The following is a 143,228-nucleotide window of genomic DNA, read 5'->3' as shown; positions in this document are numbered from 1 at the left end:
GTGTGTTTTGTTTATCTGTTGCTACATAACAAACCTCCCTAATTTAATGGCTTCAAACAACAACTTTCTCATCTCTCACATCTCCCTAGGTTGACCAGGCTAGCTGGGAAGTTCTTGTGTTCTCACTTGGGTTCTCTCGTGTGCTTGCAGTCGGGTGGCAACTTGGCATGGGGTAATCTGGAGGCTCCTCTCCCTCTTGGGGTAGTCTCAAGCCTCTCCCTCTCCATGTGGACTCTCCGTGTGGTCTTTGAAGCAGGGCAGCCAGTGGCTCAGGGATTCCAAAAGTACAAAATCAGAAGCTACCAAGGCTCCTTAAGACTTGGGTCCAGAGCTAGCGCAGCGTTCCTTCTGCCATAGTCCAGTGGTTAAAGCGGGTCATTGGTTAAAGCCCAGAGTCAGCAGTGAAGGAACCACAGAAGGATACGAACAGGAGGTGTGGCTCAGTGGGGCAGTTTTTGCAGACTAGTCACCCCAGCTTGCCCTCGCTCTGGGTCTGCAACTTCCAAGGAGGCAGGAAGCAGGCTTAGAGCCACATAGCTACAATCATGGGCCATCCTTATGAAAAAGGAAGAATGACTCAGAACCAGAGCCCCAAGGATGAAACCAGGAGCTGAGGAGAACCATTCCTAAAAAGCAAAACTGTGCCTTAATCAAGGAACATTCCCTGCCTCAAGTCAGAGAAATTGGGACAGGTGCCAGGCTGGATTTTTCAGGATTGCTGTAAATCAGGGACTGCTTGTGTCTCCTCCCTTTCTTTTTCTTTTTGGACAGGGGAATCAATTGTAGTTTTTCTATATCTTTCATTATTATATTATGGGTGGGGGTTGGGGGACAGATAACCTATCTTTTGCTATTCTCTGTACCAGAAGAAGTGATAGGAACTCCCTGGGGGCAGTCCCATCCATACTGGCACCTGATTTAGTGGGCAACATCTTGGGCCTTAAACTGATGCCATGTTGAACTGGGATTTTTAGGGGCAAGTGTATTTTTCATCTACAAAGGACCTGAATCATTACAAGCCAGAGTATGGTAGCTAGTCTCTAGAGATGATTTCCCAACGATCCCCACCTCCCTGCATCACACCGTTGTGTAGACCCCTCCTTCACTGAAGGTGGGCTTCCCTGAGACTCGATTTAACAGAATATGACAGAGCTGACACTGTACCAGGTAGGGCCTTAGTTTCACAGGTCTAGCAGCTTCCACTATTTCATTTTTTGAAACCTTGAACTTCCACATAAGAAGTCTGGTTCTCCTGTAAAGACCACATGGGGAGATGACATGAAGAGGTCAAGTGGAAAGGGAGAGGTAAGACCACTTAAGGAGGGAAGAGGCCCAGCTGTGCCAGCATCCCAGCCAAGTCTCCACCTAAGTACAGCTGCAAGAGAGAGCCCAAGAGAGACCAGCAAAAGAGCAACCTATAGAAATTTGAAAGGTAATAAAACGATTGTTTTAAGCCGCTATGCTTTACAGTAGTTTATTAGCGTAGCTATAGACAACTAAAACAACATCAGTGGATGAATATGGGCAAAGTATACTCTCTGAGGAAGTTATATTTTCATGTGCTATCCATAAGTTTCTTTTCTCTATGTAAGAAATATTTGTTGAGCCCTGACATCTGTCAACACATCCTTCTTGTGCATGGAGCAAAATGGTGTCTCCTTTGTCTCGCTTACCTGCTCTCTCACCCCAAATCAAGCTTCGATTAAGATTTAGGAAAAAATATTTAGTTGGAAAGTGAAACGTTTAATTAAAAAAATTTTGGTGTGGGGCGCCTGGGTGGCTCAGTCGGTTAAGCGGCCGGCTTCGGCTCAGGTCATGATTTCACGGTCTGTGAGTTCAAGCCCCGTGTCGGGCTCTGTGCTGACAGCTCAGAGCCTGGAGCCTGTTTCGGATTCTGTGTCTCCCTCTCTCTGACCCTCCCCCGTTCATGCTCTGTCTCTCTCTGTCTCAAAATAAACGTTAAAAAATTTTTTTTAGTGTGTTTGACACTGGCTTGAGCATCCTCAGGTCTGAGGGGAGATGGTTTTGATGCATTCGCAACAGGAAACCATCGCGGATTCTAGGGGGACCAGTGACATGATGAAGTAATGTTTGGGAAGTTTCATTTGGCAGTGGAGTGCAGACAGGTTTCAGGGTGTGTGGGTGGAGCCATGAGGCATGGGCTCAGATTCAAGCTGACCTGTGTCCAAACCAGGGTAGATGGGAAAGGAGAGAATTTGATTACAGAACTTAGTGAACTATGGAAAATAAAAGAGAGCATGCCAAAGATTACTGAGATTGGGAGAATAATGATGCCATTAATAATAATAAAAATAATAATTAATGATAGAAAAGAAAAAAGAAAAAAAGAAGGAAGAATGTAGGACAATTGGAATAAGCATCGTTCATGTATGGGAAGAACAGATCCATCCCGATTTGGACTCATTTGAACAAGAGAACAACTGAACACAGCTGTTTTAGAGGCAGTTGATTGTTAAAAGGAAAAAAAAAAGATGATGGGTGAAAAAGAGGAGGATTCAGGAGGTTCTGTGTTTGGCCCACTTGGAATTAGCATGGCTTTGCCCCCACCAGCCAGTGAACAGTGTGGCCCAGGCCACAATTAATGTCTGGATCTGAGATCTGGAATTCTCAGGTCTTTTCCAGTTACTGCTTCCTAAGAAGATCCTAACACATCAAGGTGGACACAGGAACCCCATTGGAGAGTAGAGTGCTAGCAAGGAAGGCCTACCAAAGACCAATGCTCTGTGGAGGGGCCATTGACTAAGCTAGTGAATTTGAACCCAAGGCAAATAATTTTCCAACTTCCCCCCAAATTATTTAAAAAAATTTTTTTAACATTTATTTATTTTTGAGAAACAGAGAGAGGCAGAGCATGAGCATGCAAGGGGGAGAGAAAGAGACGGAGACACAGAATCTGAAGCAGGCTCCAGGCTCTGAGCTGTCAGCACAGAGCCCGACGTGAAGCTCAGACTCACGAACCATGAGATCATGACCCAAGCTGAAGTCGGACCTTTAACCGACTTCACCCAGGTGCCCCAAAATTATTTTCAAAGTAGTACAACTTCATTACTTATTGTTAGGGACTGAATGCTATGTCACACCTCAAAATCATTTGTGGAAGCCCTAACCCCTATGTGATGGCATTAGGTTGTGGGGCTTTTGGGAGATGATTAGGTGAGGGCATGAAGGCAGAGCCCCCGTGATGGGTGCAGTAATCTTATATGAAAAGGAAGATACATCAGAGGTTCAATTCTCTGCCATGTGATAAGGTAGCAAGAAGGTAGCCATCAGCAAGCCAGGAAAAGAGCCCTTACCAAGAGCCAAATGGTCATCACCTTCACCTTGGGTTTGTAGCCTCCAGAACCGTGAGAAATAAATGTCTATTGTTCAAGCCTCCCACTCTCCGATACTTTAATATAGCAGCCCAAGCTGGCTAAGACATTTGCCCTTTAAATAGATACAGTAGCCTGCATGGAAATGAACTTGGTGAACTCCTAGTAAGCTCGTAGTTGTTCAGCATGGTTCAAGCTCCCTTGGGAAGCAGCTTGTACCTCCAATGTCTGTGGCACTAGATATTCCTACATTAAAGCCATAAAGTAAAAATAAACAATGTTTATGAAGATGACGAAACAGAACTGGAGTTACTTCTGTTCTGTCACCCCATGTGATCACTTGTAGCTTTTTACGTGTGTTTAAAAGTTTTAGACAGTGAAACACAGTGGCTGGAGAGATCATTTGAAAATGTGCTTAAATGGATCTGAAATCCAGATGCCTCTATAATGTATGCTCAAAACCACAATGTGTGGTTGGGACCTTGTGCATTAGGACTCCATTGTAGCTGTAGAGATCATTAAGTCTTAATGGTAATGCCATGATTGTTTAGCACTCAGATAACAATTGTTGTTTAGGAAGGAGAATGTTATTATTATTGCTGGCATATGATGATAATAAAAAGCAGGCCCACTTCCATCCTTTTTTGTAATTAAAAAAATTCTCCACAGGGGCGCCTGAGTGGCTCAGTCGGTTACACATCTGACGTCAGCTCCGGTCATGATCTCGCGGTTTGTGGATTCAAGCCCATGTTGGGCTCTGTGCTGACAGCTCAGGGCCTGGAGCCTGATTCAGATTCTGTGTCTCCTTCTCTCTATGCCCCTCCCCCGCTTGTGCTCTGTCTCTCTCTCTTGAAAATAAATAAGCACTAAAAAAAAATTTTTTTTTAAGTTCTCGACGGAAAATGCATCAACTTATTACCTACACCAAGGGTGGACCATTCTCACTGCTCTGTCATTGGCATGCCAAACAGAGCCTGATTCTGAAAAACAATAACCTAGGGAGGTAGCACTAAACCTCCTCAAGTCCCCAGTATGAATGGCCATAGACAGAATGAAGAGACACATATTGGAGCACAGACCTTCTCCACAGGTTGCACAGCCCACATGGGACTCTCTGACTATCAGAGAAGTCAAACAACTTGCCCAAATACCTAGTTACTGAGTTGCTACATGAGACAGACTTGGGGAACTCACCAATACCTGTCTTTTCTCTTTCTTTTTTTTTTTTTTTTTTAATTTTTTTTTCAACGTTTATTTATTTTTGGGACAGAGAGAGACAGAGCATGAACGGGGGAGGGGCAGAGAGAGAGGGAGACACAGAATCGGAAACAGGCTCCAGGCTCTGAGCCATCAGCCCAGAGCCCGACGCGGGGCTCGAACTCACGGACCGCGAGATCGTGACCTGGCTGAAGTCGGACGCTTAACCGACTGCGCCACCCAGGCGCCCCTCTCTTTCTTTGGCATACTGCTGCATCGCGATCCCAGCCCCCTTGCAGCTAGGTGGGGCCATGTGACTAGTTCCAGCCAAGGGAATGAGGGGGGAAATAGTTTGTGCCGTTTCCAGCCCTGGCCCTTAAAACAAGTCCTACTACCTACCCCATGCTCTTTCTCTTTGCTTGTCTCCTGGCTTGATACCAAGGATCCAGTGGAGGGCTCAGAGGAGGTGCTAGATGGAAGGAGCCCAGGTCCTATTCTACGTGGATATACGCCAGCGTGATCAAGCACAAGCTAGCCTGCCAGGGGACGAGATGCCACAGGGAGGAGAGACAAGCCATCCCAGCTGAGCGTCTTTGACTGGCCAGCCCCAATCAGCTCTGCAGATTCTCACAGATGTATGAGACACCTGATATACAAATATATAAATGAGCGGCAGCATGGGGGAGAAATGCACCTTTATGATGTGAAGCAACCGAGATTGTGATGTTATTATGGCTGTTACTCCACACAGACACAGTGCTGTAATTTGAACCAAGGCCAGTTTGACTCCAAGCCTGTGGTCCCAAAGGGCACAGAAGCATGACTGATAACAGATCCTACCTCCTACTCCAGATTGCCCAAATTACACCTGGCTGGATAGGAAGCTGTCCCTAAAACCCCATCACACACGATGTCATCAGTAGTACTAGACTCCAGGAAAAATAGCTGTGGAGCTTTTGCTACAAAACAAACCACTTCAAAACCAAGTGGCTTACAACAACAATGAAAAGAAAAAGGCAAAGAAAAACATTATTTTAGCTCACGGTTTGGAGAGTCTGCAGTTTGGGCCTCCCACAACTGAGTGGTTCTTCCAGCCCGGACCAGACTCTGCTAATATCAGCTGGGCATTCATACAGCTGTGCTCAGCTGTAGAGCCGCCTGGGAGCCGGCTAATCCATGATGGCTTGGCTGCAATGGCTTACCTCTGTTCCGCACGATGTCTCTTCCTCCAGCAGGCTAACCTGAGCTTGATGGTTTGGTGGCAGCAGCAGAGGTTAAAAGAGCAGCAAGAGGAGAAACCTCAGTGCGCAGGCACTTTTCAAAGTGCTCCCTTTAGCCAAATTAAGACACGTGGCTATGCCAACAGTGGGGTGGGAGGGCACTACCAAATGCTTGGATACAGGAAGTAGGAGCAAGTGTGGTCATCACCACAATCAATCTACCCCAATATCCAAAGATCACTGTTTGGAGACCTGAGCACACAAAAAAAGGTGTGCTGTTGACTTTCCAGCTCTGACCTCCAAACCCCCAGCAATCCAATAGCAATACAATCTGTGGGGCAACAGCATCGGTTGGCTTTTTTTGGAGTTTATTGGAAACCAAGCTTGGGAGGAAATGACCGATTCATTGTTCCTGTGGCTGGTTTGGCAGAACTCTGGAGGCAGAGAGTCGTCTCCATCTGACAGAAGGATGGTTCCGCTGGGTGTGAGAAATCTTCTTCCTGTAAAAAGTGAGTCATGATAAGAATAGAGTGCCAGACCTCCCTCGTACTCGTCAGTGGCAAGGAGAATGTGACCAAATCCCTGATGAGTGCACTCCCTTTCCTGAGAAGGAAGGGCTGAAAGAGTCTAGAAGGAGAAAGAAGAGTGCTCCTGGAGCAGCCGCCCAGTCTGCTCTCTGCAAACGTTTCCTTTTGTCTTGATTTCTATGTTCAAAATCTTCTCCTTGTGGCTTGCTGTTGTTTCTATAAAAATGTCTTTTACTTGGCAACATCCTAGCCAAGAGAGGCAAAATATCTAACAAGAAAAAACACAGCTTGTCTGTCATCTCAGTGACTTAAGGCCGGAACAATAACTTGTTATTGAGTTATGGGTTGCATTGTGTCCCCTCAAAATTCATATGTTAAAATTCTAACTCTCCAGGACCACAGAATGTGACCTATTTGCAAATCACGTCATTGCAGATGTAATTAGTTGAGATGGGGGTCTGCACAGAGAAAGAACGGACTTGTGATGACAAAGCAGAGGTCGTGGTGAATCAGCGGAAGCTAAGGAACCCTAAAGATTGCCATCCAGCCACTGGAAACTAAGAGCAAGGCATGGAACAGCCTTCAGAGGGAACCAACTCCACCAACACCTTGATCTCAGACTTCTGGTCTCCAGAACTAAGATGATACATCTGTGTTGTTTAAGACCCTCAGGCTGTAGTACTTTGTGTTACTGTAGCCCTAGCAAAACAATACTGGAGTGAGCAATGTTAGAAATAAGCCCACCGACCCAATCAAAGGAGGGAACAGTGAAGTGAGGCTTTAATCAATCTTCTTGCAAGAGCTGGTGTCTGATAAACAGGCACACTAGGGGCAGTTACAGCAGACAGTTTATCTCCTAGCGTGCAAGTCCCTCCCCTGGTTCCTCATTGGCTGAGTACTACAAAGGCAAGTCCCTCCCCTGGTTCCTCATTGGCTGAGCACTACAGAGGTTGCAGCCTGACGTGGAAGTCCCCTATGCCCACATAAGGCAAAAAGTAGTCTGATTGGAATAAATGTACATTTTCTGAGGTGACCCAGAGACTTTCAGTCCCTCCTCCCTTTGTTCTTTGGCGCATGCTCATTGCAAAGCCTGGGGGAACAAGCCCAGAAAACGGAGGGGGGGAGGGGGTAGGGGGTTGGGGGTTGGGGGGGGGTGGAGAAGAACCAGGAAGTGAAGTGTCTAAGGGTTTGGGATACCTCTGTGGGGGTGAAGGGTTGTACATATTTCCAATAGGTTGTAAACTTACTGTTAACCAGACAGCACAGCTTTTATTTGGTATTTCTGAAAATGAGTCATCTCCCTTACTTCTCACAGCAACTCCCTATATCATGGGCCATTTCCACTCATTTTCTCTTCCACTCCTTGACCCCAAGAGTGTTGGCCCCGGTTGCAAATGAGAACACTGAGGCTGAGTTAGCATGGTCAGAAGCCAGGCTCAAGCCCAGGTGGCCTGAACCCATCTGTGCATTTTCCTTTACACAATGTCGCTGCCTCTTGGTTGCTGACAAAGGCTGACGGCAAGGCAAAGGTTGGGGCAGCAATTCTAAAGGCAGCTACACCCACCCCCATTGCGCAACAGAATGGTTTAGGAAAGAATTTGTTCTTAATTGATTCTTTATAAACTCAATGATGTTTTAAGTGTTTCCAGGAGTTCCCTATTAAAAGGAGCCCTGTGGGAGACCCTTTTGTGTAACAAAGGGTCTTTCTGGGTTGTGAATGATAACCTTACCTCCCTCTAAATTCATTTGCTTTGCAAGTGTAATTTGTTCTCATAGGAGAGGTTTTTGAGAAAGCGGGCTTGCCTTCAGCCCTACACCTCTGCCTTGGCTGGCGGGGGCTCGGTAAATGCTCGCACTTGCCATTGTGGTTGATGGCACTGAAGGACGCCCACAAGTTGCACTGCCTTTTAAATACACGTGGTGTCTGGAATGATTTCCTCCCATTTCAAGCCATTTTCAGCATCCTCAACTTAAAATCACTGCTTGGGTAGAAAAAGGGGAAAACATCATTTTGCTAAATGCCAACATTTAGCTATTAATTACTGCCTACCTATTAGTGAGCTTTGTGTTAATTACTATTCCGAATACCTAGGTACTTGTAAATTAGCAGGTGCTTCACTTACTTTCCTCGGTCTGTCTTTAGGCTGCCTGTACGAAGGATTCCCCTTGGGAGATGCATATAGCCCGCTGGAGAGGCAATGGCGGTGGCCGGAGTCGCTAGAATCTTACGACTCGAATAACAACCTCTATTTGAGAATACGGGTTGCCAATGTTTTAGATAATTTTCAATGTTCTTTCCTGCAATAGCTTTATTTTAGTTAGTTAGTTAGTTCACAAGCTCAACTGAGTAGCTACTAAGTGCCAGGCACTGTCCTTGGCCCTGAAGATGCAGAGATGAACAGAGGACTCCAGCCCTACCCGTCACTCCTCACCATTTAGTGGGAGGATACACATGTAAGTCAATAACCACAGCAATGTGGTAAGTGCTGTATCAGAAGGCTGGAGAAGGCAATTGGGGAGCGCAAAAAAAGAAGCGCTACACTTTGCTGGAAATGGCAAAAACCATTTCCCAAAGTTGGTGGCATTCTCACTAAATCTTGAAGGATGAGTAGGAGTATGACAAATGCATAATGTGACAAAGGACATTTCAAGAAGAGAGAGTAGTGCATGGAAGATGCAGTTATGAGCACCTGGTGTTTGGAGACTGGTGGGTGGCTAGACATAGGAGGTGATGAGAGAGTAGCAGAAAGTGAGTTTAAAACCAGTTTTCTGGGGGCAAGATCACAAGAGAGCTTGGGCATTAGTCGACCAGTCATAGGGAGCCATTGAGGGGTTTTACCCTAGAGAGGAGGATTGACTTGATTCAATGTGGTCTGAAAGGTGAAGGGGCTGGAGGCAGGGAACTGAACGGGGAGACAATAATAGTGGATGAAGATCCAAGCTGGGAAAGCAGCGGTGGAGACGGAGAGAGGCACAGTGATTTGAGCAATAACAGCAAGGTCAGATTCTAAAAGTTTGTCACTGGGAGATGAGACAGAGGAAGGGTCTGGGACAACCACACATCTCCAGCTTGTACATCCAGCTATACTAACCCAAAGTGGGTGATGCGGGCAGAAGGGCTTCGTTCCCAGTATTGTTTGTTTTTTTTAAAAAAAAAGAGGGGCGCCTGGGTGGCTCAGTCGGCTGAGCATCCGACTTCAGCTCAGGTCATGATCTCACAGTTCATGGGTTCCAGCCCCGCGTTGGACTCTGTGGTGATGCCTTGGTGGCTGGAGCCTGCTTTGGATTCTGTGTCTCCCTCTTTCTGCCCCTCCCCTGCTTGCACTCTGTGTCTCTCTCTCTCAATATTTTAATGTTTAAATAACATTAAAAAATATTCAAAATAAATTAATTAATTAAATAATTTTTAAAAAGAGAAAGAAAGACAGAAAGAAAGAAACCAGCCCAGAATGGCGTCATTTGCCCCAACAGAAGCAAACCAAGACTTAATTACAGTTTTGACCTCCCCAGGGATGTGACCTTTTAAAAGTTAATCAGAAAATTTCTGATTAGCCCTAGTGAGGTAACCTGCATGAAAAAATAAAATAAAAAATCTTGCTGCTGTGTGTCAACCAAACTTCAATTAAAAAAATATTTTTAATTGTATTTTTATCCATAGCCAAAAAAAAAAAAAAAGAAAAGAAAAGAAGAAGAAGAAAGAAAAAAGAAATTCTGATGTTTCCTTACCTCCAAAAAGAAGATGTCAGGGCCTGAAACAATCCTTCTCCTCTCTCTCTCTCTCTCTCTCTCTCTCTTTAGCTGATAACTTCCTGCCCCACCCTCCTGCCTGTAAAGACCTTCTATTTTGTACACCTGCTCAGAGCATCTTTCTACTTGCTGGATGGGATGCTGCCCAATTCATGAATTGCTTAATAAAGCCAATTAGATCTTCTAATTTACTCAGCTGAATTTCGTTTTTAACAGTATCTTTGGGGTGCAGACATTGCAAGGAAGCTTCCAAAGGTGAGATTTGTGCTCACTCCTTCAAGGGTAGTTTAGGACCTGCTCGCTCACTCTGCCCCAGCTACTGTTAGGACCTTAGTCCCTGAGTGACAGAACAGGTGAGTCCTGTTTGCATTCTCATGAGCAGGAAATGCTGGCTCTAGGTTTTTCAGCCAGGGTTCCAGGGACACACAACAGAAACCCCCCTTCGGCTGCCGTAAGTAGGAAAAGAACTTATTAAAAGATACTGAGCAGCTCAGAAAAATCTCCAGGAGGGCTGGAAGGGCAGGTCTGGTGGCCCCACGACTGAAGTCAACACGAGGACCACACTGTGGATGGCTTTCTGAGGAGATCTCACGGGGCGGGGGGGCCGCGACAGCACACAGTTCACACCCTTGACCTTGGGCGCTGGAAGCCCCGAGCTCTGCTGCCCCCAGGAGCCAAGTGCCCCATAGCCTCCCTCATCAGAAAGCAGTTCCCAGCGCCTGTTTCCTCAGTCCCCTGTTTTCCTAACTGAAGTCTCCGGGCAGGGTATCTGATCATCAGAACTTGCATCTATGAACGAAGCCCAGCCGCAAGGCAGTCTGGGAAAGCCAGGGCCAGGCTCTTCCCTTGGGGAGGGGCGGCTTGTGTTGCAGAAAATACCCCAAACGTAAGAGGGATTTTAAAACATGTGAGTAGGAAGCAGACAAACATTAGCTCCAGAGGGCTACCATTGGAAGAAGAAGCTGGAATTAAGTGATCTCTTCCTCCTGGGGCTTGTGAATCACTGCTTTGGTAGACTTCTACTTTGTACTATAGTTTTTCTTCTCCCCCACCCCCCCCCCCCGGCTGGAAAACTCCCTGTGGCACGTGAGGTGTCATTTTCCGTTTTGTGTGCCGCGTTGTTGGTGCCGCGAACCCAGGACGGGCTCACAAATGTGTCTGTGTCCAAGCCCATAACAACAATAGAACTCTCTGTGCTTCCTCATTTGGTGAGTACGTCTAGGCACCTAGTGTGTGTCCTGAACGTGTTGTACACCCCAGCTGCTTTAGCAGACGTACTGGACACACGTATGCTCACGCCCTGTAGTCACAGGACCTTCTATGCAAAGTGCACAGAGATGACATCTGACGTTTGTCATCACTGTGGTAACCTGTCATCCTTATGGGAACAATCGCAGTTTGTCCTGGGAAAGAGGCCTTCATTCGTCATTCCGGGAGGTAAGAGCCTTCTTGGGCAGGGCCACCCTGGCTGTACCTACTTGACATTGGTTTCTATGGACACGGCCTCAAAAAAAAAAAAAAATGAAACCAGAAGGAAAAAGTACTGAGTTCCAAGGAGACGTAAGAAAAGGACCTTCTAGGCCATTTAGTCTTTGAAATGAGGATTCTAAGCCTGCAGGAGAGGCTTAACCTACTGATAACTCTGTTTCAATCTGTCTTTTCCAAGAGGAACGCTCAGGGACACTCACCCATCCAAGCTGCCAGTTCCCCTGCAGCCCAGGGGGCTGCCCGACTCATTCCTTACCCCAGCAGGGCCGCTCCACCCAGGAGAGCTGAATTACGGGAAGGAGAGAAAGTCATTTATCACAACTCTGCCACAGAGTTAGTCATGATCCCAAGGGGCAGAAGTGAGGCCCTGGGCGGATGGCTTCACTTCTCAGTCTTGAGTTTCAGTGTTGTGGTGTTAGGAGGCCCCATGGGGTTATGGCCTGTTTCCCTGGAAACACAGGCAGGAATGGTCTTCAAGAAAGCCAGGCAAATCCACTGTGACCAGGGGCCCAGGCCCGACACTGCCTGCTGCCTTCAGCAACTTCCAGCTGATTAGGGCAAGTGAGTTCACTAGAATTAAGGGTAAGGTCAATGCGCCAGCCCCCAGCGATAATGGGGGCTTCTGTATCTTGCTCCAGTAGAGCTTTAAGGAGAGGGGCGCCTGTGTGGCTCAGTCAGCTAAGCGTCCAACTTCGGCTCAGGTCATGATCTCACGGTCCGTGAGTTTGAGCCCTGCGTCGGGCTCTGGGCTGATGGCTCAGAGCCTGGAGCTTGCTATCGATTCTGTGTCTCCCTCTCTCTCTGCCCCTCCCCTGTTCATGCTCTGTCTCTGTCTCAAAAATAAATAAATGTCAAAAAAAAAATTTAAAAAAAAAGGGTAGAGAGTGGACTTCTGATCTGAGGCAGAGTGGAACCAATTATGCAGACTTTCAGCATATTGAGATTGGTCTCTTGCTCCTTATCACACTGCAGGTGTCCACGCGCCAGGTTTTCATGACCATGTGCCAATCTTTGGGATCTGAGTCTTCTTCAAAGCCAAGTCTTTAAGCAATCTCATTTTAAGTTATTTTATATCTACTTTCACTTCCAAATAAGATGAAATAAACAGCTAAAAAAAACCTGGATTAAGTGTATGGAATGACAGGTTTCGGACATTGGACAACAGGCAGTAAAGGACAGGGTTCCCTGGGAGAGAAGGAACAAACAAAAGAAGCCCTATGGTGTCCCAGATTCATGTCTGAGTTTCCAGAACACAGAACAGAGAGAGGAGACCCAGGCAAAGAGTCTTCCTGAGTTGGGAGGTGGAGTTGGGAGTCTGGGGAACCCAAGGCACCTAGAGTTCACGTGCACCCTAGCAAAGCATTAGTGAAAACAGACCTGCACAGACAGAAAACTGCAGAGATCTGCAGAAGGTTCCTTTGGAATATTCGGGTGAATACTGATTAGTGCTTACATGTGAGGAAACTAGCTGAGGCAGAAAAAAGACCCACCAGAAAAGACCAGGAGAAACGATTCCCAAAGCTCACACAGAGCTGGGAGTGATTTGCAACAATTAGAGTGGAGAAACCTGAAATATTTGAGGTATCAGAAATCGTATTCAAAAGAGAATTGCCAGGTTACCTCCAAACAAAAGATTGGCTGGTATCGCTCAGCAAAGTTCAAAGCAAGCCTCAAAAGGACCACATTGTTTTGTTTGGTTTTTCTTAACTGCATCCCAAACAACGCACAAAAGCCTGTAAGGGAGTACCAAAAATTCAGCACCCAAAAGCATAAAATGAAAAGTGCTTAGCATCCAATGAAAAGTTATTAGACATGCAAATAAGAAAATACGTATGATCTTCCATGAGGAAAAAAAAATCAACCAATAGAAACAGGTCCACAAATGGTACAGATGAAAGAATCATTAAGGAAAGACATTGTAAATATACTGTATATACTCAAGAAGATAGTGGAAAATGGGGCGCCTGGGTGGCTCAGTTGGTTAAGCAGCTGACTTCGGCTCAGGTAACGATCTCACGGTTTGTGGGTTCGAGCCCCGCATCAGGCTCTGTGCGGACAGCTCGGAGCCTGGAGCCTGCTTCGGATTCTGTGTCTCCCTCTCTCTGCCCCTCCCCCACTTGTGCTCTGTCTCTCTCTCTCTCTCGAAAATAAAATGTAAGAAAAAAAAGAAGATAGTGGAAATCATAAGCATCATAAAGAGAGATGTGAAAGATATTTTTAAAAGATCCAAATTGAACTTTTACGGATGGGAAAAACATCTAAGATGGAAAAATACAATGGAAGGTATTAGCATTAAGAGCAGATTAGACACAGTAGAAGATAAGATTAGTGAGTAGCAATAGCAATACTCCTAGAAATATTCAAAATAAACTGTATGGTGAAAAAACATTAGAAAAAGTGCACAAAATATGAATAACTTCAAGCAGCCTAACATATATGTAATTGGTGGCCCTAAAAGAGAGGAAAAGGAAAGAGGAAAAGGATGTAGAGAAAAATATTTGAGGAAGTAGCAAAGAGATCTTTTTTCCATATTTGGTGAAAACTATAGACACAGACCCAAGAAATTCAAAAGAGCAAACATTATCAAAAAAGTATACCAAGGTATATCATAATCAGATTGCTTAAAACCCGTGATAAAACAAAAATCTTAAAAACAGACAGATTTTTGGGGCGCCTGGGTGGCTCGGTTCCTCTCAGAGGAACAAAGATAATAACAAGAAATATGTCTTTGGAAACAACACAAACCAGAAGAAAGTAGAGCAACATCTTTAAAGTACTGAAAGAAAAACCCATCAACCTAGAACTCCCTATTTGTAGATTAAACAACACACCTATAAGTAAACCATGGGTCAAAGAAGAAATTGCGAGGGACAATATAAAGTATTTTGAATGGAAATAAGACAAATCCCAACATATCAAAGTTTATGAGATACAGTGAAAACAGTACTAAGAGAAAAATGGATAGCATTAAACACATGTTAGAAAAGAAGAAAGGCCTCAAATCAATAACCTTAAGAAATTAGAAACAATTAAATTAAACCTCATGTAAGAAGAAAGGAAATCATTATAACAGTCTAAATCAATAAAATTTTAAAAAGAATAACAGTAGACAAAATCAAGGAAACCAAAAGCCAATTCTTTGAGAATGTCAATAAAATTTATAAACCTCTACACACACTGATCATGAATTAAAAAAAAGAGAAGGCCCAAATGACCAATATCAGAATGAAAGAGTAGATATCACAACAGATCCTATAGAATTAAAAAAAAAATAGAGGCAAACCAGGAAACAGACTATGAACTACGGAGACCAAAGTGGGGGTTGCTGGAGGGGAGGGGGGCAGGTGATGGGTTAAGGAGGGCACTTGTGATGAGCACTGGGTGTTGTGTGGAAGTGATGAATTACTAAATCGTACACCTGAAACTAATATTACAGTGTATGTTCACTAACTGGAATTTAAATAAAAGCTTGAGAAAAAAAGATAACAAGGAGTATTATAAACGACTTTGTGCCAACAAATTCAGCAACTTAGATGACATGTTGCAAATTTCTTAAAACGCATAATCTACCAAAGCTCTACCAAAGAGAAGTAGATAACCTGAACTGTCTTAAAGCTACGAAAGATGGATTTTGTAACCAAAAATCTTTCCACGAAGAAACTCCAGGCCCCGAAAACTTCTCTGGGAAATTCTACCAAACATTTAAGGAAGAAATAATACCAATTCTACACAAACTCTTCCAAAAAATTAAAGAAGGGTATGGTAAGCAGAATAATGGTTTCCACAGATGCCCATGTCCCAATCCCTGAAACCAATAGATGTGTCACCTCACATGGCAAAAGGAACTTTGTAGATGTGACAAAACTGCGAATCTTGAGATGGAGAGATTACCCTGCATTATCCTAGTGGGCCCAATGTAATCACAAGAGTCTTTGCAAGTGAAAGAGAGAGGCAGGAGAGTTGAAATAAGGGATTGAAAGATGTTATACTGATGGCTTTGAAGAAGGAAGGCGGGGCTGTGAGCCAAAGAATGCAGCATAAAAGGCAAGGAAACTGACTCTCCCTAGAGCCCCCAGAAGGAAGTCAGCCCTGCCAACATGTTGATTTTAGCCCAGTAAGATTCACTGTAGACTTCTGACCTCCAGAATTGAAAGATTCACAAATTTTCCTTGTTTTTTTTTTTTTAATTTGTTTTTTCAACGTTTATTTATTTTTGAGACAGAGAGAGACAGAGCATGAACGGGCGAGGGGCAGAGAGAGAGAGGGAGACACAGAATCGGAAACAGGCTCCAGGCTCTGAGCCATCAGCCCAGAGCCCGACGCGGGGCTCGAACCCACGGACCGCGAGATCGTGACCTGGCTGAAGTCGGACGCTCAACCGACTGCGCCACCCAGGCGCCCCATCCTTGTTTTAAGCCAATAAAACTGTGCTTATTAGTTCAGCAGCAATAGAAAAGTCGTACAGAGAATGCTTCCAATGCATCCTATGAAGCCCGTGTTATCTTGATATCAAAACTAGACAATGCCATTACAGTAAACCACAGAGTATCAGCACTAGACATCCTTAGCAAAGTTAAGCAAATCTACTCTAACAACATATAAAGAAGATAAGTCCTCATGACCAGATACGGCTTAACCCAGGAAAGCTATTACGGTTCGACGTTCCATTGCTTTTCCAACCTGCTCCCAATCCCTTTGATAGACTTGGTCTCCAGCATCCCATCCTATGTCATCTTCCACCCCATTTCACTCTTCACTCAGAATTTGTCTGCATCGGACTTCTCTCCATTTCCTAAATATATAAAGTACCTCCATGTGCTCATGCCTTTGCTCATGCCATTCCTCTGTGAACACTGTCTTCTCTAGCCTTCTTCCTGGGGACACTTATTCACCCTTCACATCCTAGAGCAGATCTCTGCTTGTGCTCTGAGACACCTTTCCCTCCAGCCTCAGGCTCTTCTTCCCCATCTCCCTATCTCTCTCTGCAGTACTCCAATGGGACCTGTCTTACAGGATTTCACCTTCTCTTATAATTCTTACTTTCCTCCCAGACTATGAGTTCCATCAGGGCAAGAAATGGTGTCCAATTCTTCTTTGAATCTTCAATGCCTAGCACAGCGCCTGCCATGTGGGAGACCCTTCATAAATTACTGATCAATTGGCACTTTAATAGAGAGTAGTTGATAGTCACTTGAGATACAGTCTAGTGTTCTGCGGGACAGAGGGAACTAATCTACAAGGAAGAAATGAGCCTCAGAGATTGGAAGCGGTCCAAAAAGAAACACATCATCTTTCCACTCAAAATTACATCATCTAATTGGCATGCTGAAGCATTTACACTTACGATATTCTTTTTGAGGGCAATAAGGAAGATGGGATTAATCCTACTTTTCCATGAGGAAACTGACGCTGAGGAGAAATAAATAGTTACCCAACATTATAGTGTGAGACAGTGGCAGAGCAGTGAGATCCACTCCCAGGTGGCTCACGATACCCCATATGCCGCAGTTGCCCACCCCTGCCTGAAGGAAGTGAAAATCAATTGGGTCTTTGTGCTGGACTGCAGGCATCCCATCTGGAGTTCTGAACCGCCTGCCCTCCGGATAACTTCCACTGCAGGCTAAGGTTTCCCCAGCCTAGTAGCAACCCTGGCTGCCCCTTGACCTCTAGACCTTCTAGGCATTGCCCTCACCTCTACCAAAGCACTCAGTCAGAACACTAACAAAAATGGGAAAGAGAATATGTTTGAGTTGAAAATAGGGATGCCTACGTAGCTCAGTCGGTTAAGTGTCCACTCTTGATTTTGACTCAGGTCATGATCTCACAGTTCATGGGATCGAGCCCTGCATTGGGCTTGGTCTGCTTAGGACTCTAGCTCTCTCCCTCTCTCTCTGCTCTGCCCCCCGGTAACCCCGTCCCCTCTCTCCCTCTTTCTCTCTCTCAAAATAAATGAATAAACTAAAAAAAAAAAAAAAAAAAAAAAAAAAAAGAAAAAGAATTGAACGTAAGTAGGTACAGCCAATAGCCCAGTGAGCTTCCCCATTTTACATCTTAGGAATCACCTAATAACCAGACACAGTCCACTGGCTCCATGGCCGTGGCATCTTCCATCTTGGAAGTGTTGGCGGGGGGGGTCTCTGGCCAGTCTAATGTGCCCGAGAGTGACCCCTCTATTTACGTGGGACACATATCTCCTCACGCTGATCCCCCCAGTCTGTTTTTTGGTTTCTACCACGTCTGCTCATATACCTTCAACCTTACGTATTCTGCTCGGTTGTGTACATGTCCCCGTGCAACTTGGGTAATGTACATAAAATCTCTTGTGCTTTTACCTCTACTCCTTACCTTGAGAATTTCCTTCATATCCCCCCTTTTCAGGTCCCATTACTCTCTGTCTAAAAGAGGAGCTGAATTCCTTCCGACCGATCATTTTTTCATCTGTTTCATGTGGTATTTTAATTTCTTCCTCTTTGAGGAAACAACTGTGTAATCTCCTTATACCTCTGCAGAATTATTCAGTTTTACATTCGTCTTTGTTACTACCATAGCATGCTTACAAAGGTGCTCTCCTGAGGGATGGCTCTCGATCTTCAACGACCAAGAAGAACAAACAATAATCTTTGTGTCGTGCTTTGCAGATTGGAAATTGAGTCACAAAGTCTAGGGACACACGCAGAGAGGGCTGAAAGCCTCTAAAATAGTATTAGTGATAATGATATCAGGCACTGGCAAAGCTTTTCATACTCTCTGACTGATGACACTCTTCAACCCTTAACAACCACCTAAGATTAGTAGGGCAGGGCGGTTTCCAGCAAGAATAGGAGCACTGGCTTATTCCAATGGTAAGTGCTCTCAAAGATTTCTGCCCTTGTGTCACATTTATTGGCACCATTTTGCATTTGACCTGGCATACTCAGGTTTCCCTTCTCCTTGAGAAGGAAGGACTGCATTGGCTCAAATGCATAACCCATGCCCTCAGAGAATCCATTCACTTTTCCAAGATTTCTGCCGTTCTAGGAGGCTTGTGCCCTCGAAGCCTCCTCTGTCGCTGCCTTCACGACACTTCTCAACTCTTGCTCTCCACAATAACTCATACGGTTGTCTGCCCTGTAATCGCCCCAGACGTGGAACTCAGCCTTACTCTTTAATTTACGTGCACGCACACACAGACACACACACACAGAGTCTTCGTAAATAAAGAAGACTTTGTTAAAGATTTGGGGACACAGAAGAGAGGGTCTTTTACATGAAAAATTAATACAAACCTTTTGAAAACTGGATATTAGATTTCCCTGTTCTCCCTTCCCCGCTTGGTAGGCCATCCACCCTCTTCTCCCTGTCTTCTCTTCCCATCCCCCCAATTCACTTTCATTTCTGTGGGAGAACCACCTAACATCTTTTTACCAGGTCTCAAGCTCCTTGTCGTGGAATTCTCATCTTCCGCCCCAAGCAGTTTATCAAGGTATTTCCCAGAACAAAACCAGGACAAAATCTGGAGAGAGCCATGAAGATTGTCTCTTTGAATTACAAATACAAACAAGGAAACTGAGGCTCAAAGGCTTTCTGTGACCTGCCCAAGGTTAGCGAGTTGATATCACTTCCAATCTTCCATTACCTGAAAGACACAAAGCCTCAGAGACATAACTTTCCAATAAAGCTCCCCGTGCCAGGCCATGGGCCTATTTTAAGACACAATCAATTGTACTTCGAACATTTTAGGGAAACAGTGTGGTCCTCTCCACCCAGCTCCGTGGCGGGGGCTGGGGGTGGGGGTGGGGGGTTGTGAAATGAAATTGTGATGTGTGGCCTCCTGGATGCCTGTGTCTGTTGCTACAGGATTGTGGGTGTTGCCAACTGCCTCAGGAAGTGTAAACACTAATGTTATTTTGCTTCCACTGTGTGTGGTACTTACTGGGTGATACAGATAGAATTAGTTTCTATTCCTGTAAACATAATACCCAATTTAAAGGGATTCTCAGGCTTTCTCTTTCCTTTTGGTATTGTTTTCTTCCTAAACTGCTCATTCCCTTTATTATAATGTGATTTGGACTTGCTTTCCATTCATAAATCAATAGTTTCCAGCAGTAATAAATATAAGTACTCATTCCGATGGTAAATGCTCACAAAGATTTGTGCCCTCGTGTTGCGTTTATTTAGCCTGGACTGAGGCCCAGGTTGAATTTTCTGTGTAAATACAGCACACACTAGAGCTCCTTTTGCAATCAGTCCCCGGGGATCCACACATAAGCTCCTCACAACCTCCTGCTGTATCTCCAGACACATGTCCACACCACAAACTGGTCGGTGCAATCCAGGAGGGGTGGGACTTGGAGCTTAACATGAAAATCCCAAAGCAGGTGCTCAGAGAAATGTGTCTGGTCCCACAGGTACAGCTCAGTGTCAGGAAGGCCTGGCCTCCGCACCAGAGTGACGGATGCATCCCAGCAGGGGGCGGAGCCGGGCCAGTTCCAGGAGCAGTGACAAGGCAGGCCGCCTGATGGAAGTCTGCGAGCAAGGGACAGGATTCGGAAACCAAGGCAGAGTTCGGGGATCTCTCTCCCACCCCAAACAGCAAAAAGTTCCCACACTAATGGAGCTTATAATCTAGCAAGGAACAGCGATCATAATTAAATGATCACAGAAATGATTAATTAATGGCTATCGTGATAAGGGCTGTGAGGAAGAGGTCCAGGGGCCTTACGGATGCACGATATCGAGCCTTCCCTGGGCCTGGGAGGCCAAAAGCACTGCTGAAGGGGTTGAGCATTTAGGTTGAGCGCTGAGGGATGAGTTGGCTGTGTGAGCGGCACCTGCACAAGAGAAAAGGCAAGTGCATTTGATAAATATTTATTAGGTGCCTACCGTAGTCCAGGTACCATGCTAAGCATTTGGGATCCATCAGTGAACAAAAAGGCAAAGAGCCCTGCCTCATGGAGCTGGCCTGTTTGTGGGACGTGACAGTGAAAAGAACATGGGATGGAAACCGTGTGGGCCTCAATGTGGCTCTGTGTGAGGGGGGAGCCGGGAGGTTATGCGGTGGGGTGGGAAGGGGCCAGACTTCAAAGTCTTCTTCGTCTCGCGGAGAAGCATAACGTCATGGCACCTTTATAGCTCCCGCATACGATGCCTGTCAGATGGCATTTGCTCAGCACATGAGTGAATGCATAAACGAATGAATGAAACAATAAATGAATGAATGAATGAATGGCTTCAGACAGGCCAGTAAACAGTGACCAGAGTGTTTCAGAAAGATAATTCTCAGTGTAATGTAAAAGAAGGGATTGAGACCAGGAAGCCAGCTAGAAGAAGTTGCAATGGTCTCGATCAATCGTTGCCAAGTAGGCTTGCTCGTTTACTTGTTTATAAATGACTTACATGAGCACCAAATACTGATACATTCTTTAATACAACATACACAAAAATAGAGGTTTTAACAGGAAAAGCAGAAAACAGGAATGCTATTCTTTTCTTTCTCTGCTCCAGTGGAGATGAGTTTGGAGACCAGTGCTCTAGACGATGCAGATCGGGTGGTGGTGGTGGAGACAGACGAAGGGCAGCAGCGAACTTGCGGACAAGCGGCGGCCCTGTCCTCCACACCGCGCGAGAGCCAGAGAGCAGCCAGCCCTGGTGCGAAAGAGCACCTGTGCATACACGCTGGCGTTGAAACGTCGCCCCTGCACCCTAAATCGCAGCCCCACTCTCTCACCCACGCAGAGGAATCGCAATGAAACACACCTCATCCAAGATGAGCGGGTGCCTTGGCAGGATAACCCGGTGGTGAGGTAAGAAGGGAGAAGAAGGAAAGGCGTCTAGAAGCAAGGTGACTGAGGCCAAAGCAAATCCAGCGGTGACTGCCGTTTGCTGAGAGTGTTCACTGACCTGGGTCTACCTGCAAGTGGCAATCCCGCCTGAGGCCTCAAGCTGTGTAACCAGTTTACAGCCCATCGCCTCCAGTTGTAAAACCAAAACAGAACATGGAGAGGCTATAGCCAGGAGACCCATCCACACTGATGATCGTCTTGCCTGGAAGTTCCTACAGGCAGGGACTGTGTTTTATCCATCTGCCCCGGTTGACTCTGGCATCCTCTATAACGGTGGTGATGCTCACTGCCATTTGCTGAACACCTACCATGCCCTGGGCATGGCATTAAGGAGATTTACATTTTTTAATTTTTAAAAATGTTTATTTATTTATATTCAGAGGGGGGGGGGCAGACAGAGAGGGATACCAAGAATCCCAAGCAGGGTCCGGACCGTCTGTGCAGATCCCGATACAGGGTTCGAACTCACAAACTGTGAGATCGTGAGCTGAGCCGAAACCAAGAGTCAGATGCTTCACCAACTGAGCCACCCAAGCACCCCAGGAGATTTACATTTAATTAATGTTCGCAGCAGCCCTATGAAGTAGACATTGTCTTCTGCTTATTCTCATTTGATAGACACAGAAAATGAAGCTAAGGGACATTGAAAGTATACACCTAGTTCTCGTCCAGACTGAGGTTAGAACCCAGGTATGTCTGACTCGACTGCATTAGCTTTTCACTGTACCTCTCCTGGCCTCATGTAGACCCTGGGAGCTGCACACCCTCGTCCCAGATTCCCTTTCTGACTTCCTCAACGCCCATAACCACATCCCCATGTGCTATGTCCTGCCACGCTAAACTTTGCTCTGCCCCCTACACACCATCCTCTCTATCATGCTCATGCTTCGTGAACTTGGATGCCAGTGCAGCTAGTCCTCAGACCACAGTTCAAGTAACGAGAACTTAGAAACTCACCACGGGTGTGGTGTCTCAGGCCCACCCAGATCTACTGAATCAGAATCTGCATTTCATCAAGATCCTCAGGTGGTCTGTATGCATAATTTGAGAGGCACTGGTCTCAACCTGAAATGCCCTTTCTCTTCCTCCTCACCAGGCTACCTATTACTCAGCATCACTTGAGCATTTACAATGTACCAAGCACTGTGCTTACAACTGAGGACACCAAGTCGAATTAAATGTGAGACACAAACTCAAGATGATGAAAATGTATTCATGGAATAAGATGGAGTATCTCATACGCCTCACTGTCTCCAAGCAGCATCGTAATACCAAGAAAAGGCTCGATGATATTTCTGGAAGAAAGTAAAGGCAGAAAGGGAAGGGAGAAAAAGGGAAGGAGGGTGAAATGAGAGAAAGAAGGAATTTCACTAAAGCTATACTTTCTAAAATGGCAACTCAAACAAGATGGTTCCATCAGTGACTTCCCTACTTGAATACATGGATATCCTGTCGAGAGCCCCCAACCCACCAAAGTCTCTTCCTCTTTTCATGTGATTCACTTAGAAAATGGTATTATCATTCTAAGTGATTAGCCTAAAAATCTTACATTTATCCTTGACTCTTCCTTCTCCTTTGCTCTTTCTATGAAACCATTATAAAATCTTGTTATTCTACTCATTCATGTGTCACTTACTCAGTGTCCAGTGTATGTTGTGAGTAGGAGTTAAGGAGTGAAAAGGATCATTTCTGACTGAAGTGCTCACAGTTGTTATGAGTCAGAGGGGTCACAGTGCATGGGCAGACGGAGATCTGAGTGTTGGCCCAGCCACTTACCAATGTGACCTTGAGCTAGTCCCTCATTCTCTTTGTACCACCATTGGCAAAGGAGGTAAGAGTATCACCTCACAGACTCATGTAAGGAACCATTACACATACATGGTTGCCATCATTATCATTGTCATGGGGGGGGGGGGCGGATTTGGACTGAGCTTAAACAAAAACAGAGAAGTGGAGAGGGTGGAGGCCTGTGGAGGGAATGGTGAGTTGTCCGCTTAGGCCACGGCCCAGGGTCTGTTGGAAGCAGAGGGAAAGACAGCTAGAAAGGCTGCCTGAGGTGCCCTCCTGGAGCACTTCAACACCAACCGGTGAGATTTGTGGTGAATCTGATGGTAACAAGAAGACGCTGAAAGTTTCTATGATAGGGAGAGTCATGAGGGTTGTTTTTCAAGTTTATTTTTATTTTTAAGATTATTTATTTATTTTGAGAGAGCGAGAAAGCACCAGTGAGGGAGGGCCGGAGAGAGAGGAGGGGGCGAGAAGCCCAGTGTGGAGTCCAATGCGGGTTCAAACCCATGAACCACCAGATCATGACCTGAGCCAAAGCGGGGCACTCAACTGACTGAGCCACCCAGGCTCCCCAGAATTTGTTCCCCCTTGGTGTGTGAATAAGGAGTGGCAAAGACAGAGGAAACTTCAGGCAGAGATGGGGTAGTCAGGAGGAGACACTGGCTTGCAGGGAGAAAGTTGTCAATTCGCTGAGATGAAGAAGATGGCAGTACTTCTGAATGGAAACATCTAGTGGTCAGATGGATGTGCTGGCCTTGAATTGAGGAAATGCTGAGGCTGGAGGCACCAACTTGGGAGACATCCATGGAAAATAATACAATCAATAGCATGGGTAAATGCCCTGAGGGAGTTCAGCTAGGGTGAGGAGAGACACTTGGGGTGGCGGGGTGGTGGGGAAGCGAGAGGAGTCAGAGAAGCTGGGAGGGCAATCATGATTGCAGAATTGTGGGATTAAAAGAAGGGGAGAGAGTTAAACCCTACAGGCAAGAATTGGGAAAAGGACTCTGCACGTGACAGAGACAGGCATGAGTGCCCTTCAACAGGACAGCTGGGGAACTAGAGCATCCTTCTTCACAGTCTTTGTAGCCCAAGGTAATGTGAGGCTGGTAGGAAAGGCTTGACAGCTACCGGCCACGTGAAGCAGTTGCCATATCTTGGGGCCGAATGCCTTCTGCAAAGAGTCTATGGCCACGGTCCACTTCATGCTGAGCCTAGCGTGGCCTGGAAGAGAAATCAATTACTCTGACTTGAACTGGTGGTAGGAGGTTGCTCACAGCCAAAGAGCAGAGTCGTCTCTTTAACCCTGAACTCTTAGGGCTTGAGGATTCATTTACCCTCTTGCCTGTCTTCAGGGCATCGAAGCTAGGTAGAAATCCACGTCCATTTTTACCAGCTCCAGAGGCAACTCCTTGACAATATGTGGTAGTCTGTTCTACAGTTTCTGAAAACCCTTGCCAAGGTCAAATAGAAAATAGGCCCTGTAACCCAGAGTTTCTAAAAAGCACACTTGACCACCAATAGGAAAAAAGAAAGTCAGAGATCGCCCTGCCTCTGGAAAGCCTGAGCGTGGGGTCAGCAGAGGCTGAGGGAATGGACTGCAAAGGAGGTGCAGAGGCCAGCATACTGGGGAGTGTGCTCTGGGGCTTGAACTTGGCGAACTGAGGGTCTCTGTCATGCACGAGACCATCAAAAGCAGGACGTACAAAGGAGCATTTGTGCTGTGCCCCGAGAATAAACTCGAATGAGGTTATTCACAAGGAATGGTTGTCATCAAGGTCTCGTCATTGAAGTTTTTCCCTTTCCTGGTGCCTAGAATGGAATGGATACCCCTGGAGATGGTGTACTGCTCAGAGACAAAGGGCATCACTGAACACCAAGGAGGCACATTGGGAGGAATGAGTGGGATGGCAAAGAAGGACCGTACAGAAAGAATTAGGGTCAAAATTTATGCTTGCTGGAGGTAGGGAGACAAAACTCATAGTTAGGTTATGGGAAACAATGTTTTAACATCCTAAAAAGATAATTTTAAACATTCTAACATTTACTGAGCAGCTCCTGGGCGGCAGGCACAAGGCTGGGCCACCGGGCATGATGGTACATTCTCTAGAGGGGTGAAGACCTTATTGAAGGAGATCGGTGCGAGTGATCCACCTTCCGGAACAGCGCGGAAGGTGCTAAGAGAGGCAGGGAGCTGATGCTAAAGGGGCGGGGACACTCACTGTGCCAAGGGAGAAAGAGGAACTTGGAAGAACAGCACAGAGACATTATGGTGCTTCTGAGGATTTGCCCTCGTGCTACATGGAGTGGTTGGTTGGCATTTGAAGACTGAATATTTGTGGATGAAAATATTCTCCGCTGAGTGATCCGAAAGGTCCCTGTCATGAGGCAATTGTTGGGCCACAAACTTGAATGGCCTGGTACAAGGCCAGAGAGGACTTGCCAGCCACTTAGCTTGTGAATGGACCACGCCCAACACCTGGCATTCATGTCCTGGCACAACTTAGCCCTTCTCTTCTCCTTGACATCTGTGTAGTAATTCTATTGTGACTTTTTTTTTTCCTTTGCAGAGCCAGGGAAATATGGAGTTAATATATGGAGTTAATAAGGTACAGAGCTAATGAAGTAAGGAGTTTATTTTAATGGCAAAATTTATTTAAGTCGCTTTAGAAATTACCTTGGTCCCATATTTATAGAACCATTAAGAGTCTAAAAGGATCCCTTACATTTTTCACACTTTGCTGCTTTTTGTAGTGGAAATGATAAGTCATGGTGACATTCATGATTTTGGAGACTCATGAAGGTCATGGATGAACTCTTTGAGAATGTCAGGGGTCCAGGTGTGTGAATAATGAGTTGTATTTTACTGGCACTCTGCTGGATATCACGAGGCCTCATTTGTAGTTTGGAAAGAAGGTATACTCTCCTTTACATGCCTTCCCTAGACTTTGGAGAAGGGTACCACTGCTCTGCCCTGTTTATGAAGGTTTAGCTTGTGCTACCAGAAGATGATATTATCCACAAAATTGCAGCCTGACAAGTAACTCAAGCCAACAAAGATTAACTAAATTCCCTCCAATTGAGTGCTTTTCTCTTGGTCTATTTCCTGGAACCTAATAACCATGGAAACTCAAACTCTGGCCCCTTCCCCAAAATACCCTCCAAGTACCTCAAACTTAGCATGACGATATACAACCTCAATCTGCTTTCAATTCTGTCGTCTTGTTCTGACTATTAGGATCTAATGTATTTATTGCTGAAGCCAGGAAATTCGGAGTTGGCCAGACTCTCTCTCCAACATCTAATCAGTTACCAAGTAAATCGATTTTACCTCTTAAATGACTCTCAAATGCAGCCAGGCCTCTTCTGGCCCCATGGCACGGCCCTAGCTCAGGGCCAAATCATCTGTCATCACAATACCCTGACACCCTGCCTCTAAACTGTCCTTGCCCTATCCTCCAAAAGGATAGAGTAATTTTTCTCAAAATGCAAATTTTGCACTCAATGGCTTCCACTTAAGATCAAGATAGGGTCCTGTCAATAAGCAGTTCCTGGCCAGTGACTCAGATGCCCATGGTCTGCACATAACCCTGAAAAACGCTTTGACTGGGAGCTGTTTATCTCCCTGAACATGCTGTGTTCTTTCATACCTCAACGCATTTTGGATTTGCCCAAGTCTTGCCCTACGCTGCCTGAAAACTCGCCCTCTCGGAGAGCTCTATCACTATCTTCAGGATCCGATTCAAATGCCACTACTCCAAGACAGCCTCCTGTACATCCCTCAGTGGCCATCCTATCTGGGCTCCCCCCGGCACAGGACACACGCCACTATTAAAAGCACGTGTCACAGTTCACACTAACAACTTGCTAGCGGGTTTATCTTCGGTGATCCATGGGCTCCCGCTCATCTTTGAATCCTAGCACTTAGCACAACGCTTGGCTCCTGCCAGGAAGTCCGTCAGTGTTTCCTGAATGAAAGGACCAGTGATTGAGATCTGTAGCTACGTGGGAAAATGACAGAAGCACGTCACCAAAGGGCAAAAACCGCTCTTTTGGTAACCATAAAGTGAATCAAGGCGCCAGAAAAGTTAAAACAAGGATGAAGAATGCTGTTGGATCTCAACTGACTTTTACTCATCACATCTGTCCTAGCTAATAAAGACCATCATCCCAGGTGAGTGTTTCACACTTGGGCACCGGTCACAGAAGAACTACGTAAAGGGAAGCTATTGGCTTTTAAATGTAAAAAAAAGATGCCCCGTAAGAGCAACAGCATTTGCTAAATATTGTTTTCCGTTTGGCACACGAGACCACGATGTCAGATGCACGACTTGGGTCCGACTGCACACGGTGTCCGATATCCGTGGTGGCGGTTTCCACAGGACAATTAGGGTGAGGCTGTTCTTTGTTTACGCCTTCATTCATTCACAGACAACTGTCAGGTCAGCCCGTTCGTGCTGGGCTCCGGAGAAGCAAAGACAAGAACGGGCCCCTGAGATTCCAGGCTTTCCATCAGGTAGATGGCTTAGTACACACCGGTGTCCCGGACTTGTATCATTAAGCAGTTACTATTTAAATCCAGCCTGGTTCCAAAACCGTTCCCAAGTTCCCCTCGTACTTAGCAGGTCACAGGTTACCTTGGGTAACCTCGGGAAGGCCGCTAAGCACTCTAATCCAGCTAGATGGTCGTGCTAGGCACAACCTGTCTCTAGGATGCAGCTACATTCAAAACGCGGTGTTTAGTTAGGGTAAGTCCACCACTGCTCTAATTCCCCAGTGTGTGGGATTTTGTTGAAAGAGCATTTTCTAAGAAGGAAAAGATTTGGACGAAGGCAGGCGATGAGTAAAAAGCTCAGCTCGCGCTACAACCGAAAACTCCTGGCATTTCGGTGACGTGGTGTTGGGGCACGGAAGGTTTCTCTGGGCGCCCTCCCTACACAGGGTGGTGGAAAGAAAAGCTTCCAGAGCAAACCCAGTCGGGCAAAGCCGTAGTAAATCCACCGCCTTTCGAGCCACTCCGGGAGGCCTCCTCAAGGTAGGGTCCTCGGGGAGCTCCAGCCCAACTCCGATCTAACAGACCGCGTTACAAATACCCCACCAGCCCGGGATACAGCTGCTCCCCTGCCCCTCGGCTGCCCCACACCGTCACCGCCGGCTTCCCACCAGGCTCTGGAGCGCGGCGCCCTCCTCGGCCCCACCCGGGCCCGGCCCGACCCGACCCCCAGCCCCCACGCCCACCCGCGCGCCACCTCCCGCCGCCCCGCCCCGCGCCGGCCCCACGTGCAGGGCCCCACCCCGGCGCCCGCGGCCCTTTAAACACCCCCCACCCTACCCATCACCGCCGCGCCCCCCCCCCCCGCCACCCGGACGGCAGCCGGAGAGGGACAAAACTCATGGCGTACAGCCAGTCTCCTCCGCGGATCACGTCCCGGGCCGCCCCGCGCGAGGCGCCCTCCACCCGCGGTCGCAGCCCCCTGGCGCCCCCCAGCCCCCAGCGGCCGGGCAGGGGAGTGCGGGGCGGGGCCGGCGGCCGCGCGGGTCTCCGCTGCTGCCGCCGCCGCCGCCGCCGCCGCCGCCGCCTCCGCCTGCCGCTCGGGCCGCCCGCTCGCCCGCCGCTGGGTGCGCTGCACGCGGGGGGCAGCCGCGGTGCAGAGGTTCATGCAGCGGCGGCGGCGGCGGCGGCTGCTGCTGCTGCTGCTGCTGCCGCCGCGGAGGCAGACAGACCGGGCGCTGCCGCCGCCGCCGCCGCCGCCGCCGCCGCCGCCCTCCCCCGGCTCCATGCCGCCGCCGCCGCCGCCGCCTCCTCCTCCTCTCCGGCGAGGGGCGGGGGGCTCCGGCCCCGGGTGGGCACCGCTCCGCGCAGCGCCGCTCCCCCCCCTGCCCTCGGCGGGGGCGCCCGCCGCCTCCTAGGAGCGCACGCTCCGCGCGCCCTGCCGGAGAGAGGGGGCGGGCGTGGGCGGGGGCCGGCGGGCGGGCGTCGGGGCGGCGGGGACCCCGCGCGGCGGCCGGAGGAGGGGGCTTCCCCGGAGGATGCCCGGCGGCGGCTCCCCGCTCCCAGGCGCGAGCTGAGCCGGACCGGGAGCGGGCGGCGCGTCGCCATGCCGGCGTGACGGGCTCCCCCGGCTGCCCGCGCGGGCCCCCGCGCTGCCCCACGCCGCGCCGCGCCGGCGCCGGGCGGCAGGATGGGCTGTATCCAAAGCATCACCTGCAAGGCGCGGATCCGGCGCGAGAACATCGTGGTGTACGATGTGTGCGCCACCATCGACCAGTGCCCCACGCGCATCGAGGAGACCTCGCCCATCGTCCTGCGCTACAAGACCCCCTACTTCAAAGCCTCGGCCCGCGTGGTCATGCCCCCCATCCCCCGCCACGAGACCTGGGTGGTGGGCTGGATCCAGGCGTGCAACCAGATGGAGTTCTTCAACACCTACAGCGACCTGGGCATGTAAGCGACCGGCGGCGCGGTGCCGGAGCCGGGTCCCTGGCCCCGTCTCTCCTCCCCACCCCGACCCTCCCGCTCAGCTCCTTCTTAGCGCTCTCCCCATCCTCTTTCTAAACCTTCCTCCCGCCTCCTCTTCCACCTCCCTCCTCCCTGCGCTTTTGTTTCAGTGACAGGGCGGGTGTAGGGAGGCTCCTCGCGAAGGCATTTTCTGGTGGTTTGCTTCTGACTCTCCGTGAACGCGAGGAGGACGGTGCGGGGCGGCGAGAACACGACGAGGAGGGTTCGAGAGACGGGCGTCGGGGTGGCTGGCGAGTGCCCTGGGAGTTTCGGGGCGCCGTCTGGGCTTGGTGGGCGCTTCCCGGGAAGAGTTTGGGGGGACCTGTGGAGAGAGGAGCGGAGTGGAGTGCCGGGGGCGCACGGGCTGTGCCGCGCGTCCTTTGGAAAAGCCCGAGCGGGCGTGGAGGAGAAGGTCCCGGGCGTCCGAGCGGGACTCGCTGGTTCTGCCCTTGGTTCCCTCGACCGTTGGGTTTGAAACCTTGTGCCCCAGGCCGGGGAGCCTGCCGGCGTTAACATTCGGAGCCGCAGACGCGGCCGAGCCGCCTCTCCGGCTCGGCGCCCTCTGGACGAGGTGTGCGGCGGTGAGGAGCACCTTGTGCGAGCAGCCTGGGGCTGGCGTGGCGCGGTGTTTTCCTTGTGCTCCTGCGAAGCGCAGGTCCCTTGGCTGTCCAGGGTCCTTACTTACTCCACTCACAAACTGCGGCGCTGGAAGGGATTCCCCGGCGCCCACCGGCGAATCCTGCCGGCGAGCTGGGAGCTCTCCAACTTCCTTCAGCAGCGCCGCTCGGTGCGCGCGGGGCTGGGCGGCTGCGGGGAGACCCAGCGCCGCGGCGACGCCGCGGCCGCGGCCAGGAGCCCACAGCCTGCCCTAGCAGCGCAGGCTGCGGGCCCTCGCGTCCAAGACTTTTTAGTTACTCGGTTTTCTCAACCTCCCTGCCAGCTCCCTTGCAGGAGCAGAGTCTGAGCAGTGGGCGGCTGCAGCGGCTAACGGTTTGGGGGCCTGCCTTCTACCTGTGTTGCGGTGTTGGTCCAGAGCACCCTACCTGCAGGCTGTAGAGAAACCCTTTCCTGGAAATTCGGCCTCGTGCCATTTATCACCCGAAGACTCTAGAACTTCCAAGGTTCATCTCCTGAATGTTGATATGGGGCGAGCGTGTTTCTATTTCGAAAGGTCAAACTATCCTTTCAGTGGCAGTTGGCAGGCTTTTTCTTGCATTCCGAGAGCATGTAAATTAACACTAGTCGTGGGTGCTAAAAGAAATTTTGACAGGTCGTTTTGTTCCCCTCACCTTCGCCTCAAAGGGTTTGAACTTTTCCCTTTAAGCACGGGATCTCGTTGCTGGAGAGAGCTCATTTCTAGTGATGATGAGTGAGAGCCTAGTTTCTTCCTGTAATGCCTCTGCTCAGTGTGTGTTCTTATCTTTCTGGAAGACAGCTGGATGTAAGAAATGGAGGTGGGGGCCATATTATTTTAGGTGGATCATGCCGGTTAAAACCAGACACACCCTCAAAAGGATGATTATATCTGAACACACGGGTCTCTTAAAGTGGCTTTTGTAGAAACTGTTTCCAGCAAAGTCAGACGGAGCAAGCCCCAGACCAAGCAGAGGCTTTCCCTTTTGTCTCCCTGGCCCGGCTCTGATGGCAGTGTGCTCCTTGGCGGGGGTCGGGGCAGGGGGCAGTCATTGCAGTCTGGGGCCTCTGTAGAGGAGGCTGGGAGGGACTGAACAGAAACAGCCTCACTTTTCCCCAGACCGCACAGCCAGACCTCTCTGTTGCTCATATCTCTCGTGAATCAGTATATCAAAAGCCAACAAACAAATAATTTCTTTCCATAAAAGAAAATATATTCTGCCTCAGGAAGAGCCAAGTTGAGCTATAAACAGACATAGTAGTTGAACTTCCTTGGATCAGTGGGAGGGTGTGCCCACCACGGAACCAACTGTGATGGAGATGAGCTGGGGTTGGGTCTGAGGGACACATATTCCCCCGACCTTACCTGACCGAATTCTTGCCTTTGGGGGCTTGGGGAAAAGTTTTGCTTTTAAACTGCCACCATCAGTATTTTAAGATTCTTGGTGGTCATCTTGCTGCAAGGGAGCAGGAGTGTCCCCAAGAAATCATGAAGCCTGTTATTGTAGATCTGTGCCCAGAGTCCACCTGTCTTCGTGGTCGCAGCAATTGCGACCTTTGGAGCCCAGATTTGATTGAACCGATCTCCACAAAATGTTTATGACCTGAAAACTTAGCCAGTGCAAACTTTTTAATGGGACCTCATGTTGCATGAATGTCATCACAGCCTATTAGTTATCTGCTTTAGCCAGTGTCTTGAGTTGGGGGCGGGGGGGGGGGGAGTGGAGAACACCGCAGGCCGAATTTTCACCCTGTGCAATGCTGTTGTTCCACGAAGCATGATATGATCAGAGGGTTTAGCTTAGAAAGCTGCCTTTTCGACATTATAAAAGGGACTGCCAGAGGAAATCCACAATTGAAAATGGCAAGAAACTTCTAGTGACAGGCTTAAAAAGCAAACATGGGCTTTTGTGGTTTAGGGTTTCAACATTTCCAGGAAGGAGTCGGTTTCTGAAGGAGCATTTGAAATCGTTGATGATACTGATGGCCAGAGTATCGTTTGAACTTGAACTCATGTAACTTGGAATGTCCTCCCACGACCACATAGAACCCAGGCTGGGGAATACTTATGTCCCCTATTTATGTCTCCTGGGCCCTGGTGAATGCTGCCGATGCAGCCCTGGGGAGACAGCTGCAAGCCTTCCTCTTTTGGGGATGAAAGGCCTCTGGCTTTTCTCAGTCGTCCCATCAGTAAACAAATATTTACCAAGCGCCTCCCAGGTAAGGGCACCAGCAAAGAAAGCAAAGGACCAGCAGGCAACTTCACTGTTCCTCAGGAGGAAGGAGTGTTCCCCAGGGTGTCGGAGAAATGCTGGAGACGGGGTTGGGAAGGCAGGCAGCGTGTTCTGGAGGCAGAAGGACTGGAGCTGGATGTGAGGAATGGATCAGGTTCTCCTAGGTGGGAGGGGGGGCTAATTCTTAAGGGGGACGAACAGCAAATACATGGAGTCAGGAAAAAAGAAGTTGTTCTAAGGGGGCATAAGTAGGCTGGGGGAAGGGGAGCTGTCAGGTAGGAGAGCAGTGGGAGACGAGGTCCGAAAGCAGGCTGGGGTCTGTCCGGGAAGGCCTAGAACAGTGTGACCCGGAAGAGAAGGTTGAGGTCAGGTCATTGGAGCCAAGACAGAGTGTCGGGAGGCTCTTCCCACCTCCTTCAGACCATGTGGGAGCTTTTCAAGAGGGACACAAAAATCTTTGTGATGGAACAGCTTTGAATGCTAGAGCGCGACTCCCAAGAGGTTTCCTGAGTGAGGTTTGAACGAAGAATGGGGTTCATGTGTCAAGGACGGACGAGGTGAAGCCGGAGTGCGGGGCGAGAGCCAGCAGCAGCCCTCCCCACTCTCTCGGAGCCCCGTGGGAGGCATCTTCCGAGCTGTAAGGGAGCTCTGGTCAGCCCGGGTGAAACTTTTTTAGGAGATCGTAGCTCACTCCTGCCTGTCTCTCTACTCTACTCTTCCTTCAGAGACAACGTTAATGAGAATCTGACTCCACTAACCCACCTTGGTCATCTGTTCATTTCGACCCAAGCTGGTTTCTATCCATCGCAGAATCATTCTTGCTCAGTTTGTGACGTCCGTGTGACCAATCCAGGAGACATCGTTGAGAGACACTTGCTTTTTCAGCAATGACAGCTTCCTCCATCTTGAATCACCCGCATCTTTTAGCTTTATGCCGTTTGTCTAGCTGTTTCTCTGTCTTACCTCGAAGTACCGTTCATCAGGACGTTACTCATCTGATCCTCTCCCTGGTAATTTTATCCATCCCAACGGCAGCCTCTGTGTGATATGCAGTCACCTGTGGTACAGGTGTGTGTGTCTATGTAGTTTCCACTCGGCTGTCTCAAAGACATCTCAAATTGAATGGCTCCAAACTGGACCTCTTTTTTTTTTTTTTTTTAATGTTTATTTCTTTTGAGAGAGGGAGACAGAGACTCTCAAGCAGGCTCCACACGCAGCACAGAGCCCAACGTGGGTCTCGATCCCACGATGGCGAGATCACGACCCGAGCCGGTATCTAGAGTTGGGCACTCAACCAGCTGAGCCACCCAGGCACCCCCAAACCAGAACTCTTGATTGCCACTATAGCTCCCTCCTCCCCAAATCTGCACCTCCACAGTCTTTCCCCCATCATGGTAAAGACCAGCCCCTGAGCTGCTCAGGCTGAAACATCCGTGTGTCCCCCTAGATACCCTCCCACGTGTCCGGTCCATCATCAAACCCTGCTGGCCCCATCTCCGAGATAGCTCTGTAATCCGGCCACCTATCTGCATCCACGCATACCCTCATAGGACAGGTCACTGTCAACTATCATCGGCTCCAACAGAGGATTTCTAGACAAACTTGCCACCTCCATTCTTGCCCCCACCCCCCACCTCCAGTCTCTTCCCCACCCAGGAGCCAAGTGATACTTTTGAAACGTAAATGTTACCGCTTTCCTGCTTAAACTTTTTTACTGATAAATTCATTGCAGTCGAAATACAGTTTGAATTTGTATCCAAATTCAAGGGACAGCCTCTTCCCTGGTCGCTGAATGTCTGTCCTCAAGCCGCGTTGGCCTGTTTCCATTTGTTCAAAAAACCCAGCTTCACCCCAATTCAGAACTTTGCCTGTGCCGCTCTGTGTCTGATGTCCTCTGCTTGCTCACCCTTCTCTAGAAGATTCCTACTTCTCAGTCACGTCTAAGCTGGTACCTCCTCAGAAGCCACTCTGATTTCACAGTTTAAATTCAGGTTCTTCTGGTCTCTTTGAGACACTATTCTTTTACTTGTTACAGTTAGCGAGAATGTAATTGTATACTTATCTAACACCTGACCCTTCTACTGCCCCATGAAAGCAGATACTGTATCCATTCTCTTCCGGTGAAGAGTGCATAGCTCCTAGCAGATACTCCGTAAACATTTGAAAAAAATAAATGAGCCATTTTTTTCTGACCTCGGTGAGGCTATGTCACCTTCAACAAATCCTGTCTCTCTTCAAAGTCAGCTGTTCATAGTAAACCCAAGGCTAACCCTACCAAGCTCTTGAACTCTAGACATACGCGCCGTCACTTAGCACGGACACGGTTTAATGCCATTTTGCTTTTGTGTCATTTCGTCCTGCCTTTGCCCCAGCAGATCCACTGCGTCTCAGAGCAGGGCTTCTGTCTGTCGCTTCCTCTGTCTCTGTGCAGTAATCTGTGCACCACGAGTCACGCTCAGCAAACGCGGAAGCCTCGCTTTCCTGTCACCTGTGATAAAGTGGCATCCAGGGCCTGCCCGAGGAGAGGTAACATAGAGACCTTGTCATAGCATGTCACCTGCATCGCTGACTCGTGGCCTGACTCTCAGGACCTGGGTACTTTAGCATTTAGCGTCATTTCCCCCAAAGCTAGCATGCCCCTTCTTGTTCACAGCTGCGTGCTGCCTGTGTGTGCAGTATGGCTTTGCGGGTGGCTCTCACTGGTCGTAGAGGTGCCTCCTTTGGGCATCTGATAAGTCCCCAGGCCATTGCACCCACAACCATCCCCCATTCCTGTTTCATCACTGGATGGGGGTGGGGGGGCATGATCTGGAAGTAGCTGGAGCTGCTCCCCACCGGAAATGTTGGGGACTCCCAGTCTAGAGCATCAAATGGGAAACAGGATGCACTTCCCTTCTTAGAGTCCTGAGTGCCCTTGGAGGGGGCGGTGGCCTAACCCTTTGCCTCTAATCTTCCCCATCTGGGAGAAAGGGAGCTGCAGCAGATTAGCAGGCCTTATCAGGAAGCACTAAGCTCACTGGAGATAAAGCACAACCCCGGGGCTGGAGGGAGTGGGAGGAACCAGAGGAGACTTCAGGAAGAGGGTTCGAAGGGGAGTTAAAAACGTGGCTGGTGGAACCCAGGATGCTAAAATACAACCGGGCACTGGGTGGACGGGACGGCAGGGTGTCAGTGACCTTGCACGGGGCAGCAGAGGCAGATGCTCTCTTTGGGGCCCGGTCTGCAGACGCTTCATGTTCCAGGTTAAGAGAGAAGGGGTGTCTGGGTGGCTCAGTTGGTGAAGCACCCGTCTCTTGGTTTCAGCTCAGGTCATGATCTCACAGTTCGTGAGTTCGAGCCCCACATTGGGGTCCTCTCTACCCCTCCCGCACTCACTCACTCTCTCTCTCTCTCTCTCAAAATAAATAAGTAAACTTTAAAAAAGAGAGAGAGAGGGGCGCCTGGGTGGCGCAGTCGGTAAAGCGTCCGACTTCAGCCAGGTCACGATCTCGCAGTCTGTGAGTTCGAGCCCCGCGTCGGGCTCTGGGCTGATGGCTCAGAGCCTGGAGCCTGTTTCCGATTCTGTGTCTCCCTCTCTCTCTGCCCCTCCCCCGTTCATGCTCTGTCTCTCTCTGTCCCAAAAATAAATAAACGTTGAAAAAAAAATTAAAAAAAAAAAAGAGAGAGAGAAAGAGAGAAGGCTGGCCGCTGCTGCGGCCTAGGGCCTCGCTTCTCCCTCCGTGCTCCTTGAGGAGAGGCGCAGTGTCGCCAAAGGCCCCAAGTAGGTGATTCTGTAGCTCCCTTCTTGTTCAGCCACTTGGGTCCCAGATAACAGAGGGCTGCCCTTTCTGATGTGTTCACGCTGAACAGGCCGCAGGAAGTGGCCGCGATTCATAAATGGCTATCATGAAAAAAGAAATGATGTCAAGTTCGCCGTAACAGAGCATTCTGGTGAGCACTCCCAGAGAGGCAGGGCCCGTGGAGGGCTGGGGTCCCTGGCAGGGGTCGGGGCCCGCACGGCAACCACAGAGAAGTGCCCACACCGACAGTCCTGCACAGGCTGCCCGTCTTTCTCGCCGGCCCTCCCCTGTCACTGAGGCGCCCTGGAGGTTTTGCCGAGGGTTGTAGACGGAGGGGCCGGTGTGTTGAGGTGGGAGAACCATTCCCATCAGGGAAAGCCTCCTGAGTCTGGGAGATGCTGCTACCGAAGGGCCACGGGGGGGGAGGGCCACGAAGGCAGGGGACAAGATGACACGGAAGGTCTCTGCGCCGAGTGCTTTCCACACACGGCCTCCGGGAATCTCAGCAGCCAGGGGGGTGCTTCTGCGGCCGGGAGGGTCAGTAGCGGGCCCAGGGCCTCAGGGGCAAGCGGCCCTGCCAGGAGGCCTGGCTGGGGCTGCCATCAGCCCATCACTGTGTCTGGTCCACGGCCTTAACTCCTAGGAAGGAGGCGCTCTGAACTCGCTCTGTGGAATATTGCTGTCCCCTGACGGTTCGCTGGTCCTTTCCGAAGCGGGCCTAGTTGTAGGGTCTGCTCAGATCTGTCTTATTTCCTTACTCCTCGGGAAACAGAGAAAGTTGCCCTGAGGTCACGGATGTGGGCATCTCAGAGCTCCCGCTGAGGGCAGACGTTAGCAGGATCTTTGGGGCGAGGGGTGCGGAGAAGGCAGGGAACCAGCTCTGTCCTCGCCCAGAAGCTCGTTCCCTGGGAACAAGGGGACGCCTCCTTGCCTCACAGGGACCCCACGCCGGCCAGTCTGGGCTGCAGGTTTTAGGCCCATGCCTCCTCCAGGAGCTTCCTTGAGGGTCCCGTGTCAGCCCTCATGGGCAGCATGACAGTCACCCAGACCCCTCAGTTAGCTGGACTTCAGAGTCTGTTTGTCCCTCAGACTCTCCAGACAGTTGCTGTCTGGATGGACGATCAAGAACAGAAGGCAGATCACTTGTGGTGGTGGAAGGACCCTGGGCTTGCGCGTCGGCTCAGCGGACATACTCCTGGCACTGTCACTCCTCTCCCAGCCCATGCTGTTCCAGCTCAGGAAGGAGCTGCGGACTTTCCGGCCCCGGGTGGGCAGATGAGGACCAATACCTGAAGTGATTTGCACCCAGATGACGGCTGATGTGTCCGCTGTCGTTCACGTACTTGGTTCTTTCCATACAGACAGATCCTGTCTCTATACAAAGGAGACTTCACACAGGCACCCTGACAATGATCACAGACACGTTGAGGACAACCGTTATTCCCATTTTAGATGAGTAAGCAGAGGCCCGAAGAAAGAGACTACGAAGTGTGCTCAAGGTCACCCTGGCAGGCACTGGTTGGGTCAGGCCTGGTGCCCAGGCCTCCCAACTCCTGCCCTAGAGCCTTTGTGTGCCAAGTGCACAGTCAGCCAGCCCTGGACAGGAGCCGGGGACAAGAGAGGTCATCCTGAGAGCCGCGCACACTGAGCACCCCTGGGTCAGTCAGCATTTGTGGCCTGTGAAGACCAGAGAGGGGCAGAGAGGAACATCGAAATGCATTCAGCAAAAGCAGAGAGAAATTTTCGGGCTGTCAGATTAAACTGGAATAAATAAGACCTTGGCGTCTGATGGCACCCCAGCGGGGTCTCTGCGACAGGCCTGCCTCAGAAAGCCTCTGGCTGGCCTCCTCTCTTGGGGCCTGACCTTTCCCAGCTGGCTTTGGGCCCGCATCAGGCCCGGGCGCTCCGAGGCTGTCAGAGGTCTGGCTAATGGGAAGCGATAAACCGGTCAGCATCCTCGCTCAGCAGGCCCTGCGGCATCTTGAAGAGGCAGGCGGGCTGAGGAGATCGGGGCTTCTGGGCATGAGGGGTGGCCTCAACAGGCTTTGGCAAATTGGAAACGGCCAGAAACGGGCCAGTGAGATGTTGCTTTGCTCTAGAAATGAGAGTAGGGGGCCGGGGTCAGGGGCTGGGGTATGTGGGGACTGAAAGGCATGAAGGGGACTTAGATGGGCTGGTTTTGGGGGAGCAGGGTGCCACCCTCTTGTCCTCCTACTGAGAGCCCCCCGCTGAGCCTCCAACCCCAGGGGGTGGCCCCCACCTACGGCTGACTCAATCCAAGACCAAATTTTTCTTTTTTTCCAGTGACTCAAATAATGGAGAATCTGTTTCAAACCTTCCTGAATAAGCTTCCCCATTTTCAAGAAAGATAAGAAATTTGTGGGGCGCCTAGGTGGCTCAGTCGGTTAAGCGTCCAACCTCGGCTCAGGTCACGACCTCGTGGTTCGTGGGTTCGAGACCCGCGTCGGGCTCTGTGCTGACAGCTCGGAGCCGGGAGCCTGCTTCGGATTCTGTGTCTCCTCCTCTCTCTGCCCCTCCCCTGCTCACGCTCTGCCTCTAAATAAATAAACGGACAAACATTAAAAGTAAATTTGTGCCATAAAACTAAACCCACACTCCCAAGATTTCTTTGTGGCCTTTGATGCTGGGGAGGCTGTCTTATGCTGGGCCACACGTGCACTTCAAGGAAGGGGTGGGTATTGGCCTATTCTGTTGTCTGTCTGCCCTTGAGGCCATAAGCAGCTTACTCAATGATAGTCAGCCATTTGTTGAACATGCGTCTAGTGCTAAATGCCTCACGGCCCGAAGCAGGGCCGTTCCTTTCCCCATAGTAGAGATGAAGAAACTGAGGCCCGAAGGGGTTGAGTAACTTGCCTGGCATTGCCCAGCTAATCAGAGACAGAGCCAGGATTGGAAGCCAGATTTCCAGAGACTCTGTGATGTTACAAGCCTCATTAAGGGTTGAGTGAATGAATGAACAAATGAGGAAATACAGGGTGTTCAGGAGATGGCCTGAGTGCTTGCTTTTGTCCTTACTGAGCAGACCCGGGGAACAAAGGGTTTAATCAAATTGGAAATCACCGGCCTCCTCGCCTCCCAGCTGGTTTGCTCAGCTGGTCGTGACATGACGTTAATGAGACCGGGGTCTTGGGGTCGGACCCAGGGGACCCTCTTGGCACCCGAGTCAGTGTCCTTTACCCTTTCCGGCTACCAGTCACAGCAGAGTCTAAAGAGAAACACCCAGAAAAAGGCAGGTAGTGGGTCAGCAGAATCATCTGTGAGTCACGGAGTGTTAGGGCAGCATGGGAGCTCATCTTGCCCACCTGCTCATCTTACAGACAGGGACACCAAAGCCTAGAGAGGGGCTGTGACACAGCCAGTGAGTGGCACCGCCAGGCCTCAGACTCCCCGTCCTTCCGACTCCCCGCAGCCCTAGTCTGTAAAGTAGTAATTGGGTCACCACGTCTGATTTTTTCATCCCTGCCCCCACCACCCTGCACGCCGTTTGCTGAAGGTCCAGGTTTCTGGACAGAGATGGCCACCCGCCCAAGAGAGGAAGCCACACAGAGGACAGGAAGAACCCGGCCCTCGGCAGCACAGAGGGGAGCTCGGATCAGCCCAAGGGATGTCTACACAGCTGCCAGGAACAGAGAGACCAGCCTATTCCCAGTGTCCACAGACAGTGATTAGCAAGCAAGAAAGGAGAGGGTCTCCCCAGAGAGGCGCATCACAGATGGCAGGAAATGGGAGGGTTTGGCAGCCCACGGGGGGGGGGGGGGGATGTAGGGAGAAATTGGGATTCTGCCTGGGTGCCCAGCAGCCCAGATCCCTCTCCCCCACCAAGTACTCCCCTCCCACCCAGGTGCTGATGCTGTACGTGGGCCCCCTGGCTCGCTGCCCACACACAGGCAGGGTGGCTTCAGGGCCCCTGGCAGCTCCAGAAGAGACAAGATTCAAGTGCTGTCAAAGATGACAGATTGTGAGGGGCCGGGGGCCCTCCCCTGATAGCAGGGCTCAGCTGGGAGGCCCCTGTGGAGCAGAACAGATGGGGAGAGTCTGAGAGGGATATCCTAGCAGCCTGGAGAGCAGTTGTGGCTTTTAGTTGGGTTTCTCTCCATTTTTTGGGGGGGGAGGGGGTCTTAATTTTTGTTAACTTGAGGCACTTTAGCAGGGGGCATGATCGAAGTGGGCTGTCTGCTCAGTGTAAAGAAGGGCGGGGGGGACGGGAACAGAAACGAGCCGGTCAGGGCCAACACACCGTTTGCCCGTTGTGGGATTTAAGGAGGGTCTAGAGGAAGGACTGCAGAGGGGTCCGTGTGTGCCTCTCAGCAGCCTGTCACTTCTGCCCGTCTGGTGACTCCAAAACTGTGTCTTTGTACCACTCCAGGCTGCCCGTCAGTCGTGATGACTAGAAAGTCAGAGCAATGTCACGTGGTCTGTCCCCCTCTTACACGGTCCTGTTCCAGCCTGGGCCTCCCTCTCAAAACTTGGCACTAGAACCTACCTCTGGGCCTCCCTGGAGGAGGACGCCCCTTCAGATCTCCTGGCCTAGTTGGGCCCCTCGGCAGTGTCCCCTTGGCCCGCGGGGCCTTTTCAAGTCCCTGTCCATCACGTGCAGCATCTCTTGAGTCCGTGTCGACATTTCCCTGCCTGGTTTCTGGCCCTCTGCTTTATCTCGGGTCAGTCTCTCTTACTCTGCCAAGCTGCTGGGCCTTAGCTAGATGCCTGCCCCAGCCCTGTGTCCTCCTGGGTCCTCCCTGTCGGGCTCCCTCTTTCCATCTGAGGTGGGAGGGAGAAATGCAGAGGGGGTCCTGGCCGGAGGAGCAATGCTGTCCTTTGCCCCAAAAGCCCGTGAGCCACCCTGCCCTCCTCATACCCTCTAAACCTGCACTGGGCTACCGTCGTCTCGTGGTGGGGGCGGGGAGGGTTTCAAAAGCCATGGAAAGAGCTTTATTTTTTTTAAGTTTATTCATTTAGTTAGAGAGAGAGAGAGAGAGAGAGAGCACAGGAGGGACAGAGACAGAGAATAATGCCATGCAGATCCTGCTCTGTCAGTGCAGAGCCTGATGTGAGGATTGAACTCATGAACCGTGAGATCATGACCCGAGCCATAATCAAGAATTGGACGCTTAACCGACTGAGCTACCCAGGTGCCCCCATGGAAAGTTCTTTATAAGGAAAATCGTTTGGGACTGAAAGGGGCAACCAAACTAGAGTTCTGGAAGACTGGCAAGGCAGCTGAAACTCAGACAAGACCAGAGGACTGGGGACATCCCCAGAGTGGGTGGGGCTGGGAGGGGGCCGGTCCACTCACAGAAGTCTGTACCAGAGGGATAGTGTATGAAAGAAGTTTGAGAACATGGTTCACTGCCCTTGTCCTCTTGGTGGCCATCAGAAAGGCCTGGGTGTCAAGAGCAGACCCTAAGATGTGGGAAAGAGGACAGTTGATGAGGTGTGGATGGGGCCCAGGGAAGCCACAGTCAGCCTGGTTCCTGCCCAGCAAGGCCAGACAAACTCTTGACCTTCTGTCCTGCCCTGCCTGCTGGGTGTGAACTTGGGAGACCCGGGCAGGGCTGGTGCTGATCTCACTCCTGCCCCAAAGCCAAGAACAGCTACCCTTGGTCTTCTTTGCTGAAAAGCCCCTAGGGTAACAGTCTCTGGTCAGGTAGCTGAGCTGAGTGGCCCCAACTAAGGGGTGCCAGAGACAGAAGGGAGGGTTGGGGCCGGGAACCCTGAGGTGGCCCCTCTGTGGCCAAGGTGGCGTCCTCCTGCTCCGGCCACTGTCTCCTCTTCTCTCAGGTGTCTCTGAGAGAGGTCACCTTTTCCGAGCCCAAGTCCCACAGGGAATCTCACCACCTGGGTGTACCTGTGGGGTCCCTTAATCACTATTGAAAAGACTTTTCAGAAGTGGAATTATTGCATAATTAGACAAAAGGTTGGACCTGAAGGTTGCCTGAAAGGGGTCACTGTGCAGATTTGGAGCTAAAAGGGCCCCTTTCTCCTGCAGGAACTCCCAGGCCCTTGGCGTAGCATGGAAGGGGGGAGAGGTGGCTCTGTCTACCTGGTAAGGTTTTCACGGAAACTTTATCTGTCAGCCTTTAACCTCCAGATCTGTGCATACTTTTCCATTAAGCAGCCAATTCTCTTTTAGCCACATGGCTGAAGGGTGGCGTGCATCCAGGACTTGAAGTCAGGGCACCTGGGCGCAGCAGCCCCCGCTGGGCGTTGTTTGTGAACACTCGGAGCTTCAGATGGTTTTTTCTCTACTCACATGGTGCCACGGTTTCTGCGGCTTGTGTCAGTGACGAAAGACTCAGGATGGAGGAGTCCTAGGCCAGGTACCCCCACAACTGGACGAACAGCCACCACTGAGCCAAGAAGAGTAGAGATGCTTCTGGGTCAGCAGATAGGTGTGTTTAGCTTTGCTCCAGGGGAGAAATCCATCCTTACTTGAATGCCAAGAGTGGTTTTTCTAAGATTTACCCTCAGCATCTGGTGCTTCTTGAAATGTCTGGGCAATCAGAATTAGGATCTAGAGTTTCACTGTCGTATTTATGACTTGCCACAAAAAAGGAAAAACATTTCGGAATGGGTTTTCATGCTATTCCAAAAGAGCAAAGACGTTGAAAAAAATGTTCCATTAGAAACCTCTCTGGTTAAATGGAAGTGGAGTAGCTAGAGAGACAGAAGCAGGTAGATGGTGAGGCTGCCTTCACGGGGACGGGTCAAGGGCTAAGTATATCCAGAGTCCAAGAACACAGACTATTTACAGGCTAGCATCAAACTCTTGAGCTGTTATGGCTCTCCCTCCAATCATTTCCAGTCTCCAGGATTCAGTTTCTTCTGTGATGCCTCCCCTGTCAGTCAACATTTTGATCCGTGCATGCATGACCCAGGACGGAACTGGGATGGAGCTCCTTGGCCTGTAGCTCCTTGGTGACAATCAACTTCCATACAAGCTCAGAACGTTGGTTCTGGGTCCCTCCATCCAACTTCTGGTTAGTCACTATTTATGTCCATACGGCCCAACTTGTTACTTGTGTTGTGCAAACGTTCTGTGTTCTTGCCAAGCTTTATCTGCTTGATCTATTAGTTAGTGAGAAGGTCTGTTGAAATTTCTCTCCATGCCGGGGTGTTCATCACTCTTCCTGCAGGGTTCTCGAGTTTGCCTTATACATTTTGGGGCTGAGCCTGCTTGCTTCTTTGGTTTTGCTTCCTCTTCATTTTGACCTCTGGGGAACGTGTTTTTGCAAGCTCAACTGTGGATCCCATAAGAGATTTGTAACGGAGGGTCTTCCAAGATATTTATTTCACTACATTATGATTTCCTTACTAGGTTCTTCTGTTCCTTAACTGTAAAGCAAAAGTAAGGCAAGAAGTAAGCTTTTTGTGGCTACCTTTTCTGGTTGGAAGGAACACCTTTCAGAGCAAGCTGCTTGTCCAGGCGAGGCCCTTTGGTAAAAAGAACTGAGGTTTCTCAGCAGCCCACCATTGGGGGTGGAGAGAGGAGCCAAGGCACTGGGAAGGTCTTGGATCGGGGGGGGGGGGGGATTCTGGGAAGTCCCCTGCCATGCACTGGACACAGCCGACTGAGGCGTGCTGTTGTCTCGGTGACTCCATTTCTCTGCATTGTTGTCAGTGCTCTCTGGTCAACCACTATGGCATTTGTCCCCATCCGTGCACACTTCAGGGCCCCAGCTCTTCCTGGACAAGCCAGGATGTTCTGGAGAGGAGAGCTGCACTCCTAGGAAGCCTCGAGGCCCTGCCTGAGCACAGCCACCCTCCGTGTCTCTCTGTAGCATCAGAGACTCAGAAGGAGTTGGCTCCAGATTTCCCCGCTCCTCTTCCCTGGGCTGACCCCTGAGGCTCATTTTGCGCTGGCATTTGGCTTTTGGCAGGTGGTGAGCTGGTTTGCCTCCTTCTCTTCCAGATGGTTCTGAGAAGGACCGACAGGAGGAGGAAGGGGGCGGGAGGCAAAGCTGTCCGCTGTTTGTCAGGCAGAGCCAGGGACCCCAGAGAGGGCACACACACACACACACACACACACACACACACACACGCACGCACGCCCGGCGTTGCCCTGGCACTCCTCGGGCTGACTCTCTCCACATGTGGGGATGGGGGTGGGGATGCACTGCGTCGAGCTACCCTGGGGTGTGCAGATCTCAAGGTAGTCGGAGTCACGCAAAACTCGAATCTGGTGACAAAAGGCGAGGCTGGAGCTTCCGCATTTACAAAAGCGCTGTTCTGTAGTTACTTCTGCTGAGGCTCCGATTCATTCTTCGAGGTGGTGGTGTTGCCCACATGACGCCGGAGAAAACCAAGGCTCGGGAAGCTTAAGCGATTTGGCAGGTTTACACGGTTAGGAAGTGGCCACGCTTGCCATCTGATTCCAGATTGATTGCTCCCTTTAGGTAGCTGATGCCAGAAAAGAGGGACGCAATGGAACTTTAGACGCCGAAAAGACCACGGAGCCCCCCAACCCGACGGCTTTGCTTTGCAGGTTAAGCAACGACACAGATGTGAAAGGAGGTGAAGGGAACTGTCCAAGGTCATACCAACAGCTAAGCGGCAGACCAGCTGAGATCCCCCCAGGATTGAGTTTATTTTAAAATATGTCTGGGTTTTTTATAACAATTCAGTGAGTTTAATTTTTTTATACAAGCTTATCACTTCTCTGAGAAACACACTATGTAACGCAGTAACGGTCTGCAGGAATGACCTCGCCTGGACAGGCGCTTTATCGGGGGCACAGGGTCTCTGCTGTCAGCTGGCCTTCCTGGCTCTGAGGGGCAGAATGACTTATCTCCTCCCTCACATCCATGTAGTGCCCGTCAGAGATCTGGGTTCTACTTCACTCAGGTGACTGTCAGGTAAGTCCCTTCCTAACCCACGTAGTCAACAGTGATTCACTGATTCATCACCCGATAGGCACAGGACGATCATGAGATACAAGATGTTTTACAAAAATGTACCTCATTAATATTGGTTTAAATTCCTATTGTCTACGGCCGCCTGGGTGGTTCACTAGGTTGAGCATCCGGCTCCTGATTTTGGCTTGGGTCACAGGACCACGGTTCATGAGATCAAGCCTGGCATTGGGCTCTGTGCTGACAGCACAACACAGAGCCTGCTTGTGATTCTCTCTCTCTCTCTCTCTCTCTCTCTCTCTCTCTGCGCCTTCCCCACTTGTGTGTGCTCCCTCTCTCTCTCTCAAATAAATAAACTTTAGAAAAAGTCTTTTTAAATAAATAAATAGGGGCCCCTGGGTGGCTCAGTCAGTTAAGCATCTCACTTCAGCTCAGGTCATGGTCTCACTGTTGGTGGGTTCGAGCCCCATGCCGGGCTCTGTGCTGACAGCTCAGAGCCTGGAGCCTGCTTCCGGTTCTGTATCTCCCTCTCTCTCTGCCCCTCCCCCACTTGCACTCTGTCTCTCTCTGTCTCTTGAAAATAAATAAATATTTTTTAAAAATTTTAAATAAATAAGTAAATAAATAAATTCATATTCTCTCTATTGCACACATAAGGAAACTGAGGCCCTTCAGAGATCATGTGATTTGCCCAACCTTGCAGTGCTAGAACCAGAATTGAAGAGCAGGTTCAAAGGACTCCTGGGTTCTGCTCCTGACCACCGAGATCAGTGCAGCATTTCTCATACTGTTGCTTCACCTACAAGAGAAAAGTTAACCTTAACAATTCCAAGCAGGGCTGGAGAAGGCTGGGAACAGCAAGTAATGTGAACACCCATTGACAGGACTATTGCACACACTCTTACAAGCTGTAAGTACAGGAGAGGTATTTCAGGATTCTTCTGAGGGCCAACACAACACTCTTTAAAAAAAAAAAAAAAAGATACAAAGGTTTGTGCTCTTTGTGTTACCAGCTCTTTAGACCCCTCACGGCTTTACTTACATTCAGGTGAGGTCTCCACGTGGCGGAATTGGGTGGAGCTAGAGATTCCTTGTCGTGGTGTCTTTGTTGGAGACGGAGTATTAGATTCCCAGGAGATTAGATTAGTGCACCACTGTGGAGAAGGGCATGGGGTTCAGAGCCGCCCACCTCCTGGAACTCACTGTCCTCGACTCCTCTTTGGCTGAAGGCCACATAGCATGAAAAAGCATGGACTTGGAGCCTCCAGATGGAGGCTGTGTACATAGGTCCATACGTAGCTGTTACTAGCTGTGTGACTTCAGACATCTCGGGTACCTCTCTGTGCCTCTGCTTCCCCACCCATAAAATGCGGTGCCTCCTGCAGAACGTTGTTCGGAAGATTTCATGAGTTGACGTTTGTGAAGTGCCTACGGCAGTGCCTGATGTATCGCGGGTGCTCTGTGGTTCTGTTAAATTTTTTTTTTTAATGAGCGAACAAATAACTGAATGGACAAGGCTTTATGGAATACCTGGGACATGCCAGGAACTAGGATCGGAAATCTTTCATACCGTGCAGAAACACTGGGTAAAAGCCCTTCCTCCAGCTAAATCAGCCAGCCGGTATTAAGCACTTGGGTGCTCGGTACTGTGCGGGGTCCACCGTGAACTTTGTAGGGAGGCCCACCCAGAGGCGGCAGAACCTGATAGGCCAGTAGAGACCGCCTAAAGACCGCTGTCAGTTGCGTTTTCTCCAGGCAGAATTATACCTGTTCCCTAAAGTGTCCTTACGGGTTCAGACCTGCTCGTCCTTGGGGTCCTATTCCCAGAGAAGGTCTAGCACGAGCCGGCAGCAGCCATGAAGGACTTCCATCCGGGCGTTGTCATCCCGGCATCGTGCCTGCTTTGAGCCTCCAGAACCACAGCGTTCCAGCAAAAGAGGGCGGCTGTTACCTTCAGCAGCCTCGATGACTTTTCTGGCCATCCTCACCTCCTGCACGTCCCTGTTCTAGATGTCAGCACACTCCCCTGCCCCGTGTCCATTGCTGCACTTACTAGGCTTTCCTTGTTTTCCTTCCTGACCACCGCTCCCAGGACAGACTTCTCTCTGCTCCTCTCCTCCTGGATTTGGTGTCTCCTGAACCGCAGACCCAGAGCTCAAAGCTCTTGGATTAGATTCTAAGCTCAGGATTTCTAGGAATCCTGATGGCTTTGTGTGTGTGTGTGTGCTTGGCTGGGGGTGGGACCTGCAAAGAAAGATTACAAGGTCATTATCACAGAGTCATCAACCTAGCCTGAGCACTGATACTGAGGAAGGCAGAGGACCCAGAGCATCCAAGACAAAGCTCAGGATAACGGCAGGTAGTAGAAGCCAAAGTGAAACGCACGCTAATGCTCAGGGGGCTGTTTACCTGCACCGAGAGGTTGACAGAGATGTCCCCTGAGACCCATTCCCCACGATTTGTCCACTTTACCATCCTGTTGGCTTTCTGGGTTCTGAATTTGAACATCAGCTTAATGTGCCACCCTCTGACCCTGTAATCAATAAGTTTAATTCAGAGGTACAAAAAGGGATTCGGACAGGATCCTAAATAAACATAATGCTTTGTGGTCCCAGATGTCATAAAACCCTGCATGGAGAAGGTAGAAATTGGCCCTTGAGGCCAAAAGCCTTTTCAACAAAATGGCCATGGCAGTAACTCTGAAAGATCAGTCCATTGAACTAAAGGCCCAGCGCATTCCCATGAATTGTCCTCAGGGAAGTTTCTGGACCTCCCGGCCATGTTAATAATAACCATTCTTCATCTTGGTAATAGAAACTTACAAAGTGCTTCTGTTCATAACGTTTCCTTTGCTCCTGGCAATGGTCGTAAAAGGAAGGTAGAGAAGGTATCATCTCTTTTTTGCAAATGAAGAAGGCAAGACTCAGCGAAGTTATGTGACATGTCCAAGGCCAGAAGGCACAGGCATAGGACTAAACAAGCTTCTTCTAACTCGTGATCCACGATTTGTCCACTTTGCCATCCTGCTGGCCCCGGGTTCTGAGCATCAGCTTGATGGGCAGCTAACCATGAAGAGCCAGTCACCTTTCATTTGGAAAACTTGCGTAGATGGGCTCTGCTTGGTGCCAAAAATGTGTCCGAGTTGAGCTTATCTTTGAGAATATACGGATCCAAGATGGGCATTTTGCTGACTTTTGCTGAAATTATGCTTTTGGGCTCTCTTAAAGTCACAAAACAGCGGAAAAGGAATTGGGGAAAACATCTGACCCATCCCTCACTCTCCCCAGGAAACCCAGAAGCAGGTGGGTGTCCTGTATGATGCAGCCCCTTCTGCAACCGCCCCCCTCCCCCGCCACCTTTACCCATCGAAAAGCCTCCTTGCCGTTTGAAACCCCAAGCAAAGTGCTGATGCCATGATGGCATCTAGACCCAACCTCCAGGATGCCCCGGAAGGCAGGACACCAGATGCGCTCTGGGACAATTTTTTGCCATTCAGACAGGTTGGGCAGGGGAAGCGAGACAGGTGCAAGCGCTTCCAAAATGTAAAGTCTTGCCTTGGTTGTATTCTGAGAAGGCAGCTCTGATTTGGGAAAACGAACATGCTGGAACCAGTCTTGATGGAAAAGATGAGAGTCTGAGGCAGGAATGGTGATTCCTACAGTCCTTGGGCCTTCTGAGTCTGTGGATATCAGACAGAGATCACCTTCTTTGTCCCAGGGCCTCCCAGGGAGCACAGCCTTTACCTTGACTAAAGCAGATTCAACCCCTTCAGGTGCCCTACCACCTGTCTTTTTTGGCATAGTTTGAGAATCAAAGCACTAGCAGTCTGATGTGGGTCTAAAATTTCAATGTTAGTCAAGCCTAGAAGGTGGTGTTGGGTCCCCCCTCCCACCCACCCCCATCTGAGGCTTTTTCAAAAAAAAAAAAAGCAAAACATCTCCTTTCCATAGGCAGGAGAAAGTTTGGAAGACTTTCTTTGGAAGAGAGGGTCTCATTTTTAGTGGGAAGACGAATGGTGTCTTAGAGAAATCTCTAGGTGAGGTCCCAGGGGGAGAAGAGAGTGGGGGTTTCTTCCACAAAGAAATGGCAGGTCTCCCCTTCCCCTGTGGGCTACCTTTGATGTACTCTTTCCCCCTTGAAGCTGAAGAGTCTGCCCTGAGGAAAGTTAGTTTACACCTTGTTACTGAAGAAAAAAGCTGAGGTTGGAGAGAGAAACAGCCACCCACTCCCTGTCTGTCAAGAGCCAGTACAGCTTGAGATGAATGGGAGACCTCTCTCTGCTCCCCTCTCCGCCCGCCCCATTACACTCTGATGCTTCCTGCTTCATCGTGAGGACAGCCAGCCGCCTCCTCCCCATCCCTGCCTCCCACCTTTTGGAATTGAGCTAATGCTTTAGGAAATATTTAATGTTCCTATGCCTCCCTTGCATAGAACCAGTTTCAGGGTTCTTGTGATCCTGGATTTACATCCGTCTCTTTCATTTCCTACAAATTTATTGCCATCTGTTGGTTTCATTCCTATGACACCCACATCGAGATCATTCATAAGGAGGGTCGGAACCATTCCTAGACCCTTCGCTTACGCAGCACTTTCCCCCATCCAAATGTCTGAGCCTGTGTGGGTCTGTGAAGGCATAATCTCCCTCCTTTCCCCTTCCTCTCCCCACTCTCGCTTCTCTCTGTCTCTCTGTCTCTGTCTCTCCAAAAACACACGCAGGTGCGCGTATTTGACAGACCGTCAGGCAATTTAGAGTTTTGGCATTTGTTTCCTGAATGATGACAAGTAGGCACTCACCGATCCCTTTATCCCTTGGGAACCCTGGTTGCTGGACCCACTAATTTGGGTTCAGGATTTCTTTGCTGCCTTTCCTCAGCTCTTTGGCCTCGTTGTTACTTGCTCCCACATAAAATCCCCTTCCTTCTTTATTCTCATCAAAGGTAAGTTAGCAGATTGTGCCTCATCTGTCCCTCAGCCCCTGAGGGCATCCAGTCCCTCTCATCCTGCCACCCCACCTGCTCAGGGATTGGAGGGCTTGAGGAAGGACTGAAAGAGATGGCCCGTGCTGAGGGGTCAGCACAGACCCTGAGTCGCAGTGAAGGGCTCCATACGCATTGTTGGTGGTGGTGTTGAAGCAGTCCTGTGTCTTATCCTAACCTTCTCAGATCTGCCCACCCTCTTCTCTCCATCCCCGCCCCCTAGTGCAAGCCTCAGCTCCTCTCAGCTCTGCCACTGCCTCCGTGGCCTCCCAGCTGGCCCCCCTGCCTCCCGTCTTCATGCCCTTCCCTCTGCCACGCAGCCTCTGCACCTCCGCGTATACATCTGATCATCTCACCCCTTCTACTTAAAAACCTCCTAAGATTCTCCATGCCCTCCGAGATAAAATTGAAACTCCTTACCAAATAATGCCAACGTCCGGAGACCTGGTCCTCCCTGCCAGGGAAGCCCAGGCCATCCAACCTGCCTCAGCCAGAGCCATAGTACCCTGCATGCCGCCCACAGCCAGGGTTCCCCTCCCTTCTGTGAGTCTCCCCAGAGAGCCCCCCTGGCATCCACCCCACCCCAAGTCTGGATTAGGTCTCCCTCCCTCCCACTGCCCAGCCTCCACCATACATTAATAGCCAGCACTTACACGTTCCGAAGTATTTCATACATCTTAACTCAATTCTCCCACCAGTCCTGTGAGCTGGGCACTGCTATTATGGACACCTATACGTGCGGAAATTGAGACATAGATGAATTAAACGATTTGCTCAGGACCACACAGCTCTTCAGAGCTAGGATTGGAACCCAGTGATCTGGCCCCAGAGTCTGCGTTCAGAGCCACCAGGCTCTGGGGTCTCCTGTACTGTTGATCAAACTATGTCCTTTACTGGACTCCTTGCCTGAGAGGCCATGTGCTCTGCATGCTTGAATCCTGGAGCCGGCCACGCTGCCTCCGGGTAGGGGCACATCTCCTTCCAATTAGCCCTTCACCCAATCCAGCCTTCTAGGCCCATGGGGCTCAGTAGATTGAAGACTAACCCACCTCATGCAGCCAGTTGCCCACCCATCATTCCATAATAGGCCTAGAATGCCTTCTGTGGGCAGAGACTTAGAACACAACCCTTCCCCCTTGGGGAACTTGTGATTTGGTTGAGGAAATAAACAAGATTATACACAAATCTAGAGCCATGGTAATAATGCCTCAAAGCACAAACAAAGCCAGTTTCTTTGATTTATGGTCTATCCTGATACAAAGTCTCCATGTTGTCCCAGCTGGACTCCAGGTCCCTTGAAGGACCATGTGCCCAGCGCTCACCAAGTGCCTCTCTGTGGGCTCAAGGCTCCTGCTGCTGTGCTGTGCCTTGGCCTGAGTGACACAGTCTTCCCAGGCCTGGATGGTAGAGGTCGCTCAAAGGAATCGGGCATCTGGGAGATCCTAGGTTGGAAGCGGACTTCTGAGGGCAGAGCCCAACGGCAATAGACCTGAGTTGTTGAGGACACCAGAACCTCCTTTAAGGTGTAGTCTGACCGCCCCCCCCCCCATCCCCAACAATCACTTTCCATTGCACAGTGTCCCCTAGTGACCTACCTCAGTATAGATCTCTACAAGGCAGCGATCCCCTTCCATGTCAACATGCCCCAGGACAGGGCTGGCTGCTACCGTGCCACTCACCCTCACAACCAGTCTGATCACAGGGGATCTGTGCCCAGGGCAAGGAAACCAGGATCTCTGACAGCATGCCATGCCAGGGTGCAGGGAGACCACAGCTCTGCAGGACCCGCCCAGGCCCTAGAGCCCGCCTCCTCCCAGGTCTCCACACAATCCAGCCCAGGGCGGTCTCCTTCCTATAGAGTCCAGGTCACTTGCAGACTGTGCTTGGTATGCACAGCTTTGCATCCACCAGGGCATGCAAAAGGCAGTGCCAGCTGTCATGGGCGGTGCATCTAGCACCTGGTCACCACCCTTTGCCAGGCCCCACGTAGATCTATACTTCTCATCACCTCCAATAAACTAGATCGCCACCACCTCTTCTATAAGATGGGAATAAGCATGCTTACCTTGTAGAGTTTTTGTGAAGATCCTGCATGTACTTGGCTAACAAATAGTTGTTGAGTACCTGTTGTGGGCCCAGCTCCCAACACGTAGTAATCACTCACTTAACAACAGCTTTAAGAAAATCTGTCTTTGATGGGGGTTCAAAATAATGTGGAAGATGTACAGGTAGAAATACTCCACTGTCTTCCTTCAGTTGTTCAACGCTCTTAGGATGTTCAAAGAGAGGAATGTCTTGCCCAATCACCAGAGTAAAACCCGGAGAGATTTGCATGTCCCCAAACCACTGGTGTGCTCACAATGGGGCACCTGCCCCATCAGCCATTTGACTCGCTATGATGTAACTGCGCGTTGACTTATCTGCCCCGCTAGAGACCCCGAGGGCAGAGACCATCTTCATGCGTCTTACATGTCCTTCCTCCAGAAGGCACTTGTTGGACCACCACATGAGCCCTGTGTGAGTGTTCCACCTGTTCAGTGGCCTGACCTTCACTGTCAGGGGAGCACGACCCCCACATGAAGAGGGCGTGAATGCTGTAAACCCTTCATGCCCCTCTAGCACAGCTACTTTTTGCTTACAAGGCAGCGAGGCAGCCTGGGCTTTGGTGTCTGAAGACCAGAGAGCGGTCTGTAAAATGAGAGCATGGGCTAGCTCGGAAAATTTCAGGTGTCCTTCTTGCTTTGTGATTCTGGAACACGTTCAGAGAACATCCTGAGGGTGGCAAAGGGTCTGGATATTCTTCCCGTAATGTTCATGGGACTGTAAGTGCTTAGGTAGGGAGAAGATATGACAGCTGTCTTGAATTATTTGAGGCACTGTCATATAGAAGGCAAAGAAGTTGCAACTCTTTTGAAAGACCCCAAAGGCTAGAAACAAAACCAATTATTAATTAATTCAACAAATATTTATTGAGCACCGGCCGTATGCCAAGCGCTATTCTAGGCAACAGGGATGCAGTAATGAATAAAAACAGACAAAAAAGCCTCACCCTGATGTCATTTACATTCTAGTGAGTGCAGACAATAAAAAAACAAACGTGATGGGTAGGAGCTTCTTGGAACCCCAAAATGGGCTGCCTGGGAGCTCTGCAGGACCTTGTGTTCAAGGATACTTGTAAGACTTCTATGGCTGGTTAGACAAGATGACCTTGTTACAAGTTCCTTTCAGCCCTACAATCCTGTGAGTCTCAGGCTAGTTTAGATGAGTGATCTCTCTTTATTTGGACACCTCTGGGCGAAATCATGACCTCCACTCTATGGCATCTCCCACTCCCCGAGAAGAGATGAGGTGGATACGGCAGCTATTTAATGGATGGCACCAAAAACTGGTATTGGAACGTGTGCAGGGCAAGAGGAAGAGAGGCCTTTCCTTGAGGTCGCTGTAATGTAGAGGCTGAAGAGAGGACTACAGAGGATGGACAATGTGGTTGGACCAATGAGGGTGTCAGGAGGATGGAGAGGAAGAGCAGTGGAAGTATGGATGGAGCCTTTGACGAGGAGGGAGCAGAAGTAGGAAACAAAGGGGAGCCCCCTAATTGAGACCCAGGGCCCCCAGCCTCACCCCCTCCTAGGCCCTACTGCCATCATCTTTTCTGAGCTGCAGTGTCCCAGGTTCCAGTCACATCGCTCACGTGCAGTGATGAGGTCTGGGACAGCCACTCTGGAGAGCAGGATGCGGGGGATGAGGGATACGAGAGAACACAGCTTCTACCTCCGGCCACATGCTCCCTTCTGCGACATACCTGGAACCAGCTGCCCCCAGGGGGCTGGAGACTGCCGCTGTTAGCTTTGGCTTTTCCCCATTCCCATTCTTCCTGAGCTCCTGCACTTGGGGCTATAGAGAGAGAGCATCTGGATACGGCTGTCCCTGTTACCCGCATCACTGATCCGCTCTCAGGGGCCAGCACACGGTGAGAAGTCTGCTTCCCTAACCCCCCACTCTGCAGGTGTGGAGCGTATTCAACTGAAGCTGAATCTAGGGCTCCAGACTCCTCCCTTCCCATCTTGCTACTCTGCCTCTGCCTTCCAGTGTTTTCACGTCTATTGATAGCATCATGGTGCAGCAGTAAGAGCATGGGCCTAGGAGCTCAGAGTGCTAGGATTCTGGCCTTTCATTTGAGTCAGTAATTCTGTGAAATGGATAAAACAGGAATTATCTCTTGTAGTCTACAAGTGAAGAAAAGGAGTGGGGAGGGGGCGGGGTGGAGAACTCATTCATCCATATTTATGGAGCTGGACCTGGTATTAGGCCCAGGATGGCATGATGTAGTGAAAAAAGGACTGGACTTATAGGTGAGAGTCCTGGATTCAGATTCCATCTCTGCTGCTGTCCAGCCGTGTCATGTAGAACACATGAGTTTTCTGATACACTTTATTAGCTACAAAATAAATAGGTGTCCTAGAAGGAGGCAATAGGGGCATCTGGGTGGCTCAGTTGGTTAAGGGTCCGACTCTTGATCTCAGCTCGGGCCTTGATCTCTGGGTTGTGAGTTCAAGCCCCACATTGGGCTCTGCACTTTAAAAAAAGAAAAGAAAAACAAAATACGGCCATTAGGTGACATTGGGGTCCCGTTAGCCCTTTCCATGCCTGAGGCAGACATGGCTAATCGATCACAGCACACTGTCTGTTCCCCCGCCCCCCCACCTCCGGGCAGCCCCAGGATCCTCCTGGCCCAGGAGCCAGCAGCTGATGCTGAAAATCGGAGTCACCCATAAAATGAAATTGCTTGCCTTCCCTCCACTAGATCTCCAGGTTCTTTTCTAGTCGTGCTGGGCATAGAAACCCATTTTCCTCCCTGCCAGCCCATGCACTTTCCACCAGGTCAGCCTGGAACCTTCCTTTTCTATAGACCATTAGAAAGAGTAACAGAATGAGAAAATCTGGGTTCTGGTCCGTTCCCTCCCTTAGTTTCCTGATGTTTAACTAGAGTGTAATGGCAGACTGTGCGGTAGTTATGAGGCGTGAGGGGTAGGGAGGAAGCACCTTTCGAAACCGTAGGAAGCCGTACAAGAGCATTCACGTAGCACGCGCTCAGAGCACCTGCTTTGTGGCGGGCACTGAACTAACATGCGGGGTAGCGCCTTATTCGTATTTGGTCATGGCAGCAACTTGAACACATCACCAGGCGTCTAAACCCTTTTCCCATGAGGAGGCTGAGCAGGGACCAGGCCTCTTGATCCAGAGCAGACACACCGCCCCAATTATGGGCAAGGTGGCCCCGGGCCTGGGACAGAAGGTGGGAAGCTCATACTCCGTGAGCTCATTGCTTTTTTTTTCTTTTGGCAAATCTTCCTGTTGCCCCTTTCCTCTCTTAGCTGCACTCTTGAGTCTTTTATTTTGGATTATTGCTTATCGGTGAAGCTATACTGCTGTACGGAGGGAAGGAAGGGTCACGGTTTGCAGTGACACTGGCAGAGAGGAAGGCAACAGTCTGGGCAGAAGGACGAGGCGTCCAGATCTGGCCGTCCTGTTCCCCACATCACTGATCCGCTCCCGGGGGACCAGCACACAGCGAGAAGTCTGCTTCCCCAGCCCCACACCCTGCCCCTCAAGCCTCAGGCTTTCCATTACCCGGGGCTCTGGGAAGATTAACGTGTCATCTGTAAAGCACTTCGCGCTTCTTGGAAAAAGCCATGCTGTGAATTCTGACATTGGTAGAAGATTGAACTCTTATCACATCTCTGACTCGCTCCATGCACTAGGATTCTTACAGCCTTGTTCTGTTACCGTCCTCTGTGTCCTTTCCTAGTTCTCAGCTGTCCCCACAGACAAGACATTACTGGCAGAGTTTGGTTAAGACACTGTACTTAGCCTACCTAAAAATACTGGTGAGTGGCAAATCTCCCTCAAAGGGGCTCATTGAAAAAAGATTTAGTGCTGAGGCTTGCCATGTTTCTTCCCTTTTTCTGCTCCATCTTGCAAATGCAGGAGCCCTTGGGGATATCTGTGGCCTTGGGAGACTAGATCTCTTCTTAATATATCAAAACCAACTTTTAGAAAATGGGTTTGGTCCGTACTGATTCTAAAATACCTTGGATTATTAACCTTTGCACTATCTTGGCAGAATACACACAGAATGTGACTATTTGGGGGAAGGAGAAACTCATTTAGGCCCCAACCTCCCCTCCCCACTTGACAGATGCCATTATGTTGAGTTAAGCGCTATGTCTGGGCCTGCATGGGAGCTGATGACCCAGAACCCTGGGACCACCATGGAAATTGTTCCACTTGGAATTCTCTCTGGTTTGGGTACCTCTCCGTCTCTTTCCTCACCTGGCCACAGAAGGAGACGCAGACGGTGCCATCCGGCTGCCCTTTCTTTGAATCTTCAAGGAGAATATCCTCACCCAGCGTGTCTCATACTATTGGATTGAAAAGAAAAGCAATGAAAGCTTATCCCTTGTTGATAGTGAACCAGACAAGGGGTGATGCTTTCATTCTAAATGGTAATCAAGAAGATTCAGGTAATGCAACCCGAATCCTCATCAACATGGTGTTCCCTGCTATCCCATCTCCCAGCCTTGGATATTGGAGTCATTCCCAGTATACCCTTTGTTCAGAAAGGAATTGCTCTCAGAATTTTGGGCTTTGAAAACAAAAGAATATGTTTTGAAGATTCCACTGCCATTATAGATTATTTCACTGTGATTATAGATTATATATTCCTGCCCCTCAGCTCCCTTTTACCACTTTTCTTCTGGGGCAGACATAAATCATGTCCTCACAGGTGTCTAAAGAAAATTCCTCCTGGGGCGTCTGGATGGCTCAGTCGGTTACGTGTTCGACTTTGGCTCAGGTCATGATCTCATGGTTGGTGGTTCATGGGTTCGAGCCCCAGGTCAGGCTCTGTGCCGACAGCTCAGAGCCTGGAACCTGCTTCGGATTCTGTGTCTCCCTCTCTCTGTCCCTCCCCTGCTAACCCACTGTCTCTCTCTCTCTCTCAAAAAATAAACATTAAAAAAAAATTCCTACTAAAGTGGGTTCCACCTGGAAGTCATCTGGAGAAGGTAAACTGTTGGTGAACTGAACTCTTTTCAGGGCACTTGTAGGAACTTCAAAATTGGCCTAATTAATGTTTTTGCATAGTAATATACCTGTTTGCATTGTAGACTTAATTAGCTTCTTTAAAAATAATTCTTCAGGTGAAAGATGTTAATGGCTTCTCGTCCTGCCCTGCTGAGCAGAGCCAGAGAGCTTGATAGTTTTAGGCCAAATAAAAGAAAGTAGTACTTTACGCCGTAGGTAGTAAATGTGCAAAAATCATTACTCCGAGAAACAGTATGGACTGAAATTATAAATAGATTCCAGGAATGAACTTTTAGAGAGTCGTGGATGACAGATATAAATGGGGTTATTAAATGGAAGTTAGGGGACATTTCCTAAATGCTGAAAGTCAACATTATAGATGTGTCTCCCGTATTCTCCCATGACCCTCTGGGACACCAAGGTCAGGGGTTCCTTGTAAGATGGGGTGAATGCTGCTCTGACCTACCGAGGGGTTTTAAATTCTCATGCTCCACTCTTTATAAGCCAGTGTAACCAGCTGAACCTCTGTTATTCTTATTTTTTGGATGTTCTGATCTCTTTCAGTCGACCACTTCTTCATAACTCTCTGAAATGATTTGGAAAACGTAGAGGGTCCTACAGCCCAACCATAAAATGAGAAACCCCTGAGCTCCAATCCTGCCCCTGCCAACTCCTTGCCTGACCCTGGGGTGTCCCTATACCTCTCCTACCTTGTTTTTTTGTGTGGCAAAGAGAGGGAATTGGGTGAAATCTCCCCTGGTGGGTAAGTTCTAGGAACCTATAAATAAATAAATAGAGTCTGCAAGCTCATTCAGGGAGTGCCTGAAATGAAAACGTGGAGGGGCGGGGGGGCTGCTTTGCCTTATTTTTCAGAAAGGGTAAAGTAGAGGGCTTCCCCCTTCTAACAGGAAATGAACATTGTAGGGACAGTGTCAGGAAAGCCGGTCAGCGTTGGGGAAACCCTGGTATCTTTCTTTTCTTCCACCCCCGGTAGAGGAAGTGAGCGAAACACAGGGGAGAGCTCTGTGTGTGGGGATTGGGCAAATCTGAGTTTGGATGCGGCTCTGTCACCAGCTGAGTCCATCTGTCATCAGTGGCATGGAGATAATGATGTGGAGCTGGTGGGATTGTGGCAAGGAGAAAATGAGAGGCATGAAGTGTCTTGCCCGGTTCCTGGTGTAACGTAAGTGCCCAGTACATCATAATGTTTACGGGAAGGAAGCAGGGGTTCCGAACCAGGGTGATTATGAGGGCGAGCCCCTCGCCAGCAGCCGGCAGGGAAGGAGCAGACTGCAGTTGTGTGAAACCCAGTCCAATTAAATGGGCATGAGATTTGCATCGGAAAATGTTTCTAACCAACAGAAATCAGACTCCGTGTTCTGCCTTCTGGCCACAGTTCTTTTTGTCTTTAAGATTTCTCAGCATGGCGGATTAATATTGCTTTAAAGTTGTATACGTTCTAATAAATCTGCAAAACCCAGTCCAATTAAGTGGGCATGAGATTTGCATCAGAAAGTGTTTCTAACCAATAAAAATCCGACTCCGTGTTCTGCCTTCTGGCCACGGTTCTTTTTGTCTTTAAGATTTCTCAGTGTGGCGGATTAATATTGCTTTAAAGTTGTATACATTCTAATAAATCCATGGGAGTCGCATTTGCACACCTGGGGAGTTTGGGGAAAGATCCCCGCATAAAGGGGACATCTTTGAGTCTGGGTCACATGGCTGTCCCCTGCTGGCAGAATATGCAAATTGCAGGTTCTTTTGTTTTTTTAAGATATTCTGCTAAGTGAGGTAAGTCAGAGAAAGACAGAGGTCATAGGATTTCACTCATACATGGAATTTGAGAAACTTAACAGAAGACCATAGGAGAAGGGAAGGAAAAATAAGATACAAACAGAGAGGGAGGCAAACCATAAGAGACCCTTAAATACAGAGAACACACCGAGGGTTGACGGGGGTGGGGAAGATGGGTGATGAGCAGCGAGGAGGGCACTTGTGGGGATGAGCACTGGGTGTTGTACGTAAGTGATGAATCACAGGAATCTACTCCTGAAGCCAAGACTACGCTGTATGTTAGGCAACTTGACAAAAAAGAAAAGAAAAAGGTATCGCACCTCTAACGTGCATCTTTGGGAAAGTGTAAGTCTATATACAATAACAAGCACCTTCTCCTAGAGTTCTCATAACCTGCCTTTGAGGAAGATGAAAGGGGTCTTATGAGGAGTTGCCAGCCCGGCGTGCAGCTGCTGGGTCAGGACGGGCAGCTCTACAAAGCTCAGCCCTCGTTCCCCACGCGGTGCCAAGAGAAGAGCAGAGGTGCAGACTCCAGCAGGCACCCTGTTGTCAAAGAGGAGACGGCCGCTTCACCATCCCCAGAGCCAGCGAAGCCTCTCGTCCTGCCAAGATCCACCCCTTCCAAATAATCCATACCTCCCCTCGATGTCGGGAGTGCAAGTTCTCCAGCAAATCCCCAGCACTGCTGGTGACCTTAGGTTGGCCCCAGAGGTTGTTTCCATATCCCAGAAGGCCTGAGTAGCACTGTGGACACCCCTACAAACTGCCCTTACGGCTTTCATCACGGTTCACGTTGGAAAGCCAGCGGACGCCATGGTGCCTTGTTTGATCACGTGGCTGAGCTGGCATTGTCACTCAAGCCTCTACTTACCTAATAATACTTCCAGGCAGTTAGCAACAAAGCTGACCTTACTGGTGCACATAGTTGATGCCATGTATATACACGTATGTGTATATGTATATATGATACATATGACACAGATTTTATATATATATACACACACACACACACACACACACACACACATATATATGTAGTGTACTGGCTCCTTTATAGAAACTGTAGTATAGCATAGTATAGTGGTTCCTTTATAGAAGACAAGTCGAAGCAAGAACTTGGTGCCCTCATCCTAACATGAGAGTCTTTGTCTAATTAGGTAGAACAATTTGGCAAGTGTGAGCAACCATTAGGTGGGGGAATCTCCTACTGCTGCACCTTATGGTGGTAAAAGGGGAGAGAGAAGACATATGCGAAAGCCCTTTGCCTTGATGGCTGACGTGCACCAGTCACTTACTGGCGCATGCACGTTACAAACGCCTCATTTCGTGCACTTTACCAACGCCTCATTTAATCCTCAACTATTACCCTGTAAAGGTAAGTAGTAGCAGTCTCCCCGTTTGACAGATGAGGGAACTACAACGTGAAAATTGAGTGACTTGTCCAAGGTCACACTGTTCAGTTGCAGTGCCCGATTTTGAATATCTGTCAACGCCAGTGTCCTATTCCAACACCCTGAGTGTTGGGGGAGAGGAGAGGTTTGGAACTACCCCTCTAAGCAACCAAGTGAGCACCGAAAAGCCACTTTGCAGTCATTTGTGTGAACTGCTTACTGAACCCCCAGGTAACCCAATAGTAATGATATCACTGAGCATGTTATATTCACTTTGTTAGAAGTTTTATTTCATGGTGACAGCTAATACGTGCCCAGTCTTCACAGCCCGTTGCCCTTACTATAGACACACCTGCTCACAAATTCTCAAAATTGGAGAAAACTGTACTTAGAGGAGGTTTTATGGCCTTCTTGACTTTCAGCCTCAGAGTGAAGGAGTCTTTCTCAGCTGAAGTCGGTAGCTTTGATCAGAGCGAAAGCAATGCCTGTCTGTCCCTGTCACTGTGAGACCCAGGCCTTCTGCATTCCGCCGAACATCTGCTATGTGGAGCTGGGCTTTTTCAAGTGACACCTCCTGTCCCGGGCAGCCGTGCCGCTGAGGTCATGAGCTCATGCCCCACCGTTAGCACATAGCCGCACACCCTTGCATTTCCCTTCATAAAACAGAACTTTGGAGCTTTCCAGGTAGGAACCTCTTCAGTATCCCTTAGAGATCATGCCACTTACCCTGGATCTCAGTGACGTGGAACTGCATGTGATTTTATACAGCTGTCCCTATCCTTCCTCACATGGAGCCCAAATCTGCCACATGTGGTCTTCTCCAGGCATCTCACTTCTGCCCACTAGAGCCCCCAAGACCATCTTCTCGCGTAGCAGCCCTGCAGACACTTGAGGAAGCGCTCATGTCCCTAAGTCTCCTCTGCCCCATCAGTCTTGCGCAGCCCTTTTCCATCTCACTGCTCTCCTGCAGATGGCAGGTTCTGGGACACGGGCCCAAATACGCAGAGAAAGTGGCATCTGTGTCTCTCGGGCCCCTCCTGCTCCGTGCCAGCCTGTCACCCTTCTGCTGTCTTGAGTCAAGGAATCCAGTAAGCGAGGCACGGTATAGGGTTTCCCAGCATGGTCCCCTGGAGTCGCTTCAACCCCAGAGCAGTCTGGCCCTGCCTGCTGGGATGAGGGTTCACTGCCCGCTGGACTTCTGGTATTGCCTCCCACTGTCTTCATTGGGAGGGCTAGCGAAAAGCATCCTGGCTCGGGAGAGTGGGTGGTGCACTGAGTTATTTTGCCTCAGCCCACGCCCTTGCGGTCACTTTGACATCTACCAGGCTTAGCAACAGCAATCTCGGTCGAGTCTGGTGCCTCTGAATTCCTGCCATGTTGTCTGGCTCTGCAGATAGGCACATAACCTAGAAGAAAGGACGCAGGGCTGGGAATCCGGGAACCTGAGGGTCAGCCTCGTTCTGCCACTTAAACAGCTGTGTTATGGTGGGAAAATCACCTGACTCGTTTGCGCCTCAGTTTCATCGTCTCCTTCATGGGGTTAAGAAAGCCTGTTTTACGTTATATCAGGGTTTCTCAACAGGAACATTTTTGACCCTTTGGCTTGAATGATTCTTTGTTGGGGGGGACTGTCTTGTGAATTGTAGGATGTTTAGAGCATCCCAGGGTCTCTCCCTACTAGACGCAGGTAGCACCTCCCCATCGTGACAACCCAAAGTGTCTCCACACACTGCCAAGTGTCCCCTGGGGGGCAAAATCGCCCCCAAGCTGAGAACCACTGCATTAACTCCTGGGATTACCAGGATACACAGTGTGTGCACATGCGGGGCCACCCTCAGCACCCTTTAGCACTTTGATCCTCTCTGATCTGACCATGATTATGCAGAAGCAGAGAGAAGAAGCCGCGTGGCCCACACGAGACTCTTATGGGGTCCAGTGGGAGCTTGATAGGTCTGTGCTTCAACTTCATGCAATTCAAGTAAGTTTCCTTCTTTTAAAGTGTTTAATATCTACCGTGTTGTGAAGAGCCAGAAAAGATGAGGAGCCACTTTTCACGGACGATACATTCTAGCGGGAGGAATTTTTCTGCCCAGAAATGACTGGACTGCAGAACGCGCGTACCTGAGACCCGACAGAGGTGCAGAAGGCAGAGAGGAAAGGCTCTGTGCAAGAGGTGATTTGGGGGATCGGCCCTGGGGGTTGAACGGGGGGGCGGCGGGCAGACAGCACAGTCGACAGGTGGTCTGAGCAGCGGGAACGGTGTGATGGAGGCCGAGGGGCACGGAGCATGACAGCACGAGGCAGCAGGAGATACGAGCCGGCGGCCAGTTTCTGAAGGTCAGCTGTGTTGTCCTTGATGTGGTTGGCGGTGGAGAGCCCCGGGGGGTGTCTGAGCCCTGGGGCGGCGTGGCCAGAGCCGGGTTTAAAGGGCTGTTTGGTGGCAGTGTCTGGAGTGGACTGGGGGGAGGGGAGGCCAAGTACAAGGTGATTGAGGGCCCGAACGAGAGTAATGTCGTGGGAGTGGGGAGCACAGGCCGAACGCGGGAGGAGGTGCCAAGAGAGAAGGCAGCAGGACCCGTAAAGGGGGGAAGCGGAGGGGGAGGCGATGGAGGACTGAAATGTGGAATCTGGATCCCTGAGAAGGAGGTGGCCGTCCACAGACCAGGAGAGGCAGAGGAAGGACCGGGAATCAGGAGCTATGGGCGCTGGGGAGGGGCCGCGGCAAAGCATTAAACATGCGGGTTTCCCAGAAGCTTCCACGTCCGCACCTGAACCCGTCCCACACACTTCCTGTTTGCTCTCACACACATGCTTGTGTGCTCAGTGCTTTGTTTCTTTCCAGTGCGGCCGGGCTTCTCAAATCTATTTAGAATTTTTTCGGGACTAAATAACATTTAGTGAAAAAAAAAAAAAGAGAGAGAGAGAAGCGAAGCTCAGTCTGGGGCCTTAGTCCCTGTGCAAAGCACCTTTTTATTGTAAGCAGAGAGAATCGGCGTTTGGAATTAAGTTAGTTAACAGCGGGAGCAGAATTGCATGCGGAGTATATGCCATATGCTGTTGTTTCCGAATTTTCTAACGATACACCGGGACGCTCCGGGTCTGTATACGGTGCCCGCAGCAGGGGTTCGGGGCCCGGACGGGCACCGCTGGGCGTCCCGCCACTGCTCACGCACCCGGGCACGCAAACAGAGCCGGGACTCTCGGTGTGTGAGCGGGTATCCCCACCGAAGGCTTCTGCCCTCCCAGGGCCACCTCAGTCACGGTTTCTTTTGTCCTCTCAGCAGGTGTCCCGACTGGCTTCTTTTCTCCCCTAGACCTTGTTTTACCTCCCCCTAGGCTTTTTACTATTCATTCCAGCTCCCTACAATTATCACGTTGAGATCCTTAAACGCATCTAAGAAGGGACAATCAAAGCGATGGCTCCCGGGACACCCATCCATCTTCCGTCCTACGTACATATTTAGTCATTAATATTTATCTGCTAACCAGCCAGAGGGCTGCTTCATGCATCTGTGGGTCCCACCACCGGAAAGAAGGAGGTCCTGCCTTGGCCACCCTGGCTGACAGCCCCGTGCCAGCTTTGCCCCCCGTGGGGAAGCTGGAGGAAAAGCCTCAGATCCCGCAGGCTCTGGCTTGTGGACGTGGGCAGTGGGATCCAGCTTGAAATCTCCTCCCCTCTGTTCTCCAGCCGATACCTGAAAACACTGGCTTCCATGTGGATGGCTTTTCACAAGTGATCTGGCATTGAGCCCTGGCAGTTGCCGTGATGGAAAGTAGCGTGGGTGTTAACCCCAAACTTCAGGGAGCAGTGGGGTGCAGAGGGGTGTGTGTGACTTGTCCCAGACATTCCTGGTGGCAGCAGATCCCATGGTACTTTTAGTAATAACAGTGGCAACCACTTCCGGAGCACCTCGTGTATGTGTGTGTGTGGTACTGTGAGTGGAGCTCTGAGCACATCCCGTAGGGCCCCAGCTGATGAAAGGGGAACAGTAGAGACTCAAGGTTGGGCACACGGGGGGCACCAGATCCCGGCCGTCTGGGAAGAAAGGGCCGTGTGTGGGGACAGATGAGAGGGCGGTCCCAGGAGAATCCCAAGCTCCCCACTGGATTGGTGGTGATCGACTGGAGGCTACTGGTACCTGTCCTGTGTCCGACTGGGGCAGGATTGAGCTCGGGGATGGACGGGCAGTGACTGCGGCTCCAAGAAGCTGGGGAAGGAGGTAGGAAAGGAAAGAGGAACTGTTGGCACTTGTCAGAGCCCTTGTACATGCATCATTTCATTTAATCCCCACGACTCGATGAGGAGGGATGGCATCCACCATATGGGTGAGGAATCCTGTCCTGTGTCGGAGGTCCCGTCACCCAGCAGGGGAGAAGACCCAGGCCTCTATCGTTCCACCCATGGCACCAGAATTGGATGAGATCTCGGGGATTCCTTCCAGCTCGGAAATTTCTGAGTCTCGGGTCCCACCAGGCCTAACTTGGTTGACATGGGAAGACGTCCAGAAGCTTTGCTCTGCCGTGTGTGGGGAGAGGGTATCCAGCATTAGGATGTAGGCCTGGACTCTGATGTAGACGACCTGGGGGGGGTGGGGGGGTGGGGGGTGGGTCAGTCCCAGCTCTGACACTCAACACTTACAGGTCACATTACCTTGGGCATAACCTTTCTCTGCCTCAGTTTCCTCACGTGTAAAGTGGCTCATATCGTGACTCACAAGGGCCTGCATTGATATGGCCTCTCCTCCCACCTTCCCAGCCTCTCTCGCCCCCTCACTGTTCCCTGAGCACCCTGAGAACAGTCCCGCCTTGAGGTCTTCCCGTTGGCCATCCCCTTTGCTCAGAATGAGCTTCGCCCAGATATCCACAAGGCCAACTGGCTCACTCCCAATAAATTTTCGCTCAAATATCTTCTCAGTGCGGCCCACCGAGGCCATTTCCCCAGCACTCCCAGCCGCTCACCTGCCCTACTATTCGGTCCATATTCTTTCTAACCTACCACATGGCTTGCCTTGTAGTTTACTTGGGTGTGATGTCCATTGCTTGCTGTCTGTATACGAGTCGCAGGTCTCTGTCTGCTTTGTTCACTGCTGTGACCCAGGTACCCAGTACTGACTCTGGCATAAATGGGTACTCGTCATACCATTGAAAGGATTGACTTTCAGGTTTGTGAAGATTAAATTAGATAGTATTTGGCAATAGCTTAGCTCAAAGCCTGGTCCATAGGAAGGACTTAATAAAACGCTGCTGTCGTTGTGTCTGTCTTTAATATTGATTGATTTGCTGCTGGGTTATAGTTTGGGTTCAGGTCCTACTGAACACGGGCCATATGTAATGACCCGCCCATTATGGCTACAGTCCCTCCTTGCCACCCTTCCTAGTAGAAACAGGCCCTTTCATTGAGCTCCATGGCCTACCGAGGCAGGGTATTAGAGCCAGCTTCAATACGAAACTGGAGAAATCAAGTCAGGGAACGTTTGATAGTGTATTTAGCAAAGGCGGCGAGTCAGAGACCTGCTTGCCTCCTGGGCCGGCAACCGAAGGAAAGTGAAGCGAAATGGAGGAATGCCACAGCTCCAGGCCTCCTGGCCCCGACACTGGCCTTATCACGTTGTGTTGGAAAGAACTACAACGGGGAGAGCTCCTTTTGCGCCACTGGGCAAGTCTCAGTCAACCGCAGAGAAAACCAAATCCGCTTCAAGAATATGGACATAAGTTGGAGAGAAAAAGCGTGGCTGAGTCAGCCAGAGGCATTTCACAGAAATGGCCCGGTGGGCAGGAGGGCTCTGGCCAGCTTGTGTGGTCTGCCAGGACACGGGCAGCTTGGGGCGGGACTCCTCGGACCCCATTCCTTCCATAGGTCTGCAAAAGGAGGTTCCAAGGGCCCCAAGTGGTCTTTTCTCCTTCCCTCTTCATCCTTCCGCCACCCAACAGAGGAAGTCCTGATCAGTTCTCAGATGGTATTGCGTGAGTACTGACTCCCTCGTCACCAGGAGTGTGAGGCTGACTGCCGCGACTAGCCCTGCCCTTAAGGGCTCACAGCTCAGCAGGGCAGACCGCGGCCCTGCAAACCACTTCTAGATGAAGTAGTTAGGAGCACAGACTCAGAGCCATGGGGCCTGGGTTTGAGCTCAGCTCTGCAGGTTGCCAGCTTTGTGATCTTGGGGAAGTTACATAAACCTTTGAGGCCTCAGTTTCTTTGCTTCATAAAATCAGGACTGATAGGGGCACGTGGGTGGCTCAGTCGGTTAAGCGGCTGACTTCGGCTCAGGTCATGACCTCGAAGTTCGTGAGTTTAAGCCCTGCATCGGGCTCTGTGCTGACAGCTCAGAGCCTGGAGCCTGCTTCGGATTCTGTGTCTCCCTCTCTCTGTTCCTCCCCTGCTCACGCGCTCTCTCTGTCTCTCTCTCTCTCTCAAAAATAAGATAAAAGAAAAACTTTTTTAAATGGGGACTGATAATATGCCTACCTCGTAGGGTCGTTGTGAGGAACAAATGAACGAAATGCATCGTGTACCTGGACCCGTGCACGGCACGTGGTAAACATTATGTACGTTTGTCTTTATTACTATCATTATTATGGTGTAGCATCATTCTGGGGTAAGCCCTGTGAAGATGTGCAGGGGTGCTGGGAGCTCAGGAGACGTCTGATCTAACCTAAAGCTCTAGGAAGTGTTCCTGGAAGAGGTGACAAAGAACTGAATCTAGAAGGAGGAGGAGGCATGATCCAGGCAAAGAAGGTACAGAGAATCCAGGAAGGGGGCATTGAAAACCATGAGCAAGACATAATGGCATGTGCTAGAAAGTGCAAGGAGCCTGGTGTTGCTATAGCATAAGGTCAGATCATAGGGGGATTTGTCATGACCTTTCTGGCTTCTTTTAGCCCAGATCCCACTCTTCTAACCGCTTTGTTAGGCCCAGGAGTGGAACCCAAGTACCAGTCACTTCCCCCCCAACTTCCACTGGCCACAATGGGACCCCCCCCCCACTTCCACCGGCCGCAGAGTGAGCGAGGGATAGGCATGTGACCCAAAGTGGCCAATCGTAATGCACCCCTGGGATTTCTGCTGGAGCCATGCCCCCCCTCTTCCCCGCCCCATGGAGAAGTCCCCAGCTTGGGCCCCTGAGATCCCAGGAAATGCCCAGATTACTGCAAGTTCTTCCTTTTTGAAAAACTCCATGCTTTCTCAAGTTGGTTTGTGACATTTGCAAATGAAACAGGCCTGACTAATAGGCCACACTAAGAGGCTGGGATTTCATTGTCTGAGCAGTGAGGGAGCTATTGAAGGTGTTAAATTGGGGTCTGCATTTGAGAGCCATCATGCTGACAGCGCTGTTAGAACCCGACTTAGGAAGAGTGGAGCAGGGTGCCCCTTAGGCGCTGCCTCAGTCCAGGAGTGGCGTGCCAGGCCTTCCCTGACGTACCCGAAGTAGCAACAGAGAAGGCAGACTGAACCCCGAAACACTGAAGCAGTACCCTGAGCTGCTGGCGCCAGACCCTGACTGTCAGCTGTGTCTCTGCCGGTGAGGCCGGGATGAGGTCCTTGGACCTGTCACAGGTGGGGGAGAGGCCTGGCCTGGCCTTGAGAGTGAAGGCCTAGGAGTGGGCTGCTGGCAGAGGCCGTAAGAAGCGCTGTCCCCCCTCCCCATGCAGCAGACCCTTTGGGCCACACTGTACTGTCACCTTGGTCCTGGGTATGGCCCCCAGTGCTCCGCTGTTACCGGGGAGGGATTTCTTGTAAATGTATTTGTCTGGGGGCACCTCGGTGGCCTAGTTAGTTAAGCATCCCCTTCGGCTCAGGTCATGATCTCAGGGTTCGTGAGTTGGAGCCCCGCATCGGGCTCTCTGCTGTCGGTGCAGTATGCTTCAGATCCCTTGTCTCCCTTTCTCTGCCTGTCCCCCCTCTCAAAAATAAATAGACATTATAGATACATAGATAGATAGATAGGTAGATAGATAGATAGATAGATAGACAGATGAATGTATTTATCTGGTTTCCCACCTTCCTTTAGAGTGGCTCCAGATCAAAAACAAACCCTACCCTCTGCTGCTTTTGTACCCCCCTCCCAGCTCTTGGCTGGACCTTGGTTCCTCCACACAAGAGGGCCTCCCATAGCTGTGACCAACCTGTGCCTGGGATCCTGCACACGGCTCCCGGGATGGCCTGAAGGGTAAAATAACGTTTTGTCCAAGTACAGTCTGTGTCCCAGAGACTTTAAAAATGTCACCTCACTGAATTCTCTCGGTAATCCTGTGGATACTTTCTGTCACCATTTTACAGGCGAGAATGCCAAGGTTCAGGAAGAGAAAATGAAATACACAACAACACACAGCCACTGAGGGAGAGAAGGAGAATTTGAACCCAGATCTGAGGTGATTCTCGCCTTCAGACCGATTTTTCAAACATTTGTGAGTGGGTTCCAGATGCCTCTGTTCTGAGGTCGGTTGCTACCTAAGATAGATGTCTACTGACGTAATGTTGGACGCCACACTTTACAAGCTTGTAAATACCACGTTCGTGGGGTTTTCCCTTCACGCTTACTCATTCAGGTAGAGGTGGGGGTTTGGGCTTCTACGAGAACCAAGATGAGGTGCAGTGGCTTCCTTTTCTTTGGCTTGGACCTTCCCCCCAGTTCAAGGTCAGCCACCATGACTGGCTGCTGGAAACTTCACTCATCCAGGCTGTCGTCCATCGCTCATGCTTCAGGCAGATCTGTGCCCTGGGCGGAGCCACCTTCTCCTGGCATCAGCCGTGGCATCAACCCACAAATGCCCTCTGACCGAGCTTCTCCTTTCCCTTAGGGAAGATTCCGTTCCTCATCCTGGCCGAGGCGCACACACACATCCACGCCCTCACTGACTTCCAACTCTTTCACAATGATGCCTCAGCAAATCTACCTCACAGATCTGGGAGTTAATCTGTGATTCAGCAAAGCAGTCAGAGATACGGGGATGTGGAGGAGAGTTGTCACAAACATTCCAGCCACGAGAATACAACAGTGCTCCATAGCACCTGTCTGGGAGTTGTCTGGAGGGCTCTGTGTCTCTCTGGGAGGCTGCGGTGTGAGCCTACGTGCCCTGCAGGTGAGCTCTGCCACGTGAGGAGGGGACACGGGGTAGTCGATGGAGCAGCCCGACAACTGGGCTCCATCGCTTGTCGCCTTGGGCGCGTTGGCTCACCTGCTGTGTGTCTGAGGTTCCCGAGCTGTGAAGATGCCGTAAGAATGGTACCTACCTCCTGGAGTCATGAGAATTAAGTGAATTAGCCCAGGTAAAATGCTTCAGACACCTGTCAGTACGGGGCACTTGGTGTCAGCAAACATCTCTACCACTCGTACACCCTTGTCCTGGGCCCTGTGCCTTTGAGGGCCCTGCACTCCACAGGGCATGGAGTTCCAAATGGCCAAGAAGACATGTCCATACTCCTCCTTCTAGGCCATTCTTCAGGTACCCCAAACCCCAGAATTCCCCACTGAGATGGCCTCCCACCTGCTTCCAGGACCCATGGGGAGCTTTTCCCCAGGGGAGCCTCCTGTGGGTGGCCTCCACTGCCTTGGGAATCCTCAGAGGCTCCAGGTGCCTGAAGGCAAGGCTGTGGGTGGAGCCTGGGCTGTGGAGTTCAGTGTCCCACCCCGTGGGTGCGGCCCCTCACCGCCCCTGATGCCCTCATCCAGGGGTGTCCCATCCCTCGCCACCTTGGTCCAACACAGAACTCTGTGGAGTCTGAAAATTCTGAATGGAGATCTGATCTTCCAGATGGAAGACCTATAGTAGCTAAGGTAGGAAAATAGCACGTATTTTATCTAGCAGTTTGTAGGCTTGGTTTCTAACTTTTAAATATTTACTCGTACGGCGTGATGAGTCTATTTTTGCCCCAGGCCCTGAAGATGTTGGCGGTGGGCCTGGTGGTGATAATCGTGGTGAGGAGTGAGATCAAGGACGGATCATCGGAGCTGAAGCTCTGAGGCTCGTCTGCACTATTGTACTGATTTGCATCCTTACTTCCTCCCTCTGCTAACTGTTGCCAAACAGATGGAAGGCAGGGGTGCCGGCAACTTAGCTGTAAAGAACGATAGATGGTGTTCGCAGACGTGGCCTGGGGTTCCGGGGCCAGGCCCAGCCCTCTGTCTAGAGCCTGCATCCGCTTACCTGTGAGCTCACAACGGTGATCTCTGCTCACCACCCACCCTTTCTCTTAGAAGCAGCTTAGCGCCTCCTGTTTTTATGCGCCCACCTCCCCCCAGGATCAGCCAGAATCTTGCATTTTTGCTGTCTTGGGCAGCCCTTGCAATGGCCCTGGGGGACGCCTCTTTAGGAGCCCCTGGGGTCTGAATGGGCACCGTTGTCTGTAGCTCCAGCAACCCCACCAGCCCAGATCAATCCCAATAATTCACACTAGCATGCACAATTGTATTTCCACACAAATCGCGTCTGTTCTTCCCTCGTTTCACTCCTCTCCAAATGACCTTCAGCGTTCCAACTTGCTCTCATTTCAACACGACGTGCGGTACCTCCAATGCATCTGTGTCTCGACCCACGTTCCTGCAGCCTCTGGGCACCCTACGAAGCGGCTGAGGCACAGCCGGACGACAACTGCAGTGAAAGACAGTCCCCAGGCTTCGGAGGTGGCACTTGATGGAAAGCACACAGACACACATGAGTTCAAGCCCCATTCCATCACTTACTTCCTGTGTGTCTTTGGACCAGTTGCTTACCTTCTCAGAGCTGGGAATGCTGCATGTATAAAATGCAGATAATAATGCTGACCTTCTTGTTGTATGATGATTTAAACAGATGACACAGGTAAAGTCCCTAGCAAAGTACCTGGCCCAGATTCTCAAAAAATGTAAAGACAAGGACTCTCTCCGTCTTTGACTGCCAGCACCCTACCCGGTGCCTGACACGATGCATGTTGGTTGTCATCGTCTTTAAGCCGTGAGGAGCTGACTCCACTGAGAGGGGCAGGCTGAGTTTAGAGGGACAAGTAAGAGGGGAACCACTGGCTGAGCCCACGCAAAGCCACCTCTGTTGTCTGGTCTTCTCTCTCATCCTTGGCTTTCCTCCATTAGCAGGGAAATGTCACCCTTGAAATTCAAACTTGTATTGAGCTGGTCGGGGGCTCTATGGGCACAGGGAACAATGCACCTGTCAAATGTCTCACCTTGGCAAGGCTTTGGGGGTCTCTCGTGGCTGCTTACGGCACGCACCCTTTATTCTCTTGACCACTTCTGTTGGGAAAGCCGATGTTCTTTAATCTCTCACATGAGTATTCATTACTGTCTGTCCAAGAGAGATGTGTAATAGACGTGGAAATGCAGACAATGTAAAGGCTTGTAAATGGCAAGAAGGAGGGAAACAGTCCTCTGAGGGGCTATAGCTGGGCAAAGGGAGAAAGCGAGGGTCAGTTTTCAATGTGTACTCTCCTGGACAGATGTAGATCATTCTAATGGCCGATTGATCTCGTAGCTCTGAAAAATCTCCCACACAGAAAACAGAGGCCCAATCTGGACCTCAGATTGGCTGTTTGTTCTTTTAAATATGATTGTGGGTAGACAGGGTAGTTTTCCCCTTTGCATTGTCTCCTTTGGAATCTCTTATTTCAAAAGAAGATAAATATCAAGTACTCCTGTGTTTTGCTGTTTGTAGCAGATGCCGCGGAAGGAACGGAAGGCAACAGGGTATGTTAAAATCATTTTAACCCATCAGGGCTGCTTGGAGTAATTTCCCTGGAAACCTGTGAAAAGGGTTTTCAAGTTGAACTCGAGACAGTTGTAAATGTGTCCTTTTGTTGGATAACAGAAGGTGAATGCTAATGCTGAGAGGGAATTGGGGAGCCAGATAAGTTCTAGTCTTAGAAGTTCTTAGAAGCTCTCTCTGCCCTCCAAGCCTCAGCCTTCTTGGAGCAGCAGACGAGAGCTAGCACTGGGGGCTGAGACCTGTCCTGCAGCCATGTGGTGGGAGGAGTGACCCAGGACCCATCAGTTCATCTCTGCCCACGGCCCTCGTGTCTGTAAAATGAGAACACGACACGACGTGACGAGGTACCCCTAAACAGAAGAGCCAGCAATGGGAAGCTGGGAGCTGCAGCACAGAAATACGGGCCTGGGCAGACAACGTCACGGTCTTGTCCCCTCTCAGCCACCAACTCACTCAACCTAAAGGAAGTCCCCAAACTCTGCCAGCCTCAGTTTTCTTACGTATACAATGGGGGATTGGATAAATGGAAGAGTGGCCAACTTTTTCTCTGTAGAGTCAGATAGTAAATATATTGGGCTTCATGGGCCGTATGGTCACCACTGTAACTACCCAACTCTGTCACTGTGGCAAGAAAACAGCGAAAGACAACATGTAAGTGAATGGGTGTGGCTGTTCCAATAAAACTTTATTCGTAAAAACAGGGAGCAGGCCGTAGGTCTCGGATTAGAAGATCAGGGAGTTTCTTTTTGTGTTTTTTTTAATTCACAACATTTCTTTTTTTAAATTAACGTCTTTATTGAGATGTAACTGATATATCTCAACAGATATAGATAGATGTATATATAGATATAAACTGCGCATATTTAATATTTCAATAGAGTTTTTTCTAACTTAATAAAGTTATGTTGTATCTAATGAAGGCATAAACCCCATTAGAATATGAAATTGTTGGTTCTTTTATTTGCTGCGTGATTAACTGAAATTATACATTAGATGACTCTCTTGGGATATACTTGATAAAAATTTCATGGAATGTCAGACTCTCAGTGCAGCAAGGGATCTTGGGGATCACAGAGTGTCACGGCCCCACACGCTGGAAGCCCCCCCTCCTGCCTCGTGAGCCCCAGTTATCCGCTTATCCGCAGCCTGCAAAGGACTTACCATCCCAGGCGGCAGCCCAGTCTACCCGAGCCCCTCGGTGGCAAAGGCAGATGCTGCATCCTCGCCGCTTCCCCTGTTGGTCCTACCCGTGCAGGCTCCTTCGCTCTGCCTTCTCTTTCTCCCCTCCTCCCCACAGACGGACTGCAGTTCCCCTGCAGAGCCCAGGACGCTTGCCTCAGAGGACCAGTTCAGCTCTGCCTCCTTCCCTCCAATCCATTCTTGGCCTGGCGTCCCTGGGCCCCAGGCCCCTCCCCGGCTGCCTCAGTCTGGTCTGCTCGCCGTCGTGAGTCAGTGCTCCCGTGGGTCTGGGGCTCCGCTCTCCACCTCAGCTGCGCCCCTGACTCTCTCGGACCCCACTTGGCTCAATCCCTGTGCCCTTCCCAGACATCCAGGAAGCCCTGCCCAAGTCCAGCCCCTGGGCCCCCATTCATCTAGGAAGAAGGTTGAGAACGTCCGAGAATCCTTTAGGGATTTTAAATCTCTTTCCCAGACCAATCAGACCCCAGGGCCTTCGACCTACATATATACCTACAGTTCAGACGTTCCTGCCATGAGTAAAACAGCTAACGGCCATCTCGACCGAAATCTATGCTCATGAAAGCATTTATCCATAGAAAAATAAGTGCTATTAAGTCTGGAATGAAACAGAAGCCCTGGGAGCTGCACTTCTCAGGTGGGAGTAAATGGATACTTACGTTCTCAGCACATCGGAGACGCGGCCACTTGCGCTGACCAGGAAACGTGGTATTGGGGGTGGGGGGGTGCGGTGCCAGGACGACAAGGGCTGATCGGCTAAAAAAAAGACAAACTTGCCATCTGGGAGTCTCTTATTCTGCTCCTGTAATTATGGAGCTCCAATAGCAAGCCTCGGGCTTCACAAAATGCGAAATAATGCAAAATTAGGCAAGAATCCTACCCAGGGGCACAAGTCTTTCCCTAAACTGGGGAGGGAAGCAGAAGGAGACCATGGACAGGCAGAAGTCCAGGTAAAATCCAAGGGACGTGGTAGATCCTTAAGCAGTAGAGGTGGCAGGTGCTGCCGTTAGGGAGGAAGCGTCGTGGGACCTTGGAGTCGACTGCTGTCACCCCCTCCCCTTTTCCAGATAGTCTTGAGGCTGGAGGGGTGCTCATGCTCAGGGCGACAGAACAAAAGCCGTACTGGAACCCTGCCGGTGCTCCCCTGTGAGTGGGGTGTCGGCATCCCAGCTGAGGGAGGGAGCTTCCCGTAGGACAATTCTGCAGAAGACACACACCGCAGCTGACATAAAGCCTTGGGCTTAGTGGAAGGACACTCTCCTTTTCCTACAGGGACCTAGAGATGAAGGGCTCTTTAACTCGGGAGGGTACGTGGAATGCCCTTCAGTCTTGTCGGGGCCTGTTCTGTGTTCAGCTATGACCGGGCCAGCCTGCTGATGGAAATGTACTCCCAAATCCACCTTCTTTACAGAGAATGCAGGCTCCTCACTTTCCCGGGCTGCGTGCCTCTTGCTACACAGAAACGCCGCTCTGGACAGAGCCACGCGTGGCTTACGGGGAACAGCGTCCCCCTCCTGGATACGGACAAATGGCAGATGCGGCGTGGCCACGCTCGTCTGGAGCCTGGGGAGCAGGGGTCTGCACACACGTTTGAGCAATCCCAGCTACCACTGGAGCAGATACCACAAGCTCAGGGTCTGCAGCAGCCCCGCTGACGGCCGCAGGATGTGCGGGGGGCACGGGATGCAGCCGGGCCTCCGGCCGAGATGCCCAGCTCTGGATCGTCACAGCTGAGCCACCAGCTCTCGTGGCTTCCAGGAGGATGGGGAGAGGCAGGAGCCTGCGCCCTCACACGGAGCCACACAACGCACAGGAGGAGAAGACAGTGTGGTGAGATCATAGCAGCGTTTTATACTTGGCTAGGGCTTTGCAGTTCTCAAAGCGCTGTTACGCCCGTGACCTTGTTTTCTCTGGAGAGAACAGGTACTGTTGTTCCCATCTTACGCACAAGGAAGAAGAAGCTCAGGGAGATCAAGGGACCTGACTGGGACAGCAAGTGGGCAGAACTGGGGCCAGGACACAAGCTGACTTCTGGCTGGTCCCATAGCCGCTCCTGGTGTCCTCTCCTCCGGAAGACCTTTCCTGAGCCCTCGGCCCCTGCACGTGCCCCACCCCTCCCCGGCCCTGACCACGGGGTCCCGGACTCAGCCCTCTGTCATCATCACTCGCTAGATCCTAAGCTGTGTGGAACCGAGGGCTGTGACTTGACCATCTTAGTATCCCCAAGTCCTAGGACCTGCTCGGCATGCAGAAGATACACAATAAGTTCCCAGAGTTCATTCCCCGTGGCTTCCAGGGCCCATCGGAGCTGGGCCGATGCCGTGTCGACAACCTCTTTGGCCCCGCCTCCACCCACCTTCCCCAAATGCAGGAAGTGCTTTCCCAGCCCAGGGCCTTTGCCCTTGCTGGCCCTCTGCCTGGAACCCTCCGCCTCCACATATCCGTGCAGTTCTTTCCCTCACTTCGTTTGGCCGTTGGCTTAAAATGACGAGACAACATTCTCAAAGAGGCCTTCCCTGCACCTGTCTGACGAAGCAGCCGCCACCCCTCCTTACCTTTTTCCTGTTTGTTGTCTATTTCCCCCCACCATGCAAGCTTCCTGAGGGCAGGAGCTTTGTTTTGTCCCTTGCTGTGACCCCAGAGCTTAGAACAGCCTCTAAGGAAACATGAAACCACGCTTCAAGTTAAGGCACCAAAAGCTGCTTTCTGTTACCTCCTGATCGGATGGTATTGCCACGCGCCCCTCCTAAACCTCTCACGCCTCATTCTTCCTCCCCATAGATTACCATCTCTGTGCTATCAAATGAGGAAGGCTGAGAGGAACCATCAGTACAAGACCAGATTATCTCCAAGGGAGTTCGGAGCCCCTGGTGTAGACGTGGGTCAGACACGATCTAACCGCTAATGACACAGTCATGGTTTCTGACTTTGGCGGGGAAAAAGCAAGGAATCTATGCTATATATTTCTTAGGAAATAAGGAACCCACATGGTCATATTCTCCAGGGCAGGGCCCGTGCCTTCCTCTTCGGTGTCCTCCGAGGTGACCAGCATAGAGCTGGAGGAAGGAGGAGTAAAGGTCGCCTCCCCACCCCCACTCTGTTATAATGCAGGACGGACGAAGTTTTTTCAAGTCCTGCTGGAAATCTCCTAGCTGGAAACCTTCCCAGATACCCAATTTTCTTGCTTGAAGCGCATTTCTTTTCTCCTTGAAAATTAATGCAGGAGAATTTGTCTCTGTTATAAACCCCGTCCTGGTGGGAGGTGCAAAGTGTTCACACAGAACTTTGCAAATGCTTGGTGTGTGCACTGCACAGGGGCTGGGGGCTCTTGGGGTTGGAAAGTGAAGGACGAGGAACGGGGCAGTTCACACAAAACGGTTGGAATGGACTCCTCTCCCAGAGGACGTGTAAACTGGCTCTGGACTCCTCTGTGTCAAGAGGCAGGAAGAACTGGCCGTTCGCATCTTAGCGTTCTCCACAGGAACCGGAGGGGCGGAACTGCGTCCCATGCCTGTGACACCCCCTCCTCCCCTCGCTGACCAGACTGACAGGGCCTTGAGCCCTCCCTACCATGAGACCCAAGGGAAAGCAGAATTGGTCTTCTCTCTGGAGATGATAACTCAGACCTCAGGAATGTAGTCATTCTTCTAATAAATTCCTCAGGCAGCCTTGTTCTGGGCCCTGGACTTGGAGAACTGAACTGGACACAGGCCCTGCCTTCGGGGTGCTTCCGTTATGGAGGAGACAGAGAGATAGAGATGATAGAGATAGAGATAGAGATGACAGAGATAGATAGAGATAGAGATGGAAATAGAGATAGAGATTAGAGAGAGAGCAAGCGCGATAGAGAGATGATAGAGACATATATATATATATATATAGAGAGAGAGAGATGATAGAGATAGAGATGATAGAGATAGAGATGGAAATAGAGATAGAGATTAGAGAGAGAGCAAGCGCGATAGAGAGATGATAGAGATAGAGACATATATATATAGAGAGAGAGAGTGAGATAGATATAGAGATGATAGAGATAGAGATAGATGGAGATATATAGAGAGAGATGATGGAGATAGAGCGAGATAGAGATAGATGGAGAGAGAGAGAGATGATGGAGATAGAGAGATAGAGATAGAGATACAGATGAAAATAGAGATTATAGAGATAGAGCGAACGAGATAGAGAGATGATAGAGATAGAGAGAGATGGAGATAGCGAGGTAGATATAGAGATGATAGAGATAGAAATAGATGGAGCTAGAGAGGGAGAGAGAGAGAGAGAGATGATGGAGATAGAGAGCGAGATAGAGATAGAGATAGAGACAGATGGAGAGAGAGAGAGCGAGATAGAGATAGATGGAGAGAGAGAGATAGATGGAGAGAGAGAGCGAGAGAGAGAGAGATGGAGAGAGAGAGATGATGGAGATAGAGTGAGATAGATATAGAGATAGATGGAGAGAGTGAGAGATAGAGATAGAGATGATGGAGATAGAGATAGAGATAGTTGGAGACAGAGAGATGATGGAGACAGAGAGAGAGATAGGATGCATAGTGGGAGAGGGGGTCAGAACATAGAGGATTCGTGGGCCTGCTAAGGAGCCCGTCCGTCATTCTGGCAGCAATAGGGAGCTTCTGAAAGATTTCGGGAAGGGGAGTGGTTTGGTTGGATTTTCATTTTCAGAAGGGGGTCATTAGGACGTTGGTTGGCCGGGACCCGTCACGGAGGTCCCAAGCCTCCCTTGCCCCACGAGCACCACGTCCCCTACATCCGCCAGCCGGACCGGGCGCGTCTCCCGCACGCTCACGCTGCAGCTGGACTTGTCCCTGCTACGACAGCGCTCACCCTGCGTGCTAAGGTTGCCCGTTCCGTCCTGCTCCTCGCCAGAATGTCAGGCACTGTGGCGGGCTCGCCTCTACCCCCCCGTGTCCAGCACAGGGCCTGGAATGCTGCTGGAGCTCACTCGTACATTTACACGTACATATATTTTTTTCACAAACGTCACATGGAACTATTGAATATCGCAAGAGAGAGAAAACTGGGGTCCGGGTGAGCTGGGGCGCTGACAGCAGGAGCGTGAACGGGGGTCGGGGGGAGACACGGGGGGGTGGGCAGACCTCATGGCTGGTCGGTGCTCGTGGCGAAACTCCGCTCCCTGCTCCTCTGTGCTGTTCTCTTCCGTGAAGCGGAGCTTTTGACACCTGCTCACGGCGGTGTCGCAGAGATGAGATGAGAGTAGAAAGCGGCCCTTCACCGCCGGTGTCATTGACAGCTGCTCGGCTGCCTCGGTTTCCCCAGTGCCCAGTGTGATCAGTCCCGGGCTAGTAGTGGCTGAGCAAAAGGGGGAGGCACAGTCTGAAGGAGGTAAAGTTTCCTTTTCTACCTTCTGCCACTTTCCCGGGGAGGCCACACCCACGAAACAATATCCTCGCTTCTCTCAGGGCCTTGGACCCTCTGGCCTGAATGGCACATCTTTACCAAAATCAATTCCGGAAACTTCCAACCACTCCATGACTGACTGACTGACTGACTGAAGGGACAAATGGCTTTCTAACCCTAGCTCTGCCATTTACCATGACCTAGGACACCTTTCCACCCCGAACGTTAGTTTACCGACCACGAAACGGGCATCAGACTATGCTTTGCACAGGTTTGTTTCAGGAATTCGGTCCAGTCGTGCCTGTGTGAGCACTTCCCAAATTGTAACGTGCAACAGAAATGTCCTGTTATCAACATACCTGCCCCTCACCCCCCGTCCCCCCCAAAGGTGCTCAGCATGATGCACAGAGGAGGCTGTGGCTGGAGGTTGAAAGGGTAAATGGGGTCTATGTGATTTAGGGATCGCCCCACATCTTGTCATAGGAAGCATTTGCACGCCAGTAGGTACCCGCGGGGTGGTGGGTCCCCCTGTGGAGACCACATCACCGGGGCTAATGCGCTGCTCCCTTTTGGCCACTCTTTGGCTTTCATGGTTTCACCCCGGTTTGGATCCTGACACCTGCTCCTGGGGAGGTGGCCAGTTCCCCGGCTTCCCCGGCCACGTGGCAGAGCTGACGAAGTCCCGGCCTGTGGTTTCACAGCTGTGCCCACCTGTCCCCCATCCCGCAGTCCTCTGCGCCAGGAGATGCCCACTCATTCCTGTGCAGGGCCGTCGGGGGGAGAGCAACTGAGTGACCTTGCAGGGGAGGCGGGTTAGAGCAGCACAGCAGAGCTAGAGCCTCCAGGGGTGATGGGAACGGGGGGATGATTCCAGCCTCCAGCAGGCTGGGAGGATTTTCTGATGCCACGTCCACAACCCACTACCCTGAGCAAATTCCTCTTTTGAAATGTAGGAGATGGGGCACCCCGGTGGTTCAGTCTGTTAAGCGTCTGACTTCAGCTCGGGTCATGAGCTCACAGTACTTGAGTTCGAGCCCCGCATCGGGCTCTACGCCGACAATGCCAAGCCTGCTTGGAATTCTCTCCCTCTTTCTCTGTCCCCCTCTGCTCATGCTTTCTCTCTCTCTCTCTCTCTCAAAATAAATACACTGTAAAAAAATAAAAATAAATAAATAAAATGTAGGAGGGTAAACCCTAATGGTCCTTCATACCCTGATGAAATAAACTTAGTTACATATTTAACTGCCGGTGTGTGTAAAGCTTTGGCGTGTCTGTTGTCATCACACTGTTAATTTCATCGTCCTGTGATGCAGCTTCAAGCCCTCTTTCACAGTTGAGGAAATCGAGGCTGGAGCAGTGAAGTCATCTGGAAACACAGCGACAAGTAAGGGAGGTGGGATTCCAGAGCCAGGAGTGTGTTCCTCCTGCCGAGCGGGTTCCCTTCTCTGTGCCACACAGTCTCCCCGGAAGCCCGTGGGGGCAGGACGCTGATGGGGGAAGGCTGTGACCTCAGGGCCCACTGCAGGGGCCTCCCGGCTGTGGACAGTGAAACAGAGGGCCACTGTGACAGCCAACCTGCTCCCCTGGCCCACACCCACCTCCCGGCCCTGGCCTGGACAAGGCCTGCAGGTCTGGACCCACTGACCGGCTAAGGACCGAAAGTCTCTGGACAGGGCACGGCCGAGCCTGGTCCACTACAGTTACTTTCCGCAGTGTTAGTTTTTAATTACAAAACAGATTTAAAAAAAAAGCTCTCATCTCCATAACTTAGCCTGTTTAACAATGCACTTACAATGGATTTTCCAGGCCGTCTGGGTGGCTCAGTTGGTTGAGCATCCAACTCTTGATTTAGCCTTAGGTCATGATCCAAGGGTCGTGGGATCGAGCCCCGCATTGGGCTCTGCACTGAGCATGGAGACTGCTTAAGACCCTCTCTCTCCCTCTGTCCCTCTCCCCCACTTGCGCACGCTCTCTCTCTAAAATAAATTTTTTTTAGAAAATGGATTTCCCAAGGATAGAGTCTAGTGAGTTGTGTTCATACCCTAGCTCTGGCACCTATGAGTGGTACGACTTTGGATAAATGACATAACCTCTGTGGGCCTCAGTTTCCACATCTGTGAGGTGGTCGTAGCCCTAGTTATATACTTCATGGGGTCGTTGGGAAGAGAAATGAGGGGACTGTCCAGGGTGCTGAGTGTGGGGCCTGGAGCGTGGAAAGCACAGGTGGGCCACAGCCTTGGAGCCGCATCCCCGTCCTGCTTGGTTTGAGGGCAGGAGCGTGGGAACACCTGCCTCCTGGGTGACAGAGCAGCAGGTGTATTCTAACCATCGCTTGAAGAACGAGGCGTCCACAGAGGGCGGTGCAGACTGAGAGGTTGGTGTGGGCTCTACTCTGCGTGGGCGAGATCCGGGACTTAGTGTCCCCCCTCCCAGTCTTGCCTCAGATAGCCCAACAGATGAGGCCTTCAAGCCGTGGCTAGAATGGTCTTGCAGCCCTTGGAGGGCTTCTAAGGGAAGAGAGCCCGTTCGGGCTCCACAGTTCCTCTCCTCGGCTAACGCAGACCGTCGGCCCCAAACACCGGATTTGTGCTTTTATATAAATGAGGCGAAGTGAGGTGAGAATGAGAAGCAGACACACAGGCTGGGCCTCGCAGAACGCTGCCCTGGGCTCACACTCGTATTTCCCTCCATCTGTCTCGTTCTTGTGTCTGTCTGGGGACCAGGGTCGTGAGTGCAATTGTAATAGAAACATGATAAGTCACTAGGAAAGCTGATCTGTCGTACATACGTTCTGAAGGTGGGAACGACTAAGCCGGAAGAGAATTGCAGCGGCCGGGGGGGCGGGGGGGGGGGTATACGCCCCAAGAATTGACACAGAAGCAGAAATGCTAGAGCGGCCTGGCTGCGTCAGGAGATGAGTTGCAGAATTATCTAGCCAGGGACGTCCAGGCCGCTGAGTAATGTCTCCTGATGTTAATCAAGTCTGCGACAACCTGGATCATGCAACTTACTGAACTCAACTTATATCCTCTTAGGCAAAATCACTATGACCCGGATGGAAATTTAGCCAGAGAGCAATAAGGAATGGAAAGCCCCAGGTAATGAACTAGCCTCCGGGAAGCCAGGAGCCCTGCTCTCTGGCTGGTTATATTTTAAATATTACAGGAAATTAGAGGATCCTGAACATTTACTGAGCACTTAGTGTGTACCAGGAGCTGTGCTGTAAACTTTAAGGACCTGCGTTCATTGGGTCCCCTCAAAAGCTCTGTGCAGAAAGTATCCCAGACCAGCAGCCACGTGGTAGTTTTCTGACATATAAAGACATTTTCTTGGGTTGGACTTTCCCCCCACTTCAGGTGGCCAAAAAGAAGCGGTATCCCCAGTTACCTGTAATGAACGCGAGAGACTTAGTGCATCTCCAGAACAGCAGGGACACCGTACGTGAGCCACAGTCAACGTGTCCTTGCTGGATGCTGGCTGTTTTGGCCTCTCTAACGTGTCTGAGATTTCTAGCCTGCTTTCTACGTTGGTGAGATCGTTCACATCAACTATCTTGACTTGACCCATCACTTGAAAGCAGAGACCCACTTATTGGGGCGCAGAGAGCAAATATGAGCCCATTATGACCCTATCCTTCCTCTCCCTGCCCATCGGTCCTGGAGAGAGTCCTACCTCTAACAAACCCCATAAGTGCGGGGTCTCCTTGATGCACGGAGCAGCAGGTGTACTGAGCAGGGCCCCCCTTGGACAGAGCCTAGCCACCTGGATCCTGCGCTTGCTTGATCCAGGGGACCAATGAGAGAGAAGGGTCGAGTTTGCGCCAGTCAGGAGAAGGAGAAGTCAGAGAATGGCCCCATAACTTGCCTTCCCACCCTCCAGGTTTGGTCATCAAACAGTTCATACTGGTCACTTTGTTTCTCTCCACTCCTGGGTCCTTCCTGTTTGCTCCACAGGGACCTTGCGGATTTTTCTGCCATCCTTCGTGTTTATGGGGCACAGAACCTTCCAGAGCATGACTGTGTAGGGCTCGTATGCTTATCTTACAACTAATTCCTGCTATTATGTGCAGAGGCCCGCGGACCTTGCACTTTGCCCTAGGACCGTGTCATCCCAGTGTATCTTCTGGCTCGTTCCTCACGGTGTCCCGGAGCCCTGCTACCTGAGGTGTCAGAAGCTGTGTCTCTCCGAGTTGGGGGCCACAACTCTACTCTCCCAACCTGGGGACTCCCTGGGTTTTCTGTGTAGCTCAGCTCCCGATTTCATGGAGTCCAAAGCGGCCAATGCCCACCCTGCCCCTAACCGACGTGCGTGTGACATAGGCTGGCTGTGTCGGGGACTGGCCAAGCAAGAAAGGAGCGGGGACGTTAATGATTAGCCAGGCTTGGGACAGCAGCACAGGAGAGGAAAAGCCTGTGACTGCTCACTTGCACTGGCCTCGGCCGCAGGAAGGAAACATAATGAACAATGTCCAGAGCAGCAGAAGGAGGAGAGCAGTTACAGTTTCTTGCCGCCCGACTCTTCAAAGATGCCCAGCGGCGCTGGGAGGATGTGAAGTCAGGATTTCATGACACCCAGGGCCAGGGCCGGTGATAAATCCCCGCCCGTTTTCTTTTGAAGATGGTTCCTCCCCTTCTCTTGATCCTAGGACTCCAGCCTGGTTTCCCGGGCAACTAGGCTGACTTCCTGTGGCAAAGGTCAGCGTGCGGTGGGGTGCGAGCAGACCTGCCCCGGTGGTGTTTGGGGAGGAAGGACCCCCGGGCAAGGAGAGGAGCAGCAGAACATGAAAGCAGGCCAGTCAGGTGTTCTTTTCCTTAGCCCCCATCTTAGCCGAGGAAACTGAGGCATAAAGCGGCTAAGTGACTTGAGAGAGTGCATCGTGGAACCAGGAGTTGGATCTCTTGTGGAATGAGTCTGCCTTCCTTCCCGAGAAACTGCAGCCACTGACCAACCTTGCGGACGTGGTGCGCTTAAAGCTCCTGCTCTTGGACGGGCGCCTGGGGGGCTCAGCCGGTTAAGCGTCCGACTCCTGGTTTCGGCTCAGGCCATGATCTCACGGTTTGTGAGTTTGAGCCCCGTGTCGGGCCCTGTGCTGATAACGCAGAGCCTGCTTGGGATTCTCACTCTGTCTCTCTCTTTCTCCCCCTCCCCGACCTCTGAAAATAAATAAATAAACTTTAAAAAATAAATAAATAAAAAGCTCTTTCTCTTGGAGAGGAGACAGGTGCACAGTGACATGCGTGGGGGCCGGTGGGCTTCCTGTCCACGGTGGGGTGGGGGGGGGGGGAGCAGGCTGAGCTCACTGCCCCTGCCAGAGCCGTGTGCGACGATGGCCGCCTGTCATCCCAGCAGTGGCTCCTGGGTCACCACAGAGACTCAGAGGCCCAAAGCGGGGGGTGGGGGGGGGGGAGGGGCTGGAAATCCAAACGCGTTCTTCCCACCAGTCAGAGCGACTCGGGATGAAAACTTGCTGAGGGCAGCAGGGGCTCCCAGGACGACTGGCAATTTGAGCTTCTCAGAGACAGACAATATGTTGGTACCAGATGTCATTTTAAGCTAAAAACCTATGGTTATGTTACTTAGATGATCTTCTTTATTTACTCTAACCCATAATCCAGAGCAGTTCTCGATTGAACGTGGGCCGTTGAGCGTTCCTGTGGGAACCACAGCTCCGTATTTTTAGGTGTCGCCTGTTCCCAGCTGGGGCATTCGTTTCTGTGTGCGGCTCGCTGCGTTTAGGGTCTGATCCTCTCTGCGTTTATTCTGTCACTGGTCCTCGGGAGTTAGCGCCTCACTCCTCTCTGTTGGGAGAGTATCACCCACCCCCCGCAAGATCGTTCCTAATGTCTCCCCTCCTCCAGCCCCAGAGACCGTCTGCTGGGAGGCTGTGGACATAACTCACTGTATCTATCACTTGGGCAGTTCTCTGCTCATCCCTCCTGCCCTCTTGTCAACAGGGGTGAGGAGAGGCATGACTGAGGGGGCCTGGGGGTCCCCGGGGGCTCAGGAGTTCTGGGCCAGAGGCAGGGCGGTGGAGGTAAAGGCTGTATAGCTGCCTTGGAAAACAGTGGTGGTGGCCTTCCCACTGGTGCCGTCCCTCCCCTCCCCTGGTGGCTTCGGACAGCCCACACCGCAGAATGGGGAAGCCGTGAAGAGTACCCGCACCCCCAGAAGGGCCCAAGCCTCGGGATGCCTGGGCGTGTCTCTACCCAAGTCCTTCCGGCCTGGCCACCCCAGCCGCCCTGGCCGCCACCTCTTGTGGGACTAGGAGGGTAGGAGGGCCTGTCTTTGAGTTGTTCGTGCTCAAAGGAAAGGCGGTGCCCCTCCCCCCAGGGCAGCCGCCCTGCCCACAGGGCCTGGGCAAGCCCTTTGGGGGTGGGGCTGGAATGCCGCCCGTCTTTGGCCATGTGCGCCCGCCAGCTTGCCCCTGCAGGACCCCTGCGATCGAAGGGACAGGTGGAGGGAGTACGCTGACCCGAGTGAGGATGGGAAGGGGTATCTGGAGCGTCAGAGCGGGCTGGCAGTCTGGCCACCTCTGACTCGTCACCTTGGGCAGGCGGTTTTGGCTCTCATGTTTTTACGCAGTAAAAGGGTCTGATAATACCCACCGCGCAGAAGAGTGGTTACGGGGAGTCCAGTATAAAATGCTGCCCACCCCCTGGCAGGCAATAGTGCATAAACCACAGTAGTACCGTTGTCCCTGCTGTCACGACAACTGAAGGCCTCCCGTCCCTCTCTCTGTGGGCCCTGACCGGCCTCTGCAACTCTCAGGGTTCCTTCTAGACTATGTAGCCATTTCGACTCATGGCAGCATCCATACAGGGCCGGCATGTTCACTGCAGAAAAATCAAGGCACATGCTGTCCCCACACCTACAGGACACGCCTGGGCTGTCAGCCTTCTAAGGGAAGCACAGACTGGAGCAGAGGAAAGTCTGCCCCGATGGAACAGGACGGCATGGGGCCAGACTTCTCTCAGCCCCAGCGCAGCGCGGCCGAGGGCTCTGCGGGGTCCACCCCGATTACAAAATGCCCACGGCCACGCAGACCCTCCAGATGCACAGGTCCCAGCCCGGCAGGGGACGGGTTCCTACGGGGAGCGCAGGGCGCATCTCCCCTCCCTAGCAGGGGCGGGGGGCCCTTCTGCTTCTGTCCCCCACCTCCCGGTTACAGCTTCTTGCTCCCTCCAGAGCCACTCGACCTTGATTCCCACCACCCTGTTCCTCCTTTTCACTTGCCAACATTTTTCTCTTGGCTGTGACTGCGGGTGCTTTCCTAGGCTCTGTCCCCTCCAGAAAGCTGCCTCTCTGGGGCTGCATTCGGAGCTTCCTGTGTGAGGTCAGCCCTGATCCCAACCTCCTGCTTCCTCTCCAACCTCTGGCTGTATAAAATGTGGCCTCAAGACACACACACACACACACACACACACACACACGAACACACTCATTCACACTCCCCGAGGACCTCTTCCCTCTTCCCATGTCCCCTCCTCTCCCCAGGGCATCATTATTATTCCCAGGACTAGGCAGTTTCCCTTCCCAGCAGCCCTGTCCTTGTATCTTCCCAGCCAATCAGGAGGCGTCAAATCTTCCCTAAAACCCAATGCCTGCTTTACCTCCATTGCCTCATCTGTGTCTGCTAATTTTGTTGCTTTCTTTAAAAAAAAAATAATAATAAAGAGCACTTTCCTTATGACCCTCTTGCCTGCCTATCGCACGATCCCACATGGGAAGGTCCGGAAAGATACGTTACATAAAAGAAAGCAAGCCCTTTGCTTTAACGTGGGGGTCCTACAGGGGCTAGCGCAGCAGGAGAGTGACGCTGGGCCCTTCTGCATTTGGCCCAGGAGAAAAGGGAACCCAAGGAGACAGACGTCCCATCAGACCCCTTTTCTCTTGGTAGAAGTCATGGGAAGGGCAGGTATGAGGAGTAGCCGCATAAAAAATTAGAATTTATGACCCTCTGCGTGTTTCTCCTGCTGTTCACAACCGCCATGCAAAGCTAGACTTGATGGACCACTTGGCCGTGTCTCCTTACCCCTTTCCACCCAGTACCTCTCCTGGGGCTTTTCTGACGTGCCCTGCTTTAAGACACTGGGTATCTATTTTTAAAGAAACTTGTAAAATAGGGAAAATGAATGGGTGCTTGTTGATCTGTCACATCAAGATTTTTCTCCAGAACACTTCCCTGCAAGATTTCTTTAATGAATGGCTGCCTCTGTATATTTGTTTCTTTGCTTATCCTGAACCACGACTGAAGTTTACAAGTGGACTTAATGGCACACAGGTTTGGGGCTCAGAGAGGTCCAGCTTTAATCCTAGAGTGGCTGCTTAGTGGCAGGTTGGGAGATCCTGAGACCCAATGGGCTCACCTGTAAAATGGGCATTGTTGGAGGATTAAAGTTACTTATTCCCTTATTCGGCAAAAGTGTGGATTAGGGGGCACCCGGGTGGCTCGGTAGGTTAAGTGTCTGACTCTTGATCTCAGCTCAGGTCATGATCTCTCGGTTCATGAGATCAAGTCCCATATCCTGCTCTGTGCTTACACAGCACAGCCTGCTTGGGAGTTTCTCTCCTCTCTCTCTACCCCTGCCCTGCTCGTCCTCTCTCTCTCTCTCTCAAAATAAATAAACTTTAAAAAACTTGTGGGGGCGCCTGAGTGGCTCAATCGGTTGGGCGTCCGACTTCAGCTCAGGTCATGATCTTGTGGTTCATGGGTTCAAGCCCCACGTCAGGCTCTGTCCCGACAGCTCAAAACCTGGAGCCTGCTTCAGTTTCTCTGTCTCCTTCTCTCTCTGCCCCTCCCCTGCTTGTGCTTGCTTGCTCTTTCTGTCTCTCTCTCTCTCTCTCTCTGTCTCAAAAATAAATAAACTTAAAAAAAAACGTGAATTAGAATGACATTTCTTAGGATCTCTTTGCTCTCACCTTTCATGCAAAAATAATCAGACAGGCTGCACCAAATTTAAGTATGTTTGGGATGCTTGGATCTACAACAAAAGCTGTGCCACGTACATGGAAGTCCCTTTGGGGAGCTCATTGGGGCGTCAAAGGATTTGAAGACTAGCTTTCTGGGTGGGCCAAGCTGGCTGGCAGCTGAGGAACATGGAGGAAAGGAAAATCAAGGTCTATGTCCTGGATGACAGGCTTAAGGAAGCCGGACGCTGGAAGACCAACACACAGCGAATAGGCAGAGAACCAGAAGGGAATCCAGGATGGAAGGAGAAGCAGGAGAGGCAGAGCGGGACAACTGGGCGCAAGAAAGGGGGGAGGGGCGGTGGGGAGCACCAACCACCTGCAGGGGGTCCCTGCTGGAGAGGGTTGAGAACACCAGGCAGGTTTGGGAGCGCAGGCTGCACAGAGGGCAGCCAGCCCGGGATCCCCTGCGGGGCGGGGAGCAGGGCCGTGCCCCGCCATCAGAGGACACTTTTCCACCGCTCTTTATTCTCCACACCAGTGCTGCCATTAGCACAGATAATTAGCATTGATGGCAGCTTATTACCTCATTATTTCTGGCTCATGTTTGCTCAGTGCATTACAGGCGGTTTGGACAGATATTCTCCCTGAGAGCCAGGTTCTGGAAAATTCTTCAGAAAAATAGAATCTTGGTCCATAAGGCTCCCCGCTTTTTGTGTTTCGGAAAAGATACTAGCTCGGCCATGTTAACCCCCGTCTCTGGGTTTTCCAGCTGTCCCGCCTCAGCGAGAGCAGGGCGGGTGTGGTAGACAAGACACAGAATGCAGATGGGAGTTTGAGACCGGTCTCCGTCACCTACTAACTGTCGGACCTTAAGAAAAATCATTTAACCTTCCTGAGCTTCGGTTTCCTTGGCTTTAAAATGGAGGACAGGGGTGCCTGGGTGGCTCAGTCGGTTAAGCTTCCGACTCTCGATTTCAGCTCAGGTCGTGATCTCGTGGTTCATGAGTTCCAGCCCACGTCGGGCTGCGCACTGTCAGTGCAGAGCCTGCTTGGGATTCTCTCTCTCCCTCTTTCTCTGCTTCTCTCTCTCTCTCAAAAATACATGAGTAAACATTTTTTAAAAATGGGGGACATACTATCAACTTCACTGGATTATTGCAAGGATTGGATCAGGTCATTGACAGGAGGAGATAAAGCCGGGATTTGGCTATGGTTATGTTCCCATTCAGTCAGTCACCAAACATTTGTGGGGTGTCTCCATGGCAGTGGTGAGTGGCAGGGCAGGACCCATGAAGAATTATGCTTGAGAACCCACCTGCTTGCACCAACCTGCCATGGGGGCGTGGTCAAAGTCCCTCCGCCCCCCGCCGGGTCCCCGGCCTCATCTTCCCTCATTTTTTAAAAAAATTCATTCAGGGATTTTATTGTATTTTATTTTATTTATCAATTTCTTATTTGAATTCTAGTTAACATACACAATATCGGTTTCAGGAGTAGAATTCGGTGATTCATCACTAACAACCCCCAGTGCTCGTCCCAACAAGTGCCGTCCTTCGCACCCATCACCTATCTAGCCCATCCCCCACCCACCTCCCTCTGTAAACCCTCAGTTTGTTCTCTATCATTAAGTTTCCTCTGGTTTGTTTCCCCCTCTCTCTTTTTTCCCCTCCTCCCATATGCCCATCTGTTTCCTAAATTCCCCATATGAGTGAAATCATGGTCTTTGTCTTTCTCTGACTGACTTACTTTGCTTCGCATAATATACTTTAGCTCCATCCACATCGTTGCACACGGCAAGATTTCATTCTCTTTGATGGCTAATAGTCCATATATATATATATATATTTATCCATTCATCAGTCGATGGACATTCGGGGTCCCTCCATAGTTTAGCCATTGTTGCTAATGCCTCTGTAAGCATCGGGGGGCATATACCCCTTTGAATCTGTATTTTTGTTTCCCTTGGGTAAATACCTAGTAGTGCAGTTGTGAGATTGTGGGGTAGTCGTATTTTCTAAGTTCTTGAGGAACCTGCACACCGTTCTCCAGAGCAGCTGCACCAGTTTGCATTCCCACCAACAGCACAAGAGGGTTCCTGTCTCCCCTCGTTCTTGGCCCCACTTGATGTTCAAGTTGTCCCAAGTCATTCAGCAGTGCCTCGGGTATCCTCTCTGCCCGGGCCCTGCCTTGAGCCCATCACTCATGCCGCTTCCTCCTCTGCCACCCATTCTTCACCCGGGATTCCACGCGGGGTGTGTTCAAATCCCTCATTACCCCGGGCTGGTTCGTTCACCCCCCAAACCCCAGTCCCGTGGGACAGTGCTACTTCCAACCTCGTTGGGCGGTTGTGACCATTGATAAGTAGCGTGTGAAGTGCGGGGAATGATGCCCACACAGAGCAAGCCCTCAATCCGCATTGGCCGTCACCATTGTCACCACCTGCTCCTATCGTCAGCTGGCGTCCATGCTTCTCCTACGTCCCCTAGGGTGACATGGCTTTGTCCCCAAATATCCCACACCATATTGAAGTGATCTGCCTCTAAGGCTGTCATTCCCTGGCTGGGGGGGGGGGGGGGGGCGTGTCTTCATTCTTGGTGTCCCCTGCACTAAGGACAGTACCAGGCACATGGCAAGTGCTCGAGAAATCATGGAACCAATTTAAAATGAGCCATAACTCTGAGGTGGCTTTCCTTTATTATTGATTCTGATTGCGGAGACATTCCCTTCAGTGGGGCTGGGATGTGGCCTTTGAAGGAAGGACAAAGCTGTGATGCTAGAAAGCTCTTACCCCATTGTCATCATCGACGTAGCCTCCTCCTTTGGTCCATGGCACATACTTCCTGTGTGACTTACTTTTCGGTCCAGTGTTCCTGTTAAATAAGGTTGGTTTCGGTGGCTGGGCGTCGCTGTGCCTGTCCGGGGGCTGGGCCATTTCTGGCATCGCTGAATGGGCAGATGGCTGGGTGCTCCTGGCTTGGAAAAGAGAGCATTCTCTCCAAGGCTGTATGCTCAGGAGCCCCAAGAAGTGGTGCATGAGGGATAGGACTTGCTGCCCCCCGGTCTTCATGTTGACATCTTTCAACCCTCATGAGTGCACGGGGTCAGAACGTGGGTGTTGGGGACAGTAGAGCTTGGGAGGGCCAGGAGGAGCCTTGTATAACTGACCTTGGTATGAACCTTTATATGTTGAAAGAGCTACTTCTGCAAGTGGCCATTACCAGCTTCCTGTCTGGCTTTCCATCCCTGCCTCTGCCGTTGGGATTCACACGGGCTGCCAGGGGGGCCAAGTGCCCCGTGCGGCTCAGGAACTGTGTGAACCAAGTCTTCCTGAATCCCTGAAGCACGGTTGACCACGGGGCTCCGGCCCACGGGGAAAAGCCGCTGTTCGACCCCCACCAAAGTGATGTTAACGGAGCCCCCCTGTCTCCCAGAGAGCCCCCTCCTGCAGAGTCCAGGGGCACCTGTGTATCCCTTAGACACCTGGAGGGCAGGGCCACCCCCACCGCAGGGACACAGGCAACATGGGCCCCTCCGTGGAGCCCTCTCCTACTTCCTGGTCCATTTCCTAGCCGGCTGGGCACTCGGGACACTCCAACTGCACCCCATCAGGAGGTAGCATCCACCCCTCCTGGGAGCCTCAGAACAGACCATCCCTCACGCTGCTCCTCCAAAACCTTAAATTCAATCAGTCCCTCTCAGGGGGTTCCCACCGGGTTTCTTTCATCTCCTAGAGCCCTTGGCCCTCTTCCTGCCCACCCCGCCCTGCTCCTCCTCCTTCCCTCTCAGGAAGTCGACATCGCCACTCCGTCTCCAACACCTTCCATCCTTCTGCCTCTTCTGCAGACCTTCACCCCTCACATGTCCCTGAAACACCACTGTGTGCCACAGTGTGGCAGGTACTCGGTCTGTCGTAGTAACCAGAGTCTGCATGTTCGAACCCACCTGAAGACACGGACGTTAAACCATAAAAACGCTCATACATGTGTAATTGCAAATGGTGATGTGTTGTATGAAATCAGAAAAAGAACAGAGTTCTATGGCAGAAACCTAGTTTAATTCAGCGTTGGGGGAGGGAGGATGAGTGCAGATCAGGAAAGGTCCCAGAGGAGGTACTACTTGCACTTAGAGCTAAGGGTTATTCAGAGTTACCCACGTAAATAATGGGGAAAAGTGCTTTCCAGGCAGCATGTGCAGGGAAGAGTCGGCATGTTTCAGGACTATAAGGGAAGCTGGTGGGGATGGAGCGCTGGGGGGAGAGTCAGAGACAAGATTAGGCAGGGTGACTGGGGAAAGTGAGGGGTTTGGGATTCATTCTCCTTGTCATGGGAAGAGTTGTAAACTGGGGAAGGCGCCAAGCCAGCATCTGCCTCGTCTGCCTCTACATTTGGGTGGCTAAGTCACCAGCAGTCCGGTGAGCTGAAATGGTCACGAAGCACTTCCCGGAGGACTGCGGGGTGGGAACGGCTTGGCCAGAGCTGGATGTCACTCGATGAAGCCCGGAAATTGTAATGGGCATAAAAAAAAAAAACCTAGCATTCCACACACTTGCCATGTAACCTGCACCGTGGCTCCGTAAGGGGGCATCATTTTACAGCTCAGGCCACCCAGGCCGAGGACAGCCAGGGTGTAGCTCACGAGGGCCGTGCAGCTGAGTGACAGGCCAGGATGTAGGACTGGATCTTCTGACGTCAAGTGCAGTGCTTTTTCTGCCCCGCCAGCAGGGTCTGCAGAGGAGGGAGAGTCCCTTGGCAAGAGAGTTAGGACCAAGGGGAACACGGCATGTGGATGGATGTCGGTGCTCCTTCTGGTTCACACAGCTTTGATGGGCTCCCAAAGACAGGAAGAGTCCTAAAGCTCCCGATTTCAACTTCACATCTAAAGAGTGTGAGGTTCCAGAGGTTTCTGTTGTGAGTCAGCTCCCCTGCTGGCTCTCAGGCTGATGCCAGAATCTTCAGAGAGGAGATGATCCATCCAGGGGCAAAAGCCAGTCCCCCGGGTGTTTGATGGAGGTGACCAACAGCTTAAGCGGCATCGGCTCAAAGCGCCCGCAGCCTGGACCCCACCACGGGGGAGACTCCCTTCGGTGCCACCTTCCCCAGAGCACAGGACACAACGGCCAACACGCACTCTTCGTGAATCAACTTTGTTTCTAAGCACGAGCATCGAGTGTTCTGAAAAGGGAATTAGGAGAACAATGCCTTTCACAATAGCATCAAAAAGAATACGATACCAAGAAACAGGTGCCCTCTGGCATCTCCAACACCCCAGAAACTTTCTCCGGCCTGAGCGCACTCCTCACCTCCCTCTTTGCATTGAAGCTATTTGTGTAGCCCTTACACCTGCCAGGAGCCAAGCCAAGGCCTTCTTCGTGTCCCCTCCCCCCAAATGGCCTTGGAGGTGGAAGGACTTCAAAAAGAAGGTGTTAAAGGATTTCATCCCTGAGCAGGGAGAGCAGATCGGGAGGCACAGATCAATAATGTAACTTTTTAAAATTGAAAACACAACATGGTCACGTGGGAGGCAGGCACCCAGTTTAAGGGGAAGACTGTGGGGGTCTCTCCTGGGTCTAAATCCCATCTCAGCCACTTCCCAGCTGGGGGAATACAGACAAGTTCCTTAACTTCTCCGTCCGAGAGGCTGCCTGGGGCCGGCAGGGTTAGTTAGCAACGCCTCCTTCACGAGGAGGTTATGAAGACCGAATGAGCTGAATCACAGCACCGAGCATGGTGTCTGGAGCACGGAAGGAGCTTGAGAACTCTCCATCTCTGGAGAGCTGAGTGCTGAAATTTGGGCCAAGAGGCGACCGCTCAGATGTGAATCCTGGCTCCATGGTTGCCCAGCTGCTGATCCCGGTGTGACTTCATCTCTCTGTCTCAGTTTCCTCCTTTGCAAAGCGGGGTGGTGCCACCGGCCATCTGGTAGTGTTGTTGCAGATTAGAGGAGGGCGGGTGTGCGGAGGATGTCCCTGGTGATAGCCGAGGGGGTCAGTCCACCTGGACCGAGGGCACATGGCCGCGCGGGGGGAGCACTTAGATGTCCCTGGACGTTTTAGGACCTCTCTGTCCCTCTCGCTTGGCAATACCCGTGCGAACTCCTCTGCGCTCACAAACGTGTCCACATCCACTTCCCTGCAGACAGGCGTCCCTTCTGTGTGTGAAGCAGGGCACCTGCCTAATAAACCATTTTCATGGCCGTGTCACCAGGCTGAGGTGTCGGCAGCCTCATGTTGCCTGCCCCCCCCCCACCCCTGCTTAGCTGGTGCCGATAACTCCCCACATCTGCTGCCCGGCTCAGCGTGCAGTGAAATGTGGCGCGTGAAGAACACACAGCGGAAAGTTAATGAAAACAATAAACTCTGATTTTAAGAGTCTGTGCCGCTCGCCCACACCATTTCGGTCCTCAACCTCGTCCCTTCGGTGGACCTGTGTCTGCATCCCTCCTCCGTTTAGCTTCATGAGCCTAACCCTTCCACCCATCCACCCCCCTGCCCCCCACTTGGGTATTATTTGGCAGGAGCTCGGATGTCCTTGAAGAAGAAGCCGATGTCTTTGGCAGCTGGGAGAAGGGGCACAGGCACGTCCCCGTTCCCCACCTTCCCGCCTGCATCCTGCCCAGTGCTGGTGAGAGGTGACCGCTCCCAGCAGCTGGACGGAGAACCAGTGCTTTGGGAGGGTGGGGGAGAGGGAATCGGGCTGGGCACTCAGCTCAGTACTGCCTGCCAACAGCTTGGGTTCTGAGCCACAAGTGGGCCCAGGTGCTGGGGAGTCAGGTTCAGACGAGGTCGGCCACCTACTTGCTTTGTGAATTTGCCAAATGCTTTAACCTGAGCCTCAGTTCCCTATTTGGCGGGGGGAGTCAAGGGGAGTAACTCGTGCCTCCTTTGAGGTGCTGTGTCAAGTGTCTAGTAGAATGCTGGACACACAGTAAGTCCCCAGGAAATATCAGCCATTAATAGCGGTATTAATAACATCTGACTTTCCGGAGTCCCCTCTGTCTGCCGTGACTTCCACCGCATCACCACAGCTGTCTTGCTCAGTCTGGTTCCTCTGGTCTTATTCTTGATCCAATAAACAGACCTTTGACTTCACTTTCTGGTTTCCAGACTGTAGGCCCCATAAGACCACTCGGGCCAAGCAGCCTTCACCCTAGACCCTGCACTGATACTCTCCCCTCCCCCGCCCACCCCGAACCCACTCCTGAGTCTCGCTCTTGGCTTGGTGACCCAGACCAAGGTCTCTCAGACTCTTCCCTGATCTGTTGGTCTTTCTACTTAACTCCCCAGGTCTGGTCCCCCAAAGCAGCCTGAGCCCTGTGGGCCATTCTGTTCGGCTAGCTGATGGCGGGGGGTGGGGGAGGACAGGAGTGGGAAGGGGCGATCTCTCTTCCCCAAGCTGGGATCAGTGAGGCTCAGACAGCTCTGGACTTGGTGGTGCCCCCGTATTCCTGCTCAGACGCTTGTGCCCAGAAGCCCTGCCGTGGTTCATTCATTCAGTTGGTAAATATCTAGTTGCTTCCTATTCGTAGTGCAGAAGATTTAGCAATCATGTCATTACTAGTATCTCCTTGACCTCGAGAAATTGTCCCCCTTGATGATTCCCAAACCAGATAGGAAAGAATCATAACCACTGTCTAGGCCAACAGATAGGAAGAGCTCTGAATTCTGGCCCCGGCCTCCATCAGCATTAGGTCCAGATGTCAGGGTGGGGTGGCAGAGAGGCTGTCTCCTCCTCGGGGCTGCCTGGGGCCCCCTGCCAGCTGTCCTCAGCGTTCATCGTCTCCATCGGATGCCCGCGTCATCATTAGATCCGGCCCCCAGAAAACTGGTTGCGTCTTTACAGACAACAGCAAAGGCTGCAGATGTTCTGTGTAAAAGTCAGCGAGACCACACAGCATGCCAGGCTGTCAGTTCACCGGGACTGGCAGGGTGGGAAGACCGCAACGCGTCCTCCCCCAGGGATCCACCGGGAGACTCCAAACTAGGAATCTCACTTGAATAACACAAAAAGAAACAAGCGAGCCACACTTCCTCCCGGTCCGTGACACAACAGGAGGGACAAAAGCAAAGGGGGGGGGGGGTTGGGTGCTCACAGGGTCAGAGGCCTTTCGCTGTCACAGCAGCCGCAGGGTTCTAGATTGTAGGAGCCCCCGGGAAGGCCTGGCTTGGGGCTGGGACCAGGCGGGGTGAAGAAGCCATGGCTCCTCGCACTCCGAATGCATGGGTTGGCAGTGTGGTAACCTGCAGATCAGAATCCCCCCGTCGGGAGCTGCAGGTGGTGCGGGAGACTCAATCAGGAGGACGCAGGGACCCTAGAGAGGAGAAGTGAATGGGGACCCAAGTCCGGCTTAGATCCAGGGCAGCCATCCGAGTGCCCAGGGTCTGCGGAGCCCAAAGAAAGCCAGCTGTGTGGGGTCCTGTGTTCTGGGAGGAGCAGCTCATTTCTGGGGAGAACACCCACTGCATTTCTGTCTTCAGAAATCAGACTTCCTCCCTCTGAGGCCCCGAAAACCACACCAGCCAGCAGAGCGAGTGCCTCCATGTGACAGCACCGTCCAGGAGCTCTGCTCTGAGGCCCTGGAAGAGTTCAGAGGGACCAGGTGGTGGTGTTGGGGAGGGGGGGGGCATGGGCTGCACACCCTAGCTATGGAAGCCAACTGAATCCCCTAGAGGCCAGACAAATGATGGACAAGAGGAGGAGGAGAGTGGATACGTGTTGTTTCCCTCTCATTTTGGGATTTCGCTACTACAGATAGATTCTTAGTTAAAATTAAAAAAGGCGTTATTGAATGGACACCCCAAAATGGTAAAAGTCGTTATCTATGATGGGGCCCCTGGGTGGCTCAGCTGGCTAGGCGTCTGACTCTTGATTTCAGCTCAGGTCATGATCTCAGGGTCATGGGATTGAGCCCCATGTCACACTCTGTGCTGGGCACGGAGCCTATTTAAGATTCTCTGTCTCTGCCCCTCCGCAGCTCAGGAACACATGCACCCTCTCTCACTCTCTCTAAAAGAAGAAGGAAAGAAAAAGAGTAGTAATCGATGATCATGGGACTATGGGCATTTCCCTTTATTTTTGTTTTGCCTACGTTCTCACTTAAAAAATCATTCGTTTGTACTTGTTCTGTAATCGAAAGTGAGGAGTTACTTCACAGGGTTGCGCATCGTGAATGTGAAGCATTTTGAGGGGAAAGAGGAAGAGAAGTGGAAACACAGTGTCACTTGAGCCAAGCTATGCAGGCCAAGGGGTGGCTGCCGTTGACCGGGGCAGGCAGTGTGGGGTGAGGACTGACACTGATCCGTGGGCAACTCTGAGCATTGCAGACGGCCTTAGCACCACAGCACCCCCTCCAGGCTGTGTCCTTGGAGCAGCCTCTGGGAGATGGAGGGAGGACCCTCATTTGGAGGACAGGAGGGTGTGGGGAGCCTCTGATGCGAGTAGGCTGTGAGCCCCTGGAGGCTGGGCACGGACCCCCGCCGTGCCTAGCTCAGAGGGCGCGGTGCTCCCTAGGGACACAGTCTGGCCCTGCATGCCTGGCCCACAGGTGTGAGTGAGGACCTTCGGTGTTTAAGGCGGCCCTGGCCTGCACCTGTCTGTGGGGAAGGCCGCTTCGCTCCAAGAAGCCCAGAATTGGAGTCGGAGGCGAGCCATCCTCAGACGTGACCCAGAAAACTGGCCACTGACCCAAGACTTCAGGCTTGTCAAATATGAACAAGCCAGCAGAGGCCTCTGGGAACCCAGCTGGAACAGGGGGTCTGCTGGAGAAACTGACCTCCAAGTGGTGAAGGGTAGATACATAACGAGAAGGCGTCTCCAATGCTACAGAAACCCAATCAAAACAGAGCATGAATGCGGCGGCAACAGAAGCCTTTCGCTTAAACACGGAGCCTCTCCCAACACGGATGGCTCTTTAAAAACACTGGAAATGGTCTTTTCTGCTGTGGGAAAAAAATGCCTCGCTGTGTGCCAAGAAAAAAGGATGTGGTCAGAAAGGAAGGGGCGGAAGAGGAGGTGGGCGGCTTCTCAGAGTCTGACATAAACAGTGCAGAATGAGGAAAGACCTAATTTTAAAACTTACTCTGTAATCATGGTGCAAACCATCTGAGAATCGGGACCCGTGCCAGGGCCGGGGCTGGGACTGGTGTCTCAAAAGGCTGAGAGGCTGCCTAGAGGCAGTGGGCGTCTGGACCCACCAGGTGACGTAGGGCATTGGCTCTGAACCCCCGCCTCCCCCACCTCTCACCGCAGCCTTCTTCGCAGCCCTGAGCCCTGCCCCCACCTGCTCCTGGAAAGGGGCTTCTCTCCATCCTCTCCTCTCCCATGGGCTGTGACTTCAAGCTCCTCACGTGGAAGGGCTCCGGGGAAGCAGAGGTGCTGGGCGCTGCCTTTGCCAAGTCAGAAGTGACACTGAGCAGGAGGCTCTCCGGGATGTGGGTGCACTGCTCTTTCCAGCACTAGACGGGGAAAAGTCTGAATCCTCAGGAAACACGGCATTCTCTTTAACTTTCCACCTTCCCAAGCGGTGACGCCATAGGTTCGAGCCATGAAGGTAAAGAGAGAAGGCAGGAGCCCCTTCCCACCATCAAAGGGCAGTAAAGTTAACAGCAGCCAGTCTCCTGTAAGAGCAGGTTCAACCAGGTGGAGAGATCACAGACTCAGAGCAGTGCCTGTGATAGGGTCAGGGCTGAAATGCAGCCCTGGAGCTGGAGTAGGGTCTCGGAGGTCCCCAGTCCAACCCTGTGTTTGGTTGGTGAATTTCGGAGAGATCCAGGGCCCTGGGAAGGAACCTGGATGGCTAGGGCGGAGGCACCTGGGGAGGGCGGAGGGTGTCTGTTTAGCAGTTGTGTAAAAAATGTTTCACTATTGATGACAGCAGCATCTGTCAGCTAATATCACCCATGACTATTATCATTATTTTTCAGAACCCTTGGACCACTAATTTGGTACCAGGGCGTCATTGTGAGGAAAGCATGTGATTTTGAATCAGATCCCGGAATCGCAACTCAGTTCTGCCCATCGCTAGCTGTGTGACCCCTGAGCAAGTTCCCTATTGTGTAACGGAAAGTAGAATGATACCCACTTCACGAGACTGATATAAGAAGTGGGTACAAAGCTATTTCTGGGAGTACTTTGTAAATGTTAAGACTGAACAGATGTGAGTAAAAGCACACAAATCAAAAGGAAATTTTGAATTAGAGCTGTCCAGAGTTCCAAAGCCACGGGGCTCCAGATCTCCCACCTCCACCTGTCCCCAATATTTGTGGGATCCAAGGTAGGAGCACAAACGAAGGCCTATATACCATATTTCTAAATAGTAGTTTTAATTCTAAGTCAACTAACGGAAAGCTGAGGGTGTAAGTGAGACTGGCAGTGCTAAATCACATCTGTTCTGTCCTCTTACCTTGACAGATACACCTTTCTAACAACCTAGAAAGCGAGGTTCAGATTTAGAATTCTCAGACTCCTCCAAGCTCTGTGCTAGGGTACAGAGGCATAAGAAGATACGAGCCGGCCCCTAGCTGGCCCCACTCTCCTTCCCACCCTGGCTCTGTACCATATAGAGAGATACGGGCCATCATGGATATGCATGTAGACACCTAACCACCTAACACACCTGTCCAAACTCCATACATGCCCCCTACAAACAACCATGCTTTGGCTCACACAGGTGGAGTAGACTACCCTTAAGAAGACAGACCAGGAAAAAGGCCTTGCATCAACCGTGGAGGCAAGCGTGGGGCCATATGGGCTGGGAATACTGAGATCCCAGATACCCAGAGCATGGTCTAGAAGAAGGGGCACGGGCTCCAGATGGACACGTCCGCCTAGCCCCACAATGTGAAATGGCATAGCCAGTGGGTCTCTTAAAGTGGAGGGCCAGGCAGGAGCTCCTGTCGCCTGGGCTGAGAGACAGCATCATCCTGGATCTCACAGCCTCCCTGGGAGCTTGAAACACCCTTGAAACCACCCATCAATCAGGGGACATCAGTGTCAGCAGTACCCCCCGAATACCTGCCCACTCCCTGCCCTCAAGAATGCTGCTGCTGGCTCCCGATCTCCTTGGTGACCATGGGGCTTCGGGGGGGGGTGGGGGGAGCAAAGAGGGGCTCCTTCGGGGAGGTTGCTCTGCTCCTCGTGGGCCCTGGGAGAACTGGCTGGGTCCGGTAGAAACAGGACCTCAACCCAGGGGCCACTTATTTGAATGAAATGCTTCGCACGAGCTTGTTTAAAGAAGATTTGCCTTTTTCTTCTAAAACTGGGCTGCAGAAAGCATGAAGGTTGCAATAATCGATGCTTTCATTATTAGCTCCATTGGCGAGTCCATTAGCTGTGCGCTTTGGGTCAATGGCTGTCCAAAATGAAAACACTGTGTTTATCCCGTGAGGAGAGGGTTGTAAGAGAAGGAGGGGAATTGAGATAACTAATGTGGGTCTCGTGTGTTATAGTTTCCAAAGCGTCTGCTCACCTGCCATTGCTCTGTGTGATCCTTGTAACAGCTTCGAGATGTAACTTGCCTGGAGTCACTTTCCTTCTCTAATTTGCCTTCCCATTTTACACATGAGGAGCCTGAGGCCGACAGGAGTGTCTTGTCTGAGGCCAGCCAGCTGTTACTTTGGCACTGACACCCAAATCAGTGCTTTCTCCACTCACCACCAAGAAGACCTCAAAGAGAAAAAAATGAGATTGGGGACTCATTGAAGGTTAAGATTAAGGAGCTTTCCCACAAGCATGGTGAAGGAGAGAAAGCAGGGTTTGGGGCCAGAAAGACCTGACTTCAAAGCCTAGCACTGCCCTCCCCAGGAGGAGGAGTTTGCACAGTTCACTCTGAGCTTCTGTTCCTTGTGTGTGACCAGGGTACAATAATCCCTGCCTCACATGCTTACTGTCAAGTGTTTGCAGCTGGAAGGGTTGACGGCTGTGAGTTTCCTTCTTTCCCAACCCTCTCTCTTCCCACGTCTCGCTTCCGTACTCATATCTGAACTTAAATCTCACTCGCGCCCCATGCCTGACCACACGCCTCACGTTCATTATCTCATTTAAGGCTCACACCAAGTACATCAAGGGAGTCTTATTACTATGCCTAGTTTGGAGATGGAAACTGGCATAAAGAGGGCAAGTGACTTATCTAACTGACACAGCCAGTAGGTGGTAGCACTCAGTTTACAAGCCGAGGCAACCTGGCTCCAGAAATCCTGCTTTCGGTTCCTCTGCTCGGACAACTCTCCAACTTTGGTGCCCAACTTCTTGAAGGAATTACCTGAATTCTCTTTTTTTTTCCCTTGTGCTTGTTCATTCCCCCCATAACTCCTTACCGAAAGGCCTCCACCAGCATATCTTCACCGCTGTCTTGATAATAAATCTAATGGTCTTTTTCTTAATCCCACTCTCTCCAGTTCATGTGGCTTTTAACAATGGTGACTTCCTGAAATTCTCTTGACTTTGGAAGTTCATTGTCCCCTTTTGCTGGTCCTTCTGCTTCTTAGTTTCCTCTTTGTCTTCTGGCCATCTGAACGAGCCTCCTAAGGCATCTCCTTCAGCTCCAGTGATCCCAATATCACCGTCAGGTCAGCTGACCCTCTCCATGCAGACAGTTGCCAGATTTACACCTCTAGCCCTGACTTTCTCCTAAGCTCTAGACCCAACTTTGCAACCCCACAAAAGCATCGCGTCCCAATTGAAACTCAGTCTCCTCCTACCTTTCACTTCAGACTGTTCCAATACCTATCTATTCAACAAATAATTTTGAACTCCTTTTTAAAAAATTTTTTTGATGTTTATTTCTTTTTGAGAGGCAGAGTGTGAGAAGGAGAGGGGCAGAGAGAGAGTGAGACCCAGAATCTGAGGCAGGCTCCAGGCTCTGAGCTGTCGCACAGAGCCCAACACGGGGCTCGAACCCACAAACTGTGAGATCGTGACCTGAGCTGAAGTTGGATGCTTAACCGACTGAGCCACCCAGGGGCCCCAATTTTTAACTCCTTCCACGTGCCAGGCATTGTTCTAGGTACTGGAGATATGGCAGTGAACACAACATAAGACATACGTTGGGCTTACATTTGGGGAGTTGGGAGACCATAAACGAAATAAGTTATATATTATATTAGACAGTGGAGAAAAATAAATCAGAGAAATAGGATGAAGAACACTGGGTTGGGAAGTTGCAATTTTAAATATGGTTGACAGGAAAGGTGGCACTAAGAACACGATGCTTGAGCCAGGAATGATGGAGGCAAGGGAGCAAACCTTACAGATCCTGAAGGAAGAATGCTTCAGATAAAATGAAGAGTGCAAAGGCCATGAGGTGGGAGTTTGCTCAGTGAGCAGCACAGAGGCCAGAATTGGCAAGAAGGAGAGAAAAGTTAATGATACACAAGAGGAAAGGAAGACCCAGATCATGCAGGGCCACCTAGGTCCTTTTAAGAACATTGACGTTTCCTAAATAGTTTAGGAGCCGTGGAATCGTTTTGGGCAGAGGAGTGACATAATTTCACGTTTGTTTAACAAGACCACTGTGACTGCCATGTTGAAAATAGACCGGAGCAGCAGAGCAGAAGTATTAGCAAGCATACTAGTTTAGGACGCTAGTGCAGCAATCCAGGAGAGCCAGCTGTAGCTTGGATCAGGGTAGTGGCGATGGAGGTGGTGGATGGGCAGGAGTTGAATTCTAGACGGATATTGACGACATCAACAGGATTTGCCAATAGTTAGTAAGTGGAAGGTGAGAGAGTGGTCAAGAGTGACTCCAGGGTTGTTGGTAGGTGGGCCAGGGATTATATGGAGCCCAGGAGAGCAATCCAGGCTGGAGATAGAAATTTGGAAGTTGTCAGCATGTAGATGGTACTTACAGCCATGAGACTGGATTCACCAAGATGGAAAAGAGAGGAGGGCCAAAGACTGAGACCTGGGGACCTCTGAAGGTAGAAGGTTGAGACATGAAGCAGAACCAGCAAAGGATGGTGAGGAAGAGCTAGCGAGACACAAGGAGAAACGAGAGGTGTGTGTGCTCCATGTTCTAACCACCATGTCCTGGGCAAAGACACAAAGACAAACACGACTCCGTCTTCCCTGCCTAATGGAAGAGTCAGAGCTTTGCACCCTGAAATTCCACTGTGGGTGAGTCTGGAGATGGGTGTGGCATGTCAGCCACAGTGAGGCCACACCTTGTTACTTCTTTTTTTTTTTAATTTTTTTTTTCAACGTTTTTTATTTATTTTTGGGACAGAGAGAGACAGAGCATGAACGGGGGAGGGGCAGAGAGAGAGGGAGACACAGAATCGGAAACAGGCTCCAGGCTCCGAGCCATCAGCCCAGAGCCTGACGCGGGGCTCGAACTCACGGACCGTGAGATCGTGACCTGGCTGAAGTCGGACGCTTAACCGACTGCGCCACCCAGGCGCCCCCACACCTTGTTACTTCTGAGAATGATTTTACACACACACACACACACACACACACACACCAGTCAACTGTGCTTGGCTCTTCTGAATAATTGTTTGAGTGAATGTTTTACTTTATTCCCTCTTTTGTCTCTGAGAGGCAATCAGTTGCCAAGCCACAGTAGATCTACCTTTGCAGTATCTCTTATATGTGGCCCTTCCTCTCCATTCTAAGCCACCAGCCTAGATGAAAGCTTCACTAAAGATCACCTAGAATGTTGCAAAAGCTCCGGAGCATCCTGGTTCCCTCCCTTTGGTTCTCTAATTCTTCTTCATACATCACCTTTCTTCCTGGCTCATCATCTCTCGCTGAAAAGTCCCACCACCCCTGGGATGAAGCCCAGTGCTCAAGCCCATTATTAAAGGCACTTCCTCCCAGACTGACACTGCCTTGCCCAACCAGCCTTGTCTCCACTCTTCCCAGGTGGTCCCTCTGGTTCCTGGACACTCCATGTTCATGCTTAATGCCACACATTTGTCCATGATGGAACCTCCCGCCAAGGTGTGCCCTTCTTTGCTCCTCACAGCTCAAATTCCATTTCCTCCCCAAACCCTCCCCCTATAGCCTGCATGGATGTCCATGTTTCTGACTTCCTGTATCACTCCAAGTCTGTGTCATTAATTTTTGTATGTAGGTGTATTATGGCATGAACAGTCACTAAATACATTTGTAGTCACCAGTTCATTCATTTTATTTGTGTGTGGCTTGTCTGCCTCCCCCTCAAGGATAAACATGGTGTTAAACATGGTGCAATTGTAATATTGGAATACATGAATGGTAGATAATAGTTTTTTTTAAGGTGAGGGAAAATATAAAGTATAAAACTGAGATAAAACACTTTGTTATATACAAGCTGTATATAAGACAAGCATGAAAATGATTTAAATAAAATATTCCTTCGACAAAAATGTATTAAGATCTACTATCTGCCAACAATGTGCTAAGTACTAATGATCCAAAAATAAGTCATAATCCCAAGCCTCAAGGAAAGCATAATCTAATGGAGAAAGCAGACACATAAACAAACAATTATAATATAACCTGGGACCTGTAAAGAGCTGGATATATCCAGGAGAGCTTGGAAGAGAAGGCTTCCTGGAGGAGGTGACGCATGTAATGATTCTCAAAAAAGAGTACTTAGGTCCAGTGAGACTTTAGCAGGGGAGAGAGAGCTTCAGGCAGTGGGCATGGCATGAGCAAAAGGAAGAGGGGAAGAACAGCATGGCATGTTAGGGTGGGAAGGCCAGACCATGGAGAGCCATATATTAAGAAACGTGAATCTTACCATGTAGATGATGCCATTGATGCCCATTCAGAGGAAACTTCGAAGGGTGTAGAAAGGACAGAATCATGTCTGCATGTGGGAACACCAATGCAGCTAAAAGATGAATTTGAAAGGGATTGGGGTTGAATGCAGAGAGGCCCAGCTGTGGCCCCTTACCAGTAGACCAGGTGGGAGATGCTAAGGGTGTGAATTAAATGACGGCAGTGAGAACTGGAGAAAAGGAGATAAATTCAAACATCACGTATGGAGCAAAATTCACAGGATGCAGTGATGCGGTAGCTGAGACAGTCTAGGAAAGAGCATAGGAAGATGGCCCTTATTTCTGGCCTTGAAGACTGGGTGAGTAGTGGGTCACCTGCTGCAGCAGAGATGGGAGAAGGGGCCAAGTGTATGCTAGAGGTGGTGAGTTCACTTTGACCATGTAGGATTTGAAGCGCCTCAAGCATTCATTTAAAGTAGTTCTCGGGGCGCCTGGGTGGCGCAGTCGGTTAAGCGTCCGACTTCAGCCAGGTCACGATCTCGCAGTCCGTGAGTTCGAGCCCCACGTCGGGCTCTGGGCTGATGGCTCAGAGCCTGGAGCCTGTTTCCGATTCTGTGTCTCCCTCTCTCTCTGCCCCTCCCCCGTTCATGCTCTGTCTCTCTCTGTCCCAAAAAATAAATAAATGTTGAAGAAAAAAAAATTTTTTTTTAAAAAAATAAAAAAAAATAAAGTAGTTCTCTAAAAGAGAGAGTGACTCCATGGTACTATCACTCCTGAAACTCACCAGGGACTTCTTTGAAAACCATTATCAAACTGGTTTATCAGCTATATAAACCAATCATGCATTGTATAGGCATAACTCTTTTTGGAGGAAAAAAAAAAGCCACTACCTTAGAATGTGCATTAGTACCTATTTTTCATAAAAGAAATAAAACTATGATATTTTTGGAAAAGAAACCTACTCCCTATTCACTAGATTTAAGTCATAGTGAATTTTGGCTACTTCCAAAATCAAACCCACCCTGGGGCTGTGGGAGAGAACATGCCTCTGACCCAAAGGATTTCCAATAGAGCAGTGGCCAAAGTCACAGCAATGTAGATGGATGGGGTACGTAGCCTCCCAAGGTCACTGCACCCATTGGCTAAACTCAGCCATGTCCCTTTGTTTCCATGTGATGAATAAGAAGCTTGTTTCTCTATTCCACAGAATCTTCCAAGAAAAGGGTGTCTTCCTTCTCTCCCAAGACAGACACAAGAGTAGAGCCTTATTATGTTATCTCTGTTTTCGGAACATCTGGGACCAAACTAAGCTTTGTAAATTTCTCACTTGACTGACCTCTAGACCCTGGGCTTAAGTCTGTTCACGTAGCTCTGGGCAGGAAGATGGGGGCAAAAATAGGAACCGTGAAGACACTATAGACAAAGTATCTTAACCAACCAGCAAGATAGCCAGTCTTTAAAAGGACAGTGTTATAACAGAATCAAAAACCAAATTCCCCAGCCAATATGCCACAGTTGGCACAGTGTCTAAGTACAGTGTTACACTGCTGAGAATACTTGTCCTCTAGTCCCACAAAAGAACCCCAAACAGGTCTCATCACTGTAACCTAAACGGAGATCAGAGTTGAGGCAACACAGGAAGTAAATGCCTGGTGACTTAATAACTGTCTCCACACTTTGGCTGGAGGCAAGAAGCTGACTCCAGTCTGGCCATTTCATAAACCCAATAAGCAGATTGGGCTTCACCTGACCTCTGACCCATATATGAATATGTCCTGCTCAAATAACACTTACTCCCTTTTGTACAGTAAGAAATGGCCACAGCATTTTCGGTGAGCTACTCCTTGGCTCAGCTACAACCAGCATGTGCAGCAAAACGGTATCTCTCTGACTTTCTATTTGAGGTCATTTCTTCTTCTTCATTTCTGCCAATCATGATACACTGCAGTTACTCCCGGCAGCTACCAAGGGCATGCAGACAAGAGAAAAGGTTCTTGCAGCTGTGCGCTCACTTCCTCTCCATGAAGCCACACTGGAAGTGCTGTGGAGGCCAGCCAGAGGCAGTAGTTAGTGTCTCAATGTCCCTGCGTGACAGTAAAAGATGCTGAGACATTTCAGCATCAACTTGACAGTGGAGCTCTCTCTTAAGCCATGTGTATAAAGCCCTGTAGGATCTTCTGTCACTTCATAAGAGGAAGAACTTAGCTGATGAGTGGAGCATCTCTTGTATTTCTTTAATTATTACATTCTTCTGGGGCTCCTGGGTGGCTCAGTGGTTTGAGCATCTAACTCTTGGTTTTGGCTCAGGTCATGATCCCAGGGTTGTGGGATCAAGCCCTGTGTCAGACTCCTCACTGAGCATTGAGCCTACTTAAGATTCTGTTTCTAGGGGTGCCTGGGTGGTTGGTTGGTTAAGTCGGTTAAGCATCCAACTTCGGCTCAGGTCTTAATCTTGCGGTTTGTGAGTTCGAGCCCCACGTCTGGCTTTGTGCTGACAGCTCAGAGCCTGGAGTCTGCTTCAGGTTCTGTATCCCCCTCTTACTCTGCCCCTCCCCCACTTGCATTCTGTCTCTCTCTCTCAAATATAAATAAACATTAAAATTTTTTTTAAAAATTCTCTCTCCCTCTGCCTTTCACTAAAAAAAAAAAAAAAAAAAAAAATCTTCTCATATTACTAAGAATCATTCCTAGTCCCAGCAGTGGATATATGGAGAATGCACACTCAGGCTCTGCCGACTTAATTTCTGCTTCTGTTTGGATTCAATCCAGCTCCCGGTGGCTGCTCTGGGAGCTGCAAGCAGATGGACAGCCAGAGTCCCCTCCACTCTGACTTTCTCCAGAACCATGTAAGGGTACTTGGGGAAGTGATATGGTATAGTGGTCAAAAGCACAAAGTCTGGAGTCAAATAACTCCTAACTCCACCTCTTACAATCTGTAGAACCCACATTATGGGCCTTAACATCTTTAAACCTCTATCCTCTCATGTGTAAAATGGAAATAAAAGTTCATTCATCTTGTGGGATATTTTGAGCATTAACTGAGACAACATAGTTAAAGTACTTAGCACAGTGGTTGAAATAGAGCAGCAATCAATAAGTATCAGCTGTGACAATGATGGCGGTGGTGACAATGATGATGATGAGCTGGGGGAAGAGACATGGGCTAAAGTCAGGGGTACCCAAGAGAAGTAGCAAAGTGCCCAGAATGGCAGGTTCGCTAAACTAAGCAATTAATGGGGTGCCTGGGTGGCCCAACCAGTTGAGCATCTCACTCTTGGTTTCAGCTCAGGTCATGATCTCATGACCTGTGGGTCTGGGCCCCACATTGGGCTCTGCATGGCAACGTGAAGGCTGCTTGGGATTCTCTGCCTCCCTTTCTCTCTGCGCCTCCCGTCCTTGCACTCTCTCTCCCTGGCTCGCTCTCTCTTTCTATCTCTCTCTCAAACATAAATGAACATTAAAATAATCTTTAAAAAAATAAAATAAAATTAGCAATTAGACTTCCAGTCTGGACCTGAAGTCAATGGGACAATAGCACTTTAGAGACTATGTATGCCAGCCTACAGCACAATGTTTGCTTTGAGGTGGTTTCCAGAAGGTGACCATTATCTCCTTGTGTGTCAGTTTCTATGTCTGTTTTCCAAGTGCTGGATTGGCCAATGATTGGAATTTAAGCAACCCTCTTTGTTGAGTAGAAATTCTACGACTGTGATTTTCTGGGAAATTTGTGTAACCCTTAACTCTGCCTCCTTTTGCCCTCCTTTCCACCTGATGCTTCCTTTCAAGTACATCAAACCGTAACCACTTCTTCCCAACAAACAAACCTTGCACACATTCATACTTCCCAAGAAAGTTGTTATTGCAATGGAATGACTCTAAATAGCTGATTACAATTCCACCATCCCAAGTGGTTGATACCTCTTTGTGGGGCTCACAAATGCCTCTTTGAGCTTCCCGTTGCCAGTTAAACCAGCTATGATTTTATTTAACTTTTTGGTATTTTTTTTTTAATCTTTGTGTTATTTCGATTTGTCTCTATCTCATCCCAAAGCAGCACAGCATAGAACTTTCTGACCTGAATTCCCCTCTGAGCTTCCCATTTTGACCAAGTTGACTGTGTTAGTAAGTGTTGGGCACCTCTCCATCTTTTGAAAAATTCATACAGCCTCTTCTTTTCTTGTGCATCTCTTCTGCTTTGCCAGGTCAAGCTGGGAACTACCTGACTTGAGGGAAGGGAGAGTAAAAGCCATCAGTGACTCAGATGGGGTGAGCTACCCTTGGTACGGGAACACCACAGAAACTGTGACCCTGGTTGGTCCCACCAACAAGATCTCCAGGTTCTCCGTCAGCATGAATGACAACTTCTACCCAAGTGTGACGTGGGCAGTGCCAGTGAGTGACAGCAATGTGCCACTGCTCACAAGGATCAAGAGGGACCAAAGTTTCACTACCTGGCTGGTGGCCATGAACACCACCACGAAGGAGAAGATCATTCTGCAGACCATCAAGTGGAGGATGAGGGTGGACATTGAGGTGGACCCTCTTCAGCTCTTGGGGCAACGGGCCCGGCTAGTGGGCAGGACTCAGCAGGAGCAGCCCCGGATCCTGAGCCGGATGGAGCCCATCCCCCCTAATGCACTAGTGAAACCCAATGCCAACGATGCCCAGGTCCTCATGTGGAGACCCAAACGAGGGCCACCTCTGGTTGTGATCCCTCCTAAGTAGAAGCAGACTGGCCTGACTGTGTGTGGAGCACATGACGCTGCGACACGCAGTGAGGCTGCCAGGGGTGGCAGGAGCCAAACTGAGTTTCTGAGCCAAAGCAGACCTCTCGGTTTGCCAGCCTTTGCAGCCACTTGTGAAGAGTAGGGCTGCTTCTTGGGTGGTAGAACCATAATCCTTAGGAAAATTCCCTTCCTTTTAGGAATAAAGAAATCGCTGATTTGACAGACTTGCTGTGATTACCATGCAAGTAGCCATATTTTGGAGCTGACCAGGATGATTCTTTTATCTGAACTATTGACCATTGCTTTCCTGCGAGATGCAGGGGATGGAAACAAAATTAAACAGTGCCTGTGGCAAATGCTGCTTCCCAACCAATTAGAAGTGGGAGTGAAAACATCCACACCAGGTGTTTGTAAGACAGACAGTCCCACTGTCTGACTGGAGGGTGCTGGGGATGGGGGTGGAATGAAAGTCAGGTGGCGAAGAGAATGGGGAAAGAAAGAAATAAGTTGTTATTACAAATTAATACCTGTGAATTTATTGGTAGACCATCAGCTCTTCAACATACTCAGTGGAATGAAAGGCACACTTTAAAAAAAAAGAGAGAGTGATATGGGCTCCCTTCTGGAGAGCCTCCTTGGAACTGTCCAAGGTCCTGATGTGAACAGACAGATGGAGACTCTCAATGGTTCCATCTACCCACTTCTTTCCAAAATCTGATCGTTCGGAGTATTCCTTAATCACAATATTTGGATAGATAGTTCCTGTATCCTACAGTAGTTATGATATTTGGGGCCTTTGCCATGTTTTTAGTGAAACCTTAATTGCAATTTTGTTTACAGCTGCCTATTCTGTTCCCCGTTTCTAGCCCTAAATTTACAAAAAGATAATTGTTTCTAAACCATGGAATCCATGTAGAATTTCAAGAACATTTTAACAAATAAGAATACTATTTTCATTCCTTTTGTTTTTTTTTTTAGTTTCTGAATGATGTGAACATACAGAATGCACATATGTATACACATGCACGCATTCAAACATACACGTCAGGATGGAGACAGCATAACTAACACATTTGCCAGCAGTGCCTACCTATGTACTTGTAGCCCAGTACATATGCTTTTTATCCATATATGTTTATTTTAGCTCAATTTCACAGAAGCTCAACTCTAACTGCATGAGCATTTGTGAGAAAGTGCTTCATAATGCTTAACTTCAGAGCTCTTTAATGAAAATATGAGCTGCTCACATTAAGCAAGACTCTATGGCTGAGATCCAACCATCAAGGATGAGAGACCATATTTCCTTTAGCTAGGCCAATCTCAAACATTTTAAAGAGTTTCTAGTCTTTACAGTAAGAATTTTTCCAGCTCTTCTAGCTTCCATCACCCAAATCCCCCAAGCAAAATAATTATAAAACTGCCACAGTGTCATTGTGGATTTTATGGATGGATACCGGCAGCCTAATTTCAGAGGTGAAAGAGTTGAGGGTCAGAGTAATTATTACAGTCCTATGGTTGGCTCCAATGAGATCTTCTCCCAGAGTCTAGGAATGGAGAAGGAAAAGCAAGAGGACTTTTTAAATTATTTTTATTAAAAATGCAATTAAGTCTAATTTCTTTCAGGTTCTAGTCTCAGGGGATGGTGCTTATTTACAAGAGAGGGTTAACAGATCCACTTGAAATCATGTAGTGTTAACCTCACACCCCAACCACCAGCTACTGTCTTATAGATTAGTTATTGATGGCAAGCTGAGCTATTTATAACAGCACATTAATGACACATCAGTGACTCACAGGAGACCTGGAGACATTCCATTTAAAAATAATTCAGCTGTTATGTCTGTCCTTCCCATGCTTCCTTGTTTTTTAAGGGAGCTCCAAAGAACGCCATGGCTGAAATAAAGCTGCTTATTTTTCACTCTGATGTTCAAAACAACTTTTCCCTCTAAATGAATTAGATGTCAACCTTATGGGATGCTAAGACACTGATCCTAGAATCTAACCCACATGGCCCTATCCTAAGAAAACCTAATATTTAAAAAAAACCAACATTGTACCAAACAGCTGGTAAAAATGATCACTTAATTACAAGATCCTATACAAAGTTTCTGTTTTTAAATTCCCCTTGCCCATCCATTAAAACAAGATGACTTCCACAATCACGCTTACATATAATGTAACTTTTTCAAGGGCATAGCTGTATAAAGCCAAGGGTAGCATACTTAACTAGACTTGCTCCTGCTGAAAATTCACACTTTTCAGAGTTTGAAAAGAAATGACCTGGCCAGTTTTCTGGAAAATTATGTAATACCAAAATGAGAAAAATAGAGGGGAAAGTGCTTATAAAAGTTAAAAGCCCTTGGGCAAATATACATTATGATTATTGTTGGTGATACCATTGCAAGCTCTGCAGTTGGGTCTCTTGGTTCTGGAATGAGCCTGGCAGAATGCTCCATTGCCCTGCAGCCAATTATTTTAAAGTTATAGTGGTTTTACAAGGAAACAATCCCTTCTCTTTCTCTGATCCTTAGATCATTACCTTTCAGCTTAGTCAGGATATTGTCAAATGAAAGGCTCTCCAACAAGAGAGAATTCACCTTGAAATCTCTACTGGGGTCACATCTTCCCACCCGGCTTTTCTTCCCCTGAGACTCCCTGGGTCTGATACCAGATGCCGTCAGTTTAGAGAAGTTCACTCAGTGCCTTGATCAGGTTTTAGTTGGGAGGTGTCAGGACTATACTTGGATTCCAAACACGCATATACGCAATGGTTTCTGGTGACACCAGAGTTTTTGATTCCCGTGTGGAAAAGACTGTTTTGTCAGGTCATAGATCTTAAATGTAGTCACCTTTGAGATCCTTTCTTCCACGATCTCACGGAAACTGAGAGTTAAATTAGCTCATCTATTCAGGGTCAGAGACCTAATTAGCAGCAGAGCCAAGAGAAGAGCCTGGGTCCCCTAAATCTCATAGCACAGCATGGTCACACTTACCTGACACCCACAGTCCTCTCCTCGTTTCCATCCCTGAACCATTTACCTTTGTAGCACTAGAGACCATTAAATTCATCCTTTAAAAAATAGGGTGAAATCTTCGTTACAGTTATGTCAAAAACTGAATGTTCCAGATTCCCTTTTATCCATGACAGCTGTTTCAAGATTGAGCTCTTAATCTGGGCCCTTTGCAGCATGGATTTTATATTCCCAGGTCAGTGCTTTAGTGCACAGCACATGAGAAGGCTGGAGGCTGGTCCTCACTCCACCTACCATTCCATGGGCCTTTAATAACTCTCTGTCTCTGGTACTAGGAATGATATCTCAGAGGTCAAAATCATGTTCTAAGCAACAATTCTGAGCAGTAAAATAAAAGAATTATGATTTGTAGAGTATTTTACCAAAGGCTTCCACATGCGTTTTCTCATCCCCAGATAGTCTTAGGAGGAGTGCAATATTGTTGTTGGTTTTATTATCCCCATTTTACAGAAAATCCATTGAGATCCAGAAGGGTTAAGTGACTCACCCATAGGCACACAAACAGAAAATGTCAGGAGCTGAGGTTTGAACTGGGCCATTGGGCTCCAAATCCCATGCTAGGACACTCCTGCACGGCCTCCCCAGATGTTCCCTGCCTGGAGGGCACAAAAGACAAGGAAGCAAAGGAGAAAGCAAGTCACTTTCACCCACAGTCATGTAGTCTCTACCAGCTACTAAGAGGATGTGTTAAAAATCAGAGAACTAACACTGTTTTCTAGTGCAGAGAACCTTGTAATCTCCAGGGAGATTGGCCCAGAAAAATGCCTGTCAGGGGCTGCAGTGTGGGTGAGCTGGCTGTCAGTCGGTAGCTCTCGGCACGGCACTGGTAATCAGTAGAGGAGAAAATCTGCTCTCCTGGTCCCAGAACCCCTTAAACACCATAAGCACAAAAGGAGGAGGAAAGCAGGCATCCTGCAGTAAGGGTCCCAGCTGAGCAAGGGCCTGCCACCCACCATCCCTCAACACGGCAGGAACAGCCCGTGGGGTGGAGGCAGTGGAGACAATGGCTTTCCGAGCTCCGGTTGGCACATTGGACGATCTTGTTAGAATGGAGGGCACAATTAAACATTACCAGAGCCAGCTCCCGACTGAGTTGCAAAGAAAGATGTAAACACACACACACACAGACCCACTACACTCACACGCTCCTCGAGCTGAAAAGAAAATTAATCAAAAACCCAATGAACGCCTGAACTCTATAATTAAGCCTAAATGATCCTCAGATAGAAAGGGAGCTGAGTGAGCAAGCTCGGTGCACAAAGATATTTTTACCCCGGAGTCTTATTGCCATTAATTTCTTTTGAGATCTTGAGTACATCTGGTTCCAGTTTCCCTGGTAGGACATCTGCCTATGGAAGACCTTCAGGAGAGTTGCCAGCTCAGTGGCAAGGTTATTGGGCTGTGCCTCCAACACTTTTATGGGAACGCATCTGGGGAGGTGAGTGCCATTGCCCTCCTCGGTCAGCCGTGCTCCCTCCCATAATGGATCGTACCACTGACCTCAGTCCCTCAATTCCTCTGAGGTGTACACGGCTTCACAGTTTACAAAGGGCTTTTACGGTCCTTTGCATAGAGTAAAAAACATCTCTGTTGAAGATAGGAAATCTGAGGACTGGCCTTATCTTTCTGCCTTTATGATTACTAACAACAATGACTCCCGTTTGATTAGTATGCTACAGTTTACACAGCACGGACCCAAAGATTGTGTCGTTTAGTCTCAACAACCCTATAAGATCTGCTTTATAACCCCATTTTGCAGATGAGGGAGTTGAGGAGAAAGGTCATGTGAGCTGTCCAAGGTCCTTAATATGAGTCATGCTCTGAGGACTTTGAGCTTCAGTCTTCTGGCTCCACACCTTCACTCCATTTCCACGGAAACTTCTCTCCCTCACTTAATGAGTGTTCTCTGCTTCTCTGGCCACTGCTATTCCTCGGGCAGGACTGACTAACAAGGGGAGGGAGTCTTTGCAGAGTTGCCCTGATTGATCCCTGGATCCAGTTTGACAAGACAGATCAGCACTCCTGAGGAGTCTGGGTTCAACTCTCCCAGGCTCTGTGCCTTCAGGTGATTAGGGAGGTTCGTCTGGGTGCTCTGAGGTTGGAGGCCAGAGCCCAGGACCTCAGCATGACTTGAGATTCAGCTGGTGAAATAGCCCTTGAGCAAATCATTTCATTCACCCGGGCTTCAGTTTCCTCCTCTGTTAACTGAGCCACTAATACAATCAGCCGACATCACAGGTCAGGAAGGACAGTGGGATGGTGTCTGGAAACACTCCAAAATGTCTCACGTGCTTCCTGATGTAAGCTTATTGTCACATCAGTAGAATCACGGGGCCCAGTGCTTGTTGCAGGATCTTAATTAAGTTCTATCTACTTGGAAGCCCATTTTCCCATTTCAGGGAAACCCAGGCTCCCTGCCAAGTAAGCCTGGCTCAGTGGAGGGTGGTGGGCTTTGAGCTCCCCCTGTCCTCAGATGCTTTGCTGCAGAGACCTGGACCCTGGCAGTCAAGAAAGGAAAGGACACCACTGTGTAGCCGTGTAGAACGCAGCTCTGGGCAGAGTTTGTAGCTGCAACTCTAAGTAGCTGCAACTCCAAGAAGCCTTTGGTAAGAAAAGGAGGCTGAATATCGGATCTGGGCCAGACTTGAAATCCCAGCACACTTTGCCACCTAAGCCGCCTAGAGAAGCAAGCCAGGGACAGCTGCGTTGTTTTTGTCATGAACTCAGGCAAGAGATACAGAGGCAGAAAATAATAATAATAATTTTACACACACACACACACACACACGCACACACACCTTTTTGTGGGTTTCCACTAATACAGAGGGGGAAAATAATGATATATATTATATATCATTATATATCTATAGTGTGTGTGTTGGGGCAGGGGGACTCTCCCACTGGCCTGTCTCTACACAGTTTCTGATGCCGCAGATCTTGGCCGGGACTCCACAGTTTGCAGGTCGCATTACAGATTTGACCCTCAAAGTACTCATAGAAGGAGGAAATACTTCTTCAAATGCTGCACCATCCCCGCCCCCCCCCCAGGCTGTCCCACCACACTGCAGGCATATTTGGTCATGGCCCCTCTCTCTGACCCCCCTGCCTGCTGTGGCGCCATCGCACACGGCCCCACCTGGACCAGCCACACAGCTTGCCTCAGGACTGCTGCCCAAGTCCCCACAAATTTGTGCCCTGTCCCCACAAATCACTGTGCCCCCCCTCCCAGCTGGGCCCACCGCCACAGGCTGAGGAGAGGTCATTTTGTCCAGCTGGGGAGTGGTCCAGAAGAGAGCCCGCTAGCTCCTCTCACCAAGATAAATATGAAGCCAGGCCGCTGGGCGGCGGGCCACACGGCCACACACAGGAGCCTCTCCTCTGCCTCCGGGCTCCCATTGGTTCTTGGCTAACCCAGAAAACGTGGCTCAGTCCTTAAAACCGCTGTGTCCTGGGTCAGAAAGCCCGAGAGAAGGGAAAACAGACACCAGAATTACAGCAACAAGGGCCCCAGCTGCCCCTGGACCTCCCTGGGGACCGGGAGGGGCTCTGACAGTGCGAGTGACACATTCAAACGACAAGACGGCTGCACGGGGGGCTGGTCTCAGGCCAGCTGAGGCCCAGTGTCTCTGGGAACAGGCAGGAGACAGGAAGGAAGACAGAATGCTTTGCCTCAGGCCAGGCCAGGGATGCAGGGGAACCAACCAAAGTGCCCAGGGTGCGAAATCTCAGAAAGCCCTTAATGCCAGTTTGTGCAAAGACCAGCACTGCGCTTGGTGCGAGTGAACCCCCCCCCCCGGCCAGTGTCCACTCTGGACACCTGGCTTGTCTCGCCTGGGTCCCAGGCCCGCTCTCTGCCACCTTCTACGCGTGGTTTTCTTCCCAGGAAGGGTGGGTGAGGGCGGCTACCGTGAGCTCCCTCTGGATACCCATTCTTCCAGCAAGTATTTATACAGAGCGTGTACTGTGTGTCAGGAGGAACAGAGCCCAGAGGGATACGATGCTCGCAGAAGGCTCTGGGCGCCACTCATTGTCCCTCTTTGGGAACCCTACAACACAAGTAACCCCAGAAGTTTAACAAGGGGCCCCCTAGTCTGCCCACGAGGGGAAGCTGCCTTTCCGGCCCCAGGACTCGGTGAGGGTGGGTGAGGTGACAAGGCAGCATTCTGTCAAGTCGTCTGATCTCTTCCAAGGAAAGGCACTGGGGGAAGCCCTCCAGCCGCATCCATACACACGCAGGCACTGGTGGGGGAAGAAACCGCTGGTTCTCTCTCCATCTGCTCTTGTCCCTTCACCCTCACCCTTCAAACCAATTCGAATATTCCTCGCAGACATGATGCAATGAGATGTTAATTGGAAAAATAACAGGAAGGATAATACATGCGCTTCAGGCTGAGAACTATTTCATTAAACTGGGCTTTGAAAGCAAGACAGCCAATTAAATTATTTCCCACTTCACTCCCTCACGTACCAGAAACCATAGAAAGCTATTACTTCTAATTAATTAGAAAAGAAAGAAGGACTCCGCATATGCATATCAGATGAACGGGGACCCGGGCGCTACACCACGTTCTCTCTTCGCGTACAGTGCGCATGCGTCTACGCACGCACACACAAGTGTGCGCGTGCACACTCACACACACGCATCAGGGACTAAGACTCGTCCACCGTCTCACCTGAAGAGTTTCATGGGTCTTCTGAAAACACCAAAAATAAAAACACCTGCCCCCAAGAGTCACTCACAAAATCAAACAAAGGAAAACGCCTTCTTTGGGCACCTTCATCAGGAAGGAAATAGGGAGAGAATAAGCAGCTCTAAACTCAGATTCCAAACCTCCCGCACCACAAAGCGACTTGTCTGTTGTCCTCTTCAGGAAAGGAGGAGGCATTTCCCAAGCCAGCTCCCTCTTTCAAAGGCTCCGGAGGGGCTCACGGACTGGGGGACCTCAGACCTCCGAGGCATACTTTTGAATTGACTTTGTTATGCAGGTCACGTGCAGGGCACCCTCACTTTTCCATCTGTGAAAAGGGAAGAAGGCCTGTTCTCAGTGCCATAGTCACCCCCCTCAACGTTTTTCAGCTTGTGAGAACACATTGGCAGAGAGCCCTGAGCTTCCTGTGCCTTGCCTTGGGGAAACAGAGAGACCAGGCTCGACCATGCAGCTAAAATATTTCCTGTACAAAAACTATGCTAAGCCAAAGTCACCCTTACTGTATCGCAAGTTTAATACAATTAACATAATATGAATATTATGATAATGACTCTAATGGTCATATAAAGCAGTCGCCACAATGATGTGACTTTTGCACACAGGAATCTCTCCAGCATGGTCCATGAGCAGCGGACAGACTTGGAGGTTGTGACAAGGCTTCTGCATGAGCCCACATGGTGCCCCATCCTCCCCCCTCACCCACCATACCTGACATTCTGTCCCATGCAAGACATCAAGGGCTGGCAGAGTCAGTGCCTCTGACCATTCGCGTATCGCAGGAAGGGGAACTGGCATTCGCCGACACTAGAGCATGACAGTTCTTTCAGAGTATGGGGTTTATGGAGGAACCATTTCTAGAATGGCTTTGTAGGCTATTAAGTCCCCCCATTTGTATGCATGATGAGGTCGTTTGCAAACTTCAAACAATTGGAACAAGTTTATTTGACAATAGTCTATGTAAGAATTTCAGGTTTGTTTTCTTCCTGAAATTGAAACCACGCATACACTCTGAAAATGCAACAGTGTTTGTTCATCTGTTATCATAAAAACTTGTTCTGCCATTCAGGGAAGAAAGGGGAGGATGCCTGGTGCTTGGGTTTACCTTGGAGCAACTCCTTCCATGCGTTCAAAACTATTCTTTTTATTCGAAAGACTTAATCCACCCACTTCTGCTTTGGGACCTCAACTATTATATAAAGCAATAGATAGAAATACCCACCCCCACACAAAAATAGTGGTAGCAAGTTGTTTTTTTCTTTAAAGAAAAACTGATTGCCAACTTCGAGTAGTGTAGACCTACACTCAAGAAGTTTTAGTGCGGCTGAAGTGTGCGCCCGTGCACGGGAGGAATATGGGGTAAGCCACGGGGTCCTGATGAATCTTCCTGTGCATTCAGAGGCTGAAAAACAAGGCCATGGGGTGGGGCCCTGGAATTCCCAACCATTTCTTTAGATCCCTTTATGCCTTGATAGTGGTTACGCCGATGGCTGATCTGGAATCCTTTAATATTGTTTTCGTTTTTAATCATTTTTCAAGACCCGCATAAATGCCATAGACCATCTCTGCAGAGAAATACATAAGTAAATAAGTCCCAATAATTTTGCATCGAATTTCAGGGTCATTGTCCCCTTGAAATCTATTTATAAGGCCTCGATTATAAACATCGACCTGGAAGGAATGACATTCTTTAGTCACTGTCTTAACGCCCCTTTTATTTACATGTTTTTATGTCCACATACAGGTTACCTAGTAGGACAAGGCACGTCCATCAAGCAGAACCACATGGCAGAGACTAAAGCGGAGGAAAGGAGCCATGGCTGGTGGCTCTAAGAGCTGGAGGCCTGGACAGCTGATTTCCCATTAAAACGAATGCCATCCCGTGTGTCTCCTTGCCACCCTCCCATCCCGTGACCTGTACCCCTGCTGCCCCACCGTATGCCATGCAGTGCTCCCCATGGACTGGCTGAGCTGGCTGCTTGGCTCTCAGCAGGCTGTGCTCAAGTGGGAGCTTTACGGGCTGTATCGTTTTGTGTGGCAGGATTGGGTCCATCCAGATCTCAAGTGCATCCCCAACCCTGAAGTTGAAGCTGCCCAGGGAGAAGAGCTGGTCAGCCTGGACCTAGACACCTAAAATGGCTCAGCCTTGGTTCTCAAACTCCACCTTCCCTCCCTACACTTTTGGGTGGGAAACAGCGGGAATGTGTGTCTCCCTTTTTCCTCCCGTCTCCACATGGGTGGCCAATGTTGATACTCTCTCGAGATTTCTCTGACCCTTGGAGCCAGGGCCAAAGCAGTCCTGCTTCCCCTGCACCACCAGGCTGAGTGTCTTCAGGTGACCAAGGGCAAAGCATATGTCAGCAGGATCAGTGGGGTGAGGGGAGAACCACCCTCGGAGGGCAAAGATGGTGTGCATTGTTTTATTTGTTGGTTTATCGATCGGCTTGCTTACTGGTTGGTTGAATTATGAAATATGTTATTTGGTATACAGCAGAAAATCCACTCCCACCTTTGAAGCATCCAGCCCCAGAATTTGTCTTCTTGGCCTCATAGAGCACAGTGAGTTAACTCCTCTCTGAAGCCACAGAAAGCAGGGCGGGGGGAGGGGAACTCTCTCTGTGCCCACTTTCCCCCCAACTAGATTTTCAGCCAGAAATGGGACCTGAAACCACCAGCTAGTGAGGTCACAAAGCCACACAAATCAGCAGAGGCTCAACTGTCCACATACAAGCTCCTAGCATCCCACCATCTCCTCCCCTTTGTAACAGCCCTGCTTTCCTGCTCTGTGTGCGCAGGTGGGGGTGGCCAGTCATCTGCAGCCTGGCCACCTCAGAACTAGACTTATTTTTCTGCTCTGGTGCCACTTTCTGAATGCCACATGCACACTAGAGATGCCTGAGGAGCATCCATACCTGGTCCCCTCCCCAACTCATTACAGCAGCATCTGGGGATAGAGCCTGGGAGCAGGTGTTTTTAAAAGCCCGGATGATCCCAACGCAAGACTAGGGTTGAAAAGCACTTCTAGTGTTTGTGTTTTTCCTTCCTTCGTCCCTCCCACCCACCCACATCCTTTATCCTCTGCTTCCAAGCTTCCTGCCGCAGCAAGAAAGGGAGCAGCCACTGGAGAATGAGAACTCTCTTCCCATTTCTCCAGCCCCTCCTCCTCAGTGAACCTTACCCATCAGGTCAACCAACCTGAGCAGTTCCCTGCAGAGTTAACAGATCTCACCATTTGTACCTCGAGGCTGGTGCCTGCACCCAGCCCGGGGGCGCTCAAATGATTTCCAGCTTTTCTAGGAACAGAAGCAGAAATCTACTCCGCTCTGAATTCTCTCTCCACCTCCCCCAGACTCCCCAATTCCAAAGGCTTAAAGGGCACTTGGGTGACATTTATGTCTCCAAATTCCAACCCTGATGGGAAGGTCCATGCTTGGTCTTTATAACCCAAGTCTTGGCCTTGTCTGCAGAGCCACCTGAATTGAATGAGGGTCTACTGGTAACAGAGGAAAGAGTCTCATTGCCCCGAGCCAGTTCTCTCCCCAACAGTTGGTAGGCATCCAAATCCCAAAGGGCTGAGAAGAGACATCTCACCCTTTACACTTATAAGACCTCCACTGCTGAGTGTGAGTAAATGCATGTGTGAATGCGTATACGTATGCTGCGTAGAAACCGAGGTCCATAGAGCTGTACTACGTTCATAACGGGCCCAGGTGAATTCCATATTAGATACAAACACAAGAATGTTGTAACATATACAAATTGTTACACACACACACACACACACACACACACACACAGCCTCAGGAAACCTGTGATGTGGGAGGAGTTTTTTTTAGTACTCCATCTCCCCCATCTGGGCGATTTCCTGGGGCAAGTACTATTTCACACTTACCCTCCCCACTGCCCAGCCTGTCCCCTCCTGTGCTCTCTCCCTCCATGCCTTCTTTTCCCATTAATCAGAATGTCCCTGCCCCATGTCCCATCTCTCAGGGTCCTACTCTCTGATAGGTGACAGTTCAGTCAGTGGGTGCTAAAGAGTTGAGTGTTACCCCTCCCAGGTGACATTCATGTTTTAATTGGGGCTACAGATAAATGCCTTAATCTGAAGGAGTGGCTCTAATGGTGGGACTTTTGGGCACAGCAGTGGGCCAGTAAGGGAGAGTATTTTTTAACCGGGGGAGCTTTTTAGCGCCCCCCAAACCATACCTATCTCTAAGATCAACCCTTCATAAGTACATGAGCACAAGCCAACACACTTACCTACATACACTTTCCAGAATTTTGAGACCCCTCTCTTGTATTGGCCCAAACTTTACAAATGGGAAAAAAAAAAAAAAAAAAAGAAGGAGGAGGGGGAGGAGGAAGAGAAACAACTAAATTAATTTAAACCTCACTGGGAAATGTAGCCTGTTTTTCCACTGGCCACCAGCCGTCAGGCTCACCCCGCCGCCCGTGTGTATCTCCCTTCTGTTCCTTCTCTTTTCTGGGGCGGCCTATCAAGTTCATTTACTCAGAAGTGTCCTCCCTGTGCCCCACCCCCAACAAGTGTATTCCCTTCCTTCATTGTTCCCCGCTTGGAATTGTGCTGTTTTTCGGTGTTGTCTGGACAAAGAGCAGGTTAAAAGCATGAGCATGTGTGTATTACTTGGGTATTCTGCTACAGTTTGGAGAAAAAAGCCACCCGAGGAAGAGACGGACGTTGGCTCTGCAGAGTGCCTTAAAAATGACTTTAATTAGGAAATTCTGAGTCGTCAGTCTTCGGATGTTACATAAACTCAAACAGATGTTGCATTTCACTTCTCTGGGATTAAAAAAAAAGTTAAATACAGTACGTATTCAACAACAACAAAGTATCTTTTCTCTTTAATTCGGTCATTAAAGATGCAGCGGCTGGTTTTCTGAAAAGCCTGTTGGAAAGGCCCCAGAACAAGCAGCTCAGGGACATACAGACAGCAGATGCAGGAATCCAACCCACTAGGACAACTGGTGGGCTGAGGCCAACTTAGTGCTGCGAACTGGGGACCAGAGAACATTCTAGAAACCCAGAGGGCAAGCCTTGTCCTTCCATACCCTGGCCACCACCACTCCTCTCTAGAGCACCCTTTGGCCAGTTTCTGCTTTGCTTTTGCTAAGTGATTTTTCTTTAGCTTAACACTCGCTATCTAGGATTCTACTAAAAGAAGATGATGGGAAAAGTCGATGCTCCCGGGAGTAGTCGAGCCTTCTAGGACCTTGCCTTCTCTCCTTCGGGGTGTTTCTTAATGGTCAGACCTTATCCGGGCAACAGTGGGAAGTGCGGGTGGGAGGGAGATCTTGATGTGTACGTGGATTCTGAAAACTCTGTGGGGTGGGAAGGAAGTGAGGACCACCGCTCTTCCAGCTCCAGCCTGCCAGAGCCCCCTCCTGCCTCTCCCGCCTCAACCTCACCCTGCATTTCTGCTGGAAGCCAGCACCTGACTGTTAAATGCTCGGGGTCATCCAGCTAATAGCTGTTCTCTCCATCGGACCTTTTGCTCAAATCTATCATGGCTGTTTTCTACAAGAGCTGTGACCCTTTTGAGGGAACAGCAGTTTTAAGGGGGCTAGGAGTCAAAAATTTACATTCTCTCTCTCTCTCTCTCTCTCTCACACACACACACACACACACCATTCAAAAGAGGAAGAGCAAGAAGGAGATCCAGATACTCAAATAAAAAGTGGTAAATAGTACTTTCCACTACCAGCAAAAAAAAAAAAAAAACGGTCTATCATGCGTCTCACGGGGTGAGGGGAGCACATTTTTAAACATATCTATTTATAACTAGGACACCCCACCATCACCATGTGAACCAAGCAGCACATGTCCAATTCTATGGGAAGCATATTTCAGAAAAAGGGACATTTCAGAAAACGCGATTCCTGCCTCTTCTCCATTAAAAAGCGTGATCTGAGGTACACCATCTGTGAAACAGCAATTGGCACTTTTTTCCTAAATTCACTTATTTTAGGGAATAAACAATGCCCTGGCGGTGGCTGAACACCGTGCGGGCGTGTGTGTGTGCACGCTCACACGCGCATGTAGTAAGATCAAATGTATGAATGAGGGTTTGGAGCCTAGTGACAGTTGAGGCAAACTGACAAATAAGTGGCATTTCTTTCTCACTAAAAGAAAGTGTAAAATTCTACAACGGTTTGGAAAAGGAAACAAGGATGTATTTGGTTCTTTAAACACACACACACATATAGAGAAACTTGGGGGAGCAAAGACAGAACATTCAAATAAAAGCTATATTGTTACCTTTGTGAAGAAAAGGTGCAACCTGCGTAACCAACCTAGAGTACTAAAACGGTCACATTTCTTTTATTTTTCAGATTAATTTCTTGAATTTTCTTAGGGCCTGTCACAGAGTTCAGTAACCCCTTCTTGGGCCTCCTCAGTGCACCCACCCCCGATTTCTCAAGAACCCTGTGTCCTGAACTCATCCCATAGAGAGCCGAAGCACCAAGCAGAAAGAACAGGGTCGTATTAATCCATTCCCAACTTCCCTTCCCACTAGCTGAGGGAAGAAGGCAGCTCACAGCTGCCAGGATACCCAAGACACAACTTGTCAGCTTGGCACAGCTTTGGGCACATACTCGGCTCAGTCACTGTTCTCAAAGAAAAACGATGCCAAGGGGCTGGGACGGAAGGCCCTTCCAAAATCAGTCCCATGTTGTGCTGAAACCACGCTCCTCACAAATTTCTAAGCCTCTATGTTAAACCCAGCTCAACAGCCTAAAGCCCTGTCCCTCCCCTGCCCCAGGTCGGTGACCTCGTCACTCTTCCTGCTCTGAGCCCAGCTCTGGGTCCCTTGCAGATCCCAACGGGTGTCCCAACTTCAAACCTGGGGAATGGGAATTGGCTCCCATTTCCCATCCTACGGAAAGGCCCAGGTGCCCTGTGCAAGTTGACCCACTTCTGCTATGCCCCATCTCTGAAGCCTCCATTTTGCACAAGGAGACCACTGGAGTGGTCTGCAGAACAAGAGAGTTCTTATTTCAACAAATACTTACTAAGTGACCCGCATATACCAGACACTATTCTAGATGGTGAGCATTCCTCAGAACAACACAGACAAAATCCCATCCCTCCTGGAACTGCCATTTCAGTGGAGGGAGAGAGAGAGAGAATGGGCATCATGAATAAGGAAAGTATACATTATGTGGTGAGAGGTACGATGGGAGGGGAAAAGAACAGATAGGGGGATCAAGAATTCTGGAAGGGGCCCCTGGGTGGCTCAGTCGGTTAAGCGGCCGACTTCGGCTCAGGTCATGATCTCGAGGTCCGTGAGTTCGAGCCCCGTGTCGGGCTCTGTGCCGACAGCTCAGAGCCTGGAGCCTGTTTCGGATTCTGTGTCTCCCTCTCTCTGACCCTCCCCCGTTCATGCTCTGTCTCTCTCTGTCTCAAAAATAAATAAATGTTAAAAAAAATTTTTTTTAAAGAATTCTGGAAGACCAGCTTCCAGGTGCTTTTCTGTCTGGGCCATATACCAACAAACAGCTGTCAGTTGCACTTACTAAGAAAACAGTAATTAGGGCCTCTCCCATTTAATCTCTGCATCAACAGGCATCCTGGGACATGTAAGCCTTGAGGACCACACTTCACACATTCTGAAGCAGTCTCAGGTTGACCGTCTCCTATCTGGAGCGACGCACGAAGCCATCATTCACCACTGCTAAGAAAGGTTAAGTGACTCCCAAGGGCCACATGGCCACTAAGTGTCAGGGTGTGAACTCCAAGGAGGCTCTCTTGACTCCACGGTATGATTTTCCCGATGCCCTGGCAATGAGCACAGGATGTGAAGGCAGAAGACCCCAAATGGAGACCCAGCATTCCTAGGCGGACAGCACCTCACCAAGTGCCCTGCAAATAGGAGACAAGACTGGGTGCGAAATTACATTCTCAGTCATAAGGCGTGGTGTCAATGACGCTTTCGGGCAACTCCACAGGCTGCCTCAACACTCCACTTACCTACTATCTGTGTGATTCATTAAGTAAATAAATATAATTAAAAGGAGTTCTTTTTCCAGCATGCTGCACGCAGCTCCCAAAGCAATCCTTACTCAACGTTGGAAAAATTAAAACAGTATATATTTTCTGTCTGTAAACCGATTATCTGATTCAAATCGGATTCGAAGCAAGCCCGCTTCTCAGGTATTCTACGAAAGCACGTGCACAGCCACACTGAACGTGCTGGGGAAACTCTGGAGCACGGTCCTTGTTAGGAACTTCCGAGCACTCTGTGTGGAGAAAAGGACAGTCCTGTGACAGATCCCCGGGGTGTGGGTGTGGCTGTGAACAACCAATGGATTTACTGTTCCATTCCCGGCCTGTGGTTTCCCTTTTTATCTCAGCCATTGGAGAACACCCACTGTGGAACAGAAAGAAAGTGTCACAGTGGCCTGAAAGGCAGCTGGTACTGAGCCCATCAGTCTAAGCTAGTAAATAGGACTGAATTCAGCTTCTGGGAACGCTGAGAAGATGCAAACTACAGGCAGGAAGGTGCTATGCACTGTGTCCCCCGCACCCCCTCCCCCCGGCCAAAATGCATATGTCGAAGGGCTATACCCCAAGTGGTGGTATTTGGAGACCTTGGGGTGTAACTAGGTTTGGGGGGTATTTGAGTCTTGCAGAGGTGATCAGGGTTGGATGACTCATGGGGAAGGAGCCTTTATGAAGGGATGAAAAGACCCTAGCTCTCTCACTTGTGTGTTTCCTCTCTCCTCTCTCTCAATCTCTCTCTCTCTTTCTCCCTCTTTCTGTCTCTCTCCCCATCATGTAAGGAAACCAGGAAGAAGTCCCTCATTAGAACCCCACCATGTGGGCACCCGGCCTTGGACTTCCAGCCTCCAGAGCCATGAGAAATAAATGTGTGTTGTTTAAGCCATTCAGTTTGTGGTGTTCCTAAGACAAGAGGGATTCTCTCTTTTCTGAAGCGGTGCACAGAGCCGCCAGGTGCTGCCCGCGCTCCTCTCCCCAGGGTCAGGATGAGAGACTTTAGAACGACAAGGGAGACAGTAAGTAACCTTGTCGCCCACCCTCCCGGCCTGGAGGGTGCACACAAGAGTCCTTTCCCGGCTTCTACAGCTCCTCACCATCAAGATTCCACGGCAAGTTGGACAAAACCACCCAAAAGACAAAGATGCGTGATACGTCCAGGGTCAAAATGGAGGAAGCCGGGCAAGTCTCGTGTTGATGGGGCAGGACAGAGAAGGAACCGCGACACAGGGTGAAACAAATCTCGGAATAAATAAGAGGCATGGGGGGGAGATGCTAGAATCATGACGATCAGGGTTTCCAAACTGAAAATTCACGTCCAGAGCCTGACACAGACGCAAAATAGTCTATCCACAAGGTTCTGGAACTTGGGTGTGTCCCCACCCAGCAGGGCGATCTGAAGTGTAGTGATGGTTCGCTCTAGCGAGATGATCTACCTTGAGGTGACGGGAGACAATTATTTTCCTACCACGGAGGAAAGACAGAGAGAGATGGGTTCCAACCAGAGCTATAGGGATCCTTTGTTAAGATTCTGAGAGAGTGAAAAATGGTATTTGGTGGGGAATTTTTCTTCTCTTCCTAACACCCCTCTCCCACCCCAGATAGAGGGTCCGTAAGGCAGCTGCAAACACAGCAGGCTGGAGAGTTTGTCCCTGGGCGATTCTTTCTTTCTTTTTTTTTTTTTTAGCTTATTTATTTATTTTAAGAGGCGGGGGGTGGGGGGGGGGGACAGAGGATCCAAAGCGGGCTCCATGTTGTCAGCACAGAGCCCGACACAGGGCTCAAACTCAAAAACCATGAGATCATGACCTGAGCCAAAGTCGGACGCCCAACCGACTGGGCCACCCAGGTGCCCCTGTCCCTGGACGATTCTGAGTTGACTTTGGCTATTTCTTCTGAATCTCACAGTATTAAGCTGATGGCTAAGAGGACCCCCCCCCAAAAATCCCATGTCTTTAAGAGGTCCCCCCACCCCAGGAGAAGCAGTGCCTTTTAGGAGAAAATAGAACTCGGATGGCGAGTCTGGGGCGCTGAGTCGCTCGGGAACCAGACAGCCTGGGATCCCAGGGACATGGGGGGCCACTGCCAAGGCAGCAGATAAAACACCAACAAAGCGGACCAGGGACCCCAGCTTCCCTCTAGTGAAAGATCTCCCTGCTGCTGAGTTCAGACAGGCAGAAGCCAGAGACTGTGAACAAGGACGTGCTTCTATCTCCGTTGAACACCTCTCTTGCCAAATCACGCTAGGATAATACTGCCTGTGGGAAGGCAGCCCCTGCGAGGACAGGGAGGGGGGCCCATCCAGGTGAGCAAACCTCCTGGGAGGGTCTACTTTGTGCGGACATGAAGAGGACCCTAGTGCCAAGTCTCCAGGTGAGCCTGAGAGGAAGCCTATGACCAGAGTCTGGGAGGGGGATGTGGCCTCTGTGAAAGAGGACAGGGGCCCTAGAGTTAAGGGAGCAGGGGCTTGGAAACCAAGCAAAGGAGTTTCCCAGCGATCCCTCCTGCAATCCACAGCGGCCATGCAGCGCCCCTCAGCAGAAGTAGAAGATGAACCTCCCTTCAGTCCAACCACTCGGCCTCAGAAAGCCCCATTTCTTCATTATTTATCCAACAAACGTGCAGGGCACCCCTGCTTTGTGCCAGGCACTGCTTTAGGTGTGGGAGACCCAGCAGTGGGCAAGGCAGGCAAAACTCTGCCTTCGGTAGCTTACATTCTAGGTGGAGGCTGGGGAGGGACAGATAATAAAATCAGTAAGCAAGATACAGGCTATGTCAGTGTTAAGTGCTCTGGAGGAGAATATAGCAGGAAATGAAAATATTGATTGATGGGTTTAAAACAGGATGGTCAGGGGGGGCCTGGGTAGCTCAGTCGGTTGAGTGTGCGATTCTTGATTTCGGCTCAGGGCATGATCTCGTGGTTCGGGAGTTCAAGCCCCACATCGGGCTCTGTGCTGACGGTGCAGGGCCTGCTTGGGTTTCATTCTCTCCCCCTCTCTCTCTCTCTCTCTCAGTCCCTCCCCCCAGTTTGTGCTCTCTCTCTCAAAATAAGTAAATAAACTTAAACAGTTTATTTTAGAAATAAATTAAATAGGATGGTCAGGGAAGATTCACTGAGAATGTAGCATTTAAACATAGATTTGAAAGAAGTGGGTGTCATGCAGATACCTAGAGAAGGAGTTTATCGGGAAGAAGAAACCGGCAGTGCAAAGGCCCTGAGGCTGGAGTGAGCCTGAATTGGACATGATTGGGGAAATACGGAAGGCCAGTGGGGTGAGAGTGGAGTGAGTCTTGTCTTTCAGACCCAGCTTGCCAGGTCTGACTCATGTGAGTCACCAGGTCTCACTCATGTGAGTGCCCTGCCGAGTCTGAACCCACACTGCCCACTGGTCTTCATCAGAGGTGAGGATGTCCTGGCCGGGTAGCCAATTTCCTCATGACAATTCTTCAGTAGTTCCTGAGTCTCTGCGGGAGGTGAGTTGAGAACCCGTACTGGGAAAAGGAAGGAAGGAATAAGAAGGAGAAGCAAGCGTGGGACATGTGGGGCCATGGAAAGACCACGGACATCTGGCCAGGACCGTAAGCAGGTCATGCTATTCTCTTGGCGACTCTGCATGGGCTGTCCCTGTGCCAACGCCCGCCCTCTCTTGCCCCCAGGTCCTGCTGCAGGAGCTCGGTCTTCCAGCTACACTCACATCAGCTGCTCTGCAGTTTGCTCACTGTTTCCCAAGGTCAGGAGCAATGCCGTATTCCCAGGACCCCAGAATAGATGGCCGCGGGGTGCATGGACAGGAGATTCCAAGATCACCGCTTTCCCTAGAACCGAGAGCTCTGAGGGTAGTCATTGCAGCCTCGTGGAGGGAGCGTCCACCCTGGAGCAAAAGAGTTCCTTTTCGGAGTAACTTTCCCTTCCCGTCTGTGTCTGTGAGCTGGCGGACAGGCCTGCAGAAGGGGAAAAGTCAGTGTGTCCCATCCCCCATTGGCCTGGGACTTGAGATCCCTTTTGGGAGGTGGGGGTGGGGGGCAGAGGCTCCCCGGAGCTGGAATCAACTGAACACAGCCCAGCCCTCAGTCTTCATGGGGACCCAGCAGGGGTCACATGGCTTGGCCTTTCCCTGGTGGGGCTAGGGCATGGTGGCGGCGGGGCGAGGGGGGGTGGTTGCTTTCAGACTGGTGCTAAGTGCCTGCGGATAAACCTGAGCAGGAATCCACATCAGCACCGTTTTTAGGGGCCCAGAGAGAAAGGTAATTTTCAGTGATTTTGCGCACCTGTCTTTTGCCAAAGTGAGATTTTAGCCACAGTATTTGCTGCTTCAGAAGCCCAGGGTTTACTCTCAAATGCCACCAACACAACAGGCTGCTTCGCAAGAGCCAATTACCAGTGCAGGTCGCAATTTAGTGAGAAGAGGGGGCGGCCAGGGTGCAGCCACAGCCTCCCGCCAGGCCCCTCCCGCGTGGCCTTTGTCATTCACACCTCACGCTCGGGCTCCTGCCTCCTGGCCATCACGCGGAAACACGCCAGCGGCCATCCAAGGTGCCGGCGAGGCAGATCTATTTGTCTGGGGCACCAGGGTGTGAGAAAACAAATCCTTTGTAGAACAGATGTGGAGAACGCTTATTTATGTGTTAGACATTTCAAATCGTGTTTTCTGGAAAAGTGCCTCTCAGGCAAGAGAAGCGGCATAGAAAATCTTGGAGGTTGAGGTGATTGAAGTGCAAGAGCGAAGTAAGGGAGGGTCCAAACAGGAGGGGGAGCATGATCATCTCGCAGGAGAAGGAAGCTGGGAAGTAAGAACAGGGCAAGAAGAGAACCTATTTTTTATTTTTCTGCAAGATAACCTTTTGCTATATTCGATTTGTTTCTGTGTGTGTGTGTGACGTCTTTTCAAAAAGTTTCTAACTCACCATATTTAATATATACACACATACCCACATTTTACACTGATTTTCATACCGGTGTTGTGTATTTCCTTTTCAAGAAACACTGAAAAATACGCCTGCTGGACTTTGCAAGTGCCAGCTGCCCCTCATTCTGCCTTCAGGACAACCCTCCAAGTAACAGAATGACCGCTTTACATATTTTACAGGTCAGGAAGCTGAGGCTGGCTGGCGCGGGGCGGGGGTGGGGGACTCGCCCCAGAGCAACGGTAAGTGGCTAAGTGGCCGCGCCATGCTAACCTCCCAGCCACCTGACTGCAGGGCCGTGTGCCGGGCCCCCTTCGTGCCTGCTGCACGAGTCCTGCACGCGGCGGGAGAAGGCTCCAGAGGAAGGTGCTCTGTTAGACACTGGCTGAGAGGCTGGATGAGCAAATGGAACCGTCTCCTCCCTCCTCCGGCCTGGAAACATTTCCTCTTTTCCCACTTGCCTTTTCTGCGGGGTTTGCCTTTCCTGAGTCTCAGCAGTCAGTAGCTCTGTGTTGTCTCCCACACTGTGTGCACAAGACAGCAATGAGCTATTCTTACCTCCTGTGAGCTCCTTGGTGCTCAAGTGTCTCTTAATTCAAGGCTACAACCGCAATTTCTCTCTCTCTCTCTCTCTCTCACACACACACACACACACGCACACACATACACACACACAGTTCTGTAGTCATTTCGAAATTTGCCATACCAACACTCCCACACCAGAATATTGGCTCTACACTCAGAGACTGCCATTGACCCTTGATCCAAGGAGCAGCATAAATGAACCAGATCACCAGTGAAGACCTCTATCCCCCAGGCTGTATTCTTGTCATTAGATGCATCTAATGACACCCGTGGTCTTCTTCCAGGGGCCCCAGGGAACCCCACTGCCAGCACTCACAATCACCCCCACTCCCCACTATAGACTGAATGAATGTTTGTGTCTTCCCAAAATTCGTATGTTGAAATCCTAACTCCCAATGTGATGGCATTAAGAGAAGGGGGACTTTGGGAGGTAAGTAGGACATGAGGGCAGAGCCTCATGAATGGGGCGGGTCTCTTATGCCAGAGGCCCCACAGAGCTCCTTGGTCCCTTTGACTATGGGAGGACACAGCAAGACGGCTGTCTGTAAAGCGGGAATCAGCCCTCATCAGACACTGAGTCTGCCAGCACCTTGATCCTGGACTCTCGAGCCTCCTATGAGAAATACATACTGTTGTTTGTAAGTCACCCAGTCTGTAGTAATTTGCTAGAGCAACCCAAACAGACTAAGACACCCCCCTAAAAAAATACCTATTTCCTACCTACAGTGGGCAATGCCATGATGTCCTTTTGCGCAAGGCCTTGATCCTCTTCAAATACCCTGGCCCCTGGAAGGGCAGCCTGGGGCAGTGGCTGCTGCATACCGTATGCTGCGTAACCTAGAGGTGCCATTCACATCACAATCCGCAGGGGATTTGTATATTTTGGGGACCGTTTTCCGGCAGATAGCTGCCAAAGGTCTGGTCTTAGTGCCGCCTGCCCCCACCAGGACAGAGCCCGTTGTCTCCCAAGGGCCTTGCTGCCTTGACTCCCTGGGGGGGTTGCAGGGATTATGAACTTTGTCTGCCCAGGTCTCTTCTTTCCAGCAGGGCTTGTGCTCCTGCATGGCTTCAGTCTGTTTCCGTGACCTCTTTCTGCATCTTGATGGGAACCAGTGTTCTCCACTCGACAGGAGACCTCGCCCTGGGGGCTCCAGTGCAGGACTCCATAGTCAGTCACTGAATGGGGGAGAAGGGGCCAGAGAGGGTGGCCGGATCCAAGGGAGCTCACGCCATCTCCTCATTGACCACCGCACTGTCTGACTGTGGAGGCGCTCCCCACCTCCCACCCCCGTCTGAATGCCTTCAGCTGTTTCTGCCATATCCCCAGTGTCCCTGGGCTCTTCTGGTCACTACCAGACTGGAATCCACAGTTGAGTGACTGCAGTTGTCCATTCTGACGGGGCTGAGGTTCTGAAGGGCTCTGTCCCCACCTGTTACAGTCCTCTCAGTTCTTACAGCGATCTCTCTTAGCGAACTTGGGACATGGCCCGAGACCTAATTCAAGACCTAATTTGGGTCCCCAAATTCCCACCGCAAAACTGTCCCACCCTCTACCATCACTCTGTCCTCAGACAGACCCAAAGCATCTTACTCCGCGTTGTCCCCGGGTGAATTCCCAGCCCACCCAGGTCATCCTCTGGGAAGCTGGGGTCAGGACATCTGGTGTCTTGGCACTTTACCACCAGTGTCCATTTCATGCATGGAATTTTTTCTTCTTATAAGGCTGGTTTGTTTGTTTTTATTTTTAAAAGCCATGAAGTTGCCCTCCTCTGCCCTCCCCCACTTTTTCCTATGCCTGTGTAGACAGCTATAGATCCCAGGCAGTCCTTTGGACTTGCCTGAAAATAGGCACCTGACAGGTGTCTGATAGATGCAAAGACAAGCCCCTCACTCCAGCTCCTTTGCTGGGGCTTCCGCCTTTGTTTCACACACACAGCATCCACCCCCCCCCCCACGGCCTCCCCCAGGCCCTGGGGACGGCAGACCCTCTGTTGAGATGGGACACATGCCTCCCAGGGCACCGCTTTGTGCAGGTTTGGGGAGATTATTATTTACAGCTCCTTAATGTCTGCTTTCCCTTCCGGCTTCCTGGGAAGCAATAAAATGGGAGACACAGCTGCACCTGCTCTAAATACTCACCTTGCTACAAACAATGGCTTCTGGTGATTTAGGTCTTACCCTCTCAGTAGGCCTCGGGCAGGGGATCCCCCAGTCCTGTAATTACGCTTGTCATTCCAAAGGGATCTGAGGCAGCCCTTTCCAACCGTCTAAAACAGGGTGGTGTATTTATGTGTACGCCAGCCAGCCAGCAAGCAAGGGCAAAGCCACCAACCTGGGAGGGTCGAGGGCCCAAGTGCATGAATTAATCCCAGAGTCTGGCAGCACTCAGGGCAGGCGAGCCATCAATAAAACATCAAAGGCCGGTGCCATTAGAGGAGGCAAAGCGGGATATTTTATTCATGACTGTATTTTGAAGGGGCTTGCTCATGACTCACAAATTATTCATGAGCTTTTTTCTATTTTTAAATGCAAATTACAAGGGTGTTTAAAGGGGCAGAAGTGCTACACCCTCCCCCTAGTACCTCTCTAGGCTATTTTGGGGAAAGATTGTCCCACTTCGGGCACAGAACTGCTTTCCTTTCCCGGTCCTGTCCCGCACGGCGGTCAGCACTGTGTCCCCCTGAGGGCCTCTCCCAGCCTCGCACCTGCACCCCCAGGACCACCCTCTGCCACTCATTCCACCAACAGCTCCTCACCAGACAGAATCAGAGGCCAGCCTCTGTGACAGGGACCTGAGCGATCACCTCTCGCCGTGTGAATGAACTGCACATATGATCTGCCGATGGTTCCTGAATCTCCCAGGGTGCACATTCCTGGGCTTCTCCGACTTTCTCAATCACAGCTTCTGCGATGGGGTCCAGGGACCTTCATTCTCAATAAGTTTCCCCAAGGGATTTTTAAACAGAGTGCCGTTTAAGGAGCACTGAGGTAGACCAGAGGCTTTCGGACTTCAGCACGTCTCAATCACCTAGACAACTTGTTAAATTACAGATGGCTGGACCCCACCCCCAGAGTTTCTGATCCAGTAGGTTTAGGGAAGGTCTGAGAATCTGCATTTCCAACCAGTTCCCAGGTGATACTGATGGAGTCTGGGGACTCCACTTTGAGAACATTTGACCTCCTGAAGACTATCGAGGCCTGGGTTTGACAGAGGCCATACATCTAAGAGAAGAGTGTCAACCCAGAAGGTCTCCCAGCTCCCAGGTCTATAGGCCACTATAGATCACCACCTCCCACCACATCCCGTAGGCTTTCCCACTTTGGAGCCCATTTTCAGGTCTTCCTGGCTTGCCAGAAAATGGCCACTGCAGTGACATAATGTAAATATCATGACAGCTTTAAGAAAAATGCGTGGGCACCTGGGTGGCTCAGCTGTTAAGTATCTGACTTTGGTTCAGGTCATGATCTCACGGTTCATGAGTTCAAGTCCTACATTGGGTGAGCACAAGTCCCACTTCAGGTGAGCCCCACTTCTCTCTCTCTCTCTCTCCCTCTGTCCCTCTTGGGATTCTCTATCTCTCTCTCTCTCTGCCCCTCACTCGGTTGCACCTTCTCTCTCTCTCTCAAAAAAAAGAAAAAAGAAAAAATGTGCAAAGTCCTTCTCTCCAACCCACATACACTGCAGAGGCATCTGCTTTATAGAGCACCCTGCCTGCATTTCTTGAGCCAACAAACACCAATTAAGTACTTACTATGTATGCACCGGTGATGGAAAAACACAGAGTTCTTGCCCTCAAAGAACCAACAGCACATAGGTTCAAATACAAACCATTCTGTGCAACGGTGGCATTTATGGGAACTCTGAGAGGGGCATAAATCACAGCCTGGATTGTGGGGAGGGATCCCAAGGGAGAGGCAGTATGGGGGCCGAGTCTGGAAGGACATAAAGAGTCAGCCCTGGGAGGAGCGAGCAGGAGGGAAGATAAGCTTAAGCAAAAACAAAAGTAAGAAAGCATAGGCGAGGGGCAGGTCCAGAAGCATGGTGGGTGGGCTTCTCAGGTCTTCAGTCTGCAGTAGCTTTTTTGACATTTACAGCAATTCATCCAGTCCCTGGAGAGGGCAGGGTGGGAAGCAAGGAGGTGGGAAAGTTCTTCAGCTTCTGTGAGATGAGCCAGAAAGAAGGCGGTGGAGCCATAAGCCCATGACACTTCATGAATGTGACCTTGAGCGTCAGGGTCCAGAGGATCACTGCTCTGGTTGGGAGGGAGTGAGGACTGGGGTTAGCAAGGTTTCTGTAGAGGCTTCGCTACTGGTCTCTAGGAAGCTGGGGTCCCCTGACTGACCTTCAGGAGAAAGTGCTGCAGACTCACCCACACAGTGGGATTCTTCCACCTTCTGCCTCCCAATATCCAAAGCAAACCCATCTTCCAAGTCCAGCTTAACCATATCCTTTCCCCTCTTTAAAAGTGTATTTCCCCTTCTGTGGTACAAACTCTTGTAGCATTTGATCTGTGCCTCCCTTTTGGCATATGAGACTTTCTTGTGTGCTTGTCATTTCCTTGACTAGACCAAGATTTCTTTTTTTTTTAATTCTCTAAGCTACTTCTATTTATTTCCTTTTTTTTAATGAAATTTATTGTCAAATTGGTTTCCATACAACACCCAGTGCTCATCCCAACCGGTGCCCTCCTCAATGCCCATCACCCACCCTCCCCTCCCTCCCACCCCCCATCAGCCCTCAGTTCATTCTCAGTTTTTAAAATTGACTAGACCAAGATTCTTGACAGCAGAGGCCATGTTTTATTCATTCATCAGATACGTAGTACCTGGCATAACATCTACCATGCAGTAGAGTCTCAAAAGATGTTGAATAGATGGAGGAATGCATTGAAGAAGTAATTGAATGAAACTATTTCCCATGGTGGCCTCATTCCCAGAAAGCAGGCTAGCCACCATGCGGTTGGGATGAATATCCAGGAAAAGCATACTCTTGGTTACTGGGTGTTCCCCATTGACGACCAGCCTCCGGAAGGAATGGGGCCTTTACTGAACCTCCCACATGCCAACACCCTGAATGAGAAATTCATCCAGAGCTCCCAGTACTTAACCAACAGGCGAGGGCTCGCAGAGCCCCAGATCCATCGGAAGCTGAGAGATCACTTTGTGCACATGCTCTGCAGATAATTAGCCGAGCACACTGGGGACTGCAGGCACTTTGGGGAAATAATTACAATAGGTCAAGGGCTCAGCCAAAGCAAAATCAAAATGAAATCATATGGACTGCTGAGGTCAGGAAAGGGATGCTCTGGTCTCTGAAATCCCATCAGAGTAATTACAAAAGGAAGGTGGGAGGGAGGAGGGGTAAGGACGAGAGAAGAGGAGCAGAAGGAGGATTCCTGCCCCCCCCCATGAGAGCGGGGGATTCTGGGTAGGTGTGGACCAGCTGGCCAGATAGCACTCCAGTGCTGCCTCCTCCCACGGCCTGGGGTGGTGGGCGTGCAGGGTTCTCCCTGTGTCTTCCTTCTCACACACACACATGCCCACTCACTCCAGTCCCCTCTCCTCCTTGAGGCCGAGCAGAAGGGATGACTTCAAGGGAGACTAGAATTACAATGCACTGCCGTGGAGCTTCTGGGAACGAGGAACCACTCCAATCATTCACTCACAAAATCAGGCAGTTACTTCTTTTTTTTTTTTTTTCAACGTTTATTTATTTTTGGGACAGAGAGAGACAGAGCATGAACGGGGGAGGGGCAGAGAGAGAGGGAGACACAGAATCGGAAACAGGCTCCAGGCTCCGAGCCATCAGCCCAGAGCCTGACGCGGGGCTCGAACTCACGGACCGCGAGATCGTGACCTGGCTGAAGTCGGACGCTTAACCGACTGCGCCACCCAGGCGCCCCAGGCAGTTACTTCTGAAGCCACGAGTACATGCCCAGGTCTGTGCCAGGCTCAGAAGGGCTGGCTAACGACAGTAAGACTCATCCCAGCCACCAGCGGCTTATGCCTGGGTTGGGGGAGAAAACTAAGGCTCATGCAACTATCAGAGAAACCATAGGGCAAGCTGCGAATCACCCTTAAGCAATGGCATACCAAGGTAGGCGCTCCGAGGTGTCCTTCCCACTGTGAGGGATGAGGAAGTGCTTTGTACACAGAGGATTTACAAACAATGGACGGACTAAAGGAAGGTCTGCTTTTTATTATCACCATTGCTGCAACTCTAAACAATATCTGTGAGAAGATATTCCTCCCCCCACCCCCTGCCCCACCCCAGGTAAAGATAGCTCCTACCCATGATGCCACTGCTGTTAAGATGAAGCTTCCAAGGAAGAGGAAGTTGGTATAGGTTAGAGTAGTTTGGGAAGATCTCACAGAGGAGAAAGATCCAGGGTTAAGCCTTGATGGGTGGGAAGAGTTTGAAGAGTAAGGAATAAGTGTAGGGATTCCAGACAAGATTCCAATTCTGTGTCTGCTGCATTGAGAAGCATCCCCTCCTTCTCTGTCAAAGACTTCCTATTGGTGATCTGCCAATCTCTGATGTCTCTGATGTCTCTGATCTCTCTGATCTGTGAGTCAGTGAAGGAGCCTCCTGGTTGAGGCTTGGTGCCCTGGGCCTCCTTGGAGGACTCTAACAGAGGAAGGAAAAGCAAGCAGGCCCTGCAGTGTGCCTGGGGTACGTGCGAGGGTACAGGTAAGACAAGGGGAGTGCACTAGAGAGTTGTGGTTGAGGTCCCAGGGCACTGAAATGAAAAGAGAAAGCATTTTTAAGAAACAGAAAATAGGGACGCCTGGGTGGCTCAGTCGGTTGAGCGTCCCACTTTGGCTCAGGTCATGATCTGACAGTTCCTGAGTTTGAGCCCTGTGTCGGGCTCTGGGCTGACAGCTCAGAGCCCGGAGCCTGCTTCAGAGTCTGTGTCTCCCTCTCTTTCTCTACCCCTCCCCCACTTGTGCTCTGTCTCTCTCTCTCTCTCAAAAACAAATAAACATTTAAAAAAAAAAAAAGGAAAAGAAAAGAAACAGAAAATGGGATCCATAGCAAAGTGGATTTCCTGGCATCTACCAGAGCAAGCAACAAAAATTGAGTGATCAAGAGAATCTGGTCCTCCAAGCTTTGGGGAGAGGCTGCTGTTCTGGGACAGCTCTACTTCTCAAGGTTCAGAAGCGGTGTCACTGCTCAGCAGGGGGACCTGGGAGGAAGCTCCAAGTAACTGAAAGGCTGTCAGGAAGGAGGGAGATGAGTCTAACTGCACAGCTCCAGAGGCAGAATTAGACTCAGCGGGTAGAAATTATACAGAGGCAGATCTCAACCCCACATTAGCCTGATGTTTTCTTGCCCTTAGAGATGTCCCACAGTAGCTGCTTGAGAGGTGGCGAGCACCCAGTCACTGCGCATGATCAAAACGTGGCTGAGCAACCATTTACTGGAGGATTGTAAGGTGTTCTGAGAGACATTCGAGCAATGAGCATAATCCTGGGGGCACCCACAGGTGCCTCTTTAAGTCTGAAACTCTGTAATTGTGAGTATCCTCCTTGACCAAACTCTTGGATTTAAATCACGCAACCTGAAGGGCACCTGGGTGGCTCAGGTCATGATCTCATGGTTCTTGGGTTGGGGCCCCGTATCCGGCTCTGTGCTGACAGCTTGGAGCCTGGACCCTGCTTCAGATTCTGTGCCTCCCTCTCTCTCTGCCCCTCTTCTTCCCCTTCCCCACTCACGCTCTCTCTCTCTCTCTCTCTCTCTCTCTCAAAAATAAATAAACATTAAATACACACACACACACACACACACACACACGTATAATCAATCAATCAATCATGCAACCCAATATCCAGACTCACGAAACCCACTCTGGAAATGTCAATGTCAATCCCCAGGGACACCCCCTCCCTGTTAGCTCCCCAGAGTCCAGCCAGCCATCTCTACAGGAAACCAGAGACATGTTCTCCTGCTCAGCAACAAGGGGTAAAAACAATGCAGGGCTCAGAACCGGGAGAGCTGGGTTCTGCTCTTAAGCCTGTTAACTGTCGTGGAACCTTGGGCAGGTCTCTTCTCTGGGTCTTGCTTTCCTTACCTATCAAATGAAGTAGATCATTCAGAGTAGTCCTCAGATTCTCCCCAGCCCAAAGCAATTCTCCCATCTTCATACTTTATCGAGAAAATAGAAGCATCCAGATCAGAGTCACCTCACCTTCCTATTGCCGGCCTCTAAAGCCACACACCCTGTTTCCTCTTGTGTTCAGGCGGGAAAGTGTCTCCATGTCTCTCTAAATTTGTTTTTAATGTTTATTTATTTTTTTAGAGAGAGAGAGAGAGCAGGGGAGGAGCAGAGAGAAAAGGAGACACAGAATCTGAAGCAGGTTCCAGGCTCCAAGCTGTCAGCACAGAGCCAGACGCGGGGCTCGAACTCACGAATTGCGAGATCATCATCTGAGCCAAAGTCAGACACTTAAATAACTGAGTCACCCAGGCACCCCCTCCACGCCTCTCTAAAGTCAGCTTCTCTACTTGTGCTCTGGACCTTGCGTGCAGGAGCATTTTAGTCCTGAAATTATTCTCTCTCTTTCCTGCAGAAGCAACTCTCCCCTCCCTTCTAGGGGAACACACACCCGTGCCAAAGTAGCAGCGAAATACATCATGGGGACCTTGTTCGGATCCTGATTTGAAGAAACGTGCTTCATAAAAACACCTGTGGGACCAGCGGAGAAAAGTGAACTCCAACTAAATGTTGGATAACATTAAGGAACATGTCATATTAAATGCTTCCCTTTAAAACGATCCCGGGGACCAGGCGAGTATGTGGGCTTATGAGTGAAACAGGATTGGATATGCATTGATAATTGCTGACATTGAGAACTGAGTACACAGGGTTCACTATACTATGTTCTCTGCTTTTGTATATGTTTGAGATTTTTGTAGAATAAATCTTACAAATAACAAAGAACTAAATGAGGGGCAAGGCTTTCAGCAGGTATCACACCACATCTTGGTAGCAACCCCCCCACCCGGGTTCCAGATTCCTGGCAGAGAGGAGAGGCAGGTGGGGTCTTCGTGCCCTTGAAAGGCCAGTCCAGAAACAGAGGCGATGTGTCCTGAGGGGGCAGGATCCGGGGACCACCAGGGGGAACACTGAGGTCTTGTGGAGAGAGGTCCAAACCAGGACCCCCGATTAGTGTACCCAACTCTCAACCCACCGTGGGGGCTCAGAAAAACTCCCATTCGGTGCTTTACTGCTTCCTGAGAAAAATCTCCTCACGCGCCTTATCTCATTTCCAAAAGCCTCACCATCCCTTTGAGACTGCTCTCCTTCTACTTCATTTTGCTGATGCGGAAACAGAAGCTCCCAGTGGAAAAGTGGCTTGCCAAAGCCAAGACTTGAACCTATCTTTTCTCTAAAAAAAGTCATATTTTTCCCTGTCTACTCATTGTGAATTCCCGGAAAACAGAAACTACTTTTTTTTTTTAATGTGCCTTTCTTTTTGAGAGAGATAGAGACAGAGTGTGAGCAGAAGAGGGGCAGAGAGAGAGGGAGACACAGAATCCGAAGCAGGTTCCAGGCTCTGAGCCGTGAGCACAGAGGCCGATGCGGGGCTCGAACTCACGAACTGCGAGACCATGCCCTGAGCCCAAGTCGGCCGCTGAAACTACTTTTTAATCTTTGCATCTCAAGTGCAAGAAGCATTCTGGAAGCATGATAAAAGCTCAGTGTTTGCTGAACGCATGACTGGGTGGGTGCTGTGCGCCCTGCTCGCTGTAGATGCTTTTTTCTCTCGCACAAGTGTTCATCGCAGCCTGTGTTACGGGTATAAGAAGCAGTTCTGCTGTCTCCCCTGGGGGTTGGGAGTTCCCCAGTGGCCAGAAGAGAGGCCTTTGACATTTCTGGGGCCCCTACTCAGCCCTGGACATGTGCCAAGAGGCAGTCTGGGTAAAATGGCTGGGGAAGAGGGGCAGGGCTTCCGTGGTCAACGTGCTGGTATCTCGCAAGAAGACAGTACGTTTGTTATTCTCTCTCTCAATGAAAGATTACAGTTTCTTGTCATAGAATAAACAGAACCATATTTATTATTCACATGCTGACTGCTTAAACTGTTGACATACACGGCTTTTCTGACTTTTGTAAATTATTTCTTCTCCATCACAGAAAAGCCAAACGGAGATGTTGGTAACCACCCGCCCCATCTCCCCCCAGGCTGTACTCACTTTAGGTCGACACTGGGCAGGCAGGGGCCCTTCTCTGGAATAACATTAGGATGCCCAGAGCCCGTCAATGGGGTTGGCAGAGGCTAAATGGATATCCGACCGAACTCACTGGAAAATCCACGGTCTCGGCACATGGTAGGAGCTGGCATCCCGGGCACAGTCTGAACAGAATCGATGGGTTGGTAGGAAGCGGGGAGGGAGGGAGGGCTGGGGAGATGCAAAGTTTAATTTCCTCCCCTGGCACCCTGGCAGCTGGATGTAACAGCAGCTGCTAATATATTTCAAACAGCCAGTTTCATGCAACGCCAGTAGTGGAAAAGCTGGGTTTTTGTCCAACCCTGGGAAGCAAAACTAGTGAATTGGGCGGTGGAAGCCCAGGGCTGGCGCGGTCCATGTGCACGTGCTCACGGCCATGACCCCCAGCTCCCGCTGTTCGTGGCTCTCCGCCAGCCCTGGCCCCCGGGTCCCCCCAGCTGGGGTGACGTGTCCGAGCATCTGCCCGGAGCAGCGTGTCACCGAAGTTGCCTGTATTTCGTGTCAGCCCTGAAAACTCCCAGGGATTTTGGAAACAGAAGGACAGCAGGAGGGCTCAGACCCAACGAGGCACTGAGCACTCAGGGCTTTTACTAAACACTGACACATCTGTGCACCTCCGACCCCGGCCCCGCCCGCCCGCCGTGTCTGTCTGGGGAGGGGAGGAGAGGGGCGAGCACCCCAGGGCTCGGGGGGTTTGACTGAGGCCGCAGCCCACAGCCTGGGCTGACCTGGAACCATGTCGTCCACAGGCACTTCTCCGCCGGGGCCTCTGGGGAAATGGGTCCCTAAACTCCCTGATGCCACCGAGGAGGCACCTGGCGTCAGGTGTAATGGAGAACACTTCTGGCTCAGCCCCTCAAGGAAACTGGGCCAGGCTCCCCGGGAGAGAAGGGTTGTGACTCAGGAGCCACTAAGGAAGATTTGCAGCCTCTGAGGCACTGAGAGTTCTGTCGACCAGGACAGGAAGACGCTGTTCTCCCACCTCCCCTCTGGAGCGAGGAGCAGGAGAGGTCACCGAGGGAACAGATGCAAGGGGGTGGGGGCTGTTCGCCCAGCCCCGGGTGCTGTTCACCACCAGCCCTAACCAGCCAGCCAGGATCTGCTTCAAAGCCCATGAAAAGGTCTTTCTGAGTTTAGTTCTGGGCGTCTGTGCTCCAGCAAAGAAATCCAGCTGCAACGTAGTAAACACAGTGAGGAAGTTTTCCTGGCTTTTTTTTTTTTTTTAATTTAATGTTTACTTATTTCTGAGAAAGAGAGACAGAGAGAGCAAGCAGGGAAGGAGCAGAGAGAGAGGGAGACACAGAATCTGAAATGGGCTCCAGGCTCTGAGCTGTCAGCACAGAGCCCCACGCGGGGCCCAGACTCACAGACCGCGAGATCATGACCTGAGCCGAAGTCAGATGCTTAACCCACTGAGCCACCCAGGGGCCGTGGGAAGTTCTCCTTTTTAATGCCTGGGCCCAGTGCTGCCGCACGATATGGAGGCCCTCCTAATGGGCTTCTGCTCCAGGAACCACACCAGACAGATGCCCACATGCACCCCTGCACTCCAGCCCTTTCTGAAGTCCCTCCTATGCATACAAGCTCCATCTCCAAAGGCATGAAAGCAGGCTTTGGGGAACCACTTTTGGAATCAGGCACATGGCTCTACTCCAGAGGCCTCAACCCTGAGTCTGGGCTCCCAGGGACTCACCTCTAGACCTGAATGCAAAGCATGCTGGGCCTACATTCTCTTGGGGAGAGAGTTCATTGCTTTCAGCAGATTCTCCAAAGGGACTCTGCCCCACAGAGGTGAAAGATTACTGATCTGGAGGTGCTTGGGTGGCTCAGTCGGTTCAGGTCATGGATCAGGTCATGATCTCATGGTTCGTGAGTTCAAGCCCTGCATCAGGCTCTGCGCTGGCAACACGGAGCCTGCTTGGGATTCTCTCTCTCCCTCTCTCTACCCTTCCCCCACTCCCTCTCTCTCTCTCTCAAAATAAATAAACTTTACAAAAAAAATTACTGATCTGTAGGCAGGTCTGTTGGTTTACAGACAGGCCCAGCAGTCTGGCGGTCCTGCCCGAGTACAGACTGATGTCGTGACCTGAGATATGGACGACGAACAAATTAGACGCAGTTTTCACTGCCTCTGTAATTCATTAAAGCTGCTAAACCTGATCTTCTCACGAGAAGCTCCTGGGGCCTGTTTCATCAGCCAGTTTATTACAGAGGCTGGTGACTTCACATTTGCATTGCAAATAGCTCCTCTGTGTTGACATTTCATTTGGTCTTGAAAGGCCTATAATATTTTGGGTGGGGTTAACGGCTCTCATTCAGAAACCAGCAGATCTTCATGGACTGAAAACACGGTAGATGCTCAATAACTATAGTTCGGATGAATGAATAAATGAATGAATGCATTCAAAGACAGGTCATGTCTCAGGTCACAATCTCACGGTTCGTGAGTTCAAGCCCTGCGTTGGGCTCTGTGCTGACAGCTCAGAGCCTGGAGCCTGCTTGGGATTCTCTCTCTCTCTGCTACTCCCCTGTTCATGCTCTCTCTCTCTCTCTCGAAAATAAATAAACCTTAAAAAAAGAAAAGCTTTGCTTTTTAAAAATTAGATGCTCATATTCATCATTTATTCATCCGTCCAACAAATTTTTTTAATTTTTTAAAATTTTTATTATTATTTTTTTTAAATATGAAATTTATTGTCAAAGTGGTTTCCATACAACACCCAGTGGTCATCCCAACAGGCACCCTCCTCAATGCCCATCACTCACTTTC

General features: G+C 50.4%; 1 protein-coding gene across 1 annotated transcript; it reads left to right on the top strand.

The window, feature by feature from the left end:
- The first annotated feature begins 29,299 nt into the window (after positions 1-29,299).
- On the top strand, positions 29,300-108,982 carry FAM78B (family with sequence similarity 78 member B). Its single transcript, XM_047077222.1, has 2 exons — positions 29,300-29,562; positions 108,455-108,982. The coding sequence occupies exons 1-2, from the start codon at positions 29,300-29,302 to the stop codon at positions 108,975-108,977; spliced, it is 786 nt and encodes a 261-aa protein (XP_046933178.1). The 3' UTR covers positions 108,978-108,982.
- Positions 108,983-143,228: the final 34,246 nt, after the last annotated feature.

This window comes from Lynx rufus, unplaced genomic scaffold (genome assembly GCF_022079265.1).
Source record: "Lynx rufus isolate CCGP_SWC_20201006 ecotype Redwood Valley unplaced genomic scaffold, mLynRuf1.p SCAF_15, whole genome shotgun sequence".
Lineage (NCBI taxonomy): Eukaryota > Metazoa > Chordata > Mammalia > Carnivora > Felidae > Lynx > Lynx rufus.
This window is presented reverse-complemented; position numbering and strand designations above follow the sequence as displayed.

Bases quoted from the DNA above. Each gene is read 5' to 3' on its own strand.
- FAM78B (XM_047077222.1), top strand. From the start codon at position 29,300: ATGGGCTGTATCCAAAGCATCACCTGCAAGGCGCGGATCCGGCGCGAG. The intron at 29,563-108,454 runs GTAAGCGACCGG...CTGCTTTGCCAG, and splicing joins ACCTACAGCGACCTGGGCAT to GTCAAGCTGGGAACTACCTG.